A 144179-nucleotide genomic window follows, 5' to 3' on the forward strand; every position below is an offset into this window, starting at 1 on the left:
ACAAGGGGATATTGAAGGATATACACACACTGTAAGGAGAAACAAAGAAACAAATCCATATCAATAAATGTGCTGACCAACAACAGTGAATCGCTCTAGTAACAGGCAGACTCAGTGTGTGGAAGCAGTTACCTGAATGCAGAGTGTAGGCAGGCATGCAGTGAAGGGGAGAAAGAAACCCAGCCTCCCCTGTCCCTGGAAGAGCCACCGACAGAGAGTAGCGGCCAATTGCCGCATACTTATAGTCCCTCCATCCCGGCGGCGTCTGACGTCACCGCCGGGATGCGGACGTGCGGTGAGGTATTCCGCGTATGGTGTCACCATTCTCTTTCCCTATTCTAAGATGGTGACACCGGCCTCTATTAGTGGCTGGGATTTCCTTATTATTGTTTTTTCATTTTGACGCAGGCACACTATGGATCCATGTACGGCCAGCGTCATGATCCTTGGCGCATGCGTGGTATTGAACTGACGTACTCTACATCATGCCGCCACACACTCTCATCCCGGCCCCGATCCATTCGCCCATACGTGGAATACCTCACCACACATCCACATCCCGGCGGTGACATCAGACGCCGCAGGGATGGAGGGACTATAAGTATGCGGCAATTGGCCGCTACTCTCTGACGGTGGCTCTTTCAGGGACAGGGGAGGCTGGGTTTCTTTCTCCCCTTCACTGCATGCCTGCCTACACTCTGCATTCAGGTAACTGCTTCCACACACTGAGTCTGCCTGTTACTAGAGCGATTCACTGTTGTTGGTCAGCACATTTATTGATATGGATTTGTTTCTCCTTACAGTGTGTGTATATCCTTCAATATCTCCTTGTTTTGTCTGCAATTGGCCAACAATCAGTCGTTACTAAATCTCTCACCAGGGAGATGTGAAGCGCCTGTGTTCATTTTGCATTTAGGCTTTAATAGCCTTTCAGCAATATATATTTGATTCAACTCAAGGTAATAATCTTCTGTCTGACCCCTGGATATTCAATCCTGAGTGTCTTGCAGACTATTGTTTGTAATTTCTTAATTTTTTATTTACCATATTTTATTTTTAATTTCCAGCAAGGATATATTTATACTTAGCCCCTCTGTGACCAACAATGTGGGAGGCCTAGGCAGGAGAGATTCATCCAATTACGTGAATGCTACTCATCGCGTTTACACAAATTACAACATTTGTCTTACCTTTATGTACTCATTTGGCTTGGTAAGATAGTCTTTATTATAATTATTATTTATCCTTTTGTGTTGAATCTATTTATTTCATTTCTTAATGACTAACTGGTTCATGATCCCAATAACTCTATGAGACTCTTAGATTGAATTTTGCTATTTATGTATGCAGTAAATATTCTACCGTGTAACCTGTATCTGGAATTGTATCTATAATTGTCACGATATATGATATTTACTCTGTGTTTCTCATTCCTAGTACACCACATATTTACCAGAACTCCTGATGAAGCTCAAAAAAAAGAGCGAAACATGTCGAGTGGTATCTACTAAGTGGTTTTCTTTTTCATTGTTCTTGTAAAGCCAGATATGGTCATTGTGAAACCTGTTTTTAATGAATGAATTTTTGCTAATATGTATTAAATAAATACGATTTTATATGGATAGACTTTGCATACATACCTCTTGACTCTCATTACCTCAATACTTATGCACCTTTAAAAGTCCCTGGGGTAATTGTACCCCATCCCCCCTTTCTTTTGTGTGGCTGATTTTTTTAGTGCAACTATTATACATCTTCAATAAAGAGAACACTAGAGAAAACTTTCAACATGTGTATGGTCATTATGTCTTCAAAATACTGTTCAGCGCCTGTGAGGGTGAGTACCGTTGAAAGGATATAAAGGTTAATTAGGTGTTTAGTGATTCTATAATGGGAGTGTGGGGGGAGGTGGACTAGTTGGGTAGTTGAGAATATGGATGTGCCGTTTGATTGGGAGAGTTAATTATCGGGGGCGTATTGAGCATAGGTGTTGGTGAGATGTTATAGGGTACTATCTGATGGGAAGTTTGATGAGGCTGAAAATGTTAGGCGAAGTATAATAAATAGGATAAGATGAGGTATGATAACACAAAGCAACATGAAAAGATGTAAGGTGAACAGGATAAACAGGACACGAGGGAGCTATGTCTGGGCCTGCGGTTCTAGAAAAAGTTGCAGGAGTTTGCAAACCTGGGCATTGATTGGTGATTTAGACATAATGGTAGAGTTGGATGCACCCCCCGTTAGGTTCTTGTATGGCTGTATGTGGATGTAATTTCGGGGTCAGGGGTATGGCACACCGTTTGTTGGGCTCATTTGTTCATTCAGGTGTAATGCCGCGTACACACGACCGGACTTTTCGACGGACTTTACGACGGACTTTCCGAATGAATGGACTTGCCTACACACGATCAACCAAAGTCCGACGGATTCGTACGTGATGACGTACGACCGGACTAAAACAAGGAAGTTCATAGCCAGTAGCCAATAGCTGCCCTAGCATCAGTTTTTGTCCCTCGGACTAGCATACAGACGAGCGGACTTTTCGACCGGACTCGAGTCCGTCGGATAGATTTGAAACATGTTTCGAATCTAAGTCCATCAAACTTTTGAGAAAACAAAGTCCGCTGGAGCCCACACACTATCGAATTGTCCGACGGACTCCGGTACGCCGGACCAAGTATGCCGGAAAGTCCGCTCGTGTGTACGCGGCATTAGACCGAAAACTCTCAGTGGTATCCTGTTTGGGCATACAACCAATAATATGTCTTTGTCATATACAAGATATTAAAAAAAAAAACAAAAAACAAAAAAACTAAAGTTGGTACATTTGTTCAATCCTGTTGACTATAATACTATTAAGGCTGTTGTCATTTAAGTCCACTATGACCTAGGTTCACTCCTGTTGGCATCAGTGGAGCTAGATGCTGTGGCAAAAGGATGCATTATTGTTATATATGGTAAGGTATGTCCTCTAACAGGAGTTAGGGTGGGTGAGCAGTGGGGCACACAATTATGGGGATATCTAGGGAAAGATGGATGGCTGATCCAAGTGGACGGTAGTAAAGCACAGGTAAGTGATGGATTTCTTCATAAGGCTGGGGGATGTAGTGTTCCATAGGGCTTGTAGTCGGCAGTTTGTGAGGTCTGTGGGGGTTGTGGATGTTTAAACGCATTAGAACAGTCGGGTGAAGACCCCTCTGGATCGTGCCGAGGGCGCGTTTAGGTTGGGGTGGATTTTAGGCCCTGGTTCATAAGGCCCCAAATGGGGCCGGTTTATTGTCATGACATCCAACCTGAGGGGAGGGATCGTGTCCATGCAACATCTGTACCAGATGATTCTGGACAGTTGAGAGGATGAGGATAGCTTCTAGCAGAATGGTGTGGCATGGTATTCTGGTAGGCTGTTGATATGGCTGCTTTTGCCTCCTCACTGCCTTTGAGTAGCTCCTTGTGCTCTCTGGGTACACCCCAGATGTAAGCCTGGAGTGTAGAGGAAGCTGTGGGAGAGCTGCGGGGAGGTTGGTAGACATAAGGTAAATGAAGTACCTGGCATGTGACTTTCTGTTAATCATTCCAGTGTGATAGGTGATGAGTTTTCAAGCGGGCCGATAAGAGGGTGATATGTTGCCATATGGGTCACTGTAAGTACTGTCAAGGCATAATATGGAGAGGGGGGGATTTTAGAGGCTCTGCTTGGAATCCCTGCCAGAGATTAAAGGAGGTGAACGTCCTTCTTTTAGAACAGATTAGTCAGACATGATATAGTAACAGTATCTATAGAGGCAAAAAATTTGAGAACTGCATGTAACGTGTAAAGAACTCACATAACCTTGGTAGAAACGGTAGGAAGAGGACTTCTGTAGGATGCTGGTCTGAAGCTTGGGAAACAGCTTAGGAATCCTGATGGGGTCTCCTGTGAGCTGGTGAGGCAAAGGTGTTCCCGCCTGGTGGTTGGTGACGGGCCTGGGGTGGAGGGTTTGCAGGAAGAGATCTTTGTTGTCTGGGTCTTTGTGCAATCCATTCCATGGGATCTTCTCGGTGGTCTGGGTACCGTGGCGCCAAGATGCATTGGTCACTGTACCAGCCGGGCAACAATGGTAGTGGGATATCCATGGCAGCACAGAACTGTGGGAGGTCTTCTGGAACTCGTAGCATAGCAGAGCGCCCTATTGTTGATGCTGAGAGACTGAAGGGAAATTTCCACCTGTAGGAGATGTTACGTGAGCAAAGGGGATCCAGGAGGGGGCGAAGATCCCTTCTGTGTTGTAGTGTGATGGGGATAAATCTTGAAAAAGTTTGATTTCTCTTCCCTCGTGGAGAACTTGACGTCTCTCTCTGGCACGCTTGAGAATATCATCTTTCAAGGGAAAGTTTACTAGGCAGCAGATGATGTCGTGTGGTGGATCAGAGTGTCTTCCCCTGGGGCGTAAAGCTCTATGTATACGTTCCATGTCTATAGGGGAATCATGGGGTCTATCAAGCAGGCTATTGAATACAGACTGGACAGATTGGTGGAGGTTCCACAGTTTCAGTGAGCCCCCTCACTCTTATGTTATGCCTGCGTCCCCTATTGTCCAGATCTTCCAGGTGTCTGTGAATTTCTCTCAATTGGAGAGAGTGTGTGTCAGAGATCTGCTTGGTTTGTGTAATGACGGCTTCTTGCCTGTTCATAGCAGCTTCTACCCCCTCCAGCCATGTAGCTACTGATTGATGTCAAAGCGGAGGTCGTCTATAGCAGCTGACAGTGTGTTTTTAATGTCCAGTGCTTTGGCTTGCATGTCCCCTAAGCAGAGAGGTTGCATCTGACTGGTTGCTGGAGCTTATGTGGGGAGATTATGCCTGTCACGGTAGTGGTCGGGGCTGTAACTAGCTGAGCGTGTGGTGCGGGCAGAGGCCTGTGATGAGGGCTGTGTGTCCCGCTGTTTGGATCTGAAGATAGCGGGTATATTGTGGCTCAGTTGGGTCTTGTTATCCCTTGGTGAGCGGGACCTGGTCATGGAGTCATAATATCTCTTCTCTTGTGACAAAACTGTCTTTTTTTTCTACCTAGGCAGAGGACTCAGTTCTAGTTACCTTGGCCCCGGTCCAGATGGACCTGTCTTCAGCACCCCAGAGATTCCCTCTACAGAATCCTACTGGGGTCACCGGTGCTCTTATTCTTTCTTAATTAATGTTATTAAACCAAAAAAGAACACAAAGAAAAACAACTTGACTAATACTATCACTATCATACATAGGAAAAATCACCACAATACAAAGACCACAAGATAACACTATTTCCCTTACAATCATAAGCCAAAAGAAAGATTTTTACCTTACTCGGAGCGGGAGAACAAGATCTACGGGTTATGGATCTGGACCTCGGACCAAATATCCAGTCTCTGATTGGCCTCTGTTTTTGGGCAGTCGGAGATCGAGGGTCTTTTATTGGTGAATATTTTAAAATTACCGATCAACAGGAGGTCCACGGACAATGGCTCCCAATGGTCAGATTCCGGACGAGCCCCCACAATGTCAGGAAAATCTCCTGTTCACCTTAGATCAATCAAGACTCCCGGTCCGCAGCAAGGAAGAAGCTTAGTTCATAGGTATTGATACATATGGGTGAGGTCTTTACATGCATAGATTCAAGTGAGGAATCACACCCAGTGACCACAGACTTAGATTTTAATAGTAGTAAAAAGAGGAAGTTACAGGAGTCATAAGTCTCTGGGTGTATGCTGACAGCTCATTTGGACTTAACTTTATTCTCTGCGTCAGCAAACCCTATAATCTTAGAATATTACCATATATAGTGATAGGAAAGAAAAACAGCGCTTGGGTGTGTACAGGAAATAATCACCATCTTGCAATACTTCTTAAGTGCCCTTAATTAAGCCTATAAGATGGAGAACACGCACAAACAGTTCTTCGATAATTCCAAAACGAATGGAGTGAAGATCATGCTTCATTAGCTTCTTCCCAGTGGCAGCAGGGCCCCGAAGTGACATTTTACCGATCACTTCTGTGTAACAAATAGGGGAGATCAACAAACAGACATTCACTGGTCTCCCTAATGGAGGCTGCCATTGCTGAACTCTCCTTGGAGAATGCTAGTTCTGTGGCTGTTCAGCTTCTTTCATATCAGAGTTGTCTGACTCTAGTTATACAGTAAATATTTCTGGCACTGATGTCACACAAAGCAAAGTACAGTAGGTGCCGCCAATATTGTGTCAATCTCGCCGCTGTTAGTGGCGAGATTGACACCTGCGAGCCCCGTCGCAGGAGCCAGCGCCGAGCTATGTCGCTCCCCCCCGCTCACCACCCCCAATGGATTCCTATGAGCTCTGTCGCTCCTCCCACTCGCCATCCCCAATGGATTCCTATGGATGCGCGGCATCTCGTGGGGGCAGCAAGTGCGAGAAGCACAGCCTCGCAGCGGTGATTTCCAGTGCGATCCCATCGCACTGGAAACACAATATCGACGGCAGGTACTGTATCTATACTATACGTTTTTGGGGTAAACGTGTAATAGCGGTCATGCACTCTTCACTCTAAAAATTGCTTAACCAGCAAGCTGGAGGATTATTTTAAAAAGTTAAGCTAATATATTAATTCCGAGCACACTGGGGTGGTTGAAGTCATCTTGAGGGATCTGACCAGGAGTGGTGCTCTGTTTTGGTTTTCATTTTTTTTTCTATTAGTTATTCCGTCTTAATCACCTCAAGAACGGGCTCCCCCCCCCTTCCTGTCTAGGCCATTTTCAGTTTTCAGCGCTGTAACACTTTGAATGATAATTACTGCAACAATGTACCCAAATTAAATTTTTAGCATTTTTTATTTAAACAGATAGAGATTTGTTTTGGTGTGTTTAATCACTATTGGATTTTTAAGTTTTGCAATATAAATGAAGAAAAGACAATTTTGGAAATACATTTTGGTTATAAATTTTGGTTATAAAATGTTGCAAATAAATTATCTTCCTTCATAAATTCGGACTAACATGTATTCTGCTATATTTCTTTGGTAAAAATAACCCAAATCAGTGCATTTTATTAAGTCTGTGGGAAAGACTACACACTATGGGATATAGATCTGCAAATTGTTCAGTCCTGATGTACTGATGATCTCATTTCTTGAGGCCCTAAAATGACAGGACAATACCCCCCAAATGACACCTTTTTGAAATTAGACACCCCAATGTATTTATTACGAGGCATGGCAAGATTTTGAAGTTGTATTTTTAGTTAAAATTTTTTTAAAAATGTATATTTTTTTTCACAAAGGTGTCATTTCTCACACACAGCATAGGCATACTTACAATTACACCCCAAAACACATTCTGCTATACCTCCTGAGTATGGGGATACCACATTTGTGATACATTTTTCAAAGGTATTTTGTAAGAGGCATGGTTAGTGTTTTGAAAAGTTCTTTTTTTGCCATAATGACACTGCACATGCTATGGTGACAGTGTGTAAAAAAATATAAATTTTTTTAACATGTCACCAGAGCAGTGCAGTGTCACCATAGTAATGTTGTACTACTGGAGGGTGATAGGGATTTTTTTTTTAAACATTATGATTGCTTATATAATCATGTACACTGTATAAGCAATCATTTCTAATTGTGTTTGGCATCATTCATGATCCTATTGTTTACTATTGTGATAGCCCTGATTGGCTGCAGCTATCACTTAGTGCATTGTTGCTGTGATTTGCCTTGAACCATGTACTTGTTGTGACCAATCATGATTGACAGACATTGTTTACTACTGCTGACTGTGATTGCAAGGAATGTCCAATCTAGGAGGCCATGTGGGTACATCAGCCCAGAACAACACTTGTCTCACCAGGATGTATATATACAGTGGGCAGGTAGGAAAGTTTAAGAGGTCCTTGAGGACGCCCTGTGGGAGGGCGAAAGGTGTTGACACAATTTCTGGTTTCGAGTCCAAACAACTTAATTTCCTGTTGTCGGTGGAACGCACGCCACCAGCGGCGTTTCCTATTGTAATCTCTTGCCATTACATGCTTGATATCACCTACCTTTTTGTAAGTACACATTTTTAATCTGCGCAATAAACTATTTGCCAAACAGTCCTTCACTATCAGACCCCTCTTTTATCTCTTTTTTGCACTATTATCCACGCATGACTGTTATGATATGGGTGATCTTTTCTGTATCCTGAAGTGAATCCACCATCCCTGGCCAACACTCTAAGCCTGTATGACTCCTAGACTGAAAAACTAGGGGTCCATTCCATCCGGGGAGTGGGGACACAGGAGGGGGTGTGGCACACCTTGAATTTCCAGAAATTGAGTTGCCAGAAAGAAGTCTTTACTGCACAAGTTCCACAAAAAAGCCTGGTTACAATATTCCCAACAACACCTTGACATGCCCCATTGGGCTTTTTTGTGGCATTGGTGCAGTAAAGGCTTCCTTTTGGCAGGTCACCCATGCAGCTCTTTTTTGTTCAAGTATCATTGAATTGTGCTCCTTAAAAACAACCACACCATCTTTTTGGAGAGCAGCTTGTATTTCTCCTGAGGTTACCTGTGGGTTTTTCTTTGTATATTGGGCAATTCTTCTGCCAGTTGTGGCTGCAATCTTTCTTGGTCTACCTAACCTTGGCTTGGTATCAAAAGAGCCCCTAATCTTTAACTTCTTAATAAGGGATTAAGCAGTACTTGGCAGGCATATTCAAGGCTTTGGATATCTTTTTATATCCTTTTCCATCTTTACAACATTCCATTACTTTGTTACGCAGGTCCTTTGACTGTTCTTTTCTACCTCCTCATGGCTCAGTGTCCAGCCTGCTTAGTGCATCCATTTGAGAGCTAACAAACTCATTGATTATTTATACACAGACACTAATTGTAATTTAAAAAGCCACACAAGTGAGAAATTAACCTTTAATTGTCATTTTAAGCTGTATGTGCCACCTTCTGTGTCTGTGCCAAGGCCAAGCTTTCCAGGGTATGTAAACTTTTTATCAGGGCCATTTGGGTGATTTCTGTTATCATTATGATTTAAAAAGGATCCAAAAAACTATGTAATAATAAATGGCTTCATATGATCACTATCCTAAACCACCTCAATACTGGGCACTTACACCCCCTTCCTGCCAAAGCCAATTTTCAGCTTTCAGCGCAGTCTCTGTTTAAATGACAATTGCGCGGTCATGCTACACTGTACCCAAACAGATTTTTTGTAATTTTGTTCTCACAAATAGAGATTTCTTTTGGTGGTATTTGATCACCTCTGCGTTTTTTATTTTTTGCTTAACAAAAAAAAGTTTTTCTTTTGTTTCTGTAATAAAATTTTGTAAATAAGGTTTTTTCCTTCACTGATGGGCACTGATAAGGCGGCACTGATGGGCACTGATAAGGCGGCAACAATGTGGCACTGATGGACACTGACGATGGGCACTGATAGGCGGCACTGATGGGTGGCCCTCATATGCAGCACTGATGGGCATTGATAGGCGGTACTTATGGGCACTCATGGGTGGCACTGGTGGGCATTGATAGGCGACACTGATGGGCACTGAAAGACTGCACTGATGGGTACTTATGGGTGGCACTGATAGGCAGCACTGCTGGGCACTGATAGGCAGCACTGCTGGGCACTGCTGGGCACTGATATATGGCACTGATGGGCATTGATAGGCATCACTGATGGCACTGGCACTGGCAGGCATTGGGGATGGGCACTAATTGGCAGCTGCCTGGGCACTGATTGGCAGCTGCCTGGGCATTTCCCTGGTGGTCTAGGGTGGCATACCTGGTGGTCCAGTGTGGTGGCCATCCCTGGTAGTCCTGTGACATCCTGGTGGTCCTGGGTGGGCATCTGAGGGGGGCTGCGCTAATAAACAATCAGCACAGACCCCCCTGTCCGGAGAGTAGCTGATCGGCTCTCCTTTACTCACATCTGTCAGACGCGAGTGAGGAAAAGCCGATCAACGGCTCTTCCTGTTTACATCATGATCAGCCGTGTACATTAGAGGCTTTTTACCGAGACTGGTGTAGCAGTGTGTCTGAATGTTTGGTTGTAATCTACCCCCCCTATATGTATGTATGGAAAGGTAGTCATATATATATGACAGAGGAGAGGAGAGGAGAGAGGAGGATTATAGAGATTCACATGAGGACTAATCATTATATGCCTATGACCTCTTACGCTCTTGTAAAATGTTTTTAATCCCATTGTGCCCATAATAAATCTTTTACCTACTGCACTTGGAGGCGCCTTTCTCTTTCCTTTACAAAATCCAATTTGTATCTGACTGATTTGTATCTTACTTCTGGGAGAATCAGTGAGCCAATCACACAAGCAGTAAATTATATTTCTGGGGAGGGGCCTTCTGTACACCATCTGTGTAAAGAACGCCTCCAGGTGGCCATATTGCATTATACAGAACAGAGCTGCAGATTGAAGAGAAAAGGTCATTTTTAATAACATTCAATTACAATATGACTTGAGCTATTGTACACACTAGATTATTTTTTTTTTATTTACTCATTTTTTTTTCTTATGAAAGTGGAATTGCCCTTTAACCTTTTCACTGCTAGAATCATTTTTGCGTTTTTTGCACACATGTTTAAAAAAATCATTTTAGGCCTTAAGATTACACAAAACCCCTAAACATTATATATTTTCTGAAAGCAGACACCCTAGAGAATAAAATAATGGTAGTTCCAATTTTTTATGTCATACAATATTACTGCAGAGGTTAAGGAAATGCAACATTTCAGTAAAAATCACACTAACGTGAATTTTAGGCCAAACAAACGCAATGGTAAAATATAAAAGACAAGGTTTCAGTCAGTGAATAGATACCCAACATGCCAAACCTTATATTATTGTGTGCCCGTGAAGTGGCGTCAAACTTCAGTATGTATGCATTGTGTATATTGTGATATTTCCACAAGTCAGCCCCCCTTTTTCATGTGCCCTTTGGAATGCCTGCTCGGTCGTCAACAAACTAGCTTCTGTCAATGACCTTTTCCTCTCCAAATCCCTTAATCTATTTGCTATTACTGAAACCTGGCTCCAGGAATCTGACACTACCTCTCCAGCTGCCCTGTCCCACAGTGGCCTCCTCTGGATTCACTCCACCAGACCCAGTGGACGAAAAGGAGGTGGAGGTGGTGTTGGACTTCTCCTCTCCCCACAATGAACCTTCCAGGTTCTTCCCACACCTCCTTCTCTTTCCCCCTGCTCTTTCGAAGTGCACTGCATTCGTCTTTTCTCTACAGCTTGTCTGAAGGTCACAGTCATTTATCGGCCTCCTGGACCAGTGTCATGCTTTCTAAATGACTTCTCTGCATGGTTACCCTACTTTCTCTCCTCTGAAGTACCTGCCATCATCCTAGGTGACTTTAACATTCCAATCAATGTTAATACTGCAACCACTTCTCAACTGCTCAACCTAACCTCCTCTTTTAACCTAATACAATGGACACAAACTATCACTCATTCCAACGGCAATACTCTTGACCTTGTATTCCCACCCGTCCTCTCTAACACCCCCTTTCCTCTCTCTGATCACAATCTTATCTGTTTCACACTCTCCTTGTCTGCTACCTCCCAAGCTGCCAGCCCACAAACCACTACCCGCAGAAACTTTCGCAACATCAACCCTTCCCTTCTTCATTCTGCTACTGATGGCCTTTACGACAAAATCACCCCCTGTCCTGCCCAGACCTAACCACTTCCATCTACAACAACACACTGTCATGCTCCCTAGACGTACTTGCTCCTCTTTCTACACGCAGAACCAGGCCCCATCTGCCACAACCCTGGCAAACAAACGACATCAGAAGTCTAAAGAAACTCTACATATCTGCCCTTCTCAAATACAACTCCCGCCTCCACACTGCTAAATAAACCTACTACAACACTCTCATCAAAACCCTCTCATCCAAACCTCATCAACTCTTTTCTACCCTTAATTCCTTACTTCACCCCCCACTGCCCCCATCCAAAACTTGCTTACCGCTCAACAGATTGCCAACTATTTCAAAAGCAAAATCAACACCATTCGCAAGGAGACATCCAGCATTCAACTTCCTCCACTACCCAACACATCAGGTCCAACACCACACTCAATACTCTCCTCCTTCTGCCCAGTTACCACCGATGAAGTTGATAAACTCCTCTCCATGGCCCACCTCACCACCTGTCCCCTGGACCCTGTCCCCTGGACCCTGTCCCCTCACAATTACTGCGACCACCTTCCCACTCTACTCTAAACTTCTTTACCCACATCTTCAACCTCTCCCTCTCCTTCGACACCTTTCCTTCCCTGCTCAAACATGCACTGGTTACCCCCATACTTAAAAAACCCTGTTTGAAAAACTTAAGACCCATCTCCCTGCTCCCATTTGCCTCCAAGCTCATCGAATGCCTTGTCCATGACCGACTCACTGACTACCCCCTATAGTCTGGCTTCCATCCAAAGCATTCTACTGAAACTGCCCTACTAAAACTCACCAATGACCTACTAAGTGCTAAAACCAATGGCCATTACTCCATACTCATACTCTTAGACCTCTCTGCTGACTTCAACACAGTTGACCACCTGCTCCTCCTCAGCAAACTACTTTCCCTTGGCCTCTGTGATTCTGCTTTATCCTGGTTCTCCTCCTACCTAGCTCAGCGCACTTTCAGTGTCACTTACAACTCCATCTCCTCTACTTCTCTTCCTCTCTCTGTTGGGGTACCCCAAGGCTCTGTCCTTGGGCCCCTCCTATTCTCGCTCTATAACTCTTCCCTAGGCCTGTTGATAACCTCCAATGGCTTCCAATACCACCTCTACGCCGATGACACCCAGATCTATCTCTCCACTCCTCCACTCACCCACTCGATCTCCTCACGGATCTCAAACTTACTGAATGACATCTCGGTATGGATGTCACACCACTTTCTCAAACTCAATCTTTCTAAAACTGAGCTTGTAATATTTCCTCCTTCCCGGTCCCCCCCATGACTTTACCATTAAGATCAACAGCACAACCATTGGTCCCTTCACATATGCCAGGGTGCTGGGTGTCATCCTTGACTCTGACCTCTCCTTCAGCCCCCACATCCAATCACTGGCTAAATCCTGCCGCTTTAAACTCTGCAACATCTCCAGAATTGGACCCTTCCTGACTATTGACACCACAAAGCAACTTATTCACGCCTTGATTATTTCCCGCCTTGACTACTGCAACTCTCTCCTTAATGATCTACCCTTATGCGGGCTATCCCCCCTTCAGTCTATTATGAATGCTGCTGCTAGACTAATACACCTTACTAATTAATCCGTGACTGCTGCTCCTCTCTGCCAATCCCTTCACTGGCTTCCCCTACCCCACTGTATAAAATGTAAAATGCTAACATACAAGGCCATCCACAACATCGCCCCCAGCTACATCACCAACCTCATCTGCAGATATCACCCAAATCATCCCCTCCACTCCTCCCAGGACCTCCTGCTCTCTAGCTCCCTTGTTACCTTTTCTCATGTTCGCCTTCAGGACTTCTCCAGAGCCTCTGGAATTCCCTGCCCACCTTTAGGAGATCCCTGAAAACTAACTTATTAAGGGTAGCCTATCCCACACCCACCTAACAACCCCATAAAATCATTCCCCGCATCTATTACCTTTTGTACCACCACCCCCTCCCTTTAGAATGTAAGCTCTACGAGCAGGGCCCTCCTGTGCCTTCTGTATTGAACTGTACTGTAATTGTGCTGTCCCCCCTCTACATTATAAAGCACTATGTAAACTGCTGGCGCTATATAAATCGTGAATAATGATAATAATAATAATATGTATTGTGATCAATGTTTTCACGCGTAGGTGCATGCGTTTACATTCGTGTGTGTGTATATGTGGGGGTGGGAGGCTTCACATTTTTTTTGGGGGGGGAAGGGTTATGTGCTTGGGTGTAACTTTATTTTATTGAAAAAAAAACAAAATTTTTTTTTACTTAACTTTTTTTCCATCACATAGGAGACAAAAAGTCCCCGATGTAATTCTTTTTGGTAACAGGTTCTCTTTATTGAGATATGTAGGGTCTGAAAGTTATCTGATGTCTCCTCTGTGCTCCACTAAATGCCATCTGCATTGAAAAACATTATTTCCCAGCTGAGCGAGCCGGGGACACCGAGAACTTGACCCGGAAGTGATGTCAGAGACATAGCTTTCTGGGTCACAAGAAGGAGGGGAGAGCGGATGTGTGTCCACTCTTCTCCTTCCCCTCCAGCCACCAGCACCCACCATGGAGCTCGCAGATGGGCAAGCAGAGCCCTGTAAGCATTGCAGGGCATGGAGGCATAGGGGGGCGCCGGTACCAGGGGTGTGTGAGAGCGATCGGGCTCCAACGGTGCCACCCAAATGCTCTCACCTGACAGGCAGGAGGCTGCCTGGCAGTTTCACACACAATACTGGTGGCTGCAGCCACCGGATTGTGTGTGCAATACCCCCCGCTATCATTTCTTTATGATGTATGGACCTGGAGGCAAAGGGTTAAGTGCCTCTTCTCCGGAGTGAATACCTGCAATCTATCAGTCCTCATAGCTGAGATCCTCTGTCCTCCATTTTGTTGCCATTTGCTGAACTCTTACTAATTCATTGACATCTTTCCTGAGGATTGGTGACCAAAACTGAACCGTATATTCAAGATGAGGCTGAGCCAGTGTATTGTAAAGGGGTAGAATTATTGGTTTATCTCTGGAACGTTCACATTCGGAAAGCAAATTGTTTATAAATAGTCCCATTAAAATGTATCTGATTATAAGTTCTCAGCATATAGGTAATCTCATCCTAATGACCTTCTCTGATTGAGATATGACTAGATAAACAATCTATAGTCAAAAAAAGTACAAAACATTTTATATACTTGTTACCTATAATAATTTTTGTAATTTTTTTAAGCTGTCCCGCTATGTAAAAGAAGTCCAGTACAAGGATCCGAATGGCAAGGTCATGATATTTAATGATAAAGGAGAACTGCCCAGCCTACTGGGCATTTTAAATTGGATTACAAGAATTAAAGGTAGAAATATCACTGATCGGATAATTGTGGGTCACTTTGATGGGTCCCTTTCAGAGGGTGAGCAACTTACACTAGAACCAGAGCTAATATCATGGAAAGGAGACAAGGTGAGTTACACTGGGGAAGCTGATCCAGAACAAGAAATATACTAGTTTTAAACGTAAAGCCCATCTCCAGACAAAACCCAACCCCCTCCCCCCCTCCTATTCATAGACGGCCAACATCTTCCCTGACTCATTCCATGGTGATTAGATGAAGGTGTCAGTGCTGGCTGTGTGGATATAAGTGGCGGGATATGTTCCCATCACTCTATATTGCTGAAGAAGTGGATAAACTACAAAACATCTTCTCCCTTACAGAGCAAGTCCAGCTGAACATGATTGACTACTATTACCTCCCCCCTCCTTCTCACACAGACCGGGACATAGACACTTTTATAAGGACCCCAACTCCTGTGCACAGAAGAAGATAAAAGACTTTGGAGTGTAATGACGGACATTATCATCCATGGCCAAATTCTACCCAGGCCTTCTGAATTCCTCTGACTGTAAAAAGAAGAAAAAAAAGAGTTTAGAGTAGTAATTCCCCTGATCAGAAATTTGCAGCTACTGTATATACATTAAAAAACAAAAAACATGGAGCTACCTGGATTTCTGTATGAGTGACTCCTAAAATGCGGTTGATTTTCTCTTTGGATTTTTAAAGCAACGTTTATGCTTGTACTGATAGTTTTGTTGCTGTAACCTTTCTAATGAAAGGATTCTGCTAGTACTCCTAGATGTCTATTTCTGACTTCTGGTTCAGAGCATATGCTGTGGTATCCAAACGAATGAAGGGCCACCTTCTGGAATGGTCCATTTGTTTCCACCAAGGTATACTGTACATGCTGCATCATTTTAAACATCAGAAGCTTGGCTTACCTACACTATTTTATCTGTACTTTTGCTCTTGAATAGATCATATAGCTCTATATTATCTCAGGTCCCAAGAGGTCAATGCTCCAAAGAATGTCTTCCAGGGTTCCGAAAATCTGTAAGAGAAGGATATCACCATTGTTGTTATAATTGTGCTCCATGTTCAGAAGGAGAAATATCAAATCATTCTGGTAAGTTTTATGTTTCTTTAAGTACAAACTCCGATATTGAATTAGAAAACGAAAACAATTAAACTCATTTAAAGTGATTCTGTAACTACTTTACACTTTGCAGGCTGAACATCTCCCTAAATTGTATGAAATTAATGATTACTGATGGTGCCTTTCTGCACTTTTCTTCTACCTCTGACCCTTCTGGGAGTGTTGGAGACTTTCTCAAGCAAGCAACTGGAAGCTCCTTCCTCCTCCTGTCTGTCTGACAAAGCCTCCGACACGTTTACACTTATCTAAAAGAAATTATCTGGAAAATGATTTCACTGAAGAGGCCAAAGGTGGTAAAATGAGGGAATGTCATTGTTACATACATGTTAAAGTTACAGATAGACTGTGTCATGGCCATCACTGAGGCTGAAGGTTCTTTGGTTTTCATTAGGGCATCATCACACTTTATTTATGACTAAAACTTTCTTGAAATATTCAACATATACTGTATATTGTTCCAACATTTTTTTTTGTTTTGTATGGATTTTAATCTATATTTATTATACCATCTTAACTACAAAAAACTTTAAGGCAAACCACTTCCGGACTGCCCTTTAGCAGATTTACTGCTACAGAGTGGTACAGGATCTCGTATATACATGATTCTGCACCTCCACCTGCAGGGGGTGCATGTACCCCACCAGCAGGCTGCTTCTGCTGTGATTAATCACAGCAGAAGCCGATCTATGGGTGTTGGGTACTGGATGTCTGCTGGCACTTGTTGATCATCAGTAAAACACACAGAACCGAGATCTGCCTATGTAAACAAGGCAGATCTCTGTTCTGACAAGGGGGAACGGATGGATTCTGTGTCCCTGAAAAGCACAGAATAAAATCCATCTCTTCTCCTAGTAAAAGCAGCACACACAGTACACAAAAACACTGGCTAGGCACACAGTTAACCCTTTTATTGCCCCTGATGTTTAACCCCTTCCCAGCCAGTGTCATTAGTACACTACATATTTTTAGCACTGATTACTGTATTAGTGTCACTGGTTCCCGGAAAGTGTCAAAAGTGTCAGTTAGTGTCAGATTGTCCACCACAATCACAGTCCCTCTATAAGTTACTGATCACTGCCATTACTAGTATTAAAAAAAGAAATAAAATCAAATTAAAATTCCATAAATATATACCACAGTTTGTATATCACAGTTCACATAAACCAATCAATATACACTTATTGGGATATATTTTTTTACCAAAAACATGTAGCAGAATACATTTTGGCTTACATTTATGAAGAAATTTGATTTATTTAAACATTTTTTATTGAATGTCTTTTATAGCAGAAAGTTGTTCTTTTTCAAGAATTTTGGTCTTTTTTTGTTTATAGCACAAAAAACAAAAAGCGCAGAGGTGATCAAAAAATGGCCTGGTCATGAACGGGGTAAATCTTCTGGAGGTCAAGTGGTTAAGGAAAAATATGGAAAAAAATATTTAATACTGTCAAATAGCTACCATGCCTAATGATATTTTCACTTATTTTTACTCTACAGACAGTGAACTCTGCAAGAAGTGTCCTGAAAATGAATGGCCCAACAAAGATAAAACTATTTGTATTGGCAAGGTCAATGAGTATTTATCATATGAGGAGGATATTCTAGTTTTATTTTTTTCTATAACTTCAGTCATATTTGCTACAACATCTCTCTTTATACTTGGACTGTTTGTTTGGTTTCGGAGCACTCCCATAGTCAAAGCCAATAACCGGAACCTCAGCTTCATTCTGCTCCTCTCCCTCATACTGAGCTTCCTTTCTGTATTCCTGTTCCTTGGCCGTCCTGTGGATATTACCTGTATGCTGCAACAAGTCACTTTTGGAATTCCCTTCACCATCTCAGCATCTTCTATCCTAGCCAAAACCATCATGGTCTTCATTGCTTTCAAAGCCACCAGACCTGGAAGCTCTTGTAGAAAATGGGTGGGAGTCAAACTTCCCAATACAGTCATGTTATTCTGCTCATCCATTCAGGTTATGAATTGCATTCTCTGGTTGTCCATCTCTCCACCATTTCAGGAGTATGACATGGACTCCTATCCTGGGAAGATCCTCATTCAGTGTAATGAAGGGTCAGTTATTGGATTCTACTCTATGTTGGGTTATATGGGGTTTCTGGCAGCTGCGAGTTTTGTTCTGGCTTTCATGGTGAGGACATTACCGGACAGTTTTAATGAGGCCAAGTACATCACCTTCAGCATGCTGGTGTTCTGCAGTGTCTGGATTGCCATGATCCCGGCCTATCTGAGCACCAGAGGGAAATACATGGTGGCTGTGGAGATATTCGCCATACTGACCTCCAGTGCTGGAATATTATTGTGTATGTTTTCTCCAAAACTCTACATTTTGCTTTTAAAACCTGAATTGAATATAAAAGGGACAATGCTGGGGAAAAGAATGTTGTAAATGAAACACATTGATTTGATGTATAACACTCTAGACCAGATTAAACAAGCTTAGTCAGATTGCTACCATCATCATTGTCATCATTATGAATGACATTATCATCAGCACTATGATTTTTGGGGTACATTGACTGCCTTCTGTCTGCCTATTGTACAGAAGTTGATGGAAGGTGGATGTTATAGGATTGGATGCTATATTAGAGCTTCAATTTTTTCTTGCTCTTACATGCCCCCTAGCATGCACAAGCAAAGTACTGTGACTACACTGTCCATTGGACAGTGCTGATCACAAAAAATATTCTATGACCAATCAAAGCATTACACAATGTAACCAACACCTGAAGTTAGCAGCTTGCCCCCACTTTGCCCTCACACACTGATTGGAGTGTGATAGAAAAGAAAGATTCAAGATCACCAGCCAGTACAAGTGCAATCCAGTACCAGCAGTCCCAGAAACAGATTCATTCTTCCTTCTATTATCATTTATCCCTCTACAGTAGGGATGATCCGAACACCCCCCCGGTTTGGTTCGCAGCAGAACATGCGAACAGGCAAAAAATTTGTTTGAACACGCAAACCCTGTTAAAGTCTATGGGACACAGACATGAATAATGAAAAGTGCTAATTTTAAAGGTTAATATGCAAGTTACTGCCATAAAAACTGTTTGGGGACCCGGGTCCTGCCCCAGGGGACATGTATCAATGCAAAAAAAGTTTTAAGAATGGACGTTTTTTTGGGAGCAGTGATTTTATTAATGCTTAAAGTTACATAGTTACATTGTAGGGGAGGTTGAAAAAAGACACAAGTCCATCAAGTCCAACCTATGTGTGTGATTATGTGTCAGTATTACATTACATATCCCTGTATATTGCGGTCATTCAGGTGATTATCTAATAGTTTCTTGAAGCTATCAATGCTCCCCGCTGAGACCACCGCCTGTGGAAGGGAATTCCACATCCTTGCCGCTCTTACAGTAAAGAACCCTCTACGTAGTTTAAGGTTAAACCTCTTTTCTTCTAATTGTAATGAGTGGCCACGAGTCTTATTGAACTCTCTTCTGCGAAAAAGTTTTATCCCTATTGTGGGGTCACCAGTACAGTATTTGTAAATTGAAATCATATCCCCTCTCAAGCGTCTCTTCTCCAGAGAGAATAAGTTCAGTGCTCGCAACCTTTCCTCATAACTGATATCCTCCAGACCCTTTATTAGCTTTGTTGCCCTTCTTTGTACTCGCTCCATTTCCAGTACGTCCCTCCTGAGGACTGGTGCCCAGAACTGGACAGCATACTCCAGGTGCGGCCGGACCAGAGTCTTGTAGAGCGGGAGAATTATCGTTTTATCTCTGCATTTGATCCCCCTTTTAATGCATGCAAATATTCTGTTTGCTTTATTAGCAGCAGCTTGGCATTGCATGCCATTGCTGAGCCTATCATCTACTAGGACCCCCAGGTCCTTTTCCATCCTAGATTCCCCCAGAGGTTCTCCCCCCAGTGTATAGATTGCAATCATATTTATATCTACATTGAACCTCATTTGCCATGTAGTCGCCCACCCCATTAATTTGTTCAGGTCTTTTTGCAAGATTTCCACATCCTGCGGAGAAGTTATTGCCCTGCTTAGCTTAGTATCGTCTGCAAATACCGAGATTGAACTGTTTATCCCATCCTCCGGGTCGTTTATGAACAAATTAAATAGGATTGGTCCCAGCACAGAACCCTGGGGAACCCCACTACCCACCCCTGATCATTCTGAGTACTCCCCATTTATCACCACCCTCTGAACACGCCCTTGTAGCCAGTTTTCAATCCATGTACTCACCCTATGGTCCATGCCAACGCACCTTATTTTGTACAGTAAACGTTTATGTGGAACTGTGTCAAATGCTTTCGCAAAATCCAGATACACCACATCTACGGGCCTTCCTTTATCTAGATGGCAACTCACCTCCTCATAGAAGGTTAATAGATTGGTTTGGCAAGAACGATTCTTCATGAATCCATGCTGATTACTGCTAATGATATCATTCTTATTACTAAAATCTTGTATATAGTCCCTTATCATCCCCTCGAAGAGTTTACATACTATTGATGTTAGGCTAACTGGTCTGTAATTCCCAGGGATGTTTTTTGGGCCCTTTTTAAATATTGGTGCTACATTGGCTTTTCTCCAATCAGCTGGTACCATTCCAGTCAATAGACTGTCTGTAAAAATTAGGAACAACGGTCTGGCAATCACCTGACTAAGTTCCCTAAGTACCCTCGGATGCAAGCCATCTGGTCCCGGTGATTTATTAATGTTAAGTTTCTCAAGTCTAATTTTAATTCCATCCTCTGTTAACCATGTAGGTGCTTCCTGTGTTGTGTCATGAGGATAAACACTGCAGTTTTGGTTACTGAAGCCCCCCGATTCACTCGTGAAGACTGAGGAGAAGAATAAATTCAATACCTTTGCCATCTCCCCATCCTTTGTAACCAGATGTCCTTCCTCATTCTTTATGGGGCCAATATGGTCTGTCCTCCCTTTTTTACTGTTTACATACTTAAAGAATTTCTTGGGATTTTTTTTGCTCTCCTCCGCTATGTATCTTTCATGTTCTATCTTAGCCATCCTAATTGCACCCTTACATTTCTTATTGCATTCTTTATAAATTCTGAATGCTGAGGATGATCCCTCAACCTTGTATTTTTTGAAGGCCTTCTCCTTTGCTTTTATATGCATTTTTACATTGGAGTTAAGCCATCCAGGATTTTTGTTCGCTCTTTTAAATTTATTACCCAATGGGATACATTGGCTAATGCCCTTATTTAATATGCTCTTAAAGCAAACCCATCTCTCCTCCGTATTCTTTGTTCCTAATATTTTATCCCAATTTATGCCTTTTAGCAAGGTTTGTAGTTTAGGGAAGTTGGCTCTTTTGAAATTCAGTGTCTTTGTGTTCCCTTCATGTTTCCTATTTGTGTGATTTATACTGAAACTAATTGACCTATGATCGCTGTTACCTAAATTGCCCCGTATTTCCACATCTGTTATCAGGTCTGTATTGTTGGTAATCAGTAAATCTAGTAATGTTTTATTTCTAGTTGGTGCGTCTACCATCTGACCCATAAAATTGTCCTGCAAGACACTAAGGAACTGACGAGCCTTAAATGAATGCGCGGTTCCCTCCGCCCAGTCTATGTTTGGATAATTAAAATCCCCCATTATGATAACACTTCCCATCCTTGCTGCTAATCCAATTTGTGATAGGAGATCCGTCTCCACTTCCTCCCTCAGGTTAGGGGGCCTATAGCATACTCCCAGTATTATTTTCCCCTTAGCTTCATCCCTTTGGAGCTCTACCCATAAAGATTCCACCTCCTCCCTAGCCCCCTCAGTGATGTCATCTCTCACATTCACTTGTACATTATTCTTGATATATAGGCATACCCCTCCCCCTTTTTTACCCTCTCTATCCTTGCGGTATAGGGTATACCCTTGAATGTTTGCCAGCAAATCATGAGAGCTGTTGAACCAGGTCTCTGAAATTCCCACAAAATCCAAATCCTCCTTGTACAACAGTATCTCTAGTTCACCTATCTTGTCCGCCATGCTCCTGGCATTGGTGAACATGCCACATAGTTTAGGCCGGTCGCATATTGTCCTCATATTGGGTGTTTCACTAGGACTTGCTAGTATACTCACCTTGTGTTTTTGTGCTTTGGTTAACCTACCACTAATGCCCCCAATACTACCCTCTGGAATATCTTCCGCGCTGGCTATCACTGTCTCTGGACCCTCCCCCCCTTCGCCTAGTTTAAAAACCCCTCTAACTTTTTGGCCATCTTCATTCCCAGCAGATCTGCACCCTCCTCATTTAGGTGCAGTCCGTCCCTTCTATAGTACCGGTTACTGACTGAGAAGTCGGCCCAGTCCTCCAGGAACCCAAACCCCTCCTTACTACACCAGCTCTTCAGCCACTTGTTTACTTCCCTAATCTCCCTCTGCCTTTCTGGTGTGGCTCGATGTACCGGTAGTATTCCTGAGAATATTACCTTGGAGGTCCTTTTCCTCAATTTAGCTCCTAAGTCCCTAAAATCGTTCTTTAGGACACTCCATCTGCCTCTGACTTTGTCATTGGTGCCAACGTGCACCATGACAGCCGGGTCTTCCCCAGCCCCTCCCAGTAATCTGTCCACAAGATCCGTGATGTGCCGAACCCGAGCGCCCGGTAGACAACATACTGTTCGGCGCTTCAGGTCTTGGTTACAGATTGCCCTCTCTGTCCTTCTAAGAATTCAGTCCCCTACCACCAGAATCTGTCTTTCTTTTCCCTTTGCTGCCCCCCCCATTCTCACTGGAGGAGTTCTTCCCCTGGCAGCTAGGAGAGTCCCTCATCTCCAGCAGTGCTGGTCCCTGACTGGTTTCACCAATGTCACTCAATGGAGCGTACTTATTGGGATGCTCCAGTCCTGGATCGGCCTCCCTGGCATTTCCCCCTCTACCCCTCCTGACTTTCACCCATCTACTCTTTGCTAGTGCCTGCACGTCTTTGTCTCCACCCGCCTCTGTGCTGGCCCCTGCCGGCACCTGCCGTGTACGTTCCTGGCTCACCTTTAGTATGGAGGGACTTCTCAGTGCTGACAGTTGCTTCCCCAGATTCAGAACCTGGGCTTCCAGGGAAACAATGTGCTTACATTTTGCACAGCAGTATTCGCCCTCGATCGGATGATCAAGGAAAGCATACATGCGGCAAGATGTACAAAGAGTCGCCTCTCCACACCCGCCGGGCATCGTACCTATTAAATTTAGTGAGGATTTGGGGATTTTACCCTGTCCAAATTACCTAACAGCTAGCTTCCTGGCACTAATACTCAAGACAATACACAGGTACACGACAATACACAGGTACTCACAGACCTATGTGCACTCGCAATACACAATACACAAGTACTAACGATCCACACACACTACTCAGACAACACTCAGATACTCACACTACACAGGTACTATGACCCCTGTTATAACCTCCTGTTTTAAACTCTGGTTTTAACTCCCACTTATTCCAGCTCCACTTACACCAAGCTCCACAGCTTCAGACTGAGCACGCTCAGACTGAGTCCTACAACCAGTTAAATAGGCACCTGTGAGCAATTAACCACACCCCTTAATTGATAGACTGATGAAACCAGGAAAAAAAAAAGTGAAACAATAAAAGTGAAATATTCCTTTAAATTTTGTACCTGGGGGGTGTCTATAGTATGCCTGTAAAGTGGCGCATGTTTCCCGTGTTTAGAACAGTCTGAGAGCAAAATGACATTTCTAAAGCAAAAAAAAAAGTCATTTAAAAGTGCTAGCGCTAGTGCCGGCTATTAATGAATTGTCGTTCCCGACAATACACATAAAAGTTCATTGATAAAAACGGCCTGGGATTCCCCCACAGTCCATTACCAGGCCCTTTGGGTCTGGTATGCATATTAAGGGGAACCTCGAACCAACATTAACCACTTGCCGACCGCCTACCGCATATATACTGCGGCAGAATGGCACGGGCAGGCAGAATCACGTACCCGTACGTGATCTGCCTCCCGCGGGCGGGGGGTCCGATCGGACCCCCCCCGGTGCCATCGGCGGTCGGCATTTGACTGGGAGCGTCGGGAGGTGAGGGGGAGACCATCCGATCGTGGCCCCCCCCTCGCGATCGCTCCCAGCCAATGGGAATCCTCCTCTGCCTGTGTGTAGTTTCACACAGGCAGAGGATGTGATGTCATCTCTCCTCGGTCTGGCAGTTTCCGTTCCAGCGCCGAGGAGAGAAGACAAGTGAGTGCACACAACACACACACACAGTAGAACATGCCAGGCATACTTTACACCCCCGATCCCCCCCCGATCGCCCCCCGATCCCCCCCCAATCACCCCCCCCCCGTCACAAACTGACATTAGCAGTATTTTTTTTTTTCTGATTACTGCATAGTGTCAGTTTGTGACAGTTACAGTGTTAGGGCAGTGAGTATTACCCCCCTTTAGGTCTAGGATACCCCCCTAACCCCCCTAATAAAGTTTTAACCCCTTGATCACCCCCTGTCACCAGTGTCGCTAAGCGATCATTTTTCTGATCGCTGTATTAGTGTCGCTGGTGACGGTAGTTAGGGACGTAAATATTTAGGTTCGCCGTCAGTGTTTTATAGCGACAGGGACCCCCATATACTATCTAATAAATGTTTTAACCCCTTGATTGCCCCCTAGTTAACCCTTTCACCACTGATCACCGTATAACTGTTACGGGTGACGCTGGTTAGTTCGTTTATTTTTTATAGTGTCAGGGCACCCGCCGTTTATTACCGAATAAAGGTTTAGCCCCCTGATCGCCCGGCGGTGATATGCGTCGCTCCAGGCAGCGTCAGATTAGCGCCAGTACCGCTAACACCCACGCACGCAGCATGCGCCTCCCTTAGTGGTATAGTATCTGTACGGATCAATATCTGATCCGATCAGATCTATACTAGCGTCCCCAGCAGTTTAGGGTTCCTGAAAACGCAGTGTTAGCGGGATCAGCCCAGATACCCGCTAGCACCTGCGTTTTGCCCCTCCGCCCGGCCCAGCCCACCCAAGTGCAGTATCGATCGATCACTGTCACTTACAAAACACTAAACGCATAACTGCAGCGTTCGCAGAGTCAGGCCTGATCCCTGCGATCGCTAACAGTTTTTTTGGTAGCGTTTTGGTGAACTGGCAAGCACCAGCCCCAGGCAGCGTCAGATTAGCGCCAGTACCGCTAACACCCACGCACGCAGCATACGCCTCCCTTAGTGGTATAGTATCTGATCGGCTCAATATCTGATCCGATCAGATCTATACTAGCGTCCCCAGCAGTTTAGGGTTCCCAAACACGCAGTGTTAGCGGGATCAGCCCAGATACCTGCTAGCACCTGCGTTTTGCCCCTCCGCCCGGCCCGGCCCAGCCCACCCAAGTGCAGTATCGATCGATCACTGTCACTTACAAAACACTAAACGCATAACTGCAGCGTTCACAGAGTCAGGCCTGATCCCTGCGATCGCTAACAGTTTTTTTGGTAGCGTTTTGGTGAACTGGCAAGCACCAGCGGCCTAGTACACCCCGGTCATAGTCAAACCAGCACTGCAGTAACACTTGGTGACGTGGCGAGTCCCATAAGTGCAGTTCAAGCTGGTGAGGTGGCAAGCACAAGTAGTGTCCCGCTGCCACCAGAAAGACAAACACAGGCCCGTCGTGCCCAGAATGCCCTTCCTGCTGCATTCGCCAATCCTAATTGGGAACCCACCGCTTCTGCAGCGCCCGTACTTCCCCCATTCACATCCCCAACCAAATGCAGTCGGCTGCATGAGAGGCATTTTCTTTATGTCCTCCCGAGTACCCCTACCCAACGAACCCCCCCAAAAAAGATGTCGTGTCTGCAGCAAGCGCGGATATAGGCGTGACACCCACTATTATTGTCCCTCCTGTCCTGACAATCCTGGTCTTTGCATTGGTGAATATTTTGAACGCTACCATGCACTAGTTGAGTATTAGCGTAGGGTACAGCATTGCACAGACTAGGCACACTTTCACAGGGTCTCCCAAGATGCCATCGCATTTTGAGAGACCCGAACCTGGAAACGGTTACAGTTATAAAAGTTAGTTACAAAAAAAAGTGTAAAAAAAAAAAAAAAAAACACAAACAAAAATATAAAAAAAAAAAAAAAATAGTTGTCGTTTTATTGTTCTCTCTCTCTCTATTCTCTCTCTATTGTTCTGCTCTTTTTTACTGTATTCTATTCTGCAATGTTTTATTGTTATTATGTTTTATCATGTTTGCTTTTCAGGTATGCAATTTTTTATACCTTACCGTTTACTGTGCTTTATTGTTAACCATTTTTTTGTCTTCAGGTACGCCATTCACGACTTTGAGTGGTTATACCAGAATGATGCCTGCAGGTTTAGGTATCATCTTGGTATCATTCTTTTCAGCCAGCGGTCGGCTTTCATGTAAAAGCAATCCTAGTGGCTAATTAGCCTCTAGACTGCTTTTACAAGCAGTGGGAGGGAATGCCCCCCCCCCCCCAACGTCTTCCGTGTTTTTCTCTGGCTCTCCTGTCTCAACAGGGAACCTGAAAATGCAGCCGGTGATTCAGCCAGCTGACCATAGAGCTGATCAGAGACCAGAGTGGCTCCAAACATCTCTATGACCTAAGAAACCGGAAGCTACGAGCATTTTATGACTTAGATTTCGCCGGATGTAAACAGCGCCATTGGGAAATTGGGAAAGCATTTTATCACACCGATCTTGGTGTGGTCAGATGCTTTGAGGGCAGAGGAGAAATCTAGGGTCTAATAGACCCCAATTTTTGCAAAAAAGAGTACCTGTCACTAACTATTGCTATCATAGGGGATATTTACATTCCCTGAGATAACAATAAAAATGATTTAAAAAAAAAAAAAAATGAAAGGAACAGTTTAAAAATAAGATAAAAAAATAATAATAATAAAGAAAAAAAAAAAAAAAAAAAAAAGCACCCCTGTCCCCCCTGCTCTCGCGCTAGGGCGAACGCAAGCATCGGTCTGGCGTCAAATGTAAACAGCAATTGCACCATGCATGTGAGGTATCGCCGCGAAGGTCAGATCGAGGGCAGTAAGTTTAGCAGTAGACCTCCTCTGTAAATCTAAAGTGGTAACCTGTAAAGGCTTTTAAAGGCTTTTAAAAATGTATTTAGTTTGTCGCCACTGCACGTTTGTGCGCAATTTTAAAGCATGTCATGTTTGGTATCCATGTACTCGGCCTAAGATCATCTTTTTTATTTCATCAAACATTTGGGCAATATAGTGTGTTTTAGTGCATTAAAATGTAAAAAAGTGTGTTTTTTCCCCAAAAAATGCGTTTGAAAAATCGCTACGCAAATACTGTGTGAAAAAAAAAAATGAAACACCCACCATTTTAATCTGTAGGGCATTTTCTTTAAAAAAAATATATAATGTTTGGGGGTTCAAAGTAATTTTCTTGCAAAAAAAAATTATTTTTTTATGTAAACAATAAGTGTCAGAAAGGGCTTTGTCTTCAAGTGGTTAGAAGAGTGGGTGATGTGTGACATAAGCTTCTAGATGTTGTGCATAAAATGCCAGGACAGTTCAAAACCCCCCCAAATGACCCCATTTTGGAAAGTAGACACCCCAAGCTATTTGCTGAGAGTCATGTTGAATCCATGGAATAATTTATATTGTGACACAAGTTGCGGGAAAGAGACAATTGTTTATTTTTTTTATTTTTTTTTGCGCAAAGTTGTCACTAAATGATATATTGCTCAAACATGCCATGGGAATATGTGAAATTAAACCCCAAAATACATTCTGTTGCTTCTCCTGAGTACGGGGATACCACATGTGTGGGACTTTTTGGGAGCCTAGCCGCGTACGGGACCCCGAAAACCAATCACCGCCTTCAGGATTTCTAAGGCCGTAAATTTTTGATTTCACTCTTCACTGCCTATCACAGTTTCGGAGGCCATGGAATGCCCAGGTGGCACAAAACCCCCCCAAATGACCCCATTTTGGAAAGTAGACACCCCAAGCTATTTGATGAGAGGTATAGTGAGTATTTTGCAGACCTCACTTTTTGTCACAAAGTTTTGAAAATTGAAAAAAGAAAAAAAAAATTTTTTTTCTCGTCTTTCTTTATTTTCAAAAACAAATAAGAGCTGCAAAATACTCACCATGCCTCTCAGCAAATAGCTTGGGGTGTCTACTTTCCAAAATGGGGTCATTTTGGGGGGGTTTGTGCCACCTGGGCATTCCATGGCCTCCGAAACTGTGATAGGCAGTGAGGAGTAAAATCAAAAATGTACGCCCTTAGAAATCCTGAAGGCGGTGCTTGGTTTTCGGGGCCCCGTACGCGGCTAGGCTCCCAAAAAGTCCCACACATGTGGTATCCCCGTACTCAGGAGAAGCAGCTAAATGTATTTTGGGGTGCAATTCCACATATGCCCATGGCCTGTGTGAGCAATATATCATTTAGTGACAACTTTGTGCAAAAAAAAAAAAAAAAAAAATTTGTCACTTTCCCGCAACTTGTGTCAAAATATAAAACATTCCATGGACTCAACATGCCTCAAAGCAAATAGCTTGGGGTGTCTACTTTCCAAAATGGGGTCATTTGGGGGGGTTTTATGTCATCTGGGCATTTTATGGCCTTCAAAACTGTGATAGGTAGTGAGGAGTAAAATCAAAAATCTACGCCCTTAGAAATCCTGAAGGCGGTGCTTGGTTTTCGGGGCCCCGTACGCGGCTAGGCTCCCAAAAAGTCCCACACATGTGGTATCCCCGTACTCAGGAGAAGCAGCTAAATGTATTTTGGGGTGCAATTCCACATATGCCCATGGCCTGTGTGAGCAATATATCATTTAGTGACAACTTTTTGTAATTTTTTTTTTTTTTTTGTCATTATTCAATCACTTGGGACAAAAAAAAAGAATATTCAATGGGCTCAACATGCCTCTCAGCAAATTCCTTGGGGTGTCTACTTTCCAAAATGGGGTCATTTGTGGGGGTTTTGTACTGCCCTGCCATTTTAGCACCTCAAGAAACGACATAGGCAGTCATAAATTAAAGGCTGTGTAAATTCCAGAAAATGTACCCTAGTTTGTAGACGCTATAACTTTTGCGCAAACCAATAAATATACACTTATTGACATTTTTTTTACCAAAGACATGTGGCCGAATACATTTTGGCCTAAATGTATGACTAAAATTGAGTTTATTAGATTTTTTTTAGAACAAAAAGTAGAAAATATCATTTTTTTTCAAAATTTTCGGTCTTTTTCCGTGTATAGCGCAAAAAATAAAAATGGAAGAGGTGATCAAATACCATCAAAAGAAAGCTCTATTTGTGGGAAGAAAAGGACGCAAATTTCGTTTGGGTACAGCATTGCATGACCGCGCAATTAGCAGTTAAAGCGACGCAGTGCCGAATTGTAAAAAGTGCTCTGGTCAGGAAGGGGGTAAAACCTTCCGGGGCTGAAGTGGTTAAAAAAAATGAGTGAGGGTCCCCCCAAATTCTATACCAGGCCCTTCAGGTCTGGTATGGATATTAAGGGGAACCCCACGCCAAAATTTAAAAAAAATGGCGTGGGGGTCGCCCTAAAAATCCATTCCAGACCCTTATCCAAGCACGCAACCTGGCAGGCCACAGAAAAAGAGGGGGGGACGAGAGAGGGTCCCCCTCCTGAACCGTACCAGGCCACATGCCCTCAACATGTACCCCTACCATTTCACAAAAAAAGTGTCAAAATTGCAAAAAAAAAACAACACACGCGGGGGGAAGTCCTTTATTAAAAAATAAAAAAATCAAATGTCCCACATAGTCTATACACCTCCGCCGATGGAACGAAAAAAAAAAAAAGAAGCTCCGCCTCCATGGGAGGCACACGCCATATGATGTGTCCTTGCAGGTGACAGGTCTTTTATAACTGAGGGCGGGGCCACACGTGACGTTTCCAGGTGACCCCCCCTCTGATGCACGGGGACATCCCTATGGCTTTCCCCATAGCGTCAGAGGGGGGCGAGGCCATTCGGTCCGCCCCCTCTGATGCATGGGGACATCGCTATGGCTTTCCCCATAGCATCAGAGGGGGGAGGGGCCACCCGGTCCTTCCCCTCTGATGCACAGGGACACCCCTATGGCTTTCCCCATAGGGATGTCCCTGTGCGTCAGAGGGGGGCGCAACGGGTGCCCCCCCCATTGACGCTACGGGGAAACCCATATGGATGTCTCCATGCGTCAGAATGGGGTGGGGTCACCCGGCGGCGTCACATGTGGCCCCGCCCTCAGTTATAAAGACCTGTCACCTGCGAGGACACGTCATATTTTTCGTTCCGCTGGTGGAGGTGTATGGACTATGTGGGACATTTGATTTTCTTTTATTTTTTAATAAAGGACTTCTCCCCGTGTGTGTTTTTTTTTGCAATTTTGACACTTTTTTGTGAAATGGTAGGGGTACAATGTATCCGTTACCATTTCAAACAGGGGGGGTGGGTTCTGGGGGTCCAATTGTGAAAGGGGGCTTCCAGATTCCGATAAGCCCCCCGCCCGCAGACCCCCACAACCACCGGGCAACGTCCCTTGTCCCCATCAACATGGGGACATCCTCCCCATGTTGAGGGCATGTGGCCTGGTATGGTTCAGGAGGGGGGGCACTCTCTCGACACCCCCTCTTTTCCTGTGGCCTGCCAGGTTGCGTGCTCGGATAAGGGTCTGGAATGGATTTTTTTTTAATTTTGGCGTGGGGTTTCCCTAAAATCCATACCAGACCTGAAGGGCCTGGTATGGAATTTGGGGGGACCCCCACGCAGTTTTTTTTTTTTAATTTTGGTTCGGGATTCCCCTTAATATGCATACCAGGCCCAAAGGGCCTGGTAATGCACTGTGGGGAAATCCCATGCCGTTTTTATCAATGAACTTTTGTGTGTATTGTCGGAACCGACAATTCATTAATAGCCGGCACTAGCGCTAGCACTTTTAAATGACTTTTTTTTCCTTTAGAAATGTAATTTTGCTCTCAGACTGTTCTAAACACGGGATACATGCGCCCCTTTACAGGCATACTATAGACACCCCCCAGGTACGAAATATAAAGGAATATTTCACTTTTATTGTTTCACTTTAAGCATTATTAAAATCACTGCTCCCGAAAAAACAGCCGTTTTTAAAACTTTTTTTTTGCATTGATACATGTCCCCTCGGGCAGGACCCGGGTCCCCAAACACTTTTTATGACAATAACTTGCATATTAACCTTTAAAATTAGCACTTTTGATCTCTCCCATAGACTTTTAGAGGGTGTTCCACGGCTTTCGAATTTGCCGCAAACACCCCAAGTTGTTCGCTATTCGGTGAACGGGCGAACAGCCAATGTTTGAGTCAAACTCATATTCGACCCAAACAGACAACCCATCCCTACTCTACAGCATAGATGTCAATCACAAGGCCCACGGGCTGAATACAGCTCGCCAGGCCTTGACATGTGATCCTCGAACCCAGTTTTGCAGCCTGAATATGGAACTCCATTCTAGCTCTCACCCTCCGCTCCTCACTGTCACTTGTAAGAACAAAAGCCTTCTATGTTTACAAGGGACATCTTTGCTCTCAGTGGTTCCTGGAACTAACAGATCCCTGTACACACTCACAGTGGGGCACAGCGGGGACAGATCTCCAGAATCTGAGAGATAAAATGGTCTCCCTGCAGGGTGAGGCAAAGCCACCTACACAGGGAGGTACTAGAGTCAGGCCAGGTAGGAGAGAGAAATGTGAGGTAGCTTTGGAGAGGGGGTGAGGTTGCACACTGTGCATAGTGTTCCCCTGAACCCTGCGCTCTGTACATAGTGCACTCCTGAATTCTACACTCTGTACATTGTGTAATCCTGAACTCTGAATTCTCTATGTAACACACCCTTTACCCCTGAACTCTGTACGTAGCACACTCCAGATACAATTGGCCCTTTAAAGGCAACCATACTGCTGATGCGATGCCCACAATGAAATTGAGTTTGACATCCCTGCTTGAGTTAGGCAATTGTTTTCTTTCAACATTTTCTGTTCCAGCATGACTGTCCTCCTGGGCACAAATCCAGCTCCATAAAGACATGGATTGATAAGTTTGGTGTGGAGAAACTCAAATGTCATGAACATAGTCCTGACCTCAGCCTGATTGTGAGTCAGGTCTTCTCATCCAACATCAGTACCTGACCTTACTAAGGTTCTTTTGGTTGAATGGGCACAAATCCCCACAGATGCATTCCAAAATCTTGCGAGCAGTCTTCCCAGAGGAGTGGAGACAGTTATAGGCACAGAGGTATTTATTATCATATCCATTATCCATTATCATATTTTTAAATGGGATGCCCAATCAGTCCATATAGTTGTGAAGGTCAGGTGAGTACACATATTTGGCCATTAACCACTTCAGCTCTGGAAGGTTCATCCCCTTTCCCGACTAGGCCATTTTTTTTTTTGCAATACTGCACTGCCTTTCGTTGCTTTAACTGACAATTGCGCGGGCGTGCGATGCTGCACCCAAGTAACATTGTTTTCCTTTTTTTACCCACAAATAGAGTTTTCTTTGGTGGTATTTGATCACCTCTGCTATTTTTATTTTTTGCCCTACAAACAAAAAAAACAATAATTTTGAAAAAAATATATATTTTTACATTCTGATATAAAACACATCCAATAAAAAGATGTATCAAATCAATTTCGGCCAATATATATTCTGTTACATATTTTTGGTAAAATAAATCCCAATAAGCGTAGCTTGATTGGTTTGAGCAAAAGTTAGAGCATCTACAAACTATGGGACATAGGTGTGCACAGCCTATTGTATTAGGGTGTGCACCCCAAAGCTCAAACACTCATGAATGCCACCTGCTCTCACAGGGAGGAGGCTCTGGTGGTGGGAGACAGCTGATTGGGAGCATATTACGCTACACTCAAAATACGAGTGTAATGTGTTCCTACAGTTGAACCTAGCCTTTAATATAATGGGGCATTTACACTGGCCACTGGCATCCCTCAACCACCCACCTGGTGCCGCCCCTGGATAATGCTAATTGAAATGGGGTGATTAGGGTGTGCCCAGGCATACCAGGCACAGCACGCCTATGCTATGGGATAGATTTATGCAATTTTTTTCACTAGTAATGGCGGCAGTCAGCGATTTTTAGCGGGACTACGACATTGTGGCGGACAAATCTGATACTAATTGACACTTTTTGGGGACCAGTGACACCAATACAGTGATAAAAAATGCACTGTTACTTTACTAATGACACGCACCTGAGACCTAAAGAGAAAAATCATGTACAGGTAGGTGATTTTGCGTTTCTGGGTCGCCCTGCCTCAGTAAATGTACGTGGGGCGGTCCTTAAGCAGTTACGCATATCTGTTGAATGTCATTTCCTGATGAATTTGCATTTCTGAATATTATTTCTGTAAACATTTCTACTTATATCTCATTGTGCTGCTTGATTTCTTTCTTTCACAAAGTTAGATTCATAATTTTTCAATGTTGATCAGTATGTCAGGTGGCCCATACCTGCTTAAATCTAGTGAATGGGCTCATGATGTTCAGATAAGCTCCTAGTCATCTCTGTAGGTTGTTGCCTTATGAGTTTATGTGAAATCTCCATTAATAGCTATGAAATATTGTAATTATGAATATATTTCATTTAGCTTGTATCTATGTAGGGCGGAACATATTATCTTCACGGAAATATCTGGTAGAGCAGACAATTCGGTGCCTAGGCTTATGTGTACAAACAATGGGATCCAAACCTCATCGTTTTACACATACTCACTTCAAAGGATCCAATGCTGTTATATGCAATGAAGGGAGGCCAATGAAGGGAGGCCAACCCGTAATCAGTACTTAACTTCCCAGGAACATTCAAGTTAATCTCATGCTCAGAATAGTCACAAGGAATTGCATTAAAGGGGGCTGACTTATGAAAAGGGATTCAGGGCCAGATTAAGAGCATCATGGGCCTGGTGCTGAGGATTTTGGTGGGCCTTTTTAAGGAAACAAAATGAAAATGCAAAAATGTTTTGCTAAAACAAATTAAATATACTATCACCAGTAATATCATCCGTGCAGCCTCTGAGCAGCAGCAACACCACCAATACCACCTGTTATGCGGTCTCTCACTAACAGCAACATAGGGCAACCACATTTCCAAACTGCCATTCAGGGACATCCCCCCTTCCCAAAAAAAGAGGGGGGATGTAGTCTCAGGGTTGATAGGGAAATAGGTGGCGGGGGTGATTTTTCGGGCAAATGGTTGGGGTTAGCACTTAAAATCATCTTGACACCATGCTTGATATGGCGTCAGGATGATCAAATTCCATTATTTCTATTACTACATTGTAATGTATAGTGAAATAGTTCAACTCACCTTGATGTAGAATCAGTGGGAACCTGAGCTTATCACTTTCCACCAGATGCAGCATGTCACTTGCCACCATTGCCTGCCGCCAGATGCAGCATGGCAGATGCCACCCATAGCCTGCCATCAGATGCAGTGTGCCACCAAACACCCACAGCCTGCCACCAGATACAGTGTGCCACTTGCCATCAGCAGCCTGCCACCAGATACAGTGTGCCACTTGCCACCAGCAGCATGCCACCAAATACGGTGTGCCACTTGCCACCAGATACAGTGTGCCACTTGCCACCAGATACAGTGTGCCACTTGCCATCAGCAGCCGGCCACCAGATATGGTGTGCCACTTGCCAACAGAAGCCTGCCTCCAGATACAGTGTGCCACTTGCCACAAGCAGCATGCCACCAGATGCAGTGTGCCACTTGCCACCAGCAGCCTGTCACCAGATACAGTGTGCCACTTGCCACCAACAGCCTGCCACCAGATACAGTGTGCCACTTGCCAACAGCAGGCCTGCCACCAGATACAGTGTGCCACTTGCCACAAGCAGCATGTCATCAGATACGGGGTGCCACTTGCCACCAGATACAGTGTGCCACTTACCACCAGCAGCCTGCCACCAGATACGGTGTGCTACTTGCCATCCACAGCCTGCCACCAGATACAGTGTGCCACTTGCCAACAGCAGCCTGCCACTAGATACAGTGTGCCACTTGCCACAAGCAGCATGCCACCAGATACGGTGTGCCACTTGCCACCAGATACAGTGTGCCACTTGCCACCAGCAGCCTGCCACCAGATACGGTGTGCTACTTGCCATCCACAGCCTGCCACCAGATACAGTGTGCCACTTGACACCAGCAGCATGACAACAGATACAGTGTGCCACTTGCCGCCAGCAGCCTGCCACCAGATACAGTGTGCCACTTGCCAACAGCACCTGCTATGCAGTCTCTCACTAACAGCAACAAAGGGGCGACCACATTTCCAAACTGCCATTCAGGGACATCCCCCTTCCCGAAAAAAAAAGAGGGGGGATGTAGTCTCGGGGTTGATAGGGAAATGGGTGGTGGGGGTGATTTTTCGGGCAAATAGCTGGTGTTAGCACTTAAAATCATCCTGACACCATGCTTGATATGGCGCCAGGATGATCAAATTCCATTATTTCTATTATTACATTGTAATATATAGTGAAATAGTTCAACTCACCATGATGCAGAATCAGTGGGAACCTGAGCTTATCACTTTCCACCAGATGCAGTATGTCACTTGCCACCATCGCCTGCCGCCAGATGCAGCATGCCAGATGCCAACCATAGCCTGCCATCAGATGCAGTGTGCCACTTAACACCCACAGCCTGCCACCAGATACAGTGTGCCACTTGCCATCAGCTGCCTGCCACCAGATACAGTGTGCCACTTGCCACCAGCAGCATGCCACCAGATACGGTGTGCCACTTGCCACCAGATACAGTGTGCCACTTGCCACCAGCAGCCTGCCACCAGATACAGTGTGCCACTTGCTAACAGCAGCCTGCCACCAGATACAGTGTGCCACTTGCCACAAGCAGCATGCCACCAGATACGGTGTGCCACTTGCCACCAGATACAGTGTGCCACTTACCACCAGCAGCCTGCCACCAGATACAGTGTGCTACTTGCCATCCACAGCCTGCCACCAGACACAGTGTGCCACTTGCCAACAGCAGCCTGCCACCAAATACAATCTGCCACTTGCCACAAGCAGCATGCCACATTTCCAAACTGCCATTCAGGGACATCCCCCTTCCAAAAAAAAGAGGGGGGATGTAGTCTCGGGGTTGATAGGGAAATAGGTGGTGGGGGTGATTTTTCAGGCAAATAGCTGGTGTTAGCACTTAAAATCATCCTGACACCATGCTTGATATGGCACCAGGATGATCAAATTCCATTATAACTATTACTACATTGTAATATATAGTGAAATAGTTCAACTCACCATGATGCAGAATCAGTGGGAACCTGAGCTTATCACTTTCCACCAGATGCAGTATGTCACTTGCCACTATCGCCTGCCGCCAGATGCAGCATGCCAGATGCAGCATGCCAGATGCCACCCATAGCCTGCCATCAGATGCAGTGTGCCACTTATCACCCACAGCCTGCCACCAGATACAGTGTGCCACTTGCCACCAGCAGCCTGTCACCAGATACAGTGTGCCACTTGCCACCAACAGCCTGCCACCAGATACAGTGTGCCACTTGCCAACAGCAGCCTGCCACCAGATACAGTGTACCACTTGCCACAAGTAGCATGCCATCAGATACGGGGGGGCCACTTGCCACCAGATACAGTGTGCCACTTACCACCAGCAGCCTGCCACCAGATACAGTGTGCTACTTGCCATCCACAGCCTGCCACCAGACACAGTGTGCCACTTGCCAACAGCAGCCTGCCACCAGATACAGTGTGCCACTTGCCACAAGCAGCATGCCACCAGATATAGTGTGCCACTTGCCAACAGAAGCCTGCCTCAAGATACTGTGTGCCACTTGCCACAAGCAGCATGCCACCAGATACAGTGTGCCACTTGCCACCAGCAGCCTGTCACCAGATACAGTGTGCCACTTGCCACCAGTAGCCTGCCACCAGATACAGTGTGCCACTTGCCAACAGCAGCCTGCCACCAGATACAGTGTGCCACTTGCCACAAGCAGCATGCCACCAGATACGGTGTGCCACTTGCCACCAGATACAGTTTGCCACTTACCACCAGCAGCCTGCCACCAGATACAGTGTGCTACTTGCCATCCACAGCCTGCCACCAGACACAGTGTGCCACTTGCCAACAGCAGCCTGCCACCAGATACAATGTGCCACTTGCCACAAGCAGCATGCCACCAGATATGGTGTGCCACTTGCCACCAGATACAGTGTGCCACTTGCCACCAGCAGCCTGCCACCAGATACGGTGTGCTAATTGCCATCCACAGCCTGCCACCAGATAAAGTGTGCCACTTGACACCAGCAGCATGCCAACAGATACAGTGTGCCACTTGCCAACAGTACCTGCTATGCGGTCTCTCACTAACAGCAACAAAGGGCGACCACATTTCCAAACTGCCATTCAGGGACATCCCCCTTCCCCAAAAAAAAAGAGGGGGATGTAGTCTCAGTGTTGATAGGGAAATGGGTGGTGGGGGAGATTTTTCGGGCAAATAGCTGGTGTTAGCACTTAAAATCATCCTGACACCATGCTTGATATGGCGTCAGGATGATCAAATTCCATTATTTCTATTATTACATTGTAATATATAGTGAAATAGTTCAACTCACCTTGATGTAGAATCAGTGAGAACCTGAGCTTATTACTTTCCACCAGATGCAGCATGTCACTTGCCACCATCGCCTGCCGCCAGATGCAGCATGCCAGATGCCACCCATAGCCTGCCATCAGATGCAGTGTGCCACTTAACACCCACAGCCTGCCACCAGATACAGTGTGCCACTTGCCATCAGCAGCCTGCCACCAGATAGAGTGTGCAACTTGCCACCAGCAGCATACCACCAGATACGGTGTGCCACTTGCCACCAGATACAGTGTGCCACTTGCCACCAGCAGCCTGCCACCAGATATGGTGTGCCACTTGCCAACAGAAGCATACCACCAGATACGGTGTGCCACTTGCCACCAGATACAGTGTGCCACTTGCCACCAGCAGCCTGCCACCAGATATGGTGTGCCACTTGCCAACAGAAGCATGCCTCCAGATACAGTGTGCCACTTGCCACAAGCAGCATGCCACCAGATGCAGTGTGCCACTTGCCACCAGCAGCCTGTCACCAGATACAGTGTGCCACTTGCCACCAACAGCCTGCCACCAGATACAGTGTGCCACTTGCCAACAGCAGCCTGCCACCAGATACAGTGTGCCACTTGCCACAAGCAGCATGCTATCAGATACGGGGTGCCACTTGCCACCAGATACAGTGTGCCACTTACCACCAGCAGCCTGCCACCAGATACGGTGTGCTACTTGCCATCCACAGCCTGCCACCAGACACAGTGTGCCACTTGCTAACAGCAGCCTGCCACCAGATACAGTGTGCCACTTGCCACAAGCAGCATGCCACCAGATATAGTGTGCCACTTGCCACCAGACACAGTGTGCCACTTGTCACCAGCAGCCTGCCACCAGATACGGTGTGCTACTTGCCACCCACAGCCTGCCACCAGATACAGTGTGCCACTTGCCACCAGCAGCATGCCACCAGATACAGTGTGCCACTTGCCAACAGCAGCCTGCCACCAGATACAGTGTGCCACTTGCCAACAGCAGCCTGCCACCAGATACAGTGTGTCACTTGCCACAAGCAGCATGCCACCAGATACGGTGTGGCACTTGCCACCAGATACAGTGTGCCACTTACCACCAGCAGCCTGCCACCAGATACAGTGTTCTACTTGCCATCCACAGCCTGCCACCAGACACAGTGTGCCACTTGCCAACAGCAGCCTGCCACCAGATACAGTGTGCCACTTGCCCCTAGCAGCATGCCACCAGTTACGGTGTGCCACTTGCCACCAGATACAGTGTGCCACTTGCCACCAGCAGCCTGCCACCAGATATAGTGTGCCACTTGCCAACAGAAGCCTGCCTCCAGATACAGTGTGCCACTTGCCACCAGCAGCTTGTCATCAGATACAGTGTACCACTTGCCACCAGCAGCCTGCCACCAGACACAGTGTGCCACTTGCCACCAGATACAGTGTAGGGACAGGGCCTGCATAGTTAATCAAATCCCTGGAGCCCCCACCCCTCCTCAGCTGGGATGGTATGATTGTGTGTGTGTGTATGCCAGGAGTATTGATCAGACCAAGTTCTACAGGGGGGTTGTGTGTGCAAGCCTTTGGGCTCACACTGGTGTGCTGCAGTCGGCCGCACTGCTTGTGTATCTGCAGTTTAAGCTTGCAGGCCTAATGATATATTAGGTTGCAGGTTTTTGCTGCATTTGCTGACAGTGCGCCAAAAATAAGATGTAGCATGTAGGAATTTGGGTGCGCTTTCATAAAATGCAGAAAAAACACACAAACTAATAGAAATCAATAGGACTGTGGGTAAAATGCAGGAAAACTGTGGATACACCAGCAATGGTCCAGAACATAGCAAATCAGTGTGAACCCACCTAAAAGCATAAGGGACCAAGCACTACCACAGGCTGATGACACAATTCTAAACACTTTGGCTGCAGTTATAAGAGCTACTGCTCGAGAAAAAAGTTAAAAAACGAGGGGAAGGGAGATAAGAGTCCAGTCACTGAGCTCACATTTGGATGGTCCCTGGAGGCTTATCACTCAGAGATATCCTGTTCACCTATCCCACCCACATGGCTCCTTCACTGCACAGCCACAGACTTCACAGAGGGAGAGGGGAGGGGAAAGGCAGAGCTGACTCAGCCTCTCCCATTTGTGTAGGGGGGAACTGTGCACTGTGACACTGTAATAACCACAGTGAGCAAACACAGATGCAGCCAGACACCCCTACATTTACACACAGCTTCTCCTGTCCCATAGAAGTTTATGGACAGGAGAAAATCGGGCTTATACTGCTGGCTGGGCGGGCCAATTTTAAGGCGGGGGCCTGGTGCTGCAGCTTCAAAAGCCTCTGTGTTAACCCAACCCTGTAGGGATTGGCGATGTAGCCAGCCCTTAACCAGGAATAGGGGAGCTCACCAATCAGAGCCATGCTATGCCAACCAATGAGGCATCAGCCTGTAATGATATAAACAGACTAGATGGAAGGGAAACACACACTTTTATGGGAGAGCAGCCATCAGAGTGGAACCTTGGTGCAAAAGGTAATTATGTGAAATGCATTTTACTTATAACTAAATATGTTTGTAGATTAATGTTTTAAGGAATATACTTTGTATTCCTTCATGTAATTCTCTTATTTTAACCTAATATTTTCTTCCTAGATGTAGACTATAGATAGATGGTTGTGTATTAGATAGACTTTCAACTAATCACCAATAAATGTTGTTATTGTGTTAAAGCTTTCACTCATGGTCAAATAACTCTCATTTAACCCAAATCATATCTGAGACATATTAAATCTCAACTATAGTACACGGGTAACAAGGTGCAGACACTGTGGAGTAATTAATCATCAACGTTTCCAGCAGAAGTAGTTTCATTCTGATCTACTTTCCATGCTTGACAGCCTGCCAGACTTCTATTTTTTTTTAATCCTTTTTATTAAATTTCAGATTGTACATACAGCTATAGCCCATGCAGCGGCAAGACCAACAGGTCACATTGTCATGCAGCAACATGTATCTTAAGATAGGTGGGCACTGATGGGCACAGATGGGCACTGATGGGCACAGATGGGCACTGACAGGTGGCACCGATGGGCACTGACAGGTGGCACCGATGGGCAATGACAGGTGGCACCGTTGGGCATGGACAGGTGGCACTCATAAAACATATTGGGTGCATTGCTGGAACATAATGGTGCCAATCAGTGCCCATTTGTGGGCACTGATTGGCACAGATTGGGCACATTGGGCACATGTGGATGGCCATGGGGTACATACCTGGCCATCCACATGTTGCCCCTTCCCTGGTGGTAGGAGTGGCAATCCCTGGTGGTCCAGTGTGGTGATCTGAGGGGGGGCTGCGCTGATAAACAATCAACGCAGACCCCCCTGTCAGGAGAACCGCCAATCGGCTCTCCTCTACTCGAGTCTGTCAGACGGGAGTGAAGAAAAGCCGATCAACGGCTCTTCCCATTGACAGCGTGATCAGCCATAATTGGACACGGCTGATCACGTGGTAAAGAGCCTCCACCAGACGCTCTTTACCAAGATCGGACTGACACACCACTCCACCGATCGCCGCAATGCTCGCCCCCGGGGGGCGTGCAGCGGCATGTTATCCTGCTGGACGTCATATGACACCCAGTCAGGATAACGGCACCACTTCCCGTACGTCAATCCGCTATAGGGCGGGCGGGAAGTGGTTAACAGGATCAGGTTACAGGTTACAAAATCAGGTTCACAGGTCACAGGTACAGATCAGTGCACAAGGAAGATACCAGGGCGATGAGAGCAATCATCAGCCGGGTATTTATATGAATGCATGTAATTAGCCTCAAATGGGACCTGAATGCAGGAGGTGCTGTCTGCTCCACAGTGCCGGGAAACACCCACTGGTGGACACCGGTAATACAGCCAAAGGATTCAACAGTGCCACCAACAGGCGAATCCCTCCACTACAGATCCAGAGTGGAAGACACCTGCTGGTGGACACTGGTATTGCGATCCAAGAGACCGTCAGCGCCACCAATGGGCAAACTCTTTCCTGACAGTCGTGTAGGCGAGGCGCTCCACTTCTGGAGCATGCGGTCAATGGCAGGATCCGAGCCTCCCTGAATAGCTGCAGCAGGCAGAATTGTAATCCAGTGAGGAGGTCTTGAAAGGATCAGCGGGAATCAAGCCAAGAAACAGCTGCAGCAGGGGTTTCAAAGTAGCGGGTGGAACTGCCATCCACCACCCTAAGCTTGCTGGGGTGCATGAGGCTGTATTTCAGGCCGTTCTCCCGGAGGTGCTTGCGGATCTCTGTGAAGGAGCAATGTCGTTGTTGCACTTCAGGTGAGTGTTGGGTACAGGGAGATCTTGGAGTTTTCAAATGAGAGCTCCACAGCAGTTCTGGAGGCTGCCAGCAATCTATCCTATTTTTTTTTCTCTGGTTCCTTCAGTCTATCAATTAAGGGGGGTGGTTAATTGTTCACAGGTGCCTATTTAACTGGGTGTAGGACTCAGTCTGAGCGTGCTCAGTCTGAGGCTGTGGAACTCGGTGTAAGTGGAGCTGGTATAAGTGGGAGTTAAAAACCAGAGTTATAGAGTGAATAAGTCTTGCTTGTTGATTGCTGGGTTTGCTGGGTTGCATTTTTGGGGCTTTTCCTTTTAGTATTTCATTTGCCTTTTTCTGTCACTTTTTAAATACCTTTTTTTTCTTTTTCTCTGGTTCCTTCAGTCTATCAATTAAGGGGGGTGGTTAATTGCTCACAGGTGCCTATTTAACTGGGTGTAGGACTCAGTCTGAGCGTGCTCAGTCTGAGGCTGTGGAACTTGGTGTAAGTGGAGCTGGTATAAGTGGGAGTTAAAAACCAGAGTTTAAAACAGGAGGTTATAACAGGGGTCATAGTACCTGTGTAGTGTGAGTATCTGAGTGTTGTCTGAGTAGTGTGTGTGGATCGCTAGTACTTGTGTATTGTGTACTGTATACTTGAGTATTGTGAGTGCACGTAGGTCTGCGACTGTTCTGCGATTGCACGTAGGTCTGTGAGTACCTGTGTATTGTGTATTGTCTTGTTGTGTACCTGTGTATTGTCTTGAGTATTAGGGCCAGGAAGCTAGCTGTTAGGTAATTTGGACAGGGTAAAATCCCCACGATGCCTGGCGGGTGTGGAGAGGCGACTCTTTGTACATCTTGCCGCATGTATGCGTTCCTTGATCATCCGATCGAGGGCGAATACTGCTGTGCAAAATGTAAGCACATTGTTTCCCTGGAAGCCCAGGTTCTGAATCTAGGGAATCAACTGTCAGCACTTAGAAGTCCCTCCATACTAAAGGTGAGCCAGGAATGTACACGGCAGGTGCCGGCAGGGGCCAGCACAGAGGCGGGTGGAGACAAAGAGGTGCAGGCACTAGCAAAGAGTAGATGGGTGACAGTCAGGAGGGGTAGAGGGGGAAGTGCCAGAGAGGCCGATCCAGGACTGGAGCATCCCAATAAGTACGCTCCGTTGAGTGACATTGGTGAAACCAGTTAGGGACCAGCACTGCTAGAGATGAGGGACTCTCCTAGCTGCCAGGGGAAGAACTCCTCCAGTGAGAGTGGGGGGGCAGCAAAGGGAAAGGAAAGACCGGTAGATCGAGCCACACCAGAAAGGCAGAGGGAGATTAGGGAAGTAAACAAGTGGCTGAAGAGCTGGTGCAGTAAGGAGGGGTTTGGGTTCCTGGAGGACTGGGCCGACTTCTCAGTCGGTAACCGATACTATAGAAGGGACGGACTGCACCTAAATGAGGAGGGTGCAGATCTGCTGGGAATGAAGATGGCCAAAAAGTTAGAGGGGTTTTTAAACTAGGCGATGGGGGGAGGGTCCAGAGACAGTGATAGCCAGCGTGGAAGATATTCCAGAGGGTAGTATTGGGGGCATTAGTGATAGGTTAACCAAAGCACAAAAACACAAGGTGAGTATAGTAGCAAGTCCTAGTTGCAATCTTGAAACACCCAATACGAGGACAATATGCGACCGGTCTAAACTATGTGGCATGTTCACCAATGCCAGCAGCATGGCGGACAAGATGGGTGAACTAGAGATACTGTTGTACAAGGAGGATTTGGATTTTGTGGGAATTTCAGAGACCTGGTTCAACAGCTCTCATGATTGGCTGGCAAACATTCAAGGGTATACCCTATACCGCAAGGATAGAGAGGGTAAAAAAGGGGAAGGGGTATGCCTATATATCAAGAATAATGTACAAGCAAATGTGAGAGATGACATCACTAAGGGAGCTAGAGAGGAGGTGGAATCCTTATGGGTAGAGCTCCAACGGGATGAAGCTAAGGGGAAAATAATACTGGGAGTATGCTATAGGCCCCCTAACCTGAGGGAGGAAGTGGAGACGGATCTCCTATCACAAATTGGATTAGCAGCAAGGATGGGAAGTGTTATCATAATGGGGGATTTTAATTATCCAGACATAGACTGGGCGGAGGGAACCGCACATTCATTTAAGGCTCGCCAGTTCCTTAATGTCTTGCAGGACAATTTTATGGGTCAGATGGTAGACGCACCAACTAGAAATAAAACATTACTGGATCTACTGATTACCAACAATACAGACCTGATCACAGATGTGGAAATATGGGGCAATTTAGGTAACAGCGATCACAGGTCAATTAGTTTCAGTATAAATCACACAAATAGGAAACATGAAGGGAACACAAAGACACTGAATTTCAAAAAAGCCAACTTTCCTAAACTACAAACCTTGCTAAAAGGCATAAATTGGGATAAAATATTAGGAACAAAGAATACGGAGGAGAGATGGGTTTGCTTTAAGAGCATATTAAATAAGGGCATTAGCCAATGTAACCCATTGGGTAATAAATTTAAAAGAGCGAACAAAAATCCTGGATGGCTTAACTCCAATGTAAAAATGCATATAAAAGCAAAGGAGAAGGCCTTCAAAAAATACAAGGTTGAGGGATCATCCTCAGCATTCAGACTTTATAAAGAATGCAATAAGAAATGTAAGGGTGCAATTAGGACGGCTAAGATAGAACATGAAAGACACATAGCGGAGGAGAGCAAAAAAAATCCCAAGAAATTCTTTAAGTATGTAAACAGTAAAAAAGGGAGGACAGACCATATTGGCCCCATAAAGAATGAGGAAGGACATCTGTTTACAAAGAATGGGGAGATGGCAAAGGTATTGAATTTATTCTTCTCCTCAGTCTTCACGAGTGAATCGGGGGGCTTCAGTAACCAAAACTGCAGTGTTTATCCTCATGACACAACACAGGAAGCACCTCCATGGTTAACAGAGGACGGAATTAAAATTAGACTTGAGAAACTTAACATTAATAAATCACCGGGACCAGATGGCTTGCATCTGAGGGTACTTAGGGAACTCAGACAGACTGCCAGACCGTTGTTCCTAATTTTTACAGACAGTCTATTGACTGGAATGGTACCAGCTGATTGGAGAAAAGCCAATGTAGCACCAATATTTAAAAAGGGCCCAAAAACATCCCTGGGAATTACAGACCAGTTAGCCTAACATCAATAGTATGTAAACTCTTGGAGGGGATGATAAGGGACTATATACAAGATTTTAGTAATAAGAACGATATCATTAGCAGCAATCAGGGCAACAAAGCTAATAAAGGGTCTGGAGGATCTTAGTTATGAGGAAAGGTTGCGAGCGCTGAACTTATTCTCTCTGGAGAAGAGACGCTTGAGAGGGGATATGGTTTCAATTTACAAATACTGTACTGGTGATCCCACAATAGGGATAAAACTTTTTCGCAGAAGAGAATTTAATAAGACTCGTGGCCACTCATTACAATTAGAAGAAAAGAGGTTTAACCTTACACTACGTAGAGGGTTCTTTACTGTAAGAGCGGCAAGGATGTGGAATTCCCTTCCACAGGTGGTGGTCTCAGCGGGGAGCATTGATAGCTTCAAGAAACTATTAGATAATCACCTGAATGACCGCAACATACAGGGATAAGTAATGTAATACTGACACATAATCACACACATAGGTTGGACTTGATGGACGTGTGTCTTTTTTCAACCTCACCTACTATGTAACTATGTAACTATCCCTATCTCAGTAGTTGAGGAGTTTAATCAGGAAGGGTCTAGGTGGGGCTCCAGGGATAGATGGGGTAGTGGGGACTCTATGGGCCCACTCTACTACAAACGTGGATGGGAGATCCGTGAGGCCTAGCAGCATGGTGAAGAACCCCTCAGCAAATTCAGCAGGTTTGGTGCCCTCGGCCCATTTAGGGAGCCCTACCACCCACAGATTATTATGACAGAGTCTGTTCTTCATGTCCACGGTCTTTTCATGTAAGGATTGTACCTGTTTTTGGAGGATTATCAGGTCCCTGGAGTCCTCGTGCACCGTGTCTTCTACCTGAGATATACGGGATTCCACCTCAGACATCCAGGACCAGAACTTGTCCATGTCATGCCTGATTAGACTGACCTCCGTGAACACTGTGTCAATCTTGTTGGTAAGTGTCTCCTTCAGTGAGGGGATAGCAGCCATCTGTTCCGACAATGAAGGCTCTGTGTCTCCAATGCTTGTAGAAGCTGTCTGAGTGCTCACTGTTACACAGGATGAGGAGGAGGGGGCAGAGCGTGTGTTCAAGATGGCCGCCGACAAGGGAGAACGGGTCTGGGGCGCTGTGTGTTTGCTGTATTTTCTCTTCCCCAGAGGCATCTAGGAGGTCAGGAGTAAAGGAAAATCAGAGAGGCCCATTTCGGACACCCGTATATGAGGTTGGATGCGCCGATCGCGATGGCAAGATAACAAAAAGGATTAGGTAGAACCAGAGCTCAGCTACTGCACATCTGCCTTGCTTCACATCCGGACACGCCCCCCCAGACTTATAATCTTAATGTAAACACAGATCTGGTACACAGGGAGAAGGGAGAGTAGAGTGCTGAGCCCTGATTAATGGCTACATTGCTTCTATCAAGAATTTAAGGATGAATTGCTTCTTGATGCTAGATTAAATTGGGACAAAAACAGAGTCCCCCCACCCCAAAGCACCCCCCCATATTGAGGGCATGTGGTCAGGTATGGTTCATGAGGTGTGGCACTTGCTCGTCCCCCTCTTTCCTGACCTGCTGGGCTGGTCAGTAGGGAAGGTACGTGGGTCATCAGTTGTTAAGGACGCAGTGGCCGCCCTCATGGTCCGCTGCTTAACAACAAGGTATTCTTCACACAGAATTTGAATCGGTCGATCTTTTTTCGACTGTTTTGACTCGTAATCATTCTGAAAATTCCGAATTCATTACAAAATGAATAAACAAAATTAAATTGAATGAATTTCAATGAAATTTGTAATTATTTGTTACAATTTTATTCAGAGATTCAGATACAACCACATCTCTGAATAACCAACAATTTGTCCGAATATTGTATTCGGACCAAAACGAACCACACATGTCTAATGAGCACTGCTTGGTTTCCTCCAGACATATCATTTATGCCCCGTACACATGGTCGGATTTTCCGACGGAAAATGTGTGATAGGACCTTGTTGTCGGCTCCATCACACATTTTCCATCGGATTTTCCGACACACAAAGTTTGAGAGCAGGATATAAAATTTTCTGACAACAAAATCCGTTGTCAGAAATTCAGATCGTGTGTACACAAATCTGACGGACAAAGTGCCACACATGCTGAGAATAAATAAAGAGATGAAAGCTATTGGCCACTGCCCCGTTTATAGTCCCGACGTACGTGTTTTACGTCACCGCGTTTAGAACGATCGGATTTTCCGACAACTTTGTGTGACCGTGTGTATGCAAGACAAGTTTGAGCCAACATCCGTCGGAAAAAATCCTGGGATTTTGTTGTCGGAAAGTCCAAACAATGTCCGACCATGTGTACGGGGCATTAGAATTGAGGCCAAACATTTCCCATTTGGTTCAGATGAGAGAATCTTGGTCCTCACAGTCTGAGAGTCCTTCAGGTACTTTTTTTGCAAACTCCAAGAGGACCTTTATGTGTTTTGCACCGAGGAGAGGTTTTCATCTATCCACTAGACATGTGCAATTAATTTATTTATGAATCAAAATTCAGACAAAATTTTCATTAATTGGAGATTCGGATGTATCTAAATTTCCAAATCACAGTTGTAACAAATGTCAACTAATCTGAAATAAATCTTAATAAAATGAACGATACACATTTGCAAATGAATTTGAAATAGAAACATATTGCAATAACTCTGGTCTACAAAGAGTAGAAATGAAATGAAATGAAAGTAGATAAATTGTACCAGAATTGGGTCACTAATAAAGGAAAACTAAATCCTGAGTATTAATTGGCTCCAGTTTCCAAGATACAGCTTCAGGTCAAAACTGCATCAAAATAATTCAAAATTATGAGGGGATGTGTGATTATGTACCATCGGGTAAAGGATGCAGGGTGGATGGAATGTTTGGATATTCCTCTTCTTCTTTTTTTGAGAACCCTTTTACAATTGGGGAACCATGCAAAAATAGCAGTCACTACTATAATTGGTGGGTTCCCTCCACACCATTGGGACTGTGAAAGGTATGGACTTTTTTTTCTTGTTTAGCCAATGACGTAAATAAGTTGCACAGGTAATGCAACAATAATAAGGGGCCTGACTCTTGTCCTGATCCCCTATTTTGCCTCCAAAATAAACGTGGTGTGCCTTTTTTTTACCACTGCTGTCCCTTTTGGGGGGGGAAATGTAACATTGCCACAATTGTATCAGAAGTTATCTGCGTTGTTTACACAGTTTGGAGGCATCTTGGCAAGACATGTGCACTGCCGAAAAATTTGTTCACATTCATTTTCGTTTCATTCACTTTTTTTCTGTGTCATTTGTTATGATCGCAATTCGTAAATTTTGAAATTCAAAAATTCATAAATTCGTAAGTTTGAAAATTCGTAAATTTGAAAATTTTTAAATTCAGAAATTCGTAAATTAGAAAATTTGAAAATCCGAACATAAGAAAGAAAATATGAAAATTTTAAAGAATAATAAAATAATAATAATTGTTTTATTATTATTGTTATTTGTTATTATTAATTTGTAATGTTCCATTTGTTTAGATGCGGCATTCATTGTTTCAGATAATTTGTAACTTCGGATAAATTCATATTTACTACGTTCACAAACAGACAAATTTGAAAGGAAATTCCAATACCTATAATATAATAGTTAGTAACAGTTAAGTTAGTATTAGTAAGTAATTATTTCATATTTTAAAATTTTTGGGTTTTCAGATTTTCTAATTTCAAACTTCTGATTTTCCAAATTTACGAATTTACGAATTCTCTAATTTTTGAATTTCGGAATTTATGAATTTTTGAATATTTAAATTTACGAATATTCGGGAAATTTGGTTAAACAGGTTTTCGTTAATTTGGATATTAACAGATTTGTCGAAATTTGTTAAAAAACAACTGCAGAACGAAACAAATTGCACATGTCTAATTTTGGCTTCTGTGGGAAAATATCACACAACTGTATGAGGCGTAGATCTGACCAAGACAAATGTACCTTGTAATAAAAGAACAATAAATTATAGTCAGGTAATAATCTTTAGCCTCACAGTGAAGATACATTTATATACTTCCATGTGGTGACATTTTCATTGTTCTACCGTACTTTGTGGAGAAGTTATGAGACATCATGACCATCAGACACCTCCCTCCCTTGTAGGCAAATATATTCGCCTGTGTATAAATCTTTATTATGAAATATCTTGAAAACTTTATCTAACAAGCATCTTTATCATCTGTTTTCTAATTCATCTAAACAAAATATGTAAGAATTAGCACAAATTTTGATAATCTCCCAAAATTTGAAAACCAAAGTAATTAAATTAAGATTTAAAAGAAAAAACGATGCTGGTTCCTACTTGGGCTGCTTTATAAAAATAGAATAGAGTATAATAGAAATGAATAGAAAATAATAGAGTAAAACATAATAAAATAAAATAGGATATAAAAGAATAGAATATAACAGAATAGAAGAGAATATAACAGAATAGAATGGAAAATAAAAGAATAGAATAGAATATGATAGGATATGATATAATAGAATAAAACGTATATAAATAATAGAATAGAATATAAAAGAATAGCATAAAACAGAATATAATAGAAAATAAAAGAATAAAAAAGAATAGAATAAAATAACAGATTAGAATACATAGGAATATAATAGACAATAGTTTAGAATAGAATAGAATACTCACCTCCTGGGTGGGACTTCCCCCTTCCCTTTTCCACATAACCTCCCCCCCCCCCTTTTTTGTTATCTCTCTCTCACTTTCTTTCTTTGTCCTCCATTTTATTTATTTTCTCAATTCTAATTTGAAAATTGCTATGTTTCGACCCCAGTGTGACACCCCGCATAACACTTCCCCCACGTACTAATAACTGTTTTTCAAGAATAATGGGACTTACCTCTATTGAAGTGCAAGTGATTACACAATCCACCTATGCAGATCCCTATTCTTACATATCCTAGGTACTTGGGTTCCCTGCACACCTACAACTTCATTCTCTGGTAATTACCCTGAGTGGCCCTATATTTGGTAGGATGCATTCTGATACTGATCATTTATATGCTATTTTTGTTTGGACCACCTATTCTGTAAAGTTATCTTTTCATTGTTTATGTCACATACCACAAAATAAAAAATGTAAAAAAAAAAGAATAGAATAAAATAAAATGAAAGAATATAACTCTCTTCCAATATTTTAATTTTGAATAGAAAAGAATAAAACAGAAAGAATATAGCCATTTTCTGAAATTTGTATTTCAAATATAAAATAATAAAAAAATCTATGTTCGGAAATTCACATTTTGAAAAAGAATTTTGAATAGAAAAAAAGAGAATTGAATAAAATAGAAAGAATATAACTATCTTCCGAAATTTGAATTTCAAATTTAGAAAAAAAATGACTAGAATAAAATAGAAAGAATACAGCTTTCATTCAAAATTAGAATTTTTGAATTTCAAAGTTTGAATTTTGAATTGAATAGAATAGAGTAAAAGAGAAAAAATATAGCCACCTTCCAAGAATCAAATTTAGAAAATCAGATTTAAAATCAGTTTTCGAATAGAATCAAAAGAATATAGCCTTCTTCCGAAATTCAAATTTCAAATAGAATAGAATAAAATAGAAAAATATATAGGTGACGTTCACGATTTGAATTTAGAAATTCAAATTTAGAATTTTGAATATAATAGAATATAATAAAATAGAAAGAATGTAGATGGTTTCCAAAATTAGTATTTTAAATAGAATAAAAAAATAGAAAAAATTAGATCTGTCTTCCAAAATTCTAATTAAAATTTAAAAATTTGAATTTTGAATAGAAAAAAATGGAATAGAATAAAATAGAATAAATGTAGCTGTCTTCTGAAATGTGAATTTCAAATTTTTATTTGAATAGAACAGAATAAAATATAAAGCATATAGCCCTCTTCGGAAATGCTAATTTTGAACAGAAAAGAATAGAATAGAAAAGAATATATAATTTAATAAAATAAAAAGAATATATCATTCTTCTGAAATTCAAAATTAGAAATTTGAATTTCAAATTTTGAATACTTGATTTGATTGTAGCCGTATTAGTGCAATTGTGACAGAGAAAATTGAGTACTGTCCGTGATACTTTTTTTATTTGCACTAACATACAATTTTTCAGGACAAGCTTTCGGGGTATGTCCCCTTCTTCAAGGTCCAAGCAGTACTGATTTAAAAATTTTTAAGCAGAATCTTAAAGAAGAAGAAAAAAAAAAAAAGAGAAAACCAAACACATACAAATCAATGGTAATAAAGATAGCAGCAGAGTTAGTGAGATAAGACAGAGGGAGAGCTAGGGGGGAATGCAGGGGGGGGATACTAATCACAGAGCGGTCGTAAAACTTTAGCATAATGGGTAAGGAAACCAATATCTAAATTCAGGCCATTATTCTTTGTGTCAAAAAGAAGTATCATTCTTAGTTCAAACGTTTTCCTTTCCTGGATAGTTCTGAAATTCCCTTTAAGAACATTGAGACATTGAGGTCTTCTATAGTGTGGTCCGATTGTGAGAAATGATGTCCCACAGGTGTGTATAAACTATCTTCTTTATGTTCTTTGATGGTATGTCTGTGCAAATTCATCCTCGCTTGCAACTTCTGTCCTGTTTCACCAACATAAGATCCTTTGCTGCACCTTTTGCATTGGATGAGGTACACAACATTACTTGAGGTACAGCTGTAAGATCCCATGATATTGAAGGTCCCATTTGTGTGTGTAACACTTTTGGATAGATTTATCTGGTTGCATAGTTTGCAGCATTTTTTATTGCAGGGTTTGCTACCATTATTTGTGACTTCATAATCAGAGTGAAGTTTCCTGCTGATTAGTTTGTGTCTGAGGTTGGGCGGTTGTCTGAAAGCCAATAATGGGGGTTGTTGGAATATTCCTTTCAGAGTTTCATCCTCTGTTATAATGGGTTGTAAATCTTTGATTATCTTTTTGATCCCTTCAAGTGCTGGGTTGTATGTGGTGACTAGAGGTACTTGGTTATTTGTTTTTTTCTCTGTGTATTGGAGGAGATTTTCTCTTCGGGTTTTCAAGGCTGTGTTTATGCTGTTGTTGATGGTTTTGTCTTTGTAACCTTTCTTATGGAAGGAGTCTGCCAGTGTTCTGAGATGTTTACCTCTGCTTCTGGGTCTGAACAAATTCGGTGGTATCTGATGGCCTGGCTGTGTATGATGGCCCGTTTGGTGTGTTGGGGGTGAAAACTGGAACTATGAAGATAGCTGCATCGGTCAGTCTGTTTTCTGTATATTGACGTGTGTAGCTTGTCATCCCTGATGTATACTGTAGTGTCCAGGAAGTTGACATGTGTGTTCGAATAGTCCATTTCTAGTTTGATAGATGGGTGAAAAGTGTTGATCAATGAGAAGAATTGGTTTAGATTTTCTTCACCTTCAGTCCATATCATGAATATATCATCAATATAGCGGTAATATCTGTATGGCTTTTGTATGCACATGCACACCTGTGGGACATAATTTCTCACAATCGGACCACACCATAGAAGACCTCAATGTCTTAGTTCTTAAAGGGAATTTCAGAACTATCCAGGAAAGGAAAACGTTTGAACTAAGAATGATACTTCTTTTTGGCACGAAGAATAATGGCCTGAATTTAGATATTGGTTTCCTTACCCATTATGCTAAAGTTTTACGACCCCTCTGTGACTAGCATCCCCCCCTGCATTCCCCCCTAGCTCTCCCTCTGTCTTATCTCACTAACTCTGCTGCTATCTTTATTACCATTGATTTGTATGTGTTTGGTTTTCTCTTTTTTTTTTTTTTTCTTCTTCTTTAACATTCTGCTTAAAAATTTGTAAATCAGTACTGCTTGGACCTTGAAGAAGGGGACATACCCTGAAAGCTTGTCCTGAAAAATTGTATGTTAGTGCAAATAAAAAAAGTATCACGGACAGTACTCAAATTTTGAATACAATGGAATAGAACGTATATAGCCATCTTTAAACTACATAATTTAAAATACAATAGAATAGAATAAAATCTATAGCCAAATTCCAAAATTTGAATTTCAAATTTTAAATAGAATAGAATAAAATTAAAAGAATATAGCTGTCATCCAAAATCCAAATTCAAATATCAAAATTTGAATTTTGAAAAAAATAGACGAAAATAGAAAGAATATAGCTGTTTTCCAAAAATTTAAAGTTGAAAAGATTAAAATAGAATGAAGTTGAATAAAATAAAAAGAATATAGCCGTCTTCCCAAATTTAAAATTTGAAAAGAATAGAATAAAATAGAAAGAATATAGCCATTTTCCAAAATTTGTATTTCAAATATAATAAATTAAAATATAAAAATATATATATCTGTGTTTGGAAATTCAAATTTTGAAATATTAATTTTGAATAGAAACAAATAGAATAGTATAGAAAGATTATAGCCATCTTGCGTAATTTGAATTTCAAATTTAGAATAGAATAGAATAAAATAGAAAGAATATAGCTTTCATCCAAAATTTGATTTTTGAATTTCAAAATTTGAATTAAATAGAATAGAGTAAAAAAGAAGGAAAGCAGTCATCTTCTTAAATTCAAATTTCAAATAGAATATAATAAAATAGAAAAAATCCATAACTAACTTTCAAAATTTGAATTTTCAAGTTCAAATGTTGAATAGAAAAGAATAAAGTATAAAGAATGTAGCCATCTTTTGAAATGTAATCTTCAAATTTTGAATATAATAAAACAAAATAAGATAGAAAGAATATAGCTTTTTTTATAGCAATATAATGCTGCGCTATCCAAATGTAATCGTACAGTAATCGTACTAAATCCTAATATTACTGACTGCAGTTAAATATTGGTGTTGAGATATTCCATTCCTATGTAATAAATCTAGTGAACATAATAATGAAATCTTATGTGATTATAAGTTGCGATCATAAACAATAAAAAAATTGCAATCCTATGCAATCCTCCCAATGACAACCTGTGTAGCATACACACCTCTATATCCACATGTAGCATTCATATGCAATAGAGAAATATGCAACCCTGTGCGATAATTGCGATAACTGTGATAATTGCAGTGACAACCTGTAATTTACATCAATCTATATAAAAGTGCATCGATATACAATAATCAATATAGAAATAAAGTGAACCGTGTTTAAAGTGCTCTTGTGCCAAACTAATTCATGCATTAATCTGTGTCCATAAAATCGCAGCATAAAGTTCATTCATTACTCCTCCATTCTTCTGGTGCTCATTGCAGATGATATAACAGTAAAGTGCTGGTGTCCACTCCTGTGCTCCCCCTTTGGTGTATGCGCTCACCTTAGAGCGTGTGACCTCACACCTAAGCTCGGTCAAAACTCGCTTTTAAACCACCTCTGGGTTTATGATCAGCATTCCGATCCTTGGATGGTTGCTTGAAACAATATTCATATGAAAAACAGAGGAAACTGGATAGTGTATTACCGTTTTAAAAGTTTTATTTAAAATGACAATATTCCCTATATTAGGGTACTCACATTTAACCACTTAAAGAGGAAGTAAACCCTGATGGGTTTTACTCCCTCTTTGTTTCCCTGCAAAGGTAAAGCATAATGGGCTACTATGCATCGCATCGCATCACATAGTAGCCCATTATGTGTCACTTACCTGAAACCCAAGCCTGCAATGTCACCGATTTCCTCACTGGCAGGAAGCGTCCATTCTTCACCCCTCTTCCCTCCGGGGTCGAGAACTCTGGCTTTGTGACTGGCCAGAGTCACGTGACGTCACTCCCACGCATGTGCACGGGAGCCACCAGTTACGGCATGACCCCAGCTTGAAACGGCACAGCGTGCCCTGTCAAGAGTGCGCAAGAGCTGAATACATCGGTGCATGCGCAGAAGACAGCATAGTTCGGGGACATAGTAAATATCTGCTAAACCGTGTAGGTTTAGTTGATATTTCAAGCACCTACAGGTAAGCCTTAATCTAGGCTTACCTGTAGGTGAAAATGGTCTGTAAGGGTTTACAACCACTTTAAGGATGGAGCCTCTTTTTTTTTAGATGTGTTGTTTACAAGATAAAAACAGGAAAATAACCTGTTATCCTGTGGACAGATTCTCCCACCTGAGCTGTGGATCTCTGCAGCTCCTCCAGAGTTACCATGGACCTCTTGGCTGCTTCTCTGATGAATGCTCTCCTTGCCCAGCCTGTCAGTTTAGGTGGACGGCCATGTCTTGGTATGATTGCAGTTGTGCCATACTCTTTCCATTTTTCGATGATGGATTGAACAGAGCTACGTGATATGTTCAAAGCCTGGGATATTTTTTTATAACCTAACCCTGCTTTATACTTCTCCACAACTTTATCCCTGACCTGTCTGGTGTGTTCCTTGGCCTGCATGATGCTGTTTGTTCACTAAGGTTCTCTAACAAACCTCTGAGAGCTTCACAGAACAGCTGTATTTATACTGAGATTACATTTCACACTTGTGGACTCTATTTACTAATTAGGTGACTTCTGAAGGCAATTGGTCCACTAGATTTTAGTTGGGGTATCAGAGTAAAGGGGGCTGAATACAAATGCCCCCCACACTTTTCACATATTTATTTGTATCATTTATCATTTTCCTTCCACTTCACAATTATGTGCCACTTTGTGTGGGTCTATCACATACAATCCCAATAAAATACATTTACATGTTTGGTTGTAACATGAATGGGTATGAATACTTTTTCATGGCACCGTACATCTGGTGGCTTGTGAAAGTGTCATTGCCAAGGAACAGTTGTGTGCCTCAAAACTGTGTAAACAATGCAGATAACTTCTGCTACATTTGTGGGGAGGTTATATTTGCACCTCATAAGTGCAGTATGACGGCAGTGGTAAAAAAGACATACCACTTATATTTTGGATACAAAATAGGGGATCAGGATAAGAGTCGGGCCCCTCATTATTGTTGCATTACATGTGCAACTTATCTGCGTCATTGACTAAACAAGAAAAAAAGTCCATGCCTTTTACAGTCATATAAATATAAAATAATAACATAACTTTTAGATAAAAATGAACTTTTTTATTAAATCAGCTGATAATAGGGGGTAAAATAATTTTAATTCATATGCAGTTTTTTTGATAATAAAAAAAAATTGGTATTTTTTAAGATTCCACTTTATTCCAATGTTTGTCACTAGAAGAACATATTTAACTACGTCACCTCTCACACTCATCCCCTATGGACAGAGCATTTCTGCTATGGACCTGTTTATTCCGTGATATTTTTGACATTAATTAAGATAACAAGGTTATACATAAATTGTTGATTTAACCGGTTCCCACCTGACCTATGGGTGAATGACACCGGGCCGGCCTCTTGTTGATCTGGGTGGACGACATATGATGTCCACCTGGATTGTGCCTCGTGCATGGCCACAGTGCCGCACAGCGGCGGGATCTGTCACCAGACACAGCCGATAACTGATCACTGTACTGGCCCACTGCTGGTACCATGTGACTCCTATAAACAATCACAGCAGGTCACATGACAGTTGTAAATAGAGTTGGGCAAATGGTTCAGGCTAGGGTTGTCCCGATACCACTTTTTTAGGACCGAGTACAAGTACCGATACTTTTTTTCAAGTACTCGCCGATACCGATTACCGATACTTTTTTTTTAATGTCACGTGACAGTGTTTTTTTTTTTCATTTTTTTTTTTTTTTTTTAACAGTGCTTGCTTTTTTTTGGGGGGGGGGGGGGGGGTGAACGTTGTATGTGTGTGTTATTTTTTTTTTTTTACAATTTTTATTTTTTACAATAATATTTCTTTTATTCTTTATTGTTTTTTTTTTTTTTTTTAATCAGCCCTGTTGGGGGGCTTTGGTGAGATATCAGGGGTCTTAACAGACCTCTGATATCTCCCCCTTGAGACAGAGAAAGAGACAGAGGATAGAGATTCCCCAGTCCCTTTCTCTGCAGCGTCAGCTGCACTGACAATGAATGGAGAGAAGACCGCAGCTTCTCTCCATTCATAAACTGACACATCGTAATCACAGGAGATTACAATGTTTCAGTTATGTGAATGGACAGTCAGCTGACTCTATCCATACACAAAGGAAGGAGGAGGGGGAGGACGGAGGAACTGAGGGGGAGAACGAAGGGGACAGATAAGAGCAGAACGGAGGGGACAGCTGAGAGGGACAGATAAGAGCAGAACGGGGGGGACAGCTGAGAGGGACAGAGGAACGGAGGGGGCACGGAGGAGGATGCAGTGACAGTCAGCTGTGAGCGATCACCGCTGTCTGTCACTAAAGCTGGTGAAAGCCGCTGGGGGAGAATCTTGTAACTCCCCCACGCGCCGATCACAGCTGACAGTTCAGGTATCGGCGGAAGCATCGGGAGCATTTGCCCGAGTACAAGTACTTGGGCAAATGCTCGGTATCGGTGCCGATACCGATACTAGTATCGGTATCGGGACAACCCTAGTTCAGGCCAAGCAAACGTTCGGCCCGAACATTACCTGTTCGCTGGTTTAGCAAAATTTAATTTCATTCTATTCAGTAATTTAGGCCAAAATGTATTCTGTTACATGAGGCAAGTGCTGGCAGTGATCAGGGGGATCCTGCTAACACTATACTATTGGGGACACTATACTATTGGGGACACTATACTATTGGGGGACACTATACTATTGGGGACACTATACTATTGGGGGACACTATACTATTGGGGACACTATACTATTGGGGGACACTATACTATTGGGTACATTATACTATTGGGGGACACTATACTATTGGGGACACTAGAATATGTAGTTCTGACCATGACCCGGATATGGACCCGGACAGACACTATGCTAGTAATGGGGGTGATCAGTGACTTATAGAGTGACTGTGATAGTGTGGTGGGCAATCAGGGCCCGGCACTAACTGACACTTTGCTATCTGACATCACTAGTGACGCTAATACAGAGATCAGTGATAATACTCTGCATAGTAACTGTATTAATGGCACTGGCTGGGTGATCAGGAGGACAATCGATGGGGTAACTGTGTGTCTAACAAATGTCTGTGTTCTGATTTTACTCACTTACTAAACATGTGCACTGACAAAAAATGTGTTTTTTTTTGTTTCACTTGTTTTTTTTGCTTTTTTCAGAAATTCAGAAATTTGGAATACGGAAATTCAGAAATCGTTCTTGTGAATGTTCAGATTTTCATTCTTATTTTTGGATTTTTGAATTTCCAAATTTTCGAATTTTCGAATTTCCTAATTTCTTTTATCATGTGTAGAATTAAAGCCCAAGTCCGGTCATTTTTTCCCACGCCTGCATTTTATTGCTTGTTATGTCTAGGGGTGAACACAGAGAGTATCCTCTGGTAAACAGAACTCCCCCACATCCAGTGGTGGACTCTTCCTAATGTTTTCACATCAAGATCTGGTCTATAGACATGAAGACATCAGGAACATTCCACCACACAATGTGGGGGGGGCAGATGGTGCAGGAACCGGTCTTGCACTGTGAGGATTACATGAGTATATCTCGGATGTCTAATCCTCTAGACAAAAACTAGCATATAACCCATGCAGTGCTGGCACAGCTCCACTAAATAGGGAAACACATTGCCCGGAGTTCAACTTTAATTTAAAGAATGGAAACAGAAGATATCGGGATAAAATGCAGCAGAGAATTGTGAAGGAGTCTCCTCCATGTTCATTATGACATCACTGATAATATTCCGTCCACCAGTTCCCTTTTAGTAAAAGAAATGCAAAGATTTTACAACCCAACCCGACCATTTTTATTTCTGGTGGAGGGAATGTCAGGTGAATGTGAAGGGAAGGAGATCTGCTCAGGTGATTCTCATTAAGGCAGAACCTCCCATTCAGGAAACAGTCTGGGATAGAAGGACAGCACACAGCGATATCTTCTCAACAAACAAAGATTTCTGTGGCTGAGGACTGCTGTCTTTGCTGCCTCCACCAACTTCTCCTGCGTCCACTCCGCTGTCCTCGTTCAGAGTCTGCCCACTGTCAGAGAGCTGGGAGAGAGAGACCGGGGGGAAACAGGCAAGACGGCTGCAGAGACCAAGAACATGTCGGTGAAGGGAATTTGTACAGTACAGAAGAATAACACAGGAATGCACTAATAGTTGCGCCCATCTTCTCTGGAGTCCAAGGGATGCCTTTGGGACCAACATTGCAGACATCTGGTGTACCTGCCAAACAAAGTGTAACTACATGCGTATTACCCCTGCAGGGGTGATTGGATCCGGTGATTAGAGACCCTTGAGGGGGAGCACAAAAGTCACCTGGAGATACTGCAAGCACTCAAGTCACCTGTGATGGTTTTTGTTATATTCATGTACACAACCTGATCAATACCTATATGTGGACAGTTATTTATCTTTCTTTCATCTATCATTTTTTTACTCACATATATAGACGTACATATAGCTGCCTTGATATTGGATATCAGCTCTTCCAAAGATACCGTGTTTCCTGTTTGCATTGAAAATTTGGGTCCACTTTTACAGTTCAAGGTGTTGGAGCCTGATGAGATCATTGTCCAGTGTCTGATCCCGCTGCTATCTGGAATTTTACAGCCCAGTCTGTTGGAGCATGGTGGGATTAATACACAATACTTGAAACTACCGCTATCTGACCAGCTATGGTCCTAAAGGATTTTTTGAGAACTTGGATTAAACACGAGCACCCAGCCAAGAAACTATTTGAAATCAGTGCTAAGGAGTGCTAAGGATCCAGCAGGTTGGGACACCCACATAGGGTTTTTGGGAGACCGAATTCCCTATGCTTGATGAGGCCACTGGTGTGGTCATTTTGTCTGGTAAGGAGACTACATATCCACCTTGGGTGATCAGGTTGTTTGGAAGAAGGGTCCCTCATTTCTTCACAGCTTGGTGCTTTCATCAAATTTCTTTACTTGCATGGACTCTTCTTGAATATACTGGGACTTTATTGACTTCCTTCATAATGTCACAGAATTCTTAACTTATGGTTTCTCACTATTATTTATTGTGTATTTTTATAGATCATTGATATTCAATATCCTTTGTGAATTTTACTTTATTTCTGACATCACAATGTTTATACTGAATTGTTTGTCATTTTTAAAGTTCAATATTGTATTCACAAGCTTTTTATATTTCACACATATTAATGCTTTGCATTTTCAGTCATAGTTTTCCACTATTTTACAGAATTTTCACAATTTCTGAATATTTGAAATGCACTTTTAATTCAAGTAAATTATTTTTGCATTCTTCACATATTATCATTAGCGCTGTACCCACTCCATGTTTTTCATAGATTTGAGTCTGGTACTTAGAACTTTTTGGTGCTGGCAGCTTAATATATTTTTGATTTATTTCAAACTCCCATATCACACACTGTTTTCAAGCGCAGCGTTAAACCGTTTTCTTTTTTTTTCATAGACATACATAAGTCTGTTTTATTGGGACTTTACCACATCTTCAATCCAGTTTTTTGTTTTTTTCTCTTTTTTCATATTGTAACATATTATTTATTTTTCATATGCTGGATACAACACTACTGTATATCTATTTATAGATTTGTTTGATTATATTAGACACTTTATATGCATGTTTGCACAAATGTATCACTATAACTGGTTAGGATGTATATGTTATATGTCTCTTTCATTCATACTGGTATTTACGGTCTTGTGTATACAATAAACTACATACCTCCAGGCTAGACCCTGTGGTTACCTCATCAGGGGCCACTCTGCATAGCATTCCATCTATATCATTTTTAAGGATTATGCCTTTTATATTTACACCCCCACACACACTGTTAAGTAATACCCCATATGAGATGTTGGTGTGGAGCTTTGGGCTGGAATATCTGTAGCTGAGTTCTGGTGCACATTGCACACTGAGGGTACAACCTCCTGCCCCCTCTTATATATTCTGTGCCCTTAGATATTAGGTAGCGCCATCCAACCCCAACTCCTTGTTTCTGTAAGGGAAGGGAACGTTCACCTTTCTCACACATCGGGTGAAAGTTACAATAAAGACCTTTTCTATTGAAGAAGAAATGTGACCACATGCCGGGAAATCTGAATCTCACCAGGAGAATGTTGGGGGGTGTCCACCATTTCTGATCGATTAATATGGTGATCGATGATCAATGGATATCGGGCACATTTTGGGCCATTGTCAGATATATTGGATATCAAATTGATTACAGATCCACTTCTGTGACCTTTTTTATTTAATAATCATCTGAAAAAATATATTTATTTCTATTTATTTAGCTTCTTTTGACTTCTAAACAAACAATCTTGTAAGACAATATCACGGAATGAAAGCATTCACCCCAATAACTAAATAATCGATCACCTCACTTCTGTATGATAACTAATAAAAGTGATCGATGAATGGATCGGCCCGGAGCTGGAATGTGAAAATAGATCTGGAGCTGAACTGGTTAATAATAATGATATCAGTTTGATCAGAAATGTCCTTTTCTGTAAACTTTCTCATGTAAAATCACAGAGGGACGTCTCCTGTCTGTCTATCTGTATAATCCGATCCGAGAATAGAATTGTCAGACTGCCCCTCCCCATCCTCCCCCCCATCCTCACCGGGATCATTCTATCAGTACACAGGAAGACAGATCACAGCTCCTCCCCCTTCCTCCCTGGGGCCCCTCCCACATAACTCATCATTATTCATTACAATCAATGGCAATGGGATTGTTTTTATTATAACTTTATCTGTACCTTCCCGGGGGACACTGAACAGACTCCCAGCACAGCGAGGAGCAAATGAAAGACACAAGAAAATACTTTCCACTACAGAAACTAGAGATGTGCAATTTGTTTAATTCTGAAGTCGTTTTTTAATAAATTTTGACAAATTTGTAAATTTTCCGAATTTTTCAATTTCCAAAATTTCGAATTTCTACATAGTTACATAGTAGGTGAGGTTGAAAAAAGACACAAGTCCATCAAGTCCAAACCTAACTGTGTGATTATGTGTCAGTATTACATTGTATATCCCTGTATGTTGCGGTCATTCAGGTGCTTATCTAATAGTTTTTTGAAGCTATCAATGCTCCCCGCTTAGACCACCGCCTGTGGAAGGGAATTCCACATCCTTGCCGCTCTTACAGTAAAGAACCCTCTACGTAGTTTAAGGTTAAACCTCTGTTCTTCTAATTTTAATGAGTGGCCACGAGTCTTGTTAAACTCTCTTCTGCGAAAAAGTTTTATCCCTATTGTGGGGTCACCAGTAGGGATGAGCCGAACACCCCCCTGTTCGGTTCGCACCAGAACATGCGAACAGGAAAAAAGTTCGCTCGAACACGCGAACACCGTTAAAGTCTATGGGACACGAACATGAATAATCAAAAGTGCTAATTTTAAAGGCTTATATGCAAGTTATTGTCATAAAAAGTGTTTGGGGACCTGGGTCCTGCCCCAGGGGACATGGATCAATGCAAAAAAAAGTTTTAAAAACGGCCGTTTTTTCAGGAGCAGTGATTTTAATAATGCTTAAAGTCAAACAATAAAAGTGTAATATCCCTTTAAATTTTGTACCTGGGGGGTGTCTATAGTATGCCTGTAAAGGGGCGCATGTTTCCCGTGTTTAGAACAGTCTGACAGCAAAATGACATTTCGAAGGAAAAAAAGCCATTTAAAACTACCCGCGGCTATTGCATTGCCGACAATACACATAGAAGTTCATTGATAAAAATGGCATGGGAATTCCCCACAGGGAAACCCCGAACCAAAATTAAAAAAAAAAATGATGTGGGGGGTCCCCCTAAATTCCATACCAGGCCCTTCAGGTCTGGTATGGATATTAAGGGGAACCCCGGCCAAAATTTAAAAAAAAAATGACGTGGGGTTCCCCCTAAATTCCATACCAGACCCTTCAGGTCTGGTATGGATTTTAAGGGGAACCCCGCGCCAAAAAAAAAAAAAAAACGGCGTGGGGTTCCCCCAAAAATCCATACCAGACCCTTATCCGAGCACGCAACCTGGCAGGCCGCAGGAAAAGAGGGGGGGACGAGAGTGCGCCCCCCCCTCCTGAACCGTACCAGGCCACATGCCCTCAACATTGGGAGGGTGCTTTGGGGTAGCCCCCCAAAACACCTTGTCCCCATGTTGATGAGGACAAGGGCCTCATCCCCACAACCGTGGCCGGTGGTTGTGGGGGTCTGCGGGCGGGGGGCTTATCGGAATCTGGAAGCCCCCTTTAACAAGGGGACCCCCAGATCCCGGCCCCCCCTGTGTGAAATGGTAAGGGGGTACTTACCCCTACCATTTCACTAAAAAAGTGTCAAAATAGTTAAAAATGACAAGAGACAGTTTTTGACAATTCCTTTATTTAAATGCTTCTTCTATCTTCCTTCATCTTCTTCTTCTTCTGGTTCTTCTGGCGCTTCTGGTTCTTCCTCCGGCGTTCTCGTCCAGCATCTCCTCCGCGGCGTCTTCTATCTTCTTCTCCTCGGGCCGCTCCGCACCCATGGCATGAGGGGAGGCTCCCGCTCTTCTCTTCATCTTCTTCTTCATCCTCTTCTCTTCTTCATCTTCTTCATCTTCTTCATCTTCATCTTCTCTTCTTAATTTTCTTCTGCGGGCCGCTCCGCATCCATGCATGGAGGGAGGCTCCCGCTGTGTGACGGCGTCTCCTCGTCTGACGGTTCTTAAATAACAGGGGGCGGGGCCACCCGGTGACCCCGCCCCCCTCTGACGCACGGGACATGACGGGACTTCCCTGTGGCATTCCCCGTGACGTCACAGGGAAGTCCCGTCAAGTCACCGTGCGTCAGAGGGGGCGGGGTCACCGGGTGGCCCCGCCCCCCGTTATTTATGAACCGTCAGACGAGGAGACGCCGTCACACAGCGGGAGCCTCCCTCCATGCCAGCATGGATGCGGAGCGGTCCGCAGAAGAAAATTAAGAAGAGAAGATGAAGATGAAGAAGATGAAGAAGATGAAGAAGAGAAGAGGATGAAGAAGAAGATGAAGAGAAGAGCGGGAGCCTCCCCTCATGCCATGGGTGCGGAGCGGCCCGAGGAGAAGAAGATAGAAGACGCCGCGGAGGAGATGCTGGACGAGAACGCCGCGGAGGAAGAACCAGAAGAGCCAGAAGAACCAGAAGAAGAAGAAGATGAAGGAAGATAGAAGAAGCATTTAAATGAAGGAATTGTCAAAAACTGTCTCTTGTCATTTTTAACTATTTTGACACTTTTTTAGTGAAATGGTAGGGGTAAGTACCCCCTTACCATTTCACACAGGGGGGGGGCCAGGATCTGGGGGTCCCCTTGTTAAAGGGGGCTTCCAGATTCCGATAAGCCCCCCGCCCGCAGACCCCCACAACCACCGGCCACGGTTGTGGGGATGAGGCCCTTGTCCTCATCAACATGGGGACAAGGTGTTTTGGGGGGCTACCCCAAAGCACCCTCCCAATGTTGAGGGCATGTGGCCTGGTACGGTTCAGGAGGGGGGGGCCGCATTCTCGTCCCCCCCTCTTTTCCTGCGGCCTGCCAGGTTGCGTGCTCGGATAAGGGTCTGGTATGGATTTTTGGGGGAACCCCATGCCGTTTTTTTTTTTTTTTTTGGCGCGGGGTTCCCCTTAAAATCCATACCAGACCTGAAGGGTCTGGTATGGAATTTATGGGGAACCCCACGTCATTTTTTTAAAAAATTTTGGCCGGGGTTCCCCTTAATATCCATACCAGACCTGAAGGGCCTGGTATGGAATTTAGGGGGACCCCCCCACGTCATTTTTTTTTTTTTTAATTTTGGTTCGGGGTTTCCCTGTGGGGAATTCCCATGCCGTTTTTATCAATGAACTTTTATGTGTATTGTCGGACCGGCAATTCATTAATAGCCGCGGGTAGTTTTAAATGAGTTTTTTCCTTCAAAATGTCATTTTGCTGTCAGACTGTTCTAAACACGGGAAACATGCGCCCCTTTACAGGCATACTATAGACACCCCCCAGGTATGAAATTTAAAGGGATATTACACTTTTATTGTTTGACTTTAAGCATTATTAAAATCACTGCTCCTGAAAAAACGTCCGTTTTTAAAACTTTTTTTTGCATTGATACATGTCCCCTGGGGCAGGACCCAGGTCCCCAAACACTTTTTATGACAATAACTTGCATATAAGCCTTTAAAATTAGCACTTTTGATTTCTCCCATAGACTTTTAAAGGGTGTTCCGCGGCATTCGAATTTGCCGCGAACACCCCAAATTGTTCGCTGTTCGGCGAACTTGCGAACAGCCAATGTTCGAGTCGAACATGAGTTCGACTCGAACTCGAAGCTCATCCCTAGTCACCAGTACGGTATTACGGTATCTGAATTTCGAATTTCCAAAATTCGAAAATGTGGAAATTCGAAAATGTGGAAATTCGAAAATTTGGAAATTCGAAAATGTGGAAATTTAAAAATTCAGATATTTGGAAATTTGAAAATTCGGAAATTCGAAAATTCGGAAATTCGGAAATTCAGAAATTTGGAAAATTCAAAAATTCGGAAATTCGGAAATTCAGAGTTTGAAAATTCGAAATTTGGAAATTTGAAAATTCGGAAATTCGAAAATTCGGAAATTTGGAATTCGAAAATTTGAAATTCGAAAACTTGGAAATTTGAAAATTCGGAATTTGTAAATTCGAAATTCAGAAATTTGGAATTTGAACATTTAGAATTAGAAAATTTGGAAATTCGGAATCCGAAAATTCGAAATTTGGAAATTCGAAATTTGGAAATTCGAAAATTCGAAATTTGGAAATTCGGAAATCTGAATTTTCGGATTTCCGAATTTCCGAATTCCAAATTTTCAAATTTCTGAATTTCATATCACTTTTCTGTGTTTTCATATCTGCTTAATTCATACAGTACTAAGGTACTTCTACTCGGCTCTGGTTCTCATCCATTGAGACCGTCTTCCCCTCCCCAGACCCTAAACATCAATAATCTTCTATCTAAGATTAGAAACTTTTGACTTTTACTTGGCCTTCTCGTTTCTTTTTAATCTCCTCTCCTATTTTCCTAGCTCTTTTCTCCCTCCCTTTCCTTTTTTCCTACCCCCTCCCCCCTTTTCCCTCTCCTTCCTTCTTTCCCTCACCTTTCCCCCCTTCTCTTTTTTCTTACCTTTTTCTCCCTGACTTCCCCTCCCCACACCCTATGTCCCCTCCCCCCTCTTCCCTCTTCCCTCCCCCCTCTCTTTTCCCTCCCCTGTGCCCTTGCCCCCTCAGGCCACTTCCCCATCTCAGGCCGATGATCTGTTTGTGTTCTCCCCATTTTAATTGTTTCTTTATGAGTGCAGTTTACTTACCTATCTATATACTATTATTAAATAGTAAATTACTAAGTGCCCAAAACAGAAAAAACAGACTATCTTGGTATCGGCATTAACAGCATAAATTCAAAAGCAATAATAAGTAAGTCAATCATTTTATTAATACAAAATTACAATCACATAGTTAGGTACATGAAAACTGCATAGTAACAATCCATATGTATCACCAGCATTATGGTCTCCTAGGAGGGAAGATTACACTGAGATGTGTGTTTACAGATATAATTTCTCAACATGTTTCGCGGCCTTAATACCGCTTCATTACGAGAGTATCTGCAATTAGATTGATAGAATATTAAACAATACGTGTCATAACATTACAATGTGTGAAAAATGTATTTAACAATAAAAGAAAAGGGGGGAATAGAGCAATGTGGCTTACCCGCATCCCAGGTCCAACCAGGGTAAAAAGAGCCACCAGGGTTCCCCCGCGGCAGCTAAGGGGGACGTGCAAACAATTGATGTGTATCTAGGTGTAATAATAATAATAGTATATAGATAGGTACGTAAACTACACTCATAAAGGAACAATTAAAAAGGGGAGAAAACAAACAGATCATCAGCCTGAGATGGGGGAAGTGGCCTGAGACGGAAGCAATGTGAGTGGACGTCTCCAACATACCCACGCTGTGCCGCCATTCCCATCATGAGAGGATGAACACCATTGGAGCACTATTCCTATCCCTACCGTCCTAACCTTCTTAATCATCATCCGAATGATTAGCCGCACTAGGGCACTGGGACCGTTCTGGAGCTATCTGGGAGCAGAGTGGAACGGTAACATACGGGAATGGTAATATACCCGGAATATATCCGGAGCACAGCAGAGCAGAGTGGAGCATATTTAGAGCATATTCAGAGACAGAGCGGAATGGAGTGGAGCGATAATATCTTGATATACTAACTTTGAGCTCCGGGCCCCATGTCCTGTGCTTCCCTGTGCTTCCACATCTCCTATACTCTAGACCCTCTACACTCCCATGTCGTGTCTTGGATTTTGAGGTTGGATCCTGAAGCTAGGGAGCGGAGGAGGAGGAGAGGGGAGGAGAGGAGTCACCCGCCTGCCTGCCCGATCTTCTGACAGTGTGGCCAGTGTGAGTGTCAGCCTGTGCTATGATCATAGCAGCGTTTAGAGGACTGGAGTCAGGGAGTGCAGGTCAGTGATATACACTGTACACTACACACTTTATATACTATTATATATACTGCACATTGCATACCAGTGCATCCTGACTATACTGTAAGCCAGCGCTATCCAGGAACCCATAAGTACAGTACTACAGCATTACATTACATAGCAACACTATTAACAAGCCAGCCAGGAGACCTTTTATATACCTGACATCTGCTCTTATTTTATCTGCCTTCCTGCTGGATTGCTGGACTGTGTGGATGATCCCGGGGCTCGGGCTGAGAAGTGGGGGAGTCGTGTACCTGTGTCTTCATACTGCTGTTGCCGCATACCTATAAGAAAGCCAGAAATCAGCCTTTCCATGGCCAGTATGTTAGCAGGCTGTTAGTAGCCGTTTATTTAAACCTGTCTGAATTGATGTAGGTCAGGAGAAAACTCCCAGTGAACTCACCAAAGATCTCCACAGGCCAAGAGAAAACTCCCGGTGAACCCACTGTGAAGATTTACACAGGTAAGAGCCTGTTGGCAATATAAACTGCTGGAGCTGCTGGGAAATTACATTGAATGTACTAAATGCTATGCTGAATATTGAATACTGAACTGGTACTGATACTATACACTGTGCTGAGTGCTGAATACTGAACTGGTACTGATACAAAACACTGTGCTGAGTGCTGAATACTGAATACTGAATCTTTACTATTAGTGAGTGCGGTACTGAGTGCTGAATATTGAATACTGAATACTGAACTGACGTTGTTATTGAGTATTGCACAGAGTACTGAATACTGAACTGATGCTATTTCTGACTACTGTGCTGAGTACTGAATACTGAATGGACACTGTTATTGAATACTGTGCATAGTACAGAATTCTGAATACTGAGTACTAAATACTGAATACTGAATGGACACTGTTATTGAATACTGTGCAGAGTACAAAATTATGAATACTGAGTACTAAATACTGAATACTGAATGGACACTGTTATTGAATACTGTGCAGAGTATCAAATTCTGAATACTGAACGGATACTGATACTGAACATCGTGCTTATTTCTAAATACTGGATTGATAGGGATGGTGAATAATACACTGAGCGCTGAATATTGAACTTAATTTTTTTCTGAATACAGTACAGTACTCCAGGAAAGCGCTGAGAGCACAGCTAAAATACAAACGCAGGATATCCCTAAAAAAGGTGCTGCGGTAGATATGATAAAGTTGATGTCTGAAACCCATAGTATGTCCCGGTGGGAATCCAAGGATAAAAAAGACCCCCAGGTCTCAAAGGAGAACATACAGGAAGATTTTAATAAAATGCAGCAGCCGAGGGTTCCCCAGGTCTTCTGGGGTCTGGAGGGAAGATGTGTATCTGACATGGTATCGGACATTGTATCCAATGGAGACAATATTCAAAATCATGATCAACAAGAAAGTATTGAGAAATTTGGCCAACAGGGCACAGGTGGGAACAAAGCTGCAGGAAGTTTAAATCAGTATGGTAGCAATGCTGGTAAAACCTTAATAAAGGAACCAACACTGAGTGATGCAGGCATGTAACAGTTCTTTATTATCTCTAACAAGTCAAATGCTGGATTTACAAAAGGATATCACTTTTATAAGACAGGAACATCAAAACATTTGTGAGTGCACCACGGACCTGGAGAACAGGGTTAGTACAATGGAGGGTGCCTTGCCTTCCATAAAAAGGGAACTCCAACAAACCAAAGTACAAATTAAGGATCAAGCACAGAGACTAGATAATTTGGAAAATAGGCAAAGACATAATAATGTCCACATTTAGGGCTTTCCTGAGCAGGAAGAAGGCCAATCAATGACTGTTTTTTTTTAACCACTTCAATACAGGGCACTTATGCCGCGTACACACGAGCGGACTTTACGGTAGACTTTGTCAGCTCCTTGCGCCGGACTTAAAAACGGACAGACTTGGACACACACGATCACTCCAAAAGTCTGCTGGTTTTGAACGCGGTGACGTACAGCACGTACAACGGGACTATAAAAAGGAAGTTCAAGCCCCACTACGGCGCCCTTTGGGCTCCTTCTGCTAATCTCGTGCTTATCTCGTGTTAGTAGAAATTTGGTTAGAGACGATTCGCGCTTTTCACACTTCAGCTTATTTTGATCGTTTTCTGCGGTTCAGTTTGTGCTTGTGAGGTTTGTATCTGCTTTTCAGTGCGTGTTGGTCAGTTTGTAACCTGCCTAGCAGGCCATTTTGGTCTGCTCGTTCCTGATTTTCCGGTCGTTCTTCATAGGCCTTGCTGTTCTTCAGTGCGTTTGTTATAAGTTTGTTTGTTTGACCAGCCGACCGTTTTGAAGCCATGTCACGTGGATGTACTCGTTCTCGAGTTCGTGCTGCGTGGGGACTTGGTGTTGGGGTTAATACTTTGACCAGAGTCCAGTCCATGAACAGGGTGAGGAGGAGTTCATGGATGAAAAATTGGTTGCGCCAGCGTGACCAATTCTCGCATATGCCTTTGCTCCGTGAGATCCGTGAGAATAATCCTGAGGATTTCAGGAATTATCTCCGGATGACAGACCCCGGTTTTGAGCGTCTGCTGGCTATGCTGACCCCCTATATCAGCAGGCAGGATACCTGCATGAGGCAAGCCATCAGTGCGGAACAGAGGCTAGTTGCCACGTTACTTGGCGACTGGGAGAAGTCTTCAGGACTTGAAGTTCTCGACAGGCATCTCCCCCCAGGCTCTGGGGATAATAATCCCAGAGACTTGTTCTGCCATCATTCAGGTCCTACAGAAGGACTATATGAAGGTAAGTTTTATCCTTTAACATTACATGATATGTATTAAATGTTTGCTAATGTATTGTCTAAATGTCCTCGTTACCTAATTACCATGCTTGGAATATGCTGTGAATGTCCCCTTTATCTTCATGCATGCCTGTTTTTTGACATTAATCATTTTTTGCCCTACATGCATATTTACCTTCAATAACCTCCCCACCATGCAATCCTGGGTCCATTTATATCTCTAGCCTCTAGTCCCTTGAACAATGTATATTGCCAGCTCCATTGTACTGTTTGACCCTCCCCCACCCCCTCAAATGTTTGAAACTGTCAGGTGTGTTTTTAACCCTAATTTGACCCCCCACCCCCTAAAATGTTTGAAACTGTCGGGTGTGTTTTTGACCCTAATTAGTACCCCTCCCCCACCCCCTCAAATGTTTGAAACTGTCAGGTGTGTTTTGGATCCTAATTAGTACCCCTCCCCCACCCCCTCAAATGTTTAAAACTGTCAGGTGTGTTTATTAACCTAATTAGAACCCCTCCCCCACCCCCTCAAATGTTTGAAACTGTCAGGTGTGTTTTTGACCCTAATTAGAATCCCTCCCCCACCCCCTCAAATGTTTGAAACTGTCAGGTGTGTTTATTAACCTAATTGGAACCCCTCCCTCACCCCCTCTAATGTTTGAAAATGTCAGGTGTGTTTATTAACCTAATTAGAACCCCTCCCCACCCCCTCAAATGTTTGAAACTGTCAGGTGTGTTTTTGACCCTAATTAGAACCCCTCCCCCACCCCCTCAAATGTTTGAAACTGTCAGGTGTGTTTATTAACCTAATTTGTACCCCTCCCCCCACATTCAAATTGATCAATGGTCCATCAGAGGGGGTGAGTCATCTTATAAGTGGGCCTTATGTTTTTTAGAATTAAAATTACAAACACACATATTAATAATGTTCGACTGCTGTTGTTCAATAATGTTTTTGTGTAATCTGATATCCAAGTTATGTTTAAAAGTACTTATCTTAATTTTTTTTTCACTCCACAGTTTCCTTAAAGTACACAGGAATGGCAGACTGTGGCCTCCCAGTTCGCTGACCGTTGGGACTTTCCCAACTGTGTTGGGGCGATTGATGGGAAGCATGTCCGCATTGTGCCACCACCCCATTCGGGGTCTTATTTCTATAACTACAAGGGGTTCAATAGTGTAGTTTTGATGGCGGTGGTCTCGGCACATTTGGACTTTCTGTTTGTGGACATGGGGAAGAACGGCCGGATGTCTGACGGAGGGGTGTTTGCACAGACCGAGCTGTGCCAGCGTCTCCAGACTGGTGGCCTGGGATTGCCACCTGATGACCAGAATGTGGATGGACTCCCCTCAGTTTTTATCGCTGATGAAGTGTTTGCTCTCGGTGAGCACTTGATGAGGCCATTCCCCCAAAGGACACTCACCCCTGAGAGAAGGGTATTTAATTACCGGCTGGCCAGAGCAAGAAGAGTTGTGGAGAATGCCTTTGGGATTCTGGCCAGCTAGTTCCGTTTGTTCCTCTCAGCCATAAATCTGGCGGACTATAAAATTAATCACTTCATACTGGCTTGCTGCATACTCCATAATTTTTTAAGAAGACATTCGGCTACATATATTACCTCTGTTGGGCCTGAGGCCGGACTTGTACTTGATCATACACTGACAGGCCTGGAAATTGGCTGTATTGGCTTGGCCCCCCAAACCGCACGTCAAGTACGTGACCGATATGTGAATTATTTTAATGGTCGGGGGCCATTGCTATTCAACAAGAGCTATAGTTTTTACAAAAAATAAAGAAAATAAATTTTGGATAAAATATCTTGTTTTTCTTCTTGTTTGCATTTAGTTTTGTCTGTCTCCTAGTGCACTTGTAGTAGTGGCAAGTGCATTTACCTTTAGTTAATAAGGCCCTTTGTCACTGTAACCACACCAAAAAAAATTTTTTTTTTTTTTTTTGAAGGTTATTAAAGGCATATTTAAACAAAAATAGACCTTGTTTAAAAAATTACAATTAACAACAGTGTTTTTAAAAACATACAAAAAAATGTTAATAACGGTGCTGATGATGTCACCCTTGTAAATCCTAAATTTTTCAAATGCTCAAAATTGTGTATTAAAAAAGGGTCAAGTCAACATGTGCTATCTCCCATCATGGGGGAGCAATGGACGTGTTTTGTGTGTGCAATCCCTTTGTTCCTCTCACCACAAAAAATTTTGAGCATGAAGGGGTTGCAAACACAAAACAATTACATTGATATCCACTGATGGAAGATAGGACACCATGTGCATCAGCAAAAATATTGTTTTTAAGGCAAAAACTTCAAAATTGGAAGAAGAAACAAACTTGACAAAGAAATGAAGAACATGATTGATGTTTTTAGGCAAAACGTTATTATATTCTGCCCAAAACATCAATAAAGTTCTTCATTTCCTGTTGCATGGTGTCCAGCCGATTCCTCATGCTGTCAATTTGGTCACACATTCGATCAATTTGGCCATTCCACAACATTATCTGGCCAATAAGTCTTTGGGCACTGTCTGTGCTGAATGGTTCTGCCGCTTGGCCTTCCACAACCAGAAGCTCACCTAAAATGTGTGTAAAAAAATGGGTTAAAATATGCACGCCTAAATACATTACCTTAAGCTGGGGTGTCAGTCACTCATTTGGTGGGGTTGAAAGCTCGCACACTTCCTCCACCTCTCCTTCCAGCCCGTCGGGTGGGCATGGTCTTGGGCTGGGGCTTGGGGTATCGTCAGCCTCAGGCTGGTGACTTGGGGGGGTCCTGGGATCCTTGGACTGTTGTTTGAGTCTTTTCTCCCCTATGATAATTCAACAAAAGGTATAGTTAAAACACAGTGATATTTTATATCTTTCTAATTAATATGAAACGTTGGTTATGAGTTGTGGACAATAGCCTTTTTTGTCCTAAAAAATTTAGAAGACAGGATGAACATTCCCTCTGAACAACAATTCTAAACAATACACATTTTCGTGCAAGTTTCACAGATGCAGACACCTCAATGATCTCCTATGTGTATTACCCCTCAAAAATTTCTTTATGGTCACATAGTACACTAGTGCTCATGAGTCCAGATGTGGAACCAGCTGCTGTGTCCTGTCCTTACATTACACTGAAACATTTTTGAAGAAGCATTATATTTTCCAACACATCTACACCACATCAACAAATTTTGGGAATACGACAAATTATCAAGACCTAAATGTCCAACCCTGTACCATCGTATTTAGCGAAAAAATAACATAATTTTCTTTAGTATCATATGTATTTTACAAAGAACGGTCTTTATGAACGATGCTGTATAAACGAAAAAAAATATGGATCAGCATGCAAGTTAAGTATCTCAATAGGAACAAGAAACACTCAACAAGTACTTACTTTTGTTAGGCAGCTTCTTTATTCGCCAATATTGTTCTGGTTCCCTACTTTTGATGTCAGAACACAGCTTCCTCAATTGTTCTTTAGAATGTTTAGTGCCAAATTTAGCTTCCAGAGCGGTGATAACTGAGGACATTATTTTGTCCTTACGCATATTCGGTCATGTGTACGGTCCTTTTTTCCCATCGTAGTCCTCCCTTCTCAATATGGACACCATCTCCACCATCTCTTCAAAAGCCATGTTGGTGGCCTTATATCTCCTCCGGGATGTGGATGGTTGTGGCTCCGGGCTTTCCTCCGCACTACTTCCACTGAATCTCTCCGCCATCTTTCTCGATATACTCCCACTGCGCAACGAAGAGTGAAGGGGTGGGGACAAATCGTACTAAAGAACGTCAGGGGCGGGCGACGCAGGCGGAGCATGACACATGCGCAGTGTATATAAAGCTATTACGATGGCCTACGTATGTCCGTGCGGAAGTAGCGAGCGTCAGAAACGAAGGTGAGATTAAACGTGGGTGTGTGTGTGTGTGCATATGTGTCCCCTAGATTCTTCACAAAATAATCCTGGGAGTTCTGACTGACATTACAGTTTTGATCTTGTGTCTTGTCTTTCAGCAAAAATGAATCCCTTTAAAGAGGCTGATTTTTTGTCCAGATTTATCGATTTATATCAGGAAAACAAAAACCTGTGGGAGGTCAAACACCCACTATATTACAATAGAGATGTAAGGAAGGCAACACTGGGCACACTTTTAGAATTTGTGAAGACTCGAGTCCCCCAGGCAGACCTCAAGTTTGTGGACAAGAAAATTGGTATCTTGCGAAACATGTATAAGCGGGAACACAATAAAATCCAGGAGTCGCTCAGATCCGGAGCAGCAGCCGACCAAGTTTATGTAGCCAAGTTGTGGTACTACCACAAACTGCGATTCCTGGATGACCAAACCGAAGCCAGGCAATCACTTTCGACCCTTCCCCCCACCCTTCCCCCCACCCTTCCCTCCAGCCTTCCCCCCACTCTTCCCTCCAGCCTTCCATCCACCTCAACCCCAGCTGAGGAGTCCCAGGAAGAACTGGGCCTTTTCATCCTTGATGAAGTGGATGCGCCCAGCTTCAGCCAGGTATCCTTTTTTGTGGAATTTGTGATTGTGTAAATGTTATTAATGATGTTAAAGTCTCAAATTTTTAAGTGCTTCATAAAAAATGACTTCATCACAAATATTAATATGTAGACATATCACTAGACAGTAGTGGCCAAAAATATACTTCTGCCTAGGTGTGCGCAGCCTCTTGCATTAGGGTGTACACCCCAAAGCTCAAATACATATGCATGTGTATATGTACTGATGGTGTCAGTAGGGCAGTGGACAGTGTCAGTAGTTTTATTTTATTTTTAAATAAATTATTTTATTTTGTAACTTTTTTTTGGGGATGAAATATCAGTGGTCTAAACAGGGGGGGATATGCACCACACAAGGTGATTAGGGTGTGCCCAGGCACACCTGGCACACCCTGTGCACACGCCTATGTACTTCAGATATTGTTGATCAGCTGTAATAATGGTGGGGTCAAATAGATAGCCTTTACTATTTGTTTAGAATTAGATTTGCAAGTCATGAGCTGAAAATTGTGTGTGATTGTGTAACCCAAAATTACAACTATGTCCCTTTTTTTGACACAGGATGACCTCAGCCAGGAGGAGGCCTTGACCAGTGGGAGAGAGGAGGAGGCTGTGGCTGGGCTCAGTAGAAGCCGCACGGAGTGTCAGGTGCCTCCCCTCCGCATTATCACTAAAAGGCCCAGAAGAATGACACAAACTGAGTAGGAATCCCTAGCCCTCATTTGTGAAGCAAGCAAAATAATAAGCACGCCACCCATTGCAGAGGAGGCATATGGGACATATATGGCCAGCAGATTGCTGGAACTGGAAAAGGGGCAACGCCTCCTCTGCGAGGGTCTGATTTTGCAGGCCTATCAGAAGGGCTTGAGAGGGCAGCTTACTGCTACAACCTATCTAGCAGATGAAGCCACTCCTCCTCCTCCTGCCACAAGTACACCACCAGAGGCACAGCCTCCAAGGAAGGCTGCAGAGAAGCGTGCAGGGAAGGCTCCACGGAAGAGTTAAAAGTGATTGCCTGGCTTCTGTCTGGTCTGACTGTGCTCCCTGTGCTCCCTAGTCGCAAGAGACCAATTTTCTTGTCCTAAAACTTGATGTGTGTCCTGGGGAACGAAAGGCTTCACAGATTCCAAAAGTGTCTCCAGTGTTGCCTTCCTAATTTTTTTTTGACCAAAATAAATGGATTTTTTAGTTACCTTACATTATTGCCTATGTGTTTTGATTCCAAAATGACATTTTGTTTGGGAGTAGGCAGGTACAGGTCAAAAAGACTATGGGGTTGATTTACTAAAAGCAAATAGACTGTGCACTTTGCAGAGTGCAGTTGCCCTCTGCAAGTGCAATTGCTTCAGAGCTTAGTAAATGAGGTAAGGCTTGACTTTGCAAAGAGTACCCAATCCTGTGCAAGGAAACTTCAAAAGTCAGCATTTTTGCTTGCACATGATTGGATGATGGAAGTCAGCAGAGCTTCTGCTCATTTACTAAGCTCTGGAGCAACTGATCTTGCAGAGGGCAACTGCTCTTTGCAAAGTGCACAGTCTTTTTCCCTTTAGTAAATCAACCCCTATGTGTGTTTGTTCCAAAAGGCTAAATCATTTAGAAAATCAAGTGCAAAGTACTAGTGAAAAGTGCACTTTAGAAATTGCACTGCAAGTGCACTTGTTGGAAGTGCAGTCGCTGTAAATCTGAGGGGAAGAGCTGAAATGAGGGGAAGCTCTGCTGATTTTATTATACAATCATGTGCAAGTAAAAGGGTTTTTTTTTTGTGGTTCCTTGCATGTGCCCCTCGGATCCACAGCGAATGCACTTCCAAATGCCCATTCTGTGCAATTCCAAGTACAATTTGCACTTGTAGTGAAAAATGAATTTGCCTTTGGAAAATAAACCCCCCTATGTCTAATTAACAAGGGACACCAACCTCATTAAGGTTCATTAAAACAACACAAAATATTAAGGTTATTGTGGTAACTTGAAACTACAAAAAAAAACAAAAATAAAAACATTTTGTATATTTTATCACACATTGTAAAATAGATAGTGTTTAAATGTAAAAAAAAAAAAGATGAATCCAAAATCTAATTTAATACTTTATTTATGGAGATCTGGCTTTTTAAAAATATCATATTAGTCATGGCATGAGGATAAATCATGAAGAAAGTAGTTTGTGAGAACTCTGTGCGAATATAAAGCACCAAAACAACTTCATTCCTCTCGCATTATAAAGAAAAAAAAAGCGCTGTATTAAAAGATCACAGAAGAGGAATGTGCTAGCTTCAAGACGAAGGCTAGTTTTACCAGACCGAGCGCTTCCGTCTTGTAATTCCTTCAGAGCATGCGTCAGTTTGAGTCCGTTGGACTAGCACACAGACGACAGGTTTGTCCGCTAGAAAGAAGAGTCCGTCGGATAGATTTAAAACATGTTTCAAATCTAATGCCATGTACACACGATCGGACTTTCCAGCATACTTGGTCCGGCACACTTTCCGACGGACTTTGTCCGCCAGGTGCGCCGGACTTTAAAATGGACGGACTTGCCCACACACGACCGGACTTTCCGGCGGGCTAAGTCCGCCCGTCTTTCCGACGGACTTTGCCGGAGTTACGGCGGACTTTCAGAATGAACGGACTTGCCCACACACGGACAAGTCCGTTCATTTTGAACGTGACTCATGTGCGACGGGACTAGAAAAGGAAATCAATCTTGCTGCTTTTATCGGCAAGATTGACACCTTGCGAGCCCCGTCGCGGGTCATACCAGGCCCTTAGGTCTGGTATGGATTATAAAGCGGAACCCCCTACGCCAAAAAAACGGCGTGGGGTCCCCCCTAAAATCCATACCAGACCCCGATCCGAGCACGCAGCCTGGCCGGTCAGGAAAGGGGGTGGGGACGAGCGAGCGCCCCCCCTCCTAAACCGTACCAGGCCGCATGCCCTCAACATGGGGGGTGCTTTGGGGGAGGGGGGCGCCCTGCGGGGCCCCCCACCCCAAAGCACCTTGTCCCCATGTTGATGAGGACAAGGGCCGCTTCCCGACAACCCTGGCCGTTGGTTGTCGGGGTCTGCGGGCAGGGGGCTTATCGGAATCCGGGAGCCCCCTTTAATAAGAGGGCCCCCAGATCCCGGCCCCCCACCCTGTGTGAATGAGTATGGGGTACATGGTACCCCTACCCATTCACCTAGGGAAAAAGTGTCAATAATAAAACACACTACACAGGTTTTTAAAATAATTTATTAAACAGCTCCGGGGGGGTCTTCCTCCGGCTTCGGGGGTCCCTCCGGTTCCTCTTCTCCCGGCGTCCGGTTGGTTCTTCTCCGCTCTCTTCTCCCGGTGGTCCAGTTCTTCGGCCGGCTCCTCTGCTGTCTTCAGGTAGCTCTCTTGCCAGCAGAGGTCCGGGCTTCTGGGCTTCTGGGCTTCTTGGCTTCTTCCCTCTTCTCTTCTCCAGATGTTGACACGACGCTCTCTCCGGCTGGACTGCTCTCTGAGGGCTCCGTTGTGACTTATATAGGCGGAGACCCCGCCCCCTAATGAAGTCACAGTCCCTGGGCATGCTGGGACTGTGACGTTTTAGGGGGCGTGGTCAGGTTTAAAAACCTGTGTAGTGTGTTTTATTATTGACACTTTTTCCCTAGGTGAATGGGTAGGGGTAACATGTACCCCATACTCATTCACACAGGGTGGGGGGCCGGGATCTGGGGGCCCTCTTATTAAAGGGGGCTCCCGGATTCCGATAAGCCCCCCGCCCGCAGACCCCGACAACCAACGGCCAGGGTTGTCGGGAAGAGGCCCTTGTCCTCATCAACATGGGGACAAGGTGCTTTGGGGTGGGGGGCCTGACAGGGCGCCCCCCTCCCCCAAAGCACCCCCCATGTTGAGGGCATGCGGCCTGGTACGGTTTAGGAGGGGGGGCGCTCGCTCGTCCCCACCCCCTTTCCTGACCGGCCGGGCTGCGTGCTTGGATCGGGGTCTGGTATGGATTTTAGGGGGGACCCCACGCCGTTTTTTCGGCGTAGGGGGTTCCCCTTTATAATCCATACCAGACCTAAGGGCCTGGTATGCCCCGCGCTTGCCGCAATAGGAAAATTTGTTTTTGCTGTTGCAGCGAGCGTGAGATGCAATACCCTGCCCTCGCGTTGTATCTGGTCCGTTGGACCAGCATACACACGAGCGGACTTTCCGTCGGACCAGCACACAGACGAGCGGACTTTCCACCCGAAACTGAGTCCGTCGGATAAATTTAAAACATGTTTCAAATCTTGGTCCGGCGGACTTTGGGGAAAAAGTCCGCCGGAAAAGTCCACCGGCGCCTACACACGGGCGGATTGTCCGGCAGACTCTGGTCCGCCGGACCAAGTATGCCGGAAAGTCCGCTCGTGTGTACGCGGCATAAGTCCGTCCAACTTTTGAGCAAACAAAGTCTGCTGGAGCCCACACACGATCGAATTGTCCGACGAAATCCAGTCCACCGGGCAAAGTCTGCTGTAAAGTCCGCTCGTGTGTATGCGGCATAAGACCTCTGAATAGGCAGCATAGAAATCAAGGGGAAGGCAGTCTCGCCCAGGGGCTTTAGCATGGGCAAGGGTGGCAGTTGCAGTGGTATTTTCATCTGCAGAGAGGGGGCCTCAGGGGCAGAGTGTCCAAAGTAGTACCAGTCACTTGCGAGGAGCATAAGGATTTATAATATAAACAAAATTATGCGGCAATCAGCGATGGGCCAGTAATTTGGGTGCCCTGCATGTGCAACAAAGTAACAACCACCAGAGGCCTACAGTCTTGGTGGGCTAAGTGATCTAGCAATTTACCAACCCTGCTGAAAAATCGCCTACAAAAGAAAAGCTTTTGTTTAGCTTTCTCATAGTGCAGTTGGTCGGTGGCTTGTTGCAGAACAATTTTGTAGGAGGCTTTCAGCCCTTTTATGCACCTAGATAATAGAGTGCTGGACATGTAATTTGAACGCCTCCCATACCAACCCCACCTAGGTTGTATCGCTGTTAGAGTTATACAGTTAAAGTAAAATTCTCATTCTTGCTGAATGTCCTCTTCATCCAGCAGGGCGGTCAGCCAAAAAAGGGTGTATTCACTAAGGATGAGGCATAACCTGAGGAGCAAGGTGAAGAGTTATCCAGTAGGGGTCCAGGGTCCGAAAGTATTCTAGGGTGAAATCCTACTTCCTCAATCAGAGGTAGCAGGGTAGTGGACACCACTATAAAAGAGGATGAGTGCAGGCGATCTAGTGCTAGATTAAGAACCATATAAAAATTTCCCAGCCAAATAGCTGGCAATGCTGGAAATTGGACCATAAATAGAAAACCTTCACTAACCACCTCATAACTGTAATGGGAAGGAATGTAACAGGCCAAAATTAGATAAGGGCTCCCATACAATACCACATGCATAAAAATGAATCTGCCCTGAGGGTCCAAGACTACTGATAGAATCTCAAACTAGACCATTTTGGCAATGAGAACAGAAACTCCCCGGGACAAAGGGGTGTGCGTGGCATGGTAAGCCCAGCCAATCCAGGGGAGCTTGATAGCAATATGAAGTTTTCCAGTAATGTATGTTTCAGCTAGGACCACAATGTCATTTGAGGTAATTAGAGACAGCATGTAGGCTTACCACAGATTCCACAAACATTCCACATGAGATACTTTATGGGGCCATGGGATAAACAAGATCAAGACCACCCTGCCAAAGGTAGTCATCAGGAGATTCTGCAGAAAAGTAGCAGGGTCAGGACTTTCTGAGCCCTCAGGGAGGCCGATACAATAAAGATTGCAGCAACGGGCTCGATTCTCCAGGTCAACTATTTTCTAGGTGAGTTGTTGGATCTGACGCTGCATGGCTTCCGAGGTGTGCTGCTGGGGGTGTCCTCAGTTCCACTGATCCTAGCCTACACCTCTGTGATATGATCCCGCAGTTTGTGCATATCCTGTCTTATGAGGGAAATGTCCACTTTCACCTCCTCTATCTTAGTCATCAGGGTCACCTGGCAGGTGGAAATAGCCTCCAGCACTTTAGCTATGTCAGACGTGGCAGGATCCAGAGCAGGTGAAGCAGCGCTGTCATCTACCTTTGAGGGATTACGCTCTTGCCTCTGATATTTGTCCAGAGAAGGCATAGCTGTAGCGGCTTTATAGGGCGGGGACATGTGGAGAAGGTTGACTGTACACGAAACGAAAATAAAAATACCAAAAGTGGGCACTCAGGATCTCAGGAATAGGATAGATTGGAAGCAGAGCCCAGCAAACATGTACCCTACACCATTGCCGTCCAGCCCATGCCCCTCAGCCACCTCCCCCTGTGTTTATAATAGACCCATTTAAATTATTTTGTATCTCAGTAACTGAAGCATGCTGAAATGTTTAAAAATATTTTTTAAAAAATGTTGCAGGTCCACCAACAAAAATAAGGGGGAACCTATAATGCAGTGCTTACTTATTGCCCCTAGTCATCTGAGTCACAAGAGTCAATAATGTATAGGAATGGATAACCTAGACCTCTTCTTATATAAGGGTGGCCTTACAGCAGCCATATTGTCAATGTGTGTTGGAATTGTTAGGGATGTCTGACAATTATGTGTAGGGGGAGATATTTTACTTTGTCATTGGTACATCCTTTGACTTCTGCAGCAGAAATTTCAGCTTGTAGGCAAGAATTTCAGCTTGTAGGCCTTGGCTTGTCCTACTACACAATGTGATATCAAATAAAAAAACAGGTCTACAATACCATCTGCTGGATCACAGATTTATTGTCAAAGTAGAAGGCACAAAACAGTCAGATATCAATATAGAGACCTTGGCTTTTATACTGATTTCAAATTGTCAAATTCTCATTAGGAATTAGGATACTGCACAGCAAACAGCAATGGAAAATTGTTCAGCAGCAGGATAGTTTTAATCAGGGATAATAGACCTAACTGGTGTATGCCTAACTTTTATCAGTTGGGATAGGGGGGTTGGTGAATGATGGGCGGTGGTTTAGATGCACACTGTTCTTGCACTAAAGCCTCATACACACGATCGGATTTTCTGACGGGAATTGTGTGGTGACAGGCTGTTGGCGGAAAATCTGACCGTTTGTATGCTCCATTGTTCAATTGTTGTCGGATTTTCCGCAGACAACTGTTGGATGGCAGGCTTTAAAATTTTCTCACGGACAAATGTCTGTTGTCTGATTTTCCGAGCGTGTGTACACAAGTTTGCCGGACAAATGTCCAAAGCGCATGCTCGGAAGCAAGGACGAGGCAGAAGCGGTCAGTCTTCTAAACTATTGTTCTTAATGGAGAATTAACATTTGTGACGTGGCAAATTATGAAATTTTGAAATGCAGCGCACATTCTCTTCTTCTTTATTGGGATAATAATGAAGCTGCTTTGCTGGTGATACTAATGGAGTTATTGCACACAAATTTTCAAAGGCTTTTTTTTCTAGTGATATCAAGAATAATATTATTATGCTTGTTATTGTTTTTTTTTTGGTGCAAGTTACCACAACACCATTATCACATAGTTTTTAAGATCAAAGATACAACTATGTTGGTGTCCCTTGTTAATTTTACATTGTATTTTTTAAAATGTAACTGCCTACTTCCAAACTGTCATTTGAAGTAAAACACATAGCCAAGTATTATTTTCCGCATTTTTTTTTATTGTGCATTAAAAAAGAACACAAGTAGGGGCGTGGTTTGCCTTGGAGGAAGATGGCTGCCTAGACCTCGAGCTCAGTCAGACATCAGCCACATCTAAGCTATAAAGGAGGACCCACACAGCGATCTAGGCTCCAAAAATGGGTACTTCACCCCGTGGGAACTCAGCCACCAGGTCCCGCTCACCTCAAGACATGAGCGGCCCTATCAGCCAGAATATCCTGGAGATTTTCCGAATGCATTCAAGCAACATGGCGGCGCCTTCACGACACATGCTTCTGCACCAAGCCACTCCATTACCAACCCGACTCTTGCTAGTCCGCCTCCCTCCCTCACTGAAGGACACATGCCATATCTACAGCAGCCGAGCCTAAGCGACCTCCGCACCATAGCGGCAGACATCAAGAAAGTGCTGTCTGTGGCCATCACTGACCTCCGCCACCATATCCAGATGCTGGCGGGCAGGGCACATGAAGTGGAGCAAACGGCTGCCCACCAACATAAGGAGATGCAGAAGATCCGCCACGGCATGGACACACATACCCTGCAATTAAGAGACCTCCAAAGACATGTCAAGGACTTAGACATCTGAGGGAGGCACCACGACTTGAGGGTAAGAGGCCTACCCAAAACAGTTGAAACTGAGCAAATTCTCCCTACTGTGGTTGGTCTGTTTAACCACCTTCTGGATAGGCCTCCAACTACCCCCATTATCATGGAATGTATCCATAGAGCCCTCAGGCCATGAGGCAGGGATACAGACCCACTGCGAGACATAGTCTGCTGCCTGACCGACTTTAAACTAAAAGAGGAAATCCTCAGGAAGGCCCGCAACAAGATACAACTATCGAATGAGGGGAATGACATCCACATCTTTCAAAGACCCCTCAACAATCACCCTGAAGCATCGTAAGGATCTCCGACCTCTCCTGGACGTCCTGAGAATTAGAGGAGTCCACCGGTGGAATTTTCCATTCAGTCTCTCTGACACCCACCAAGATCGCGCAGCTCTACTGAAAGTTCCAGAGGAACTAGAAGCTTTCTGCGCAATGCTCAACATACCAAGAGTTGAGGCCCCAAATTGGTTTGCTGACTTCCAGACCTCCGGATTGCGGCACTCTCCAGAAAGAACAGAACCAATGGAAGCGCAAGATATGAGCTATCGGAGACACCGCTCACCGTCAGACGTGAGACCAAGTCCTGCACCACTGGCTCATCACCAATACCTGAGCCTCTACCTTGCAGGGCACGCCAAGATAAGTAAAACAGCTTCCGTAACCAACATGCATGACATGAACCCTTTATTCTTTTTTTTTGTTCTTTTTGTGATTTTTTTTATGTGTTTTAAAGGCTACACTGATGTACCCATAAGTTGCGATGCTTGTTGCCGCACTGTTACCACCTCCAATATTTGTACCTACCTTCGCAGAAAGACATGCATACCAAGCAGAGCCCTACCTGCCACCTGCTGTTACTCATCTTAAGGCCAGCCTTGTCTACACATCTCACTGCACCCTAATGGTTGAACTGCGGTGGAGTAGCCCCTCCATACCCCAGCCACATGCCTTCCATCTTTCACCAGAGGAAGACATATGACTAATATCCAGGACCCAGTTCCCTTTCTCCTGGAACTGACGCTGCACACCACTGCATGCAAATTCTGGACATGCACCTGCCCTGAGCTACACCTCTCAGCAAACCAGACACACTGCCGGTTCTGTGCATACACAATATTGCTAGAGCACGCAATCCTATTTGAACAAGATGTTGATGCATTATGGCACCAATTATACCACCACTAACCCTGACATTGCTGCCAACCCCGGCGCTTCCAGAGGGAGACCCATCTGGGTTGAGAGATGCCAGGCAGATCCGCTGGTCAGTTTGCCCCATTATCCAAAATGGCATAAGGTAATAGATGCAAATCTTCCCCGGAGAAGGACCAGCCCACCGCTCCATCATTCCACTACCCATGCCTCACATCTAAATGTGACTATGGCAGCCCTACCCAATTCAAATATAGGCCTTTGCCCAGCCTCGAAGCCTTGCAGATCAGCCTGACAGCCGAGAGTTTGGACAAAGCATGATAAGAAAACTTGCTCTACATGTAGTCAATTCTTGTACTTGCACACCAGGCGCAATAGAGGAGAATGTATAAGGCTCAGATTTCAACCGCCCAATACTCCTTCTCTGCTGCGATAACAGATAATAGCACTCAGATGTATTGCTCTCTATTTGTGCTACAACAGCCTCAACAACACTCGCCTTACCTGGTATAGTATAGCTGGTTGCACACTAGCATACTCCTACCCAGTTACATATGCACGTCGACCCGATGGTGTCATCCGACGATGCCCCCCATTGAAATGCTAAATTCTATACCCCAGCTAATTATAAATTTTAATAACCACATTATTTTATGTTGACAAGATGAGGGTTAGCCAAATGTGAGCAATTTACATCTGGTCTACCAAATGTGCAATGTACCATACATCCAAGAGTTGCTAATCTGTACTATATCTCTGGCTTAGAACCTACCTATCAGTGGAATGCAACCCTGAAAGGGATAACCACCAATATTTAAACATTTATGTTTGCAATATCTTTTGGGTAGTTAATGCTAGACTAACACATGCATTATAATTCTTTCTCCCCTAGACGAGTGGACGGAGCAGGCCTCCGAAAACCTTGAGTACGGCTCACTCCCTTCAGCCGCATTATCAGAACACGAGCCGGCAAAAACCACGTTACAGAGGATACACCTCAGGTGGAAAGCCCGAGGTAAGAAGCTACCACATGCACCATAAACAAGTGCTGATTACCCGCCCCTAACTGGGTAACCAGGTACATTTGTACTGACATCTCTACCCTGACTATACACTCGGGGAGCCCTCCTCTCCAATAGGTTTCTCTGCACAATCGCCTCACCCACCCTCTGACTGCGGAACAGCTACTTTCCACGTTTCTAGAAACCAGAGATATAACACTGACGTCTCTTAATGGCAGGATTCTGATAATGCAACACTTGAAGGCCAAGAGGACCTCACCAGGGAATTCCCTTTGCTTTCTACATTTTCTACATTCTATACCTTTTATATCTGAAACTTGTGTTACTGTTAAGAATAGATTTTGTGTATGTAGTTTAGTTTAATTTTGTTTTCTACCACATATCTTTTCCACATGGTTCACAAGCAATTGGTTGTAAACACATGAGTGCAATCACCTGGTGAAAGGTGTAAAGAGCTATGTTCAGATTATAGGAAAACACTATAGGACTACACATGAACTTTCAGTGACTGCAGATGGTCTTACTGCTACTACTATATACAGTCCAACTCACCCTCCTCTCTAGAAGATACCCCTTCCTCAATACCTCTAACTTCCTCACGCTACACACTCCCATGCCAGCTATATCACATTTAGGAACCCCTTCAGCCATCCTCCTTACCCATCTGCAAATGAGCTCAATTTGGTATTCTGTCTGACGGGCTATTTGGAAATACCCCTTTCTCTCCAAACAAACCAACTCCCACACAGTGGTAGCCCACCTAGCAAGCACTCTAAGACCCCATCAGCCTCTAATACCACTGACCCCCTCCAGCCATACCGGATCTACAGTATAATCCACACCCACCAGACCTCCCTCCTCTGTAGGCCCCCCTTCTCCCTTTCCAACTCTTGTCCTCTCTCCTCACCCCCCACCCTACCCTTCCCTTATCCCTTCGCCCCCTCCCCAAAAGCAACCCAAACCCAACTCCCAGCTCAGACCTTACCTCCTCACCTGCTGCAACCCCCAAAAGGCACGTCACTGGATTACTGAGGCCTCGATTACATAAACCCTTGGGTACAAACGTACTACACCCAAACCATGGCCTTGATACTTCCCAACAAAAACAAAACTCTTATCAAGATCATCTCACTTATTGTCAGAGGACTCAATACTCCAGAAAAGCGCTCCCAGCTCCTCCTTACAATTCAACAGAATAAAGCGCATATAGTATTTCTGCAGGAAACGCACTTTCGCACTGACGCTATATCAAAACTGAGGAATAAATTACACCCTGCAGTCTACCACGCAACAAACTACACATCCAAAGCTAAAGGGGTCTCCACACTCATAGCAAAATTTTGCCACTTCAAAATTACTGACACGCTTATGGATGAGGAAAGCAGGTTCATCTTTCTGAAGGGGACATGCCATGGCCAATTGATAACCCTAGCAAACATATATGCCCCGAACAACCACCATGTCACCTTCTTTCGCTGACTAACCAATACACTCACCTTATTCCAGAAAGGCTCCCTGATTCTAGGTGGCGACTTTAATGTCTCCCTGAACCCCCTCAAGGACACCTCTAATGGTGCCTCTTCGCTACCCTACAAAGCCTTACGCTCCATTAAGTCACAATTACAGGATCTTCTACTACATGATTCTTGGCGCACACTGAACCCTAACGGCAGAGACTTCACCTTTTTCTCAAACCCTCACCAATGATACTCACGGATTGACTACCGCTTTATATCTTAGAAAGACCTATCTTATATCTCACAAAGACCCTCTCGGACCACCACCCTATATCCATGTCTCTATTGATCCCATAGAAACATAATCACTCCCTGACTTGGAGATTAGACCCTTTCCTGCTCACACACCCTTCCATCGCAGCGGAAGTCAAAACACACATAAAACAATATATTTCTAAAGTTCTAGAGAAAAAAATGTGCGCTAGGTGAACAAATAATTGAGTGATAAATAAGTGAAACAACCTGTAAAAGGTGTCCTGCAGCTGAACACTGTAACCCTGATAGGGGGCACAAATAAACATATACAGAAAAAAGTGCAGCGCTGGATAAATATTTCGTGACAAACTTAATTATAAATATTTTAAAAAAATGCAAATAAATATATATAGATATGTAGCACTAACTCTCGGTGGAGCTGCTGGTTTATTGCAGGCTGTTACCGTCACCTTTGCTATCTCTATTTCACCAGAACCGGGTTTAGGGTCCCGTTGAGTTTATCACCACATGATGTAGGCACTGGACACTTGAGTATCTTTTCCAATGCTTTAATAAACAAAAGTTGAAGGAAGTAGCAGGAAAGAGGTAGAAGGAGAGTTGCAGGGAAGTTCAAATACCATTTCTTGGTGTAGTATTTGGAATTTAGACTTGTAGATGAATGTACTATCTCTTTAGAGTTGAAACTTTGCTCGCCTGGATAGGTTTCTCTCACTAACCTAGCAGCCAGTACGCAGCACGAACAAAAGTCTCTGCCACAGACTTGATTGGAACAAAACCGGTACGATCCTCTGCCACAGGATGTAATGGTTTACGATGAATAGCAAACACTGCACTAGAACCTTTAAGCCGACCCAGCAGTACTATGCGGTAGGGTTACTTTAGGATACGTCCTCCAACTGAGTCACCAGGCCCCTCTCCAGACCAGCACTCTGCATGATCCTTCCATGACGGTCCTCCCCTGGGATCGTCTCAGTTGTCCAGCTTCTTCCCTCTAGGACAGACAGCCCAGGACCATTCCTCTGCCGCCGTGGTAGGCCCCAGACAGGCTTCTGGGCCCACAAACACGCTGCAGCTACATGGGCCTCCCGGACGGAGGACCACGAGGTAGTACTCCTAGCACATACCTGTCGGCCAGGAGGGCCAGCAGGTGGAACAAAACAAACCCTAAAACATGGCGTCTGACCCATAAATACCCTCTCCCAGAATGCAACTCGGAGGACCTCCTCCACCGAGTTATCTCCGGGACAGAGGAGCACTCATACACTTTAGCGTGTTGCCTTTCCAACACCGACCCATGGTGACAACGACACCCACAGGCACAGTGCGAAACTACATGCAACTCAGCCAAGCTGGAACAGAGGCAAATCTGACTATGTATGAACAGATAACCCACTAAATTTACCTATAAGTGGTAGATTGAAAATGTACCAGTGCTACAGATAAGTGATAAAAAATAAATAAGTGACCTTGAATTTGTATCAAAAATTGTGAACAAAAGTAAATATTTTTAAATATTTTAAAATATTTTTAGTGTCATATATTGTTAAACAATAAGAAGTGATGAAATGGTGACTTCACTACAAAGGTATATGTGTGACTTCCACCGCAATATAACGCCTGTCACCTTGAGAAGACTAAAGACTTACCAGAAAGCCCTTTGTAAAGGCATAATGACACCAACACTGAGATCCTTAGGTGCTTCCTCCAGCAGGCAAACCTCATCCGTCATAAGGATATCCCCCTCACAGATGTCCGAGCAATGCTCCAAAGTACTCACCTCCAGGGTGGTGAGTACACATCAGCAGTGTTCACTTCGTAAAGATCATATACATCCACTGGAGACCTGATGAAAGGAGACCGCATATAACTGGTCAGAATTTTCAAGGACAGTCCCAATTCTTGGGCTTCCTCTCCCGTCTCGATATTATAGGAATTACAATAGCTGACCACACCTACAAACTAGCCGCATTTGCGGATGATATCCTCCTTTTTCTCTCAGATCCGTACATAACAATCCCGAACCTACTCAAACACTTCAACATTTTTAAATCTCTAACTAACCTACAAATCAACTTTTCTAAATCGAACACATTAAATGTCTCACTTCCCATAGACACATGCCAGCAATGCCAAATGAATTTCCCATTCAAATGGAATAAATACACGATTACCTACGTAGGCATCCAAATACCCTCATCCCTTACAGACCTATATTCCAAGAACTACCCACCGATACTGAAAAACATAACAGACAATTTGAAGTCATGGCCCTCTGGCCTCTTTTCACGGTTTGGCAGGGCTGCAATTATTAAAATGAACATCCTACCTTGAATATTGTACCTATTACAAACCATCCCGATAAAACGTCCTCCCACCTTATTTTCCACATACCAAAAAGCTTGCACAAACTTCAAATGGGGCACCAAACATCCATGACTTAACTATTCCAGACTGACAATCCCTAACATAAAGGAGGCATAGGCTTGTCAGAACTCCAAAATATCATAAAGCCTGCCACTTAGCCAGGATCATAGATTGGAATATCCATTGGAGGGTTAAAGATTGGGTTCAATTAACTGGTCTAAGTTGGCTTTGATGTTGCTAGACGAGGGGGGTGAGGTGAATCTACCGGACTCCTGCTTGGTTCCGGTAACGTCATCATTTAAATACCTAGGCATACAAATTTCACCTAAAATAACGGAATACTGCCCCCTAAACATATACCCCTTGCTATCCAGATTTAGAGACAAAATCAACACATGGAACAGGCTCAAAATGTCACTAGCGGGCAAAGCAAACTTAATAAAAATGATTTTAATGCCGCAATTACTTTACTTTTTACACAACTCCCCAATAGTAATACACTTAAAGATTTTTAGGGTGGTTAACACTCTCTTCCGCAAATTGCTGTGGAACTCAGGCACACCAAGAATTAAGCTGGAACAGCTACAAAACCCTAAAGACAGCGTAGGGCTGGCAGTACCCAACCCTTGGTTGTACTACATAGCAGCTCAGTTGCAGCAGTTGGTGGGCTCCATGAACCGGGACACTCCTGGCTCATCGGCGCAGTTAATGCTGATTGGGACAGGAGCGGAAACAATCCCGCTAGGCCTTGAGGCCCAATTGTTTCACAAATCCAATAAACTAACGCCCACTCTTACTTTAATACAGAAAGTCTGGAACAAGGGAAGACAGCTGCAGGAGGTAACAGGCTTCACAGAATACAGCCCAATATGGGGGAATCTTTCATACGTAGAGCTAGCAAAGCTGCAACAGGGTCCCAGATGGCGCTTATTTGGTGTTATCCTTTTATCCCACATATTTAGCAATGGCAGGCTGCTGACGTTCTCAGAGCTACAAAATAAATACAACCTCCCAAATAACATGTATTATTCATATATCCAACTCAAAAATGCGGTGGACACACAAGGTAGTGCTACTCCCTGGACATTGTCCAACACCCCTATCTTTCATCTGATACAGTCCAGCACAGAAACTAAAGGTTTCATTTCATATTGCTATCAAATGCTACTGATGCAACTATTGAAGGCACACCCGACCAGGGCACCATCCCTATGGGAGCAAGATGTAGGCCCAATTACGGGAGAGCAATGGGAAGAAATTTTACAATCTATTAATATATGCTCTCTCAACGTGGCCCAGAAGGTATCCCAACTATATATAATACTTAGAGTGCATTACACCCCACTTAAACTATACAAGATGGGTAGGAGGACTGATCCTTTATGTGGCAGATGTGAGCGGCACCAGGGGGACCTCATCCACCTACTGTGGAGATGTCCGAAGCTCCATAGGTATTGGAGTGAGGTCATGGAAACACTCAACCGAGTGTTCCAGACCACCATTCCCCTTGACCCAATTCACTGCATCCTAGGAGTCCTAGAGGATACGGTCCCGGAAGAGATGACTAGAATAGCACTTACTAGGGCACTGTTCCAGGCACGCAAGCTTATACTGCTTGGCTGGAAATCGACCTCTCCACCTTCAGTGAGATCATGGATTACTCATATGGGCAACACCTTGATTATGGAAAAGCACATTTACCAACACAGAGGCAGCTCCAATAGATTCGAGAGGATCTGGGCACCATGGTTAGACACCCCTGGATTGAGTCCTAGGGAGCTGGTAATGTCAAGACTATTGCAATGTCTCGGGGGGGGCCCATGAGGTTTTATTGATGGTTAGTGACCATAAAGTAATAGAGCATTGAAATATTTCAGGATGATTGGAATGTAATAGTAAATAATGGTATGTTGTTGTATGATGTATGTACAATGGAAGCTATGTATGGAAATTTGTTCAATAAACACCTTTTTGATTTAAAAAAAAAGATTGGGTTCAGTGAGAACATGCCATGTCCCCCTCCCTACTATTCCAAATTCCCTGGATTGCCCCAAAACACATCCCTCCATCCTGCTAACGCACTAATTCTTCCAACTCTAACCTCCTTCCGAGAAACTTGCCAGAAACACGACATCTCCTCGATCCTAGGCCCAAAGACCCCACTTTTTCAAAACCCGGACTTGCCCCAGGAACCTCCACTTCCTTTCTCTCAGACACTTGGCCACACACCACCATCAAAGCGGAGTAATTATATGAGAGAGGCCACCTTGTTACTCAATCCCAGCTCACCACCCAGATGACTAACCACACATTCCCATTCTGGACGTACATACAGATTCGACACTTCCTCGAAAAACCTAACCCCTGTGTCAAAGAACTCACACAGCAAGCACCTGTCTCCATGCAGCAGCTGCCAATCCTCGTTCTGCTAATGCCAAGATGCATGCACGGAACCATAGCCAGAGACAAATGAGATCCAGGGTGGGCATGCACAATGGCACCTCTATGCGAACGTGCACATGCGCTAACGTGCGCCCACGAGTGCCAAAGCGCTAATGAGCTAACGCGCATTCGCCAATGTGCCAAAAGCGCTAATGTGCTAACGTGTATGCGCCAAGTTGCCAAGGTGCTAATGTGCTAACGCGCATGTGACAATGTGCTAAGTTGCTGATGCGCATGCACGTACGCACGTACGCTGGCGCGAATCCTGGCACACAGCACCCTATATAAACAGAGAGTCTGCCTAGCATCAGTGCTGGATTGTCTTCAGCTTGTTCCTGTGTTCCTGTTGTTACTCTGCCTGATTGACCTTGTTCCTGAAAACCCGGCTATCTTCTGACCATTCTCTTGGATCTCCCCTGCCTGCTGAACCTGCCTCTACCTGCAATACTGACCTTGGCTCGAACTTATGATTACGGCTCTGCCTCCTGATTCTGTACCCTGCTGCCCATCTGTTGCCAGCCCCTGCCTGTTCCTGACTACGGTTTTGCCTTCTAACTTGGTACCCTGCTGCCAGCCTGTTGCCGACTCCTGCCTGTTCCTGATTCTGCAGTTGATCCTGATCTGGCTCCCGCTGAACAAGTTTGGTGATCAGTTTCCACATCTCCTCAGCAGAGGTTCCTATATTCCAAGTTCCAGCCTCCTGCCTGCAGGCACCTGCACCCTTTCGTTGCCCTCGCACTCCCTGTACCCACCACCAGGGGTGCTTGGACCGGAACCATGCAAGAGGCCACCCTCATCATTTCGGGCTCCGCTGTAAGGTACGTGACACCCTGACCTGATTGGTCCTGCCAGACCACCCCCTTTGAGTCGCTATGCCTGAAATCGGAACCCCAAGCTCACCTAATCTCTTACACATACGCCTTACTATTTGACAACCATAACCCCAAATCTAACTTGGCTAGCCGCCAGTGAGAACAAGAACTCTCCATTGACCTCTCAGACCAAGAATGGGAAAATATCTACACATGTATCCACAAGGGGACAGTAAACGTCTATGCACAAGAGAATGCATTCAAATATTTTCTAGATGGTACAGAACCCCCTTAGGCTACACAAAATATTACCATCACTCTCCTCTCAATGCTGGAGGTGTGAGGGGGAGCTGGGATCGCTTCTTCATATCTGGTGGAACTGCCCTAAAATACAACCCTTCTGGAAGGAAGTGCACTGACTCACGAACCAAATTACCACTTTCACTCTTGAATTTTTCCCAACGCAGTTTCTGCTACACCATTCCTCGATACCGAAAAATGCATACTTTCACTCACTCGCCATGCACATGGTGAATGCAGCTAAGATGTGCACCCCAGCCAGCTGGCACTCCCCAGAGCCACCATCTGTAGCCAATTGGTTCACACAAATACAGAAAATTATGGACATGGAGGAGCTTATACACCAAGTGAGAGACACCCCCTCCAAATTTGGAAAAGTATGGTCATGTTGGCGACACTTCGTCACAACAGACGAATACAAGCAACTTAAGATCAGAAACAAACACAAAGTTGCGGCAGGTGAGTGAGGAAAGACCGCTGAATCCCGAGACCCCCCCTGTCTAGTACCTATCACCTAGGGATGCCTAATGCTGCGTACGCGCGAGTGGACTTTACGGCAGACTTGATCCAGCGGACCGGAGTCCGTCGGATAATTCAATCAGGTGTGGGCTCCAGCGAACTTTTTTTTCCCAAAAGTTCGACGGACCTAGAAATGAAACATGTTTCAAATCTTTCTGACGGACTCGAGTCTGGTCGAAAAGAACGCTCGTCTGTATGCTAGTCCGACGGACAAAAACCGACGCTAGGGCAGCTATTGGCTACTGGCTATGAACTTCCTTGTTTTAGTCCGGTGTACGTCATCACGTCTGACTTTGGTTGATCGTGTGTAGGCAAGTCCGTTCATTTGGTAAGTCCGTCGGAAAGTCAGTCGAAAAGTCCGCCAGACCTAGTCCGTCGAAAAGTCCGCCCGTGTGTATGCGGCATAACTCATCCCCCAACCCTCTAAAATACCCCTAGTCACCTCCTAGGACCCCTACCCTCACATTAACAATCTCTTGTTTCAGTTATCCGTAATCCAAAGTCACCACATGGGCACTTATAACATTTAACATAACACTATCAGACAGTCTCTGAAAAGAATAGAAGGAATAGAGACTTAACAGATAATAAGCATCACCAATCCAAGATATGCTACATCTAATATTACTGGAAGCTAATAAAACATAAACTTAACAGCCTAAGCGACCAGGGGTTTAATGTCATGCTATGAAAATGTTGTCATATACAACCCTTGTAGGGCAGTTACATTTCTTTATATATGTATAATTTTGCTATTGCGGATGCAACCGTACATGTATATGTAAATGTTATATCTTTAATAACTAAATAAAGAAGGTATTCATTAACAAAAAAAAAAAATAATTAGACATGCTATCTGCCAATAGAACTTAACCAAAAAGTGCATTTTATGCATCCAAAAATATAGAAAATATACCAAATCAAATCATTATTTAACCAAAAAATAAAATAAAAGCCTCAAGCATGTGTCCTGCTTCTTAATATAGGGGTCAACAATGCCAAGAGTTGGTGAAAGCAGAGGTCCGTCGTCCGGAAATAATTCCGAAAATCATCTGGATTATTCTCCTGGAGCTCCCGCAGCAAAGGCATATGACATAATTGGTCACAATTAATAAAGCAACCAATTTTTGGTCCAAGAAATCCTCCTCCTCCTGTTCTTGGACTGGACTTGGGTCAAAGCAATAACTCCAAGGCCAATAATAAATAACACATTATCTCCTCTGATTCCGCAACATGACTGGTTGACGAACGTCCGTTCAGAAACAAACTGAAAAGCGCAAAATGCAAAGCGCAAAATGAAAAGTGCAAAATGAAAAACGCAAAATGAAAAGCGTGAATCAACACTCACTAAACTTCTACTAACACGAAATTAGCAGAGGGAGCCCAAAAGGTGGCGCTAAAGAGCTGAAAAACCACGTAGTATGTCACTACGTTCGTGTTTATTGGCCAACAATTCCCTGCTGTTTGTATGCAAGACAAGTTCCTGGCCAATGCCCTTCGGACAAAAGTCAGCGGTTTTGTCTGCGGAAAATCCGATCGTTTGTACGGGGCTTTAGTCTTTTAAATGATCCAGTGGCATACTTCAAACAAAAGGCAGCTTGAAGAGCAGATTGGCAGTAACATGCTAATATTCTGAAATATGTATGTCAATGAGGGACATGTATCAATTGAAAAAAAAAATAATAATAATATTAATCTCTCTCTACACAGGATTGTCAGCTGAACCTAACAACATGGATAATAAAGCTGCTGTGACCCAACCCGTCCATCGATAGGTCATCCATTCCTTCATCCATTCCTTGTGTGCCGCATTAGAGGTTGTTCTCTATTTTGGTGGTGAACCTGCAAACTTTTCAGCCAAAAGTAACAAACTTTACAAATCCCAGAGATTCACCCCAAATCTATAGTAACTGCTGAACCTTACCCCTACACCTATATTTATACATAATAATAATAATGTAATTCTTGGCCATCAAACTTCTCAGTTTTACTGTTTCATATACAATATGTCATACTGGTATTTTTATAACCTTCACTTTCTATAGTGCTGACAAAGATGGATTCTGTGTATTTTAGGTTTGGCCTTTTTTTTCCTACTCTATAAGTAGATTCATATTCCAGTCTATCAGTAATAAATAACAGAATTATTCTTTATAAACCTGACACTCTCACAGCCTTCAGCTGAGCCATGAAGTCAGTGTCAGGATCCTGGGCTGATGTCAGTGATAATGAGGTCAGGAGAAGAGGAAGAAGTCATTGGAGTCTATCAGAGACCCGGCCATGTTGTCTTCAGATATACACTTAGAATATTGTGGTTGTTGTCTTTGTGTTTGACCCCCTGCACATCTGACACCCAGAACTCTGCTCACCGCTGTGATATGACTATGAAGAATTATACATATGAGTACAAGTATTCTCAGGATGGAGACATCATTATAGGAGGGATATTCTCTGTACATTCTGTAGTGTCAGTGTGGAGTCAGAAGGGAAGTCTTATTACAAATCTCCTGTGTTCATCGTAAGTGAAATATGAAGAGCAAATCTTCCAATCTGATCTACAGAGCTGTGTCTTTAGGAGATATGTGTGATAATGTGCAGGACTCATTCAGTCTGTTACACTGCATTTATATCAAATCAAAGTATATCCTTGAATGTGTTAGTGAAAACCACGTATGGCCCATTCTATTGCCGGGTGTTAATGATCACATTTATTTATTATGAATAGCTACCAATGTACCACAATAGATGAAAAACCCCCATGATACTTTTTTTAAAAAAAAGACAGCACACCGCAGTGCTTGCTATGTGTATTATGGTGCTTTGAGGTGCGTTGTGTGTTGGGATCTATTTACTGTACTGGTAAAACTGTTATCTGCAGGACAGGAAGTGAGGGAAAATCTCTCTAATGGAGCCCTGAATAGTGGCTGTCCAAAAGAAAAAAGGTTTTGGTTGGACATGAATTTTAAGGCACCACAATAACATTATATAGTATTTCTGTTTCTGATGGCCGGCATTACATTTACCTTTTCACCGACATGCACAATTTTAAGGCTTTAAATGTTGGGTTTCTATTAACTTGGAACAACTTCATATTTGATATTTTACCAAAAAGTTGGGTAAAGCATCTCATTTGTGTGCAGTAACATTATTTTTAGTGTATTTTTTACTGAAAATATTTATTTGATAACCAGCTCCTCTAATATCATAAACAATTCAAACGACCACCATTGTATTCTGCAGGATCTTTACTTTCAGAAAATGTATAATGTTTGGGGGGTTTTAACTAATTTTCACTCATTTTAATATTTCACACAAAAGTGGCTCTGACAGGGAAAGGATTAAAGACAACGCAGTCACAGAAAAATTCCCATAGATCTGTTCTTGTTGTGGGCTGACAACACTATGCTATTTGGTAAATGAAATAACAAGGAATGGTGTCAGCCCTGCCAAGTTTCTTTTGGTAAACTAGAGAATGTCTCCCCTTCTCAACTCTACAACATGGGAGGGTTTTTTTGCTGTCAAAGATGAAAACCAAAAAACTGTGCGCAGGGGGGGTTAATTAGACCCCTTGAGTACATTGGCAGAGTGAAGAGGAATAAAAAAAATAACTAACATCCCTTGGGGATGTCTTGATCCTGCTGGTGAAGTGGTGCATCTGCATGATGTGTACAACCTACTACAGCAACATTAACATTTACGAATGAAAAAAAATCTGTTTAAATTGACGAAAAATTACAGCTTCAGCCACCTACCAAACAGTTGAGGGTTCACCTAATCTATAGCAGACTCTTGTCCCAGGTGAGGGGGTCTGGTATAGATGTTAATGGTGGACCCCACACAAAACAAAAAAGGGTATAATTCCCCCCTAAGGATGCATAAATTACCCTTATAATTTGAGGGTCTGATTAAGATGTCAAGGGGTACTCAGAAATGGCATATGGCCTCCCCATAAATATTCATACCAGACCAGTAGGGTCTGGTACAAATTTTAAAATGATATTTCAGGCAAAAAAAAAGCATGTGGTTTCAGCCAAAATCCACATTTGCCACTTATTGTATATGATCATGCCCCCTGTCAGGCCAGGAAAAGTGAAGTGAGATTTCAGCCTCCCCACCTGAACCATACCAGGCCACATACCGTCAGCATTGGGGGTACCTTGCCAGGAGGGCCCTACTGACAAGAACCATAATGATGAAGACATAAGCCTCTTTCCCACAAGCCTGGTCTGGTGGTTGTGGGATTCTGCATGCTGGAGGGCTTATTGTAAACTGGAAACCCGAGATACAGGCCTTACCACCTATGTGAATGAGTAAGAGGTACACAGTAGCCCTACTCATTCATAGAATATGTGAAAAAATAAACACACCACAGTTTTTGACAAGTCCTTTTAAAAAAAGAAAAATTCCTCAACGTAAATCCATCATTAATCAGTTTTTCCAACATTTCTGATCCAAACCGCCAACACAATGAGCGATGGAGCAGATTATGTTGGTGGCTTCCGGTTTCCTAAGAACCAGTCAGAAGGGAAGTGGTCACATTTAGTATTACTGATGCCAAATGTATCACTTCCAGATGGTGCCAGAGGTTTGACCAGGCCACATTCAAAATTAGTTCAGCTGTTTGCCTAACCTTCAAAAAAAATTTGGTCCAAACCTGGGTTCAGACCAAACCAAAACCTCATTTTTAGTCATTACCCTGGTCACAAGAGCCAATAATATACAGGAGTAAATAACCCAACCCAGATTCTGAAAAAAAAGGTGAGCTTACATCAGTCATATTGTTAATGTGTGGGATCTGTTATGGAGAGCTGAAAATACTGTGTAGGGAGAGACAATTTTTTATTATTATGGTATTGGTACATGTCCCGTCCCCCATCATGGCAGTGCCCAGCTCCCATGCATTTTGTTTGACAATAGTTTGCCTATTAGCTCTAGAAATAGACAGAACTAAAAAACAAGATTCACCCCCATAGACTTCAGGGGATTTGCTGACAGTTCACAAACTTCAGAATTTAAGCAAGATTTTAGAAACATTTCACAAACTAAACACAGGAAGATTGTCTTATCTCTGGTCCTGACAGTCTCCTATGGCATGTCTGTAGGCTCCAACCAGCCTTGTAGCAAGTTTGAAGTCTCTGACCCTTTCCTCTAGTAAGTCTGCATTTTCTGACCTTCTTCTGTAGCATTACATATACTGAATATAATGTTCGGCTACTTGGTGATATCAGGGGCTACAGCTGAGGTCCTCTATACCTCCTAAATTGCCAACCACTGCTATAACTCATATAAGAAGTGCAGGAAATGATTGAATTTCAATCCCACCATAGATCTGTAGTTGAAATGTATTATCCATTTGGCATAAAGAATTTCTGCTTGAATCCTTGTACTGTAGACCAATGCTAAACTATCCATTTTCTGCAGTGTTTATGACAGAGAATACAGACATCTCCTGGCTTTTATATTTGCTATTGATGAGATAAATCACAGTCTAGATATTCTGCCCAACATAACTCTGGGATACCATGTGTATGATTCTTGTGGACATGTGAATAAAGCTATAAAAGACGTTCTACAGATATTGTCTGGACATACAAAGGAAGCTCCAAATTATTCCTGTATGGAGCGGGGTGCCCTCGCTGGTTTCATTGGAGATCTCAATTCTGACACCAGCCTCCAAATGGCCCAGCTGCTGAATCTATATGGTTACACCCAGGTAAGAAAAGCTGAATTTCCTATATTAAATAACGTTAGGACTGCTAGTCATCTTATGGTGAGGTGGGTCAAAAGGGTACAAATAATCCTTGTGGCAAAGCATTGTAAAGTATAACATTGTTCTAAAAAAAAAGAAGGCAGTGCTGTGTAGGGATGGGCCAATGGTTCAGTCCAATCTTTAGCTGTTATTGTATTTCGACACATGCCTGAACTTTTGCCCATTCAGTCCCCTGCAGATCATACCCTATATTACCAAAAGTATTGGGACACCTGTCTTTACACCCACATGAACTTTAACGGCATCCATACTTCATCCGTAGGGTTCAATATTGTGTTTGCCCACCCTTTGCAGCTATAACAGCTATAACCTTTTTGGGAAGGCTGTCCACAAGGTTTAGGAGTGTGTCTATGGGAATGTTTGACCAGTCTTCCTTAAGAGCATTTTTAAATTCAGGCACTGATGTTGGACGAGAAGACCTGGCTCACATTCTCTGCTCTAATTCATCCCAAAGGTGTTCTATCAGGTTGAGGTCAGGACTCTGTGTAGGCCAGTCAAGTTCCTCCACCCCAAAACTCGTGCTTCCATGTCTTTATGGACCTTGCTTTGTGCACTGGTACGCAGTCATGTTGGAACAGAAAGGGGCCATCCCCAAACTGTTCCCAAAAATTTGGGAGCATGAAATTGTCCAAAATGTCTTGGTGTACTGATGCCTTAAGAGTTTCCTTCACTGGAAATAAGGGGCCAAGCCCAACCCCTGAAAAACAACCTCACACCATAATCCCCCCTCCACCAAATGATTTGGACCAGTGCACAAAGCAAGGTCCATAAAGACATGGATGAGGATGACCTCAACCCAAAAGAACACCTTTGGGGTGAAATAGAGCTGAGACTGCGAGTCAGGCCTTCTCGTCCAACATTAGTGCCTGACCTCCCAAATGTGCTTCTGGAAGAATGGTCAAACATTCCCATAGACACACTCCTAAACCTTGTGGACAGCATTCCCAGAAGAGTTGAAGCTGTTATAGCTGGAAAGGGCGGAGCCAACTCAATATTGAACCCTACAGACTAAGACTGGGATGCCATTAAAGTTCATGTGCGTGTAAAGACAAACATCCCAATACTTTTAGAAGAGAACAAGAAGACCTGGACAGCCGCACACCTGAATGGATAAATTCATCTTGTTTTATTCAAAATACAGGATCATGTGGTATACAAAACACGACTGTGGGGTGGTACAAAAATAGCTGACACGTTCCGCACTTACATCAACTTACATCAAGTGCTTACTCATAGCTCCCAATACTTTTGGTAACATAGTGTATATAGAAGTTATATTTCAGGAAACGAGGAGCCACAAAGTTACCAATGTCATTGGGTTACATGGCCATTAATCCCTGGCCATGGCCATATTTGGTCAATGATGTCATTACTATTCCCATCCCTTCCCTGTCATGTGTACCGGGTCTGTTGGGTTTTTAGTGTTGACAGGTTGGCAGGCGGTAGACATAAATAATGATAAATTTACAATGAGGGGCTTTTATTGGGTGCTTTTTTTTTAAATAAAGGACTTGTAAAATTGGTGTGTCTTTATCTATAGGTTACTTTTTTTAGGAGTACTATGTCCCTCTTGCTCATTCATTAGTGGGGTCAGTATCTGGAGGCCCCCTTATATTTAAAAGCCTCCCGCCTGCAGACCCCCACAACAACCAGGCCAGGGTTGTGGGGAGAAGGACTATCTCTCGGTTGATCTTGGATCCCACATATAATTGAAAGAGGACATTTAACACAAGTTTGTTTTGTTATTGAATTATTGTATTATTTCATATTCCATTGAGCAGTCAGGGAGATTACTGTGCCCATGGTGGTGGTATGGATATATTGTAAATGTAGAAGCACTACATAATTCTAGCATGTATACTGTATACAGTATATAGAGTATCAAGCCTTGTAGGTCTGAATATTATATGTATTGTAGTTGCTGTCAAAGTAGTTTTTAGGGATTGATGCAATGGGGGTTATTTACTAAAGGAAAATCCACTTGATCCAATTGAAAGTAAAGTAGCTGTAGATCTGAGGGGGACATGCAAGGAAAATAAAAAACAGCATTTTAGCTTGCACATGATTGGATGATAAAAACAGCAGATCTTCCCCTCATTTCAGATCTACCCCTTCGATTTATAGCTACTGCACTTCCAAGTGCACTTCGGGTGCAAAGTGGATTTGCCTTTCGAAAATAACCCGCCATGGGGTTGATTTAATAAAGGCAAATAGAATGTGCACTTTGCAGTAACTCTCTGCAAGCGCAGTTGCTCCAGAGCTCAGTAAATGAGGTAAACTTTCACTTTGCAAAGAATACCCAATCACATGCAAGAAAAAAAAAAAAATGCATTTTTGCTTGCACATGATTGAATGATAAAAGTCAGCAGAGCTTCTTCTCATTTACTAAGCTCTGGAGCAACTGAACTTTGCAAAGTGCACAATGTTTTTGCCTTTAGTAAATGAACCCAAATGTTTGTACACAGTACAAAGAAGGTATTGAAAAGACCGATCAAAGTAGACGGACGTGTGTGTTTTAGTTTTGTCTAGAACTTGAATCAAATATATTATATATATAATATATATATACACACACACACACACTATATACAGTCAAACAAAAAATATAAAGTAGGCACAAATTAACCCCAGAAGAGCCAAATATAGAAGAAAACTGCAAAAAATGTTTTCACCTTTTAGATATTGTTGTAGGAGGCCTCTAATGCAGAAATCAATGGGTTTTAACATTTTTTAATTCTAGAACATTTTTAGGCGAACGTTGTAATTTTGCAACATTGGGACTGTTTGGTAGCAGAATTTCAGTAATTTTACTCAGAACAAATGTAGAGACCAACAAAGAATTTATTTTAAGGGGTTTCTGCCTATTAAGTCCTTCAACAGTAGCCTATACACTAATTATCATAAAATAATAATAATACAAGTCATATTTTTTATTAAAAGAGAAGTATGTTTTTTTTCCTATTCATACTTACCTAGGTGGATGCAGCATCAGACCGATGCTGCAGCTGTCCCCCGGCGTCTCTGCACTGAGAACCGAGCCACCAAACGCCGCTGATGGTTTGGTTCTCACTCCTTCCCGAGAGGAGAGCTGCTGACTGTCAGTCAGCGGCTCTCCTCTCTGCTCCTCCACGCTCAATGGAGTGCTGAGCTGTAGAGCGGGGGGAAGCGGCCATCTCAGCGGCTCGCTGAGAGGCTGAGACAGGCATCAGACAAGGCAGCTGGTGGATCCAGACTTCAGAAGTTGGGATGACGCGGGGCCTCGACTGATTGCAGTGACGTCACAAGCGAATTGCACTCCTGTGACCCATAGGAGAAGCCCAGCCTAAAAAGCTCAGGCTGGACTTCTCCTATAATAATCATTTATTATAAAACTATTTTCAAACTGTTTTTACAAAACCTACTCCATTGAATGAAAACTTTGACATTTATTATGTTTATCTATCTTTATTGTCATGCTCAGTTATGATAGCCCCAAAGGCAGTTCTTTTCCTCTGAGAAGCAGAGGTGGACATTGCACTTGCTACAAAGTATGTTGGTATATCCTTTACCACAGTGTCTGCAGCGTCCTCTATGTGTTTTTATAGAGAAATGTCCATACATGTCCTTGCAAATGTCTTTTGGTGGATGTACTAATGACCTTTTGGCTGGGGTGCCATTTGAAGGACTTCCTTTTTCATTGGATGGTCTTTTCCTGTTATTTAGGGGCTCCCTGTCTGTGGTATTGGGCTACCATGGCTTAAACCGGGTCGCCCCCTCTTTGGTTTTATGACAGTTGTGCCAACTGGAATGAGAGAGGATGCTAACTTGGCTTGAAACAGCCTCCTGTTTAGTATCTTTTTCTTGGGAGCATTCATTGCTTTGCAGTTCCCTTTGTACAGCAGCCATGCATTGATCACAGCTAGGATGATGGTGCGCCAGAAGAAGTAAATATACCAGCGGCAGGATTTTAAAGGAAACTTATATTTTGCTGCAAAGGAGTCCAACATATCCACACCACCCATAAATTTGTTATAGAAACCCACAATGTAAGGCCTCTCAACATCAACATATCTTTTGGTGGCTTTGTCCATCATTGAATCTTCTCCACCAGTTCTGGACCAGCAAAGGATTTATATTTTTCTTTTCCAGTTTACAGGCAATTTCACATTCTTCTTCATTGCTTATATCCATGTCCTCTGAGTCCATCTCAAAGTCACAGTCCCCATTTTGGATGGCATCAATGACATGAAAGACATTGTGGACATTGCCCTTGGCTGGTGGCATTCTGAGATGGAAACACCTATTATTTTCCAGGCTAAACATTCTCAATGTAAATTAATCAAAGTCAATCCTAAACATTCAAAAGAATTAAAGCGGAGTTCCACCCAGAAATGTAACTTCCACATATCTGGTTCCTCCCCCCTCCGGTGTCACATTTGACACCTTTCAGGGGGGAGGGGGAAGCAGATACCTGTCTAATACGGGTATTTGCTCCCTCTTCTGGCGAAAGATCGCCACAGTATCCGCGGAGATCGATGCTATGGCCGGTCCCTTCTCCGTCCCCCCTACTGTCTTCTGGGAGACACACAGGTCCCAGAAGACAGCAGTGACCACACAGAACATGCAGCACAACTCGTGCATGCACAGTAAGGAAATGGGCTGTGAAGCTGCAAGGCTAGACTTCCTGATGCCGGTGCCTCCACCTGGAGCTGAGGGACACCTGCAAAAAATGGTTTTTTTGCAGGCAGGACTCCGCTTTAACACATTCCAATCAATTAACATAATCCACAGAGGGCAAACAATACTGTCTGGCTAGACTATTGTGCCCTCTACTTAATATGGGATTAGCACCTATACCCCATGCACATAACAGAACATTATCACCTGTCCCTCATTTAGTAAGCAGATATTTAGGCAATGGTCAGAAAACACAGCATGACCAGTTAAGTATATACATGCATGAAAAGATAAATACTAAATAATTAATTTCTTAATTTAAACTTGAATTTTTCAAGCAGTAACCATTACATTTTAATCTAATATCCAACTGGTATTGTGAATGTTCAAAAACAGTATTTCTATGGCTTTTTTACTACATGGAACAGGTGAAAACTGCAAGGTGCACAGACAAATTCTGCCACTCCTTTAACCCAACGTTGTAAAATTACAACACAAACATAACAAGCTCAAAAATTAATATGATCAATGCATTCAACAGTATCTTGATATATGCATGATCTAGACATGTTATTAATCACAGAAAAAAATATTTCAGGGAGTTTTCTTAATTTAATCTTCCTTCATCAAGTCCACTTGTGTGCTTCAAGGCAAGTTCACAGGTTAAAAGTGAAAAAGTGTCCGCTTTATTTGGAATAATGCCTCCCACAGGCTGGCAGGGTCAGTGGTCCTGGCCCGGAAGAGTAGGGGGTGGGATTGGGAGGCCCAGACTTCATCAAATACTACTATGCCTCACACCTGAGAGTTCTTGCCTCCTGGACTTCCTGGAAGGCCCCAAATAGGTGGGTGGAAATAGAAATGAGTGTCACGGCCCCGGTCCATCCTTGCAATATGCTCTGGCCTTCTTCTGCCCTTCATATGCCCCAATTACGGAAAATCTGTTTAGCTCCAATGTTGTTCACGTTGTCTATATGGAAAAGATGCTTTGAGCGTTATTCCCTGTCCTCATCGTGCCAACCACTCTTGAATATCCTATTCAACCCAGACATACCAGATAGCCTTTCTTATAAACGTATGCTACCATGGACCCAGGCAGGATTCTTCCAACTACGACATTTTGTTAACCCAGTGACACAACATTTATTGACCTTTCCTGATTTGCAAAGTTCTCATCAGATTCCCCAAAAGCTTTTACATTCATACTTACAGATTAGACAATTTTTCTCCACTAGATCCCCTTCTTTGACCTTGGAGAAGCCAACAGACTTTGAGGCCCTATGCGCTAATGAGCCCCAAATGATTTCTACCATATATAAAATATTGCACAAGGCTGTTCCTATGATGGTTGACTGCCACCATTACATGAGAAAATGGTCTTAGATCTTGCAACATCATATCTCCTTGTTGGACTGGGGGAGCATCTGAGAGCACACTTCCAGGATTTCTTGATGTGTGACCCATAAGGAAACTGCATACAAAGTCCTGATACATTGGTATAGGACCCCAGATATATTGCACGCTCGCAATCGAGCAATCTCAAAATAATGTTGGAGATGTAATAATGCTGTAGGTTCTCACTACCATATTTTCTGGGAATGTCCCCCAGTTCACCAATTTTGGCTCCGAGTCCAGAAACTACTAGAAACACTGGTTGGTAGCCCCGTTCCTCTGACGCCCATGCACTATTTGTTAGGTCTCCCTTTCCCTGGTGTCTCTAAAGCTCTGCACAGACTGATGTCTTTCATTTTACTAGCTGCCAAACGGGTCATCCCTAGGGTATGGTTATCTACTCCCCCAACTCTCCCACAACTGCTCACAACCGTGGCTGACATACGTAGAATGGAACATTTGACGGCTGTAGTGGAGGGCACGGAGCAGAAATTTTCTAAAACGTGGTCAGCATGGGACGAGTCTATGTATGGTTCTGAAGGTAATGAACCTAGTTAGTTAATCTCAGTTACGTGCATATGCTTGTGTGATGACACGCTAATTACTTATCTTTTTATATACAGTGCCTTGAAAAAGTATTCACACCCTTTGAAATTTTCCACATTTTGTCACGTTACAACCAAAAACATAAAAAGTATTTAATTTGTATTTTATGTGATAGGCCAACACAAAGTGGTGCATAATTGTGAAGTGGAAGGAATATGATAAATGGTTTTCAATATTTTTTACAAGTAAATATGTGAAAAGTGTGGCGTGCATTGTTATTCAGCCCCCTTTACTCTGATAAACCTAACTAAAGTCTAGTGGAACCGATTGCCTTCAGAAGTCACCTAATTAGTAAGTAGAGTCCACCTGTGTGTAATTTAATCTGAGTATAAATACAGCTGTTCTGTGAAGCCCTTAGAGGTTTGTTAGAGAACCTTAGTGATCAAACAGTATCACGAAGGCCAAGGAACACACCAGACAGGTCAGGGATAAAGCTGTGGAGAAGTTTAAAGCAGGGTTGGGTTATAACAAAAAATCCCAAGCTTTGGACATCTCACGGAGCTCTGTTCAATCAATTTTCTGAAAATGGAAAGAGTATGGCACAACTGCAAACCTACCAAGAGACATTGCCGTCCACCTAAACTGAGAGGCCGGGCAAGGAGAGTATTAATCAGAGAAGCAGCCAAGAGGCCCATTGTAACTCTGGAGGAGCTGCAGAGATCCACAGCTCAGGTGGGAGAATCTGTCCACAGGATAACTATTAGTTATGCACTCCACATATCTGGCCTTTATGGAAGAGTAGCAAGAAGAAAGCCATTGTTGAAAGAAAGTCATTAGAAGTCCCATTTGCAGTTTGCGCAAAGGCATGCAGGGGACACAGCAAACATGTGGAAGAAGGTGCTCTGGTCAGAGGAGACCAAAACTGAACTTCCTGGCCTATAAGCAAAATGCAATGTTTGGCGGAAAACTAACCTTGCACAAGACCCTGAACACACCATCCCCACCGTGAAACATGGTGGTTTCAGCATCATGTGGTGGGGATGCTTTTCTTCAGCAGGGACAGGGAAGCTGGTTAGAGTTGATAGGAAGATGGATGGAGCCAAATACAGGGCAATCTTTGAAGAAAACCTGTTAGAGTCTGCAAAAGACTTGAGACTGGGGTGGAAGTTCACCTTCCAGCAAGACAACGACCCGAAACATCCAGCCAGAGCTACAATGGAATGGTTTAGATCAAAGTATATTCATGTGTTAGAATGGCCCAGTCAAAGTCCAGACCTAAATCCAATTGAGAATCTGTGGCAAGACTTGAAATTTGCTGTTCATAGACACTCTCCATCCAATCTGACAGAACTTGAGCTATTTTGTAAAGAAGAATCGGCAAAATGTCAGTCTGTGCAAAGCTGGCAGAGACATCCCCAAAAAGACTTGCAGCTGTAATTGCAGCAAAAGGTGGTTCTACAAAGTATTGACTCAGGGGGGCGCCATACAAATGCACGCCATACTTTTCATATATTTATTTGTAAAAAAATGTTTAAAACCATTTATCATTTTCCTTCCACTTCACAATTATGTGCCACTTTGTGTTGGTCTATCACATAAAATCCCAATAAAACACATTTACGTTTTTGGTTGTAACATGACAAAAAGTGGAAAGTTTCAAGGGGTATGAATACTTTTTCAAGGCACTGTAGTTCTTTATGTGACTCCTTCACAGATAGGGTAGGAGAATGTTTCAACTTTTCTTTTTATGGGTTTGAATATCGCTCCCCCACTCAAGTTAACAGTTTAATCACATCGCTATTCCTTTATCTGTACAATTTATGTGTGCCTTGTAGTTCTCAAAGACAATATATACCTGCATTACTTCAAAATGATAATGTTTTACATGTATCTTCTTTTGTATGACTTGCAAAAACTTATAAATAAACAATTATAAAAAAAAAAAAAAAAAAAAAAGTGAAAAAGTGTGTCACCGGCGCAAAAATTATAATAATATTTAAAATTAAAATTAAGGTATGATCTGCTGCAGTTAAAAGTCCTATACCATAGGTTAGGGGAAAATTAATATTGCATGAAATGTAACTGCGCTGATCCAAAAGTGCTTATACAATATTACCACTAAAACGGTGTCTGCAAAGTGTGCACAAACATCAAAGCTGTATAACTGTAAAGTGCAAAGTAACAATGTATCAATCTATAGTGCAAGTTATCAAGTGCAGAATATCAAAACCCCAGGACATAGGTTTTTTACAATAATCTCCAAAGTCCACTTCACAATTTTATAATTTAAATCCCATGTGCATAGTGTACTCAATTTCACATCCGTGCTTTTTAAGAGCCCTTTCACCATTTCGTGTATCACCACCGCCTTCTGAAATGGGCACTCACCAGAACCTAGAAAAAACTTTGCCTTTGGTTTATATTGGGATAACCACTCCACTTTCCTGGCGTTTCGCCAACTAGGTTGGCACTAGTTACTCCTAATATCTCCATATCAATCTCATAAGAAGTAAACATCCATCATTGTGCCTTGGATTCTTCTGGGTAATTGCCAACGTCACTTCCTGTCCCAACCCGTACCAGATCGAGGCTTGGAACACACGCCGATCTCGGGAGATGAAGCGGTGGAGCTAAACCCAAAATATACACTGCTGGAAAGACTCAGTGCCGGTCTTAAGGCACCTGAATTGTGAGTGCACATTTTATACATTTTGGATGTTTACCTTATTGGTTTCAAATACATTTTATAAAAGCATGTTGCGCAATGATGTTTACTTCTTATGAGATATCAAGATTGACATGGAAGTATAAGGAGTAACTAGTGGCAACCTAGTTGGAGAAATGCCAGGAAAGTGGAGTGGTTATCCCAATCCCACTGGGTCCCCCGCTGTGCAGGGTGCGCCTGCTATAGCTCTTAAAGGAGCCCACGTATGGGTACATCGATTCACGAGAACGAACCACTTTACCGATGTATAAGTGAGTGAGCGGGTCAGCAAGTGGTTAATTAGCGTCTACTTTATATTTTTTGTTTGATTTATTAGTGTGATTCACACTTAAAGCGGCAGCTGTCACATGTATCCACATAGGGTTGGCATCTTTTTATATTTTGAGAACATTAAGGATATACAGGTTCAGGAGCTGAGCTGGTAATTGTGTTTATACTCGGTTGTCCACCTCCAGCTAAAGCCAAAATCAGTCTTGCAGTGGGAGTGTCTGGCCAGTAAACTGGTGATCAGGAGACCCCTAGGTGGGATTACAGGAGGAAGAACTCTTAGAGGGGAATTTATCAAAACTGGAGCAGCCAGAATCTGGGGCAGTTGTTAATGACAACCAATCAGCTTCTATCTTTCATCTTCAAAGCTTAACTAAACAAACTGAAGATAGAGGCTGATTTCTTTCTCCAGATTCTGGCTCATCCAGTTTTGATAAATCCCCCCTTAATATCATATTATCAGCTTTCACTGATGGCTGTAATCATTTATGAAATAATGCATTTATTATTACATCTTTATCTGATTGGTCCAGTGAAATAAAAGCACCACTAAAATCTGCTTATAGATCTCTTGTAGACAGCTCAGATGACATGTTTGTTGCTCTCTAAAAACCATTAAAACATTTTCTAAGGTTCTCTTCTGTTCATTTGGATATTAAGAGTTCCAGATTAATTATACAGACTGTTTTCTTTCTTTCTAGATTAGTTATGGAGCTAGGGATACTTTATTAAGTAATAGAAAGATGTATCCAAACTTTTTCCGGACAGTTCCGGATGATGAGATGCAATATGTGGCCATAGCAAAGTTACTGGAAAGGTTGAAGTGGAACTGGGTCGGGATCCTTACATCTGATGATGAATACGGAGAGAGGGAGATCCGACAACTCAGCAAACATTTATCTAATCATGGAATTTGTATTGAATTCAAGATTCTGGTGTCTAGAAAGAATTATAATAAAATTCCTCCAGAGCTGCGGACCTCAACTACGGAAGTTCTTATTATTTGTGGCTCAGTTAGTGCGACTTATTACAAGTTTTTGTATAATAATGTCCCTTATTACACGGAGAAAACATTTATTGTACCAGATTCTTGGTCAATGAGTGAAATGTTTTTTGATTTCAGTAACTGCAGCTTGGTGTTTACGTACTCCTATCTCTACATAAAGGGATTGCAGGAATATTTGTATAGTATTCAGCCATCCAGCCGCCCAAATGACCCCCTTATGGAGGATATTCTCATAACTGAATATAAATGCTTTTCAAAAAACCGAGTGAAAAACTTCCTTATTCCACTCACAATTAGACATCCTCTTAGGAACTGCAATTTGGAGACACTTCTATTTGATTTATATTATCCTGATGAGAAAACATCCTATAAAGTATATATTGCAGTCTACATTTTAGCTCAAGCATTACATGACATGGATTTCTCTTTTAAAATAAATAACAAAAAATCTGAAATAAATCCACACACACTAAAGTATAAGGTGAGAGCGTCCAATGAAAGTTTACTCGTATCTTTTTATACTCGGTCAGTTCAGTACTGGAACACAAAAATTACACCCAGTTTAGGTTCATGTTTAGTTTAGAGGTATTTAACCCTTTCACTTCTGGAGCTGTTTTTTTCAATTTTTGCACCCATGTTAAAAATAATCATTTTAGGCCTGAAGATGATATAAAACCCCCAAACAGTATACAGTATATTTTCTGAAAGCAGAGACCCTGGAGAAACAATGCTTGCTGTATCATCCTTTTCTGTCATATGATATTAGTGCAATGATTTACCAAATGTCATCTTTTGTTTTCAGTAAAAGATACACTAAGTTAATTTTAGGGCATACAAATCTAATATTTGTAGCCTGGGGTTTGCTTCTATAGTCATTATTGTTGAACAGTTCGTTGTTGTTTGCAAATGAGTTTGGCTCCCTCTAGTGTCTGCTGGACTCTGTTAGGATTTTTCCTCACTCTTTGAGAAGGAATGCAGCAAAGTATTGTGGGAGATGTAGTTTGGAGGAGGAAGTGACTCTGTTAGCTGGATCAGCCCTGAACTACAGGACAAACAATGCAAAGCGCGCAGAACTGCCTGCTGGGAGGAGTAATAAAAGGACATGCGCGGCCTGCTTTCAGCCTCTCTGGACACTATTCAACACCTGGCAGCCAGATCGCCTGCCTCTGAGGGATCTTGGAGGAAGGCCCTGCTATTCTAGCAAGCTGATCGGCCTGCGCTTCAGAGCAACTGGAAGCCAGCTGCACTTCAGTCTATCGGGAGTTGCAGCATGGCGTGGCGGTGCCATCTTCACCAGATGAAAAAAAACAGGAGGGGATTCCGGACGGAGCCTCACAGCTATTGGGGTCTATTGTGGTGAGAGGATACCTGCCCATTTCAGTAGAGATTACAGTATTGTTGAGTGAGTTTTTTCTACAGACTGCTGGTGAGACTTGTAGTTCCACGAAGGTGAATCTACTTCTTCAAAGGCATCATACAGCTGGACTTTGGGGCCTTGTTTTTCTTCCCCTGTGCTATAAGGTCAGTACTGTATTGCACTCACAAGTGGTTATATTTCTTCAGTTAAGCCATCATCCGCACATCTTTTGTTCTACAGTCATTTATCTCCCTTTGTCTCTGTGGATTACAAATTACAACATTATACTGCAGTTTTAACCATAGCTGAAGATATCTAGCTGAAGATATCTGGAGTTAAAAGAACTTTCACCATCTTCTTCTTTTATTAAGCATTGCTGCCCTACTCACGAGTTGATCTTTAAATTATAGCCTAGGGGGAGCCATTTGTGTATGTTAGACTTTACACTGTGTTCCTGATTGTAAAGATTATATACCATTTTGGTCTGTGTGTTGAGGCCTTAGTGGGAAGGTATTTAATATATGTCTTGAAGATATTGAGTACCTATCCCTCTGTGCACCTGTGCAAATATACTCCTTAAGGTGATTATAAGGTTATAAGTTCTGTATACATGCATTAAGTGATAACTGTTGTCAATCATAACTTGCGTTCATTCATGTTCTTTATTGTGTTCCGTTACTTATCTCAGTAAACCTTTCTGAGTGGTTCAGTGATATTATGTGAGTTTCTTATTATTAACGTCACATTTCAGAATGGAACCCAAGATGTCAGAGGTAAGAGAGGATTTGCAGAGTCGGGGTAGCCAGTGGGGTATAGAGTCAATCAGCAGCCCTCACGGGGGTACCGCTACATTTGGAGGTCCCACCGAGATATCCCATCTGGGGTACCCGAGCAGATCAGTTGACATGTCCAGGGTGGAAGAAGTTATGGACTCAGCCACTGCCACTGAGTGGAGCCAGAGTGGAGCCGGAGCAGGAGAATAGGAGTCGGTTGGAACAAACTACAGTTCTGAGGCTACCAGGAGTCCAGTGGTTTAAAGAGAGAGAAAGCAGTTGATGAGAAAGGCTGTCCCAGAACAGGGGTCCTACCTCTTGGACCTGAAACATGAATTGGAGGAAGATTGTACCTATGTCCTTCTGGAATGGAAAGAGAGTATTCTGGAAGAGTTTCAGAAGAGGGTTGTGAGCCTAGAAGAAGGCCTGGATGGCCATGTCATCCCAGTACAGTTGCCGGAGGAGACTGGTGAGAAGTCCCCTGGGTCACCACCAGGGAGCCCCATTGCAGGCAGCCCAACTGCCAGTAGTCTAACTGCCACCGGTTCAGCAGTAGGAAGCCCAATGGGGGGATGCCTCCCGCCTCATTCTATCTAGACATGAGTCGCCTAGTTGATAGCCTGATACAGAGTCACAACAAGTCCACCAATCAGGGATATCGAAGGCTACTGACCTTCTCAGGCCATGTCCCCAGACCAGAGGGGGAAGAAGAATTTGATAGCTGGATGGATCAGGCCATGCAAGCAATAGAGGAGTGGAATGTGTCGGGAACAGTGAAAAGACAGCGAATCAGTGAGAGTCTCCGCAGTCCAGCAGCAGATGTTATCAGGAGCTTAAAGAGGGGGAAACTGGATTGTGAGGCCATAGACTATATCAAGGCTCTGTATGCAGTTTATGGAAGGTTAGAGAAGCTACCGGACCTGATGTACAAGTTTGAGCATACCCACTAGCGGAGGGGAGAGAAGTTGTCTGAATATGTCATCCGGGTGGATCAGATCCTGCACCAGATTATCTTAGAGAAGGGGATCGACCCCCGGGAGGCGGACAAAGTCAGGTTGGATTGGACCATACAAGGAGCCAGGCCAAACCATCCTGTTGTGCTCCGATTACTCTTGAATGGCACCCGAGAGGCCCCTTCTTACCCAGAGTTGATGGAGTTGGTGAGAAAAGAGGAGGCTCTCCTGGATGAAAAGAATCAGGAGGCTCGACTCGCAGTAAAGATGCCCTAGAAGAGTGAGAAGGTAGCCGCACAATCAGTTCAGGTGGAGAGTGATGAAGAGTTTGAGTGGGGGGAGTGCACCAAGACTCCTGTAGTTCAATCCACTCCAAAAGTTACTCCCGTCAAGTCACCGGAAGGTGGAGTGCAAGTTCAAGAGCAGGTACAACAAGCTTTGTTACATGTGATGGAAGCTCAGGCCAAAGCTCAGGCTGAGCGGACGGGCATTTGGAAGTGCTACAAATGCGATCCAAGGCACTGCGAGGCCCAGTGTCCACAGAAGGAAGTAAATGCTGAACTGTTGGCGGAGTTGGTGAAGATACAGTATTACAGAAATTGCTAGCGGAAAACTCCAGGGGTCTCAGTGAGGGATCCAACTGAGAACCCGATGAGAAACAGAGCTCCAGAATACAAAGGAAGAGAAAGGCCAGAGTGAGGCTGCAGAAGAAAAGAGTCAAGTAACCCGGCTCCGGGGTCGGGGAGCCAGGCACAGAGGGTCAATGTTTTACTGTCACCTAGGGCCACAGTTATGTCCTATCAGAACACCCCTAACAGCCCAAACAAAAGCGGCCTGGCGACACCACCTAAGGTCACTGTTAGGTCCCCACAGAGTGCATTAAAGGAAAGGAACTGTAATCTTAACCGCACTCAGGATAATGCTGACAGTTTCTTGGAAAAGTTAGTGGGGCCATCCCCGATCGTGCCTGTGCAAATAGAAGGCGTATACACCAGAGCTTTACTAGACACTAGGGCCCAGGTCACGCTACTATACCGGGATTTCTACAACAACCACCTGAGCCACATTCCCTTACACAAATTGGAAGAACTTAAGATCTGGGGAATTGGACCTGCTAGATGCCCATATCTATATAGCTACATACCTATCCTGATATTCTTTGGGCCAGCAGCTGTCGGGAAAGAAGAGGCTTTCGACACCTTGGCTGTCATGTGTCCCAGACCACCTGGGGCCAGGCAAAATTCCATACTAGTAGGAACCAATACCAACTTAGTGAGAACACTGTTATCATCAGTATTGAGCGAAGATGGATACACCAAAAATAAAATTCACCCGCAGTTACTAAAGGCTTGTCGGCAGGTGGCAAGAGAGAAGAAGGCTCCTGAAGGAGGAGTGGGGCAGTTGTGGAAGTTGGAGACCAAAGAGGGTACTACAGCTGGGGGAAGTTGCTCATGTGAAGGCCACCATCAAGTTGACTTGGGACCAACCAGGCCCTTTTGTGGTGCTAGAGATGGATGAGCAAGCCAGGGCGGCCAGACTGGAAATGATCCCTGAGTTGGTTCCTACCCGAGACCTGTCCAGAACAGGAAGAAATTGCCCATCAGCTTGAAGAATGTGACTGATCAGTCTATTACGTTGATAGCCCATATGTTGGTGGGGCAGGTGAATGCCGCCACCCCTGTACTCCCTGAAGAGGCCAAGTATTTGAAGAATGGCCAGCAGTTACAGATGGAGTTTCAGGATGTGCGGAAGTGTTGTCCCCTGCCTGGCAGAAAAGGGTGAAGTCTCAACTGATGAGATGGGAAAAGCTGTTTTCCAAAGACGATTTCGATGTGGGATGTGCAAAAAGTGCCCAACATAAAATTCAGCTTCAGGAAGACAAAACCTTCCGAGAGCGGGCCAGAATACTTCTCAGTGACCTGGAAGACTTAAGAGAGCAGCTGGCGGAAAGGTCAGGAGTCATTCAGGAGTCTTGGAGTCCTAATGCATCCCCCATCGTGGTAGTAAGGAAGAAAGATGGGTTGTTACGCATGTGTATTGATTACCGGACCTTGAATTGCCGCACCATTCCGGACCAGTACACCACACCCCATATCGAAGATGCTTTGCAGTGCCTCACTGGAGCTAAGTGGTTTAGTGTGCTTGACTTGAAAAGTGGGTATTATCAGATTCCCATGCACCCGGAAGATCAGGAGAAAACGGCATTCATTTTCCTGTTAGGATTCTACAAGTTTATTCGGATGCCTCAGGGCCTATCGGTGGCTACTGCAACCTTTCAACGTCTGATGGAAAGGACAGTAAGAGACATGAATCTCGTAAAGGTACTGGTGTATTTGGATGACATCTTCATGTTTGGAAGGACACTTGAAGAATACAAAACTCGACTAGAAAAGGTATTCTCCCGCCTCCATGAGGAAGGACTGAAGTTGTCACTGGAAAAAATGGCAGTTCTATGAACCTCTGTCACCTATTTGGGCCATGTTGTCTCTGCAGTAGATGCAGTAGAGTCGCCACAGATCCACAGAAGCTGGAGGCTGTCACCACCTGGCCTAGATCAAGAACTGTAACCGAGTTGAGATCTTTCCTGGGATTCTGCTCCTACTACTGACGATTTGTGGCCAACTTTGCCAAGATTGCTGGACCCCTTAATGAGCTGTTGCAAGTGCTCACGGGAGAAGGAGAAGATGGAACCAGAGCCAAGAAGAGTGGTGCTCGCAAGAAAGGAGAGTACGTCCAAAGCCAATGGACCTCTCCATGTGAAAAAGTGTTTTGGCAGTTGAAGAAGAGTCTCATAGAGGCCCCGGTTTTGGCCTAGGCTTACCCTGGCCTGCCTTATGAGCTGCATGTGAATGCTAGTAGAGAAGGATTGGGAGGAGTACTGTACCAGGAACAAAATGGAGGATTGAGATCTATGGCCTATGTAAGTAGGAGCCTTACCCCATCAGAGAAGAATTACCCTGTCCATAAATTGGAATTTTTGGCACTCAAGTGGACTGTGGTGTATAAGCTGAAAGACTATCTGTATGGAGCTGAGTTCATTGTCAAGACTGACAACAATCCCTTACTTACATCTTGACCTCGGCAAAACTGCATGCCACAGAACACAGGTGGAGCAGCTTTTGCCAGGTTTAGTCTGAAGTATCAGGCCAGGAGTTGGGAACCGAGATGTTGATGCTTTGTCCCACAGGCCTCATAGTTAGGAGGAAGACCCAGAGGGATGGACTTATGTAACTGAAGAAGGAGTGCAAGCTTTGTGTCAGGGCTTGGACCAAAAGATGAAAGGAGGAGTGGCTGCTGAATTCATTGGGGTTCATCCCTCTGGAATACCAAGATGCTACTGCGGATTGACAAAGGTGAGAGGAGAAGGTCTACCCCAACTGACAAAGAAAGATTTGAAGAGAGACCAAGAGCAGGACCCATTGGGTCATTTGGTGGTGCAGGCTTTGAATAATTAGGATCCCGGACTGTTGCTGAAAAGACTCATAAAGGGAGCAAAGGCTTTGCACAGAGAATGAGACTGATTACAAATCAGAGACGGAGTGTTATACAGGCATCTCCATCTGGAGACAAGGAGGAGAAGTGGCAGTTGTTCCTCCCAGAAAAACATTGTCCTACTGTCCTAATGTCCTTACACGATGACCATGGCCACTTGGGAACAGAAATGACATTTCGCTTGATTAGAGATAGATGTTATTGGCCCAATATGAGAGGAGAGGTAGAGAGTTACTGTCATTCTTGTCTGACTTGTATCCAGCGGAAAACTTTGCCGGTTAGGGCCGCCCCAATGGGTCACTTACAGAGTCAGGAGCCATTGGATCTGGTTTGCATTGACTTTCTGTGCTTGGAACCCGATACAGGTGGAAGAAACAGCATCTTGGTTGTGACCGATTACTTCACCCGCTTTGCACAGGCCTATCCTACTAAAGATCAGAAGGCCAGCACTGTGGCTAAGGTGCTCGTGGAGAAGTTTTTTGTGCACTATGGGTTACCTGTACAAATTCATTCAGACCAAGGAAGAGACTTTGAGAGTCGACTAGTTCATCAGTTGTGTGCCCTATTGGGTATCAAGAAGTCTCATACTACACTGTATCACCCTCAAGGGGACCCTCAACCTGAACGATTTAATCTGACTTTGCTAAACATGTTGGTAACTTTGTCCCCAGAGAAGAAACAGCATTGGGGCAATCATATAGCAGCACTGGTGCATGCTTACAATAGCACAGAGAATGATGGTACTGGTTACTCCCCCTATCGCTCATGTTTGGGAGAGAAGCTCGTCTTCCTGCTGACTTGGCTTTTGGCACTTTTCTGGATGACATCCCTTTAATGTCACATAAGGGCTATGTGGACAGATTATGGAAGAACTTACGACAAGCCTATGAGAAAGCTATGGAACATGCTTCTACCAGAGAATCTCGGAATAAGTGAAACTTTGATTTGAAAGTAAAGATACAGGATTTGCAACCAGGTGACCAAGTGTCACTGAAAAATCTAGGGGTACCAGGATCGTTGGAGGCCACAGCCCTTTGTGTGTAAACAACTCCCTGGCCTACCCGTGTATCAGATCAGACCTGATGAAGATGTGGCACAGAAATCACAATCAGATGCAGTGAGGGTGCCTCAAGCACTTCTACAGCCTTCCCCAAAGCCAACTCGGATGAAGAAGATGAGAAATTTGGAGAAGATTATCTGTTTTCCCAAGTTTCTAGTCCAGTATCCTCACCAGGAAGAAGGAGGATTGTAGTAGAAGAAGTGGAGGAGGATGAGATGGTGAATGTGCCTTTCTGGTTGTGGTCTGCCGAAGAGGATGGAAAAAGAGATGGAAGCTATTAAAACATTGCCACCACAGCAAAAAGAAACAGCTAGGATGGTACCTCAACAGCCAAAAGAAACTGCTAGGATGGTACCTCAACGGCCAATGTAGACAAATAAGATGGTCTGTAGATCCCTTGGACCAGAAAGTAGCTAAATGAAAGGGGGGGATGGTGCTGCGCTAATCCTGGTGTAAATGTATCACGACGATAAAATAATAATGATGGAGTGGCGTGCTGCCTATTTTCAAAGAGTAAATAATAAAGGTATGATCATGCGTTGCTAAAATTCCGTGCTGTGTTCATTTAAAAATTGCAAATAAGAGCTACGTATGAATAAAATACTTAGTTGAAAATGCAAACACTTCACCTGTGGTGTAAAGAGCAATAAAGATATGTATAGAAAGTGAAAACACATATGGAATAAAAATCAGAATAAAAATAAAATAAAGCACACACAGGTGCAAGGTTACTATGGATGTCCTAAGAGATCACAATACAGGTGATAAATGAAAAAATCAGAAAAAGTGCAACATGAAAACTATGCATGAATAAATATAAGCATATGGATATACGTGGAACAAATATAAATCCTTCACTTATAGTGGAAACGACCATAGAGATATATTTAAAGCATAAATGCATACAAATATAAAATAATAAAATAAACCGCACTCCGGTGCAATGTTACTATGAATGTCCTAAGAGATCCTAATATAGGTGATAATAAAGTGTCCAGTGTCAGCAATCCGTGCTCACAATATGATATAAAAAATGTTCAAAATACAAAGAAAAAGGTGACTTTGTGCAGCAACAAACAGTTCCAAAGTTTCTTTAAACGTGCTTAATGAAAATCGTGAAGGCAGCAGCTAGATTCTAGCATCGCTTTCCTCAAATGGGTGAAGAATGTGAAGTGAAAACACCAATCCTCTTCATGCAGCAATCCTACAATAGAGGGCAATGGCCCCTTACCTCACTGCGCTGAGGTTACAGCATGAATCAATCAGTATGTATGATGTCTCCTATGGGGATCAATCTTGGGTCCTAAGCTGTCATTCAATATACCTCAGATAATGCAGGGGGCATAGCGACCAAAGGAAAAACAAAGGTGCCACATAGTGTAGTAATTTTTTAAGGTTATAGGCTTTATTCAAAAATCACATAGGGTACTCACATGGTGATGCAACAGGGAATGAGTGGTATCCGGACGAGCGGCCACGTGAAGCCACGTGACCCGTGACGCCACGTGTAGGGACTGGCACCCTCCACTGTAATAATATACAAGCTCGCCGCTCGTATAAAACCTCCTTAACCAAGGCTTACTTGCTAAGGTTGGATGTGTTGATGGTGTGGTGGCAAGGCACCACATGCGGTCCGGGGGGATCTCCAACCGCAAGCTGAGGCGGACAGCCCCCCTCCTTCCCACCCTTCCCTCCCCCTTCCCCACTCCCCTCTTCTTTCCCCCTTCACTCCCCCAGCTCACTATCTGTTTACTTCCTACCCCGAAGGTCCCCGCTGCCATGCCTGTCCTGGGTATTGCCCCTTCTATCCCTGTGGGGCTGTCCACCTCAGCTACTGGTTGGAGATCCCCTGGACCGCATGTGGTGCCTTGCCACCACACCATCAACACATCCAACCTTAGACAGTAAGCCTTGGTTAAGGAGGTTGTAAATTCTACCCCCAACCTTGTCTTTCTATACTTTGTTTATCTTTTTGCTCATTTTTACAATAATCTATCTACAGATCCCACACGCGCTTGCTCCTGACGAGTGGCACCAAAGCCACAAAAAGCATAGAGCTACTGGGTGCCGTGTCTTTATCAATTTTACCATGATTATCGATGTTACCATGTACTATGTACCCCCACAGGTTCAGTGAGGCCATAGGTAATGCAGGCAATACCCATTAATCATCATTATATTTAAAAAAAAAAACCCTTGTGGTGAACCAGGGAATTTTGTATGTTTTTTCAATGAGAGATTACTACCAATTCCATTGTTATTATCCTACCTATTGTATACCATTGTTATTAGTGTTGCATGTATGTATGTACTGTGCTAATTGCCTAAATACATTATGTATGTTACCATATACCTTTGTTACTGGAATTATGTATGTTTACAATACAGCTCTCAATAAAAATTATTTTATGTTCACCTAATTATTTTTCTTGCTGCCACGTGCTTCAAGTCCCACCCTCCTTGTAAATAAACTCCTTTCTCTAGATGCAAATGGGATGGATATCCATGACCTTACCAGAACATGATGTCATTTAAAGTCCCTAGGGATGGAAATACATGACCTTACCAGGCCACGGCTTCCTGAAAGTCCCTACCCTCAAAAAACCCCTCTACTTTATTGAATATAATTAGGGATGGAAGCACGCGGTAATGCTCTACTGGTTTAGCTCCATTACCCTTTCTGCACCTAATGACCTATGTTTAGTCTCCCCTGTTTTATCTGAGTAGTTTCATACCTCAATTAACTCCCTATTCATTTATGTGTTTTATAACTAATATCGTTTTAATTGGACAACTTTGGACAGGTTTGATGATCTTTGATGGTGGACTTGGTTGGGCTGCCTTCACCGTCTGGCTGTTTTCTCTTATTCTGGGAGCTCGGATGAGCCTTGTGGGCCTCCCCCCTCCCCTGCCTCCTTTGCTGCCTGGGAGGGCGGATGCGCCCTCAATGCGCGTCGATGTCACACACCTTACGCTGTGCGTGTGGCGTCACTTTGATGCCATTACGCACAGGCTGTTCCATACTTGTGGACAACAGGGGAATCAGCTGTATGTTGGTTGGCTGAAGTTCCTCCCCCTGTCACACGGCATGACATTGGTGAACCAACCCGCAGTTGGCTAATTTAGGGGCATTCCCCGGGGGGTCCAGCATTCAGGACTCTTCACACACTGGTCCCCAAGCTATTTTGTTCTTCCTGGTTCCCATGTTGGGTTCCTCATTCTCACGAGGTAACGTTGTTTGGATTATCACTACTAATTTGGCTCCTTCACCCTCACTAACCATGGCCTCACTCCTTGCTTTCACCCTCCTTTCACCTTCACTCCTGTCATTTTACTTTCCATAATTCCACTCCTGTGTCACTATTTCTTTCCACCCCAACTCAGGCAGCCCTTTTGTTGTCTGTTTTTTCTTTATCAGTATGGCTCTTTGCCCTTTACCCCAATCCCCCCATTCCCCCCCTCCTATTCCCCCACTGTTCTTTCTCCCCTCATTCTTCCCCCCTTTCCCCTCCCCCTTCCCCCCTTTCCCCCTCCTATCCCCCCTCCCCCCCTTCCTCCCTCCCTTCCTTTCCCATCCCCCCTCTCTCTCCCCTCTCTCCCCCCTCCTTCCCACCCTTCCCTCCCCCTCCCCCCCTTCTTTCCCCCTTTACTCCCCTCGCTCACTATTTGTTTACTTCCTACCCCAAAGGTCCCCGCTGCCATGCCTGTCCTGGGTATCGCCCCTTCTATCCCCGCGGGGCTGTCCGCCTCAGCTTCTGGTTGGAGATACCCCCGGACCACATGTGGTGCCTTGCCACTACTTCATCTACACATCCAACCTTAGCAAGTAAGCCTTGGTTAAGGAGGTTTTACATTCTACCCCCAACCTTCATTTTCTATACTTTTTTTATCTTTTTGCTAATTTTTACAATAATCTATCTACAGATCCCACACGCGCTTGCTCCTGACGAGTGGCACCAAAGCCACGAAATGTGTAGGGCTACTGGTTGCCGTGTATTTATCAATTTTACCCAGATTATCAAAGTTTCCATGTACTATGTACCCCCACAGGTCCAGTGAGGCCAAGGGTCCTGCAGGCAATACCCATAAATCATCATTATATTTAAACAAAAAACCCTTGTGGTGAACCAGGGAATTTTGTGTGGTTTTTCCATGAGAGATTACTACCAATTCCATTGTTATTATCCTACCTATAGTACACCATTGTTATTAGTGTTGCATGTATGTATATACTGTGCTAATTGCCTAAATACATTATGTATGTTACCATATACCTTTGTTACTGGAATTATGTATGTTTCCAATTCAGCTCTCAATAAAAATTATTTTATGTTCACCTAATTATTTTTCTTGCTGCCACGTGCTTCACACAAAGTCCCACCCTCCTTGTAAAAAATATCCTTTCTCTAGATGCAAATGGGATGGATATCCATGACTAGGAATGAGCCGAACACCCCCCCGGTTCGGTTCGCACCAGAACCTGCAAACGGACTGAAAATTCACACAAACGTTAGAACCCCATTGACGTTTATGGGACTCGAACGTTCAAAATCAGAAGTGCTCATTTTAAAGGCTAATTTACATGGTATTGTCCTAAAAAGGGTTTGGGGACCCGGGTCCTACCCCAGGGGACATGTATCAATGCAAAAAAAAGTTTTAAAAACGGCCATTTTTTCGGGAGCAGTGATTTTTAATGCTTAAAGTAAAAAAAAAAAAGTGAAATATTCCTTTAAATATCGTACCTGGGGGTGTCTATAGAATGCCTGTAAAGTGGCGAGTGTTTCCCGTGTTTAGAACAGTCCCTGCACAAAATGACATTTTTAAAGGAATAAAAGTCATTTAAAACTGCTTGCGGTATTAATGTAATGTCGAGTCCTGGCAATATGGATGAAAAGCAGTGAGACAAACGGCATGGGTACCCCCCAGTCCATTACCAGGCCCTTTGGGTCTTGTACGGATAATAAGGGGAACCCCGCACCTAAATTAAAATAAGGAAAGGTGTGGGGCCACCAGACCCTATATACTCTGAACAGCAGTATACAGGCGGTGCAAACATGACAGGGACTGTAGGTTTGTTGTTAAGTAGAATCTGTTTGTAATTTTGAACTGGTACATTTTTAACATGTTTAGCTCCAGCCAAAAAAAATCTATTTTAAGCTTTTTTGAAAACATAGGGAAGGGTTATCACTCCTGTGACATTTGTTTTGCTGTCTGTGCTCCTCTTCAGAAGATTTCACCTCACTTTTTGTCCCAATGACAAATGTTTCTTGAAAATTTGGGGTTTTTAGTGAAACAAGGTTTGGTGATAAAGCATCAGTGTAAAGGAGAAAAGTTTTTCCCATATTAACTCTTACAAGAGAGAATTTCCCTTCCTAGGGGTAGATTTCATCTCACTTCCTGTTGTCTCCTTCCGTTTGCAAGTAGGAGTCATTTGTAAGTTGGATGTTTGAAAGTAGGGTCCTGCCCTATATACTCAGCAGAAATTTGGGCCTTAGGTGTTGTTGTGGCCACAACACTGTAAGCTCTCACAGGGCCCTGCTGTGAAATATTAGATCAAGAATTGTAATTACATGCCCCTGTTGAACAGGGGCAGAAAAATTGGGCCTTTGGTGGTGGTGGTGGCGGCGCTGGTGCCACAACACTGTAATGCCCCGTACACACAGTCCGATTTTCCGACGGAAAATGTGCGATTGGAGCGTGTTTTATCGGAAATTTAGACCGTGTGTGGCTCCATCTGACTTTTTCCATCGGATTTTCCGACACACAAAGTTTGAGAGCAGGCTATAAAATTTTCCGACAACAAAATCCGTCAATTGCGTCAATTCCGACCGTGTGTGGACAATTCCGACGCACAAAGTGCCACGCATGCTGAGAAGAAATTCCGAGACGGGAACAGCTCGGTCTGGTAAAATTAGCGTTCAGAATGGATACAGCACTTTTGTCACGCTGCAATGTTTTAAATTGTTTAATACAGCGCACTCTCTTCTTCTTTATAATGCTAGAAGAATGAAGTAGTTTTGCTGCTCATATTCACACAGACTTCTCACAAACTTCTTTCTTTATTATTTATCGGGATTCCCTCAATATATTTTGATTTGTCACATCTGACCAAATTTCTTTTTGGTTATTGGTAAATATTATTTTTTTTTTCAAGGCTGTTTTTTATTTGTGTTTTTTTTGTGTTTTACTAATATTTTTGTGTGTGTTTTGTGTGTCAAGTTACCACAACACCATTGATATCTTGTATTATTTAATCTCAAGAAGATTGTTTGGTGTTGGTGTCCCTTGTTAATTTCACATTGTATTTTTTAAATGTACCTGCCTACTCACCAACAAACTGTCCTTTTTGAAGGAAAACACACATAGGCAAGTATAATTGAACCCAAAATTCCTTTATTAAGGGCTCAGAACCAAACAAAGAGGGAGGCAACGCTGGAGAAACAGCAGAAATTGGTGAAGCCTTTGACCCCCAGGGCAGACATCAATTCTTTTACAGCAAAATTGGTGGCCTAAGGAGTCCATATATAAGGGAGTGCAGTCTGGTCCAGAAGTCCCAGAGATCATGAAAGCAGCAGCTGACATCTATGTCCCCAGGCTGTGGTCCTACAAGAGGCTGCATATTTTGCCAGACCAGACTGAACCCAGGGTCATCACTCTCTGGTATTCCTTCCACGCTTCCTTCCCGGCTGTGGCTCTGGTGTTGGAGATGTGGCAGGAGGAGGAGTAGGACCTGGAGGAGGAGGAGGAGGAGTAGGACCTGGAGGAGGAGGAGGAGGAGGACCATGTGTGAGGTCACAAATGTGGGTAGCACATGTTATTTGGCCCCTCAAATCCTTATTGAGAACTTCCAAAATTAGGAACTCACACAGGAGTCGTTGTTCCCTCCTCCATCTGCATAATTTTGCAGGCAGTTATGCCAGCAAAGTCCTCCTCCACAGTGTGGGGGGTTCTCAGGGCCTCTGTAGCCTTCCAAAAGAGGCCTATGGCAGCCTCCTCCAGGTTACTCCTCTTCCTGCCACTTTGTCTTTGAAGGTGTAGGGGAGGGACCTGGATATCAGGCAGCCTGCTTGGCCCGGCCACCTCCTGGCTGAGACTTCCCTGTGTATGAAAAAGGGACATGGTTTTAGTTTTGGCTTCATCAATCACAATCATAAATTAGTACTCCAAACTAACATCTAGTTAACATCATTGATTGGACAACCAGAAATATTTAGAAGAATGCTATACCTGGCTCAAGCTGGGCTCCTCCACATGTTGCTGTCTGGAAGGCCCAGGTTGGGCGTCAGAAGCCTCAGCCGGGGGGAAGGAAGCGTGGAAGGAAGAGTGGAGAGTGCTGGCCTGGGTTCAGTCTGACCTGCCAGAAAATGCAGCCTGTCATAGTACCACAGCCTGGGGAGATAAATGTCATCTGCAGCTCCTGATCTCTGGGAATCCTGGACCTTCTTGTGCTCCCTTAGATATGTGCTCCTCAGGCCACCAATTAGGATCTTCAAATAGGTGATGTCTGCCGTGGGGATCACCGTCTTCACAAGTTCCAACAAATTATCCAGCGCTGCCTTCCTCTTTGTTTTGTTCTTATATTTAGGGTGGTTTATCTCTCATAGACAGGGCAGCTCCCTGAACATATCTATGAAGATTGGCATAAAGTCCTCATCTTTCAAGATATCCATTTTCACTGCAAGACACAACACGAGACAAACCCTAATGTCAGCCTAAAGTCTTCTAAACTTGTGCGAATACAGGCCTCAATCTAGAAGCAGTATAGGCCCAATGTTAAATCTTACCTTCGCTATCACGATCGGCGCCTCCGTTACTCCTTCCTCCGCTCACAGATTGTACGTACTATGCATGCGTGTTACGCTTTATAGACACTGCGCATGCGTGAAACTCCGCCCGCCCCTGACGTTCTTTCCAGTCTATTCCATGCCCCTTCTCGTTTGTCACAGTGGAGAAGAGCACATGGCAGAGTCAGAGCAGGTGTCTGATAATTACACCAACGAGGAGGAGGGGGAGGAAAGCCCGGAGCCTGAAACGTCCCGATCCAGAAGGAGACGATATAAGGCATCAAATATGTCCTTTGGGGAGATGTTGGAGATGGTCGACATAATGAAAAGGGCCGACTATGATGGGAAGTATGGACCTTACCCCAACCCCAATGTCTGAAAGGCCAAGATCATGGCGAAAGTGGTCAAATGTCTGCACCGGAATTTTGGGGTAGGACGATCGAAAGATCAGCTCAGGAAGCGGTGGTCGGACCTGAAATTAAGAGAGCACGAGCAGTACAGAAAGATCCGGAGAGTGCTGAAAAAAAGTAAGTAGTTGTCCTGTGTTCCTATTCTTTTTATGTTTATTACGTTTGTGCTGCTCCATGTGCTTTTCTTAACTGTTGTACAGTTTAAAATGGAAACTTTTATGTTCATGGGCACATTATTCGTTCGTATCAAACATTTTTCGCGCGGCCTAGAAAATACCATTGTTTTGGCCATATGCATTTGCCCACATTTTTTATTGCCTACTTATCTGAAACTGATTTGGTTGTGCAGATGGGTTTGTAACTAGAATGAAATGCAAACTAGATTCTGTGTAAGGAGAGGACACTCAGCAGCAGTTTTCACATCTGGACGCTGGAGCACTAGTGTGGGACACATGAACACCCTTTTTATTAGGGGGCCCACACAGGTGCTCCAGTGTATACTGTATGGGTGTCTCCATCTGTGAAGCTTGTACAAAACAGGTAAAGTATTGAAGCTTGACAAAGGACACTAAAAATTCTACATCTTGGAACTTTGCCAAAATAGACAATTGTACCCCACTTCCAAGCAATGTTTCATATTTATAGTTCTGACATCAAATATTTGTGTGCTAAGTATACCAATTTTTTGTTACATAGAGGAGAAAAGACTCGGAGGACACCCCTCATCCAAGGAGACCACAGACCCCCCACCTCTGGAAGAAGGGGAAATCCACCCAAGCAACGCAGAGCAGGAGGAGGAAGACGTGGTGGAAATTGGCACCACAACAGGTGAGTGTCTGCGACCACAGGCTCAGGTAAGAGATGGATGCCGGCATATTTATAATACATGGTGTTTTTTTGTTTCTACCTTTTTAGGTGATCGTGATGTTGTGGATCAAGATCCTTTCACCTCAGAAAGTGCACAGATCCTGATTGGGGAGATCATGGGGTGTAATAGGGACTTGGAAAACATCAAGAAAAACATCAATGATGTTCTTCAAAAAATGAAGAACAACATTGATGTTTTAGGGAGAGTTTAAAACCCCTCCAAATCCCTTTGTTTTTTTGTGTGCTACAAATTTTTGACATTTTTTGACAAATTGGAGAAAAGCCAAATTTTGAAGAGGCACACAGTGTGTCAACATGTGCTATCTGCCATTACAGGAGATCAATGGACGCATTTTGGGGATGCAACCCCTTCCTCACTAATAAAGTAGCTGTGAGGAAGGGGTTGCACCCCCAAAACATGTCCCTTGATCCCCCGTGATGGCAGGTAGCACATGTTGACATTCGTAAATTTGTGTGCATCTTCAAAATTTGGCTTTTCCTGGGGTGACTTCACCCCATCTGGACGCAATATCAAACACAGTTTGTAAATACTCATGTCTGATATTGCCTTCAAGTTCTACCAAATGTGAACTTTGTAAGTCTAAGATTTGTGTCTTTCTTGTTGGTTTTAAACATGCCTGTTTTATCTTAAATGGACATTTCTACTTTTTCTAATTTGACCCCAAAAATTGTTATACAATAAACATGTATGGCAGTAATTCCACGCTTAGGAAGAGAAGGGACTGCTGCCCCCCTACAAATGAATATCACCTAGGTGATATCCAAAAAATGGGTAATGATCTAGACAGGGGTGTTGGCGCTGTCCGGCTATATGCACATAAAGGTATATAAAAAACTTCTCAGATAAATAAAGCAGAAATACTTGTAAAGAAGGTGATGCGTGTAAACAATACGTAACAGGGCTAGGGTGTATTAAATGCAAAGAATACCCTAGGCAGATAATAATACTAATAAAGTGCTGCGTGCTCCTAAAAGTGAAAAATGTGCCTTAGTTCCAATTAATCAAATGTCCATATGTGTGTAAAGGAATATACCACTAATGCAAAGTGTGTAAAATACAAACAGTCTCCCTGGCATAAAAATGCAGTAAAGTGCAAAGTGCTCCTGAACAAATGTGTCTTAACCTCAATGCATCAAATACCATAAAAATTAAAAGTGTACCCGCAGGTGAATAAACAATAGTGGCAATCAAAACAGTAATTTTGCAAATCAGGCACACAATTTGTGGCATAAAAATGAAAAAAATATTAATTTAGAAGATATCCCCAACAAGCGTGCATAAAAATATATATAAATATATAGAAAGGTATATATATTATATTATATACCTTTCTATATATTTTTATGCACGCTTGTTGGGGATATCTTCTAAATTAATATTTTTTTCATTTTTATGCCACAAATTGTGTGCCTGATTTGCAAAATTACTGTTTTGATTGCCACTATTGTTTATTCACCTGCGGGTACACTTTTAATTTTTATGGTATTTGATGCATTGAGGTTAAGACACATTTGTTCAGGAGCACTTTGCACTTTACTGCATTTTTATGCCAGGGAGACCGTTTGTATTTTACACACTTTGCATTAGTGGTATATTCCTTTACACACATATGGACATTTGATTAATTGGAAATAAGGCACATTTTTCACTTTTAGGAGCACGCAGCACTTTATTAGTATTATTATCTGCCTAGGGTATTCTTTGCATTTAATACACCCTAGCCCTGTTACATATTGTTTACACGCATCACCTTCTTTACAAGTATTTCTGCTTTATTTATCTGAGAAGTTTTTTATATACCTTTATGTGCATATAGCCGGACAGCGCCAACACCCCTGTCTAGATCATTATACAATAAACATGTTGGTTTGTTTTAAAAACCTTTTCTAAATGCACATGTGATTGTTCTGGTATTAAAAAGATTGTTAATCAAGAATGTGTGGATTATTGTCTCAATGCTACAACACTTTTGTGGTGCTCTAATTGCTGTTTTCTGTGACAATGGGTGTTATTTCCTAAGGGCAAATCCACTTTGCACTACAAGTGCAGTTTCAGTGCAGTTTCAAGTGCACTTGTAGTGCAAAGTGTCTTTGCCTTTAGTAAATAACACCCAACAGTGCTTTGTAAGGTTACACAATCACGCCATTTTCAGGACTCACCACATTTCTGTCAGGGTCAGCTAAAACAAACACAAGCAGTAAATGTCACCAAAGATTTGAGTATTTTTTTTTTATTTGAAAAAGGTTTTAGACATTGTCTGGCATATTGATAGCCCCCCTACCCACAAAGAATTCAAGGTATCTTAGCCGGACATCACGGGCACTCAGGGGGGGCAAGGCAGGACGGCCACTTTCAAGCACCGTCATTGTTGGTACATTTGGAATTGCAGCCTCAGGCCCAACTGAGCCAGCATAGTTGGCAGAATGTTGCCATAAAAAGTTGTGTAGAACACAGCACACCAGGATTATATGATTCAGTTTATACTCCGCCATATGTATGGATGTAAGAAATAGGCGGAACCGGTTGGCCATGATTCCAAACATGTTCTCCACCACTCTTCTGGCTCTGGCCAGCCGGTAATTAAAAACCCTCTGGTCCGGGGTGAGGGTCCTCATCGGGAATGGCTGCATAAGATGGTCCCCCAGCGCAAATGCTTCATCCGCAACGAAGATGAATGGGAGTCCTTCCACATTGTCTTCTGGAGGTGGCAAGTCCAAGCTGTCATTCTGGAGATGCCTGTAGAACTCCGTCTGGGTGATGACTCCACCATCGGACATCCGGCCATTCTTCCCCACGGCCACATACAGGAACTCATAAGTAGCCGACACCACCGCCAATATCACAATACTATTGAACCCCTTATAATTATAATAGTACAACCCCGAGTTGGGTGGTGGGACAATGTGGACGTGTTTCCCATCAATTGCCCCTCCGCAGTTAGGAAAGTCCCACCGCTGGGCAAAGTGGGAAGCCACAGTCTGCCATTCCTGTGGCGTGGAAGGAAACTGTGGAGTCAAAACAAATAAACAACATTAGTCATTTTGCACATAAACAGGGAAAGCAGATTAGACACAAACATTCTTGGCCAACATCAAGATAACATTTATTTGAGGGAGTTTTGAAAGACCAAAGTATAAGGTATACCTATCATATTCCCCCTCCCCCCCTCTCATGGGCCATTTCTAACATTATAGGGGGGGGGCTCTTGGACAGGTAACCCTCTCCACTTCATTGAGAGATGAATGCCTAAATAATGGGTATTACTTTGGCCAGCCTCTCCTTAGTTACACTATTGACAGCCCACTGGACAGGTAAGAAGTGTCATAATACAAAGATATAAATACACACTGTACACATTTGGAAATTCTGCTATTACCTATCAAGATAATAATAGTATACAAAAACTTTAAACAGTACCATTTGAAAGTATACAAGCAGGCCCTTGCACTACATGCTTTGGGGAATTCATCCATAAATCTGACCACTAAAGAGATGGGTATAGTGTGTATGGGCTTGGCAAAGTCAGCAGATAGATGATTGAGGATAGATAGAGAATTGTTATCAGCTGACTTAGCAGTTGGGGGAGGGAGGGTTCCAAATGATTTGGGGAACCCCAAAAAAAGCCTCTGGCACTCTGCCTGAATTTAAAGCACAAATCACATTTAAAAACATTTTAGGGGGTGTTTGGGGCAAAGCACTACTATGGAGCTGACAAAATACATTGTTAAGTGACTACATGAGGTGAATATAGGGCCAGGAGACCATGCTGCGGAGGTAAGTGAAGGCAAATATGTATGAAGGACAAAAAAATAATTACATAAAAATCCAGCATGAATGAGGACAAAGGGGACATTCACAGCATATTACAATCATGGTAATTAGGGAATGAGTAAAGAAATACAAAATATTAGCAAACATTATATACAATAAAATGTGATATTAAACGATAAAAATCTTACCTTAATATACTCCTTCTGCAGGACCTGTATGATGGCAGAACAGGTCTCCGGGATAATGATCCCCAGAGCCTGGGGGGAGATGCCTGTCGAGAACTTCAAGTCCTGCAGGCTTCTCTCCGTCGCCAAGTACCGCAGGGTGGCGACTAGCCTCTGCTTTGGAGTGATGGCTTGCCTCATGCAGGTATCCTGCCTACTAATATAAGGGGTCAGCAAAGCCAACAAACGGTGAAATACAGGGTCCGTCATCCGGAGAAAGTTCCTGAAATCACCAGGATTATTCTCACGGATCTCACGGAGCAAAGGCATATGACAGAACTAGTCACGCTGAAGCAAACAATTATTGGTCCATGAACTCCTCCCCACCCTGTTCATGGACTGGACTTGTGTTAAGGTAAGGACCCCAATACCAAGCCCCCGCACAGCATGAACTCTACGAGGAGTATGTATACGCAACATGGCTAGAAAATGGTCGGCTGCTCAGAACAAAGTAACAGAACGCACTGAAGAACAGCAAGGCCTGTGAAGAGCGACCTGAAAAACAATAACGAACAAACAAGAACACAATGACTGAGTCACGTGAAGCTTGCTGCACGCACTGAAGAGCAGATACAAACCCACAAGCACAAACTGAACAGCAGAAAACGATCTGAAAACCACGAGTCTGACTTCCGGCCGGATGTGATCAGGGCAGCACACCTCCCTCCACAGCTCCGTTACTCCTGACAAATATCCGGGACTTTGGAGCACTTTTCACCGGCCTGAGCTGCACAAAACCACTACAGGTACACAGGGGAAGGTGCGCTGAATCCAGGGATGCCATCATCCGCTCAAAAGAAGCCAGCTAAGCCTCCCACGGATCATAGACAGACTCGCTCCGTAAAGGACACATCTCCTGGCCCCGCCCCCGCCATCTTGCCTTCTTCTTCACAGAAGCAACGTGCTAAAGCCACAGCAGATAAGATGGCACAGGCCAAAAAAGCAGAGGAGACAGCCCCGGCGCCCGATCTGAACCCTGCAGTGGACGCAGAAGCGATCACACGGCCGATTCTGGAGGCGATCAGCACTAGCAAGGCAGAACTCATGGGAAGGATAGACCATCTCTCCTCTGAGTGTAATTTAATAAGGCATGATTTGGAGGTAGAAGACACGTCCCAAGATCATGGTGCTCAGCTTGCTGAATTGAGAGATCAGGTCAGGGCACTGCAACATAAAGCCACAGATGCTGAAGACCGTCAGAGACGGAACAACATCAGGGTGGTGGGCCTTCCGGAAGGATCTGAAGGAGACAAGCCGGCGCAATTCGCTGAACTTTTCTTTAAACAGCTGCTGTCCATACAAGAAATGCCCCCCACATATGTTGTGGAACGAGCCCACAGGGTTCCTACTGGTAACAGACCCCCTGGTGCCTTTCCTCGGCCTTTCCTGGTCAGATTCCTGAACTTCCGTGACCGAGACATGCTCCTGACACAGGCCAGGAAACTACAGGATCTGCGACATGAAAACACCAGGGTGATGCTATTTCCTGATTTTTCAGCAGCTACGCAACAGAAAAGGCGATCCTTCAATGAAGTCCGAAGGCGACTCAGAGAAAAAGAAGTCAAGTACAGCATGCTCTACCCCAGCAAGCTTCGAGTTCAACACAAGGGGATGGTAAAGTTTTTTGAGCACCCGGATGAAGCGTGTGACTGGATGGACAAGGAACTTTGAATTTCTACAGCATGTCCGCAGATCAGTACTGGAGGCTGGTAAACTTTATATTTCCCTTTTTTTTGTTTTTTTTTTCCCTGTTTTTTACTATTCTTTTTTCATGACTAATTCTGATGAGCTGCTCTAGGAATATGGGCATGTGCTGCAGTGTGTCGGGAATTTCACCCTGAATTTTTTTCCGTTATGGGTTCTCAATGTTTTTCTTCCTTGGATGAGGGGGGAGTTTTTCTTTTCTTTTCTTTTTTTTTTTTTACTGTTCAGTGTTCATTACTTACCGACACGCTACAAGGCTCCCTGCGGAGCAAAAGCAGAATTTCCCTATACTCAATTAATGGCTACAAGCCCCTGATACTTGAACCCTGCCTTTCAGAGTTAACTAAGGGTGCAGCTCTCTTTCACAGGTCATGTGATGCTCCACGGTTTTTTTTATTTTTACAATTGGAGCTAAAGGAGGTGCAAAGAAGATACAAGGAACTGCCGAACTTTAGATTACAGCGGCGGGAATTCGCCACAATTTTTTTGTTGTTCTGTTTAGGGCTGAAGCTACATACCAATCGTTTTTTGTTTGTTTTTGGTATGAAGGCAAGGGTGGGGAGTTCTGGAACCACAGCTCGACCTAGGGTTTTTCATATAGTAATTGTTATTGCAGTAGCTAAGATTTGCATAGTCTATAGGGTTGACTACTCATTACGGAAATGCAGATAGTTTAAATTCAAATATATAGAGAATGATGGCTAATGATATAAGGATTGTGTCTTGGAATGTTCGAGGCCTTAATCACAAATTAAAAAGGGCCTCAGTATTCCAATACCTTAAGCACACCCGACCGCATGTGATACTCCTACAGGAGACACACCTGGATGGCAGTAGAATACTTTCACTGCGAAAACCGTGGATCCAAAGGGCCTTTCATTCGCCATATTCCACCTTTGCAAGAGGTGTGTCTATCCTAATCAGTAAATCTATACCTTGCACGATCCACCAGGTGATCTCTGATTCAGGAGGAAGATATGTGGCGGTTGTATTAGATCTGTGTCAAAAAACCATTGTACTGGTGAATATATATGTACCTCCTCCATTTCAGGCCAAAATGTTATATGATCTTTTAAATAAAATAGCACCATTTGCTCATCTCCCTATGGTATTGTTGGGGGACTTCAACGCAGTTCTTGATGCGGCGTTGGATACTTCCAACCCAGCTAGGCGAAGCTTTGTTGATCTTAATGGCTGGAAATCGGTAGCAGACCTCACGGAACTGTGGCGCTGGAAACATCCAACTGTCACTAGCTTTTCGCATGTGTCGATAACCCACAAGTCCTCGGCCAGGATTGACCTGGCATTTGGAAATAACCTAATGCTGCCATTTGTGAAAGACATATCATATTTAGCAGGAGGCCTGACCGATCACAACCTTCTTGAGGTAATTCTGACCTTTGTATCAGGGAAAACAGGGGAGGGAATATGGCGCATGTCACCTGGTTGGCTGCAAAATGAACAAGTGGCTGCTCAACTGACAGGAGCCATGCAGTCATATTGGTCGCTTAATGTTGACTCGGCAGACCCTCCACTGGTATGGGACGCCTTCAAGGCAGTGACCCGGGGGGAATGCATATCAGCAGTAAAGGCGGCACGGAAACATGACAGGGAAGAGATTGAGCTTCTACACCTTAGAGAACGGGACTGTGCGAAAGCCCATGCAGAGGACCCTACTGGGGCCTCGTATGAAGCCCTGTTGGAGGCGAGACGCTCCTTATCTATCTTTTTCACAGGTCAAGCTCGTGCAGACATGACAAAGAAGGCTCAAACTGTTTTTACAGAGGGAGACAAAAATGGCAAATTACTGGCCATGTTAGTCGCTGACTATCACCCAATTACAAATATCCCGATTATTAGAAACCAGAGAGGAGACCTAATTAGTGAACCCAAGTGTATTATGCAGGAATTTGTCAATTTTTTTGCATCTCTTTACTCCCCAATACCTTCTTATGAAACTGCAGACTTAGATTCCCTTCTAGGGGATTTATCTATACCTAGACTTTTGGACGATGACAAAAATAACCTTGAGGGGAAAATCACAACCAAAGAAATTGAGAAAGCGATTTACTCATTCCCCCCCAACAAAGCTCCTGGACCTGACGGTTTCCCTGCCGATTCTTAAGGCAAATGTTGAAGTCTTGGCCCCTAGAATTAACCTACTCCTGGATTATTGCCATGAACACGATACTTTACCTGATTCTATGTTAGAGGCATATATGGTTCTCCTTTTGAAACCAGGGAAAGACCCGAAGGACTGTGCATCATACCGACCCATAGCTTTACTAAATACCGACTTGAAAATTCTGACTAAGATTTTGGCCCTTAGACTATCTACTGTACTCCCATCTATTGTAAACATAGACCAGACAGGTTTTATGCCGGGGAAATCAACTGACACGAATCTAAGAAGACTATTCACCCATTTACAATTGCAGTCGAGGAACACTAACTCCAGAGTTGTGGTCTCTATCGATTTTGAAAAGGCCTTTGACTCTGTAGATTGGAGGTTTATGTTTAAGGTCTTGGAGGTTATGGGGTTTGGCCCAAACTTTAGGAAATGGGTTGCCATGTTATACAGAAATCCGAAAGCGGCTGTTCGGCTGGGATCATCCATTTCGGATTTCTTTGTGGTGGGAAGGGGGACCCGCCAAGGGTGCCCGCTTTCACCTTTTTTGTTTGCTCTCGCCCTGGAGCCTCTGGCAGTAGCGCTTAGATCCTCAAATCGTATCAAATCTATAAGGGTGGGAACGATAGATGAGTCTCTGGCGTTAAACGCTGATGATATGCTATTGTTCCTAGATGACCCGGAAGAATCCCTAAGAGCAGCATTGGAAATCATAAATCTTTTTGCTACTTTCTCCGGGTTAAGAGTAAACTGGAGTAAATCGTCCATTTTACCAATTGATGACGGGGCCAAGGCAAGGGTTGATCCTAGTTTACCGCTGCAGTGGGTAACGACTATCAAATATTTAGGGGTACAGATTACAGCGAATGTTCAGGAATATGTATCCCTGAACTTACTGCCATTGTTAACATCCCTACAGCAAAAGATTCGGGCATGGACCAAACTCCCACTATCCCTTATAGGTCGCATTAGTTTAATCAAAATGAAATTCCTCCCTGTCATTTTATATTTTCTGCGGCATGCACCTATTTGGATTCCGAAGACGTATTTTCGGAAGCTGGACAGCATCATCTCATCCTTTATATGGGCTCCGAAGCCTCCAAGAATAGGCCTTAGAGTCCTGCAGGAACCGGGGGATCAAGGGGGTCTGGTACTGCCTGATTGGCAAAAATACTACTTAGCAGGACAAATGGTGTTCGCTCGTAGATGGTTGATAGCTGAGGATGGGGATGCTGCCACAGTGTTGGAAGCGGCCCAACTCGGTTCGTATGAAAGTCTTAGGTTTGCCCTGTTTAGAGGTTTCAGGTCTGAACTGCCCCTGACGCTGACAATGAAGGCCACTATTAAAGCATGGACGACCGCAGTGAAACTAGCATGCCCTAGTTATGGGGGGTTTTTGCCTTCAACCCCGATTTGGATGAATCCAACTCTACCACAATTTTACAACTTACCAGATCCTATGATTTGGGCGGTAAAAGGAATAAAGACCTTGAGAGACATAACATATTTTGGAGAGTTACAGACCTTTTCCCAACTACAGTCGAGACATGATCTTCCAAATACATACCTATTTAGATTTTTACAAGTTAGACATGCATTTCAGGAGCAATTTAGAGAACTGAAGGTAGAATCCTTGCCCTCGTCCCTTGAATCGCTATTGGCGGATGGGGACCTGGTCAAACCTCTTTCAGTGGCCTATAAAGAATTCTTTAAGTCAACCCCACCAGCAATTACCAAATGCAGAGAGAAATGGGAGATGGAGGTTCCAGAAATACAAGGGGAAGACTGGGATGAATTATGGATTCAACCATTTAGGCACCTGGTATCTGCCAGAGATAGGCTGATCCAGTTCAAATTCCTGCACAGAAGCTATCTTACTCCAGCTAGGTTGCATAAGATCTTCCCACGGTTTCGGCAGAATGTTGGAGATGCTCTCATGTAGCTGCAGATACAGATCACATTTTTTGGCGCTGTCCAAAGATTCAGGAATTTTGGACGGATGTTACTTCCTGTATCACGGAATTGATATCAGTACCAATACCGATGAATATTAAGGTATGTCTGCTGGGACTAGTGGATGACAAAGTACCAACACGTGCCATGCGAACACTACTGAATATACTCATGTTTTACGGAAGAAAAGCTATCTTGCTGGCCTGGAAAAAGCCAGAAGCACCGACTATTTCAGCCTGGAAGGGCCTGGTGAACTCCATGCTTCCCTTTTACAAGGCTACATATGAATCTAGGGGGTGTGTAAAGAAATTCGATAGAGTGTGGCAAGCATGGTATAAGTCTAACACCACGGTGGGATAAGGGAGGAGGTAATGTGTTGATAAAAAGTGAACATATTTGGAGGAAGACACTTCTCATAGACATCTCAATGAGTAGCGACAATAAATTCAGAAGGTAGAGGGTCATGATACTTGCAAAAAAGTAATATATCACAAGCTTTTGATATAGGCTACACCAGTGATCCGGTAATTCTTGGCGAGCTGTGGTTCATGGGTGGGGGGAGGGGGGAACCAGGGAGGTACGGGGAATGTAGTTAGTAGATCTTTGTTAGATAAGCACAAGGCCACGTTTGGCCTATTGGGGACGTTGTCTTATCGGACACGTCCTTAATGTTGTATGATTTATTATGTCGATAAAATTAATAAAAAGAATTTAAAAAAAAAAAAAAAAACACGAGTCTGAAAAAGCGCAAATCGTTTCTCACCAAACTTTTACAAACACGAGATTAGCAAAAGGAGCCCAAAGGGTGCCGCGCTTGGTTCTGAAATGGCCTTTTCTAGTCTCGTCATACGTGGTGTACGTCACCGTGTTCTTTGCGAGCGGAAATTCCGACAACTTTGTGCGACCGTGTGTACGCAAAACAAGTTTGAGCCAACATGTCGGAAAAAATCCATGGATTTTGTTGTTGGAATGTCCGATTAATGTCTGATCGTGTGTACGGGGCATAAGTCCTCACAGTTACTCTTGGTGGACGTAGAAACGGGCCCTGCTGTGAAATATTAGATCAAGAATTCTAATTACATGTCCCTTTTGAACAGGAGCTGAAAAATTGGGCCTTAGGCACTGGTGCTGGTGCCACAACACTGCAACCCCTCACAGATACTCTAGTTGGAGCGCAGGAACTAGCCCTGCTGCAAAGAATTGCATCAAAAATTTTAATTACACGCCCCTGTTAAACAGGGGCTGAAAAATTGGGCCTTAGGCACTGGTGGCGGCGCCCAGAACCAAAAATGTTCTTACAAGCTATCAGCATGATCATTGAGGAGGAAGAGAATAATTACTCAGCATAACAGGATAGTCACTCAGCATCAGCATAGGCAGTCTTTGAATTGATTTGACATTTCAAAAAAAAATATTTGGTTACATCAGCATCAGGTGCTTGGTAGCTGGTGGTGATCCAAGACTGATTCATTTTTATGAAGGTCAGTCGATCGACCGAGTCGGTGGACAGACGCACCCTGTGATCAGTTACAAAGCCTCCAACAGCACTGATTGTGCGTTCCGAAAGAACACTGGATGCAGGACAGGCCAGTAGCTCAATTGCATACTGTTCAAGCTCTGGCCAGTGATTTATCCTCAAGACCCAGTAACCCAGAGGATTTTCGGTGGGAAAGGTGTCCAAGTCAGATCTTGCCCCTAGGTATTCCTGCACCATGTAAAACAGACACTGGCGATGGTTGCTGGAACCGATCATACCTTGGGGCTGCGAACTAAAAAATTGTCTGAACGCATCGGTCAGACGGCCACCTTCTCCACCGCTCCTTCTTTGACTGACCGAAGCCTCAGCAACATATTGTCCAGAAACAGGAGTTTGTAACCTCCCAGTCTCTGGGAACGCGTTGCACAGACCTTTCTGTAAGGCCTCCCAAAGATGTTTCATCCTCTGCTCCCTCTGCGATGGCAAGATAAGGTCCACAACCTTACCCTTGTAACGTGGATTAAGGAGGGTTGCCAACCAGTATTGTTCCTTCTCCTTGATACCACAAATACGAGGATCCTTCCACAGGCTTTGCAGGATCAGGGAGGCCATGCAGCGTAGGTTTGCTGAGGCATTCGGTCCGGAGTCTTCTGGGTCACTAAGAACGACATGATCCGCAGCCACCTGCTCCCAGCCACGTTCAAGTCCATGTGTTTCTTGGGACTGTAAATGATCCCTTAAAGACTGCTGCTGATGCTGAGTGCCAGGCTCCACCTCCATACTGACACAATCCTCCTCCTCCTCGTCCTCTTCCTGTGTGATCAGCGGGTACGCAGGAACACTGTCTGGATAAAGGGGGCCCTCAGAGCTAAGGAAATCCTCCTTTTCCTGCCTCTGTTCTGCCTCAAGTGCCCTGTCCATTATTCCATGCAGCGTGTGCTCCAACAGGTGGACAAGGGGGACAGTGTCACTAATGCTTGCACTGTCACTGCTCACCATTCTCGTGGCCTCCTCAAATGGTGACAGGACAGTGCATGCATCCTTTATAATGGCCAACTTTCGTGGGGAAAAAAAAAACTCACCCTGTCCTGGTGCCATAGTCGCACAGGTACTCATTGATGGCCCTCTGCTGCATGTGCAGCCGCTGCAGCATGGTCAACGTTGAGTTCCACCTGGTGGGCATGTCACAGATTAGGCAGTTCTTGGGCAGGTTAAATTCCTTTTGGAGGTCTGCCAGCCGAGCACTGGCATTATATGACCGGCAGAAATGCACACAGACTTTCCTGGCCTGCCTCAGGTCATCCTGTAAGCCCGGGTACCTGCCCAAGAACCGCTGCACCACCAAGTTAAGAACATGAGCCAAACAGGGCACATGGGTCATTTGTCCCTGTTGGAGGGCGGAGAGGAGGTTGGTGCCATTGTCGCAAACCACCATTCCTGTCTTAAGTTGGCATGGTGTCAACCATCTCTGAACCTGCCCCTGCAGAGCTGACAGAATCTCTGCCCCAGTTTGGCTCCTGTCCCCCAAGCACACTAGCTCAAGCACCGCATGGCATCTTTTGGCCTGCGTACTTGCGTAGCCCCTTGAACGACTATGGAGCACCACTGGTTCCGAGGACAAAGCACAGGAAGAGGCCATGGAGGAAGAAGAAGAGGAGGGGGTGGAGGAGAGAGGTGTGTCAGAATCACTAGTAGTGGCATTTTGGAGGCGTGGTGGCGGAACAACCTACAACACTACTGCACCTTGTCCTGCATCCTTCCCAGCTGCCAGAAGAGTCACCCAATGCGCCATGAAACTTAGGTAACGTCCCTGTCCATGCTTGCTGGACCATGAGTCAGCGGTAATATGCACCTTACCACTGACCGCCCTGTCCAGCGAGGCATGGACATTGCCTTCCACATGCTGGTAGAGAGCCGGAATTGCCTTCTGTGAGAAAAAGTGGCGTTTGGGAACCTGCCATTGAGGAACCGCACATTCCACAAACTCACGGAAGGGGGCAGAGTCTACCAACTGAAAAGATAGCAGTTGAAGTGCTAGCAATTTTGCCAAGCTAGCATTCAACCGCTGGGCATGTGGATGGCTGGGAGCGAACTTCTTTTTGTGGTGCAGCAGCTGGGGCAGGGAAATTTGCCTGGTACAATCTGACGTTGGTGTACCGATAGCAGATTGCCCGCAAGTACTTGGCTTTGACACACCGAATTCTACACCTTCATTCCTCTCAGTGCAGGTCTCAGAGAGGACTGAAGGTATAGTGGGGTTGGAGATCCCAGCCAATGAGGAGCAAGGAGAGGTCCTCTTTGTTTTTTGGTGTGGGTCTTTTAGGTACGCTTGCCAACAAACTGCATGGCAGGTCAACATATGTCTGGACAAGCATGTGGTGCCCAAGTGGGAGATGTTTTGGCCACGCGAGATACGCTTGAGACATATGTTGCAAATAGCAGCGGTGCCATCTGATGCACTTGTCTCAAAAAAGGCCCACACCAAAGAACTTTTGGAATAACGAGCAGAGACAGCAGCGCCCTGCACATGCGGAGCTCTGAGGTGTAATGCAGTCAGTGTGCTGCCCTTAGGCTGGCCCCTGGAGGGCATCCTGCCTCATTGGTGATGTGCCTCCTCCTCCTCCTCTCTCCTATCAGGCACCCACGTGGAGTCAGTGACCTCATCATCCCCTCCCTCCTCATCACTGGAGCAAACCTGGCAGTATGCTGCAGCAGGGGGAACATGACTGCCAGATTGCTGTCCTTCTTGGGCACCCCCTCTGTCCGTGCTCACATTACTGGCTTCATCTAGCTCAGTATCATCATCAGAGCCTTCTAAATGCTGGGCATCCTCCTGGAGCATGTACCAAACACTGTGGTCAAACAGTTCGAGGGACTCCTCAGGAGGACATGGTGTGGCTAGGGAAGGAGTCACTGATGCCATTGAGCCAAGGGAAGAAGCCGCGTTGGCAGCTGCTTTGCCAAATTACCCTGAGCATGGGTGAGAGAGGATGAGGAGGATGAGGACGGCTTGGTCATCCACTCGACCAAGTCTTCCGCATGTTGCGGCTCAACACGGCCAGCTGCCAAAAAAAGGCCAAGTGTGTCCAACAGCCACGTGCTAATGAGGATGCACCATGTCCACGACCAGCACTGTTGCCTCTAGACACAGAGCCTGCTTGCCCGATGTGACGGGAGGGCCCGTGGAACTCAGAATACATCTTATGTCTAAGTCACCCTGTGCCATCCTGGCACAGGGTGAGTGAGAAATATATCTTGGACTACTTAAAATGGGACAGTAATATTTGTCCACAATATCTCCCAGGATGTATGTAGAGACTATTCTTGGTTTGATTGATTCTGAACTCAACCTGTTAATTAAGTGAGCTGATCACATTAGCCTCCAGGACTGGCTGGGAGACGAACTGTTGATGAATAGGCTGAGGAGGGGGGGGGATTTTTGTTTATGTTGTTAATTGTAATTAGCTCCAGCTATTGTGTTTATAATAATGTGTGAAGCTCGGTGCCCACAAGTCTGTCATCTGGTCTGGGTAAATTTAATAGTAAATTAGCTCATGTTAATTAGGTTAGCTTTGAGTCATCCTGGTGTATAAATGTGTGTGAGATCTCAAATAAAGAGTTAGTCCTGATGTACTCCAAGACTGGTGTTGTCTAGTTCTTGGGGTTCCTATAGCCAGATCCATTGGACTTGTGTTCCAGAACTTAGGAAGCGGTATATGACGGAAGCACTCAAGCGGAGTGTGGGACGTTCCGTGACATTGGTGGCAGCAGTGGGATAGCTTCCAGGCAGTCTGGGAAATCTAAACCTCCACCTGGATCCAAGATCAGGATAGCAGACTTCAGTCACCCCAGCGGAGATATGGACCTGGCATCAGAGTTCCCGGGGCTGCTGCGGATCATCCTTTCAACATACACCAGGACTGTGTCTGAGGATGAATACCTGGAGCTCAGGCAGCATATTCGGGTGGGGCTCTGGATCGGAGCCCTCCAGCTCGCTGGTATAAAACAGGGCAAGTGCTTTCCAACCCAAGAGCAACGGGCCAGTGACCAACGGGCATTACGGATGACATTCCTGGGAGAGCGGCCCCAGGAGCAATGGGTGACTGAGTTGGACAGGCTGGTCCAGCAGGAGATAGAGCTGGACAATCGTTATCGGGCTCTGCAATGGCACGCAGAGGAGGGATATTTAGGGGAGACAACAGAATGCTCTCCGGAGGGATATGACTTTGGAGGCCCTGGATTGCTGTGGGAGAGCCTTACAGATTGTTTTATGTTTGGCGATGAAGGGGAGCCTGACCTTGAGGACCTGCGAGAATATAGAGAGGCTATGCTCGGTCTTGCAGGGGTCTCAGAGCTCAAACCTGATCTGGACCATTTGCTAAGGAAGGAACAGCATCTGGAAAGGGCATACAGGAAACTGCTAGAACATGTTCAGCACCATGCCAGAGAATCGGCAGTGAAAAATCTGAAGATTGCCGTCCCCAAACCTGAAGTGCTGACAACAGGGCAGAGCTCTGCTAACCTCTGTCCAGCACTGATAACATCTTCTGGGTTCCATGGACAGGAGATGGTGAACCTCTATCCCCAGACACCAGTTATAGAGATAGGGGATTTAATAGACTTTTCTGCTGAGGAAGAACAACCTGATGAGCCTCCAGCAGAAGAGCTGGGATTAGGGCCAAACTTCACTGTGCTCTGCCCAGCACCAACAGCAGTATCTGTGGAGTTACAACAAACTTCTCCAGCTGAAGATCTGGCAACCTGACAGAGGGTCCAAGACCTCTGCCCCACACCTGTGGCAGTTTCGGAGGCCCAGGGTGAGAAGGTGGCAATCACTTCCCAGCAGCAGATACAGGGGGAGAAGGGAGAGGAGGTGTGTGTTGTCCCTCCCCAACAGTTGGCCAGGGTGGAGGAAGCGGCCTTCCCTCCCCAGCAAAGATCAGTGCACCTGTGAGACAGTAGCAGAGACATGTCGTCCAAGCAACCAGATGAGGGAATGGAAAAGGAAGCAGCCGGCTCACCTCCCCAATGGCAGCTACACAGTTTGGGAGTGGAGGAAGCCTGCCTCCTGCCCCAACAGTTAGCCGGAGCGGAGGATGCGGAGTCCCCAGCAGAAGTGCTGGCAACAGGGCAGAGTGTTAACAACCTCTGCCCAGCACCAGCAACAACTACAGAGTTCCAGGGAGGCGGGGCAGTCGGCCTCCCTCCCCAACAGTTAGCTGGAACAGATGGTGTGGGGTTTCCAGCAGAAGGGCTGGCAACAGGGCCGAGGACTGCTGGACTCTGCCCTCAACTAACAGAGGATGGATTTCCTGTGAAGGTGGATGGGACTTCAGTCTCCACCTGTATACCCCAGGGATGCTGGGCAGTTGGCTCAGATCCCCAACAGCATGACAGAGTGAGCCCAGACACCCTGTCTTCTCTCCAGCAGCAGAAAGGACTCCATGGAGAAGGGCCAGTCCAGGCCTCTCCCCAGCGGCAGATATGTTCTCTGAGAGAGGCAGAGGTTGGCTGGGTGAGTAATACTCTGTTTGGAACAATTTATTTGGGGTACTGTGTGGGTACAGGCATTAGAGGACTGGAGCTACTTACTAACTTCGGAGTCAACCCGTCTGGGGTCTCCTCCCATGTTAGTCTTCTGCCGAAAGGGGAGAGATGTGACGGGAGGGCCCGTGGAACTCAGAATACATCTTATGTCTAAGTCACCCTGTGCCATCCTGGCACAGGGTGAGTGAGAAATATATCTTGGACTACTTAAAATGGGACAGTAATATTTGTCCACAATATCTCCCAGGATGTATGTAGAGACTATTCTTGGTTTGATTGATTCTGAACTCAACCTGTTAATTAAGTGAGCTGATCACATTAGCCTCCAGGACTGGCTGGGAGACGAGCTGTTGATGAATAGGCTGAGGAGGGGGGGATTGTTGTTTATGTTGTTAATTGTAATTAGCTCCAGCTATTGTGTTTATAATAATGTGTGAAGCTCAGTGCCCACAAGTCTGTCATCTGGTCTGGGTAAATTTAATAGTAAATTAGCTCATGTTAATTAGGTTAGCTTTGAGTCATCCTGGTGTATAAATGTGTGTGAGATCTCAAATAAAGAGTTAGT

This window comes from Aquarana catesbeiana, unplaced genomic scaffold, assembly GCF_042186555.1.
Source record: "Aquarana catesbeiana isolate 2022-GZ unplaced genomic scaffold, ASM4218655v1 unanchor219, whole genome shotgun sequence".
Classification (NCBI taxonomy): Eukaryota; Metazoa; Chordata; class Amphibia; order Anura; family Ranidae; genus Aquarana; species Aquarana catesbeiana.